We start from the raw sequence: 144,179 nt of genomic DNA, 5'->3' as shown, positions 1-144,179 counted from the left end.
TTGCTGAATGTCGCGCAACAACGTTGCTACAGCCCTGTCGCGTCTTACAATTCTACGTTGTTACAATGTTGCAAGCACGTAGACAGCGACGTTGCCATAGCAGAAATGCAACGTGCCAGAGACGTTGCCACAACGTAAATGTGTTTGCTGGGAAGCAAGAGAAAAATCCAAGTGTACGGGATCATATTTCCGGCTAGCGCACCAACAGATAACGTTACATCACAACAGATTAATTCCAATTTAATTTTTATTCATGATGACGTTATCGAATGTTGCCAGATTAGAAAATCTATCGAAATTATGCGCAAATATATAACGTTATAGATTTTTTTTTTTTTGGTAATAAAATGCACACAAGCTACGAGTTTACTAAAGTGGGCCGCTCGGTACTTCTCTCTCTCTCGGTGCACTCTTAAAGTTGAACAAATAGGTAACTTTACAAGAGTAAACTGTAGAAATAAATCAGCAAAGTTACCTTTCTGAAGTTAAAATTCCGATGAAAATGTGTAATCTCGTAGCTTTTCAGCTTTCCATGGCTGAAAAAAAAAATCCTCTAGAAATTGCTGTATTGTGATTCACAGAAAAAATATTTTTACTGTAGAATTTACCCGCCATTGAAAATTGACCATGATGCTTTGCAGATCTACAGTAACATGCTGTATACAGGTTCTACAGTAAGCTTTTGCTCATTTTACAGTAATAATGCTGTGAAAACTACAGAAATTTGTTACATATCAGAGTGACTCAGAGCAAAAGTTTGTGTTTTCAGGCCCCAAAACACTGTTGTGTAAATGAACTACCTGCCCGCGCCCTCAGATCACTGGACGCGGCAGGTAGCGTCCACTGGCGCGTGTGTTCAAGAGGTAACAACGATATAAATACTGTTCGTTTTCTCACACAAACCGCTCGTTTCGTGTCTTAGGCCATCAATGTGTACTTACGATGGGGAATTGTTTAATTTGGACTTGTGCATGCTCTTTGAGGTGGTGACCATAGACCTGCATTATAGGACTGACAGACAAGAACCTAAAACCTAAAATTATCAAAATTGAAACTACTGCGGAAAAAAGACACCTACATCTTGGATGCCCTTGAGGTAAGCTAAAACATACCAAAATTTTATTTCAAAGTGAACTATCCCTTTAAAAGAATTCACAAAAATCAAACCTTTCATTGAAGTAAAATAATTGAAAGTGGGGGTAAATCACATTATAAAATAAATGTTTATCTCCAAAACACGCTGGCCATAATTGTTGGTTCCCTGTTAAATACTTTTTGCAACCTCCTTTTGCCAAGATACCAGATCTGAGTCTTCTCCTATAATGCCTGATGAGTTTGGAGAACACCTGACAAGAGATCAGAGACCATTCCTCCATACAGAATCTCTCCAGATCCTTCAGATTCCCAGATCCATGTTGGTGCTTCTTCTGTTCAGTTCACTCCACTCATCAGGTCAGGGAACTGGGAAAAAACACATGAATTTCACATGTTATCACATGTTTTCCACATGTGATTACATGTGACCTCATGTGATCACATGTGTTCTCATGTGAACAACATGTCACCACATGTGAACAACGTGTCACCACATGTGAACATAATGGAGCATGTGGCACATGTGGAAAACACGTTAATTTTTAACATGTGAATCATCCCAGCTAACAATGACCTGGCGGTCCACCAGCGTTTTTTGGGCGGCACAAAGTCAGCAGTTTGACATGGTCGGACCTCTGGCGGCACTCCATCGGCAACCCGAGCAATCTGAAAATCCCGTCGGTCTGCCAGCGTTTTTTGGGTGGCACGCCACCAGCGGTTTTCCGCGGCTGGGCCACCGTCGGCAGGGTTGCCAGGTGCCAGCAAGGTTTTCCAGCCCAAAACCTCGTCAAAAACCGCCCAAAAAACCGCCCAATTTTTTGTGTGGCTTGTTTCTCGTTTAAACACATTAAAATCATTAACAAGCTTTAAAATGACCCATTTTTCGACTTAGCCTATCCAATTTTAGAAACAATATTCAATCAGATGAACGCAAAAGTAGGCTACTGACCTCAATCAGACTATTCTACTAAACTATAAGCTTACGTTACGGAAAATAATGCGATCAACTTATCGATGAGTCTCTTTATTGTCAATAAAAGTCACTTGGAAAAAAAGCATTCAGTAACAGTGGATATATGGACATAAAAAATAATCCACTTTAACATTTCAGTTATTTCAAATGGCAATAAAACATGCATATTAGGGCTTGGAGAAAAAAAAAATATTTTTTTAGTGACTTTAAAATCGATTTTTTTTTATTACAGATATTAATTCAAATTAAATTGCTTTTTTTTTTTTTTTGCCCTTGCTTATAGATGAGGTTGACCGAAGTTATAGCCACTTTCGTTTCAACAGAGGATGAAATGTGTCGTTACAGAGCTGCACCATTCTTTAAAAGTCTGTGATCTCGATTCAAACACTCGCGCGCGTTCTTCTTCATTTCTAGGTCTATTAAACCTTTGACAAAATCATATCGCAACATTCAAATCTGTGTTGGCGTGCGTGCGTCACTTTAAGGTAGTGGGAGGGAGTGTTGTGAGGTTCAGCCAGAGTTGTAGTGTGTGTGTGTGTGTGTGTGTGTGTGTGTGTGTGTGTCTGTGTGTGCGTGTGTGAGTGAGTGAGACTGCTGCCTGCTGAACATTGGGTCGCAGGAATAAGGATCTGAAGTGCCGGTGTTTCGGGAACAAAAACCCGCCGAACTGATCCGAAACCAGCCCAACTTTTATCCACCCGCCCAAACCCATTTTTGCCCGCAAAATAGATTGCAAAACCGCCCAATCTGGCAACCCTGACCGTCGGCACACCAGTGGCAAGCCGATAGTCGGTCCACGTGTTTCTGAGCGCTTTCAGGACATCTTTAATTTATAAATGTATATTTGTTTTAATTTATTTTTTACAGTTAAAAAGAATCTGAAAGCAAAAAAAAAATGGTGAAACTGACCTAATAGCTGTAGCAATATCAAAAGCTGGTGGTATAAAAAAATACTGCCTATGAGCATTTTTAGCACGCGTTCAAATGAAATATGGGGTTCGTAAAAACAACAATAAAAAAAATTGAAATTATAAAAAAGCCACAATTGTCCCACTAATACTATCACGTGCAGTAGTGGTAATTTGCACCTATGAATGGGTCATAGAACTTCAAAATGAGTTTTAAATTCATGATTTAATAATGAGATTTTTATTCAGTAAGGTTCTTATTCTAGATGTTTATGTTTGTAAATGCTGTGTGACTTTGACGCGTTACCCTCTGGTGTTCTTCATTTCAGAGTCACACTCAGGACCTTCGGGACCAAATGGTCCGGGAGGGTGGGAATAATATTTATAAAAAAAAATCATCATATTTTTTTTTATAATATTTTTTCTTTTCTTTTTTGGTGTTTTGAGAAAATTTTATGATTTATAATTAATATTTATGCAATAATTATGACCCATTTTTTCCCATTGAATATAATAGAATTTTTTTATATATATATAATTTTTATTTTATTTTTATTAAAGCTGTATTTCATTTTAGAGTCAAGCCTAGGCCTCATGAAAGCAATTTTTGAAATGAGATGGGCGCCAACTGGTGGACACACTGAGCATTTTTATCACGCAATAGCACGTTTTTACCACTAGTGGATTTACAGCTCTCTGTAGAAAGGCTTGCGAATTCTAGTGATTTTGCCTGAACAGATTTAGTCTGTTTTGCACTCTTGATGTTTTAGAGATTCACCCCTTCACTGTTGAGTCCTTTTTTCTGCATCCTGGCTGATTTGTAGATTGTATGCACGAAAAAACTCTGTGTTTTCATTTTTTTGACAATTTCCCATTAATTTCCTATGGGGGTCATTTTTGACCAAAGAGCAGAAGTGTGACGACCACTTAGCATGCTTGGATCATGACCTCAATATTTTTTGTGTGTTCACATACCTAATACCATAAAAGTCACCTAGTTTCGTAACATTCCGATGAAGCTGTGATTTTTAAAAATTCAAAACAGATTTTTGTAATCTGAATTTATTAGTGTGTATGTGTATAAAAGTGTGTTTGTGTGTGTGTGTGTGTGTGTGTGTGTGTGGATGTGTCTGTTTTGCACTCTTGATGTTTTATAGATTCACCCCTTCACTGTTGTGTGCTTTTTTCTGGATCTTGGCTGATTTGTAGATTTTTTTGTGCGTACAAACTCTGTATTTTCACATTTTTGCCAATTTCCCATTCATTTCCTATGGCGGACCATTTGGTCCCGAAGACCTTGAGTGTGACTATTTTTTTTTACAACCACTTAGACTATTCAAATCCTGTAACCAATTTTTTTGGGTGTTCATATACCAAGTACCAACAAAGTCACCAAATTTCGGACCATTCCGATGAAGCTATGATTTTATACATTTTTTTATTTAAACATTTTGGGACCATTTGGTCCGAAGGACACCAGAGGGTTAATGTGCGTGCGCGTGAACACTCGAGCCGCCTTCAAGTTCAAACACTGGAGCGGAGATGAGTTGCCATGGAAACGGCAACCGTTTACTGCAACTGTCAGCAAAACTCAGTCTCTCGCTGTTGTTTTCACTGCTTTCAGGTGAGTTTAGCCTCTAAAATCACACAAATAATACACACAACTGTTCTTGACACTTATCTTACTTGTAATTGACACGCTTCTGTTGAATATTTACTTTATAGAAATGGTTTAGTGTCTTCGAAAAAGTCCGTTATTATCTCAACCGTTTTCAGAAGAGGTAGGCTAACTTTATAGCTTGAGCTTTTGTTTATGAAAGTTTGGGCCTTTAATCACATCTTATGTGTAGATGAGAGGTTTTGATAGTTTTGTAAAGATTTTGCTTGGACGTGAGCTAATTTATTTAACGTAAACGTACTGTTAATCGGTGACGTCACTTACATGGAGTGCTTAAAAATTGCTGAAACAAATATTGATAAAAATTGTTCTGTGATTTCAGCAGCAACACAAATAATCCCTCTACAACAGAGGAAAGCTCCAAAATGTCAACATTTCTGAAGAAAGCTGCTGCCAGAGAAGTGGGAAACACAGGTGAGGTGAGGAAGCTCATTAAATAACAGAAGGAAAATTGGTTGCAACTCCGGTTTCATCACAAATTTAAGGAAACAGGCCTAACTAATATAGTTATGTTAAATTATTTTATAAGTGTCAAATTATTATTATTATTATTTTGTGATCAATTGTACTTTTATTTTTTGTGATCAATTGTACTTTTATTTCTCCATCAGGGTGTGGCCAAAGTGATGCTCTGTCGTCATTGCAAGTTTTCTGACAAAAAGCCAGTCAATTCTCCTACAGCAAGATCTACTGAAACACTGGCACGTGACCAGAACACTTCACTGCATTTACATACATTCAAAACCAAAGGTGCGTTAAAGACTCATCTGGCAAGATTTCACTCTGGAAAAAAAAGCAAGAGAGTTTTCTACATTCAGTTGTTCAGTTTGTGAGTTCAGTGACATCTGTGAGGAAAAGACATAGTTTAGCCATCTAAAGCAACATGAGACTGTAACATGCCCTTTTGCCCATAATTGGGCAATTCCACGCAAAACTGTCACATCCATAACGCCAACTAAATACAATGGCATTGTGCTGGCGTTATGGATGTGACAGTTTTGCGTGGAATTGCCCAATTACAAGATTCTAGAAAGTTCTTCAGCACTTCAAGTGGCTTTCTCTATTTTCTTTCTCTTGTATACCTCTCCTCTTTCTACACTGATAGAGAGACTACAAAAATGATGTAAAGGAGCTTGAGGAGAGGCTGAAAAACCAAGGAAAAGGAGATAAGGCGTTTGCGAAAATTAAACTGTCAAATGCAAGAGGGTAAGCATTTCAATTTTACAGTTCCACCTGTACTGCATTTTGCAAAAAAAAAGTGATGTGAAAATTTAGATGTTTGGGTGAACAATTTTAATTTGATCATTCATACATGTATCGCCTTTTGCTTTGTTTCACACTGACTACTCACTGACATAAACATCTTTATCCTCATGGAAATAATATACAACTTTAATAGCTTGTTTGCATATGACGTCACGTCACTGCGTTGCCATGGCGCGAAATGCAGATGGAGGGCAGGAAGTGTTGTGCTACATTTAGGAAGCACTATAACAAACTCAAAATGCCTATGTTTTGCGTCGTTTATGGTTGCTCAAATCGATCAAACTTTTCAATTTTGCTTATAGTTTCTATAATTAGCAAAGAGCATTTGTGTTAAATAGGAATACATTGTAATAATGTTAATCAAGCTGACTAAATCACACGACTGTGCAGCAGTTCACATGCACTCACAATAAAAATACAATATAATTTAAAACAAAGACAAGCTCATTATACAAAGGAAATAATATTACATATCTAGACAAATTGGGTTGCTTATAGTTAAAAGAATGTCATGAACGATTTAGGCTAGATGTATTGATTGCATTAGTGCGTGATATTGAAGAGTGCGCGCCTCGAGCGCACGGCTGACACGACAGGAAAGTTCGTGTTTCTGAGTTTTATATTCGGACATATACCGTGACAACATCTCATCTGACAGAGGACTGTGCGGCGCTGCTGACTGCGTTATTTATAAAATTAAAAAAAATTGCTGTGAGATTGTTTGCTGTTGCGCGCAAATCCTGGAGAAATAGGCTGAAATCATTCACGTGGTGCGTCTCTGAGTGAGACAGATTTCAACAATCACCAGTCAAAGACAGCAGCAAAACCATAGCACAATGAAATAAGGCAACTTATGATTTCGGAGGTTTACAATAGGCTGTTGTCCGGTTTCATATTTGTCAGTTAAAATTTCAAAATACATTCCGGACTGAAGCCCCGGCAAAATCGGCTGGCTGCCTACTCTGCTTGCAAACCTACGTCTGCGGTCGGGAGGAGCCGAATCGGAAAATGCCCGTTTGTGCAGTGATCACTTCGTCAAAGGTGAGTCTTATGTGGCTAGTATGTTTGTGTAACGTACCAGTTTCCGAACTTTGTAAAGTCAAAGTAATTGTTTCTTCTTTTCTTTGGGTTTGTAAGTTACCCCTGTAACTGAAGACAAACGTAACGTTACAGGCAAATCTTTCAATTCAGTTGAAAAATCGCTCCTCTTCCTAGCGTAAAGATCACGTCCAACATATGTTTCGATTTTTTTGTTATATCTTTCTTTTGTAATAGCGTCTAAAGTAGTACAGTATGGACTTTCCTCCATCTCGTCCATTCCGCTCTTCACTTCCTGCCCTCCATCTGAATTTCGCGCGTCATCACAATCACGTGACTGCAAACCACCTATTAAAGGTACACTATGGCTGCGTTTACACTCGCGTCTCGCCCTTCCTCAGTGCTACCGCGACAAAGCACGTACGCGACAAATGACGTCAGAAAAGTGTCAGTACATTATAATCGGTTATGGTCTATTACTATACCGATACCGAATCGTCCTCGTTTGCATCGCGATGCATCGTTGAAACGATTAATTTCGACACCCCTAATGTCACGTTGTCACTTCACTGTACATTCGCTCCTTAGTACTCAGCTGCTGCAGTGTGCCAAAATCGAAATCGTTGGCACTTTAAATCGTTGACGCTTTAAATGCCGTTTCAGTATTTTATATTTTGTTCCTGGAGTTCATAAAGTTTGTGAAGTGTTTTGCGCTAAAAATGTCCAATGTTTGTAAATGTGATCATTTTCTAATCTCACCTCTTAAATGTGTAAATATCAAGAATATTTTGATTATCCATTTCATGACTCCTTTAGCACACAAAAATGTTCTTTTTCACGTCTCCAATTTAAAGCTATGGTAGGTAATCCTGTTCAGAAACACTTTTTTTTATACTGGGTGAAATGGTCCTTCCATCCTGAGAGTAGTCAATACATTTATGTGCTCAGAAAAAGGAATGAAAACAATCAGACCTCTGTAGCAGCTGCAGGACAGTAAAAACTCTGACCAATCACTGCCACTCGGTCCGAATGTAAAGAACCAATCAGATGCCTTCATGTCTCGTGCCCGAGCCCCACTGCGTGCACAGCCCTGCGTGCACTCATCACGTGTCACCGTTCCCGGAAATATTCAGCTCACTACACCGAGTAAGCAGGAGTTTGCGGCACAATGGCAGATAAAATGCAGCAAAAACTACCAATGCCAGCTTTGCTTGTAACTACTCGCCCTGATAAAAAGGCTAAAAAAAGAAAATCGGAGGCAGAAAAGGCTGCAACGAAACAGGCACTGGATAAAGCCAGAGGAAATTAACACAGACGCGTTTCGGCGCATGCCTTCCTCAGTGTGCAACAAAGCTGTTGCACACTGAGGAAGGCACGCGCCGAAACGCGTCTGTGCAAATAAAAATAAAAATATATTTAAGCATAGTGCGGCCTCTCTCCCATTTTATGTATTACATGTGATTCTGACATGATGTCACTGCATGCACTGCGCTCCTTCCTCTCCTCCCGCGTTCATGTGTTTTGGGGGCGTGGCTTTGGAAGGAGCCCAGAAGGGAGGGGGTGGAGTGAATGGAAATAATGAGCTGTGTTTACAACAGTCGTGAGAGGTCTACATACACTCGATTTTTATACTCTCTTTTTCAGAGTACTTACATTTTAATTATGTATTGGTATATAAAGACAGTTTAAACAAATTTGGAATGTTTTTTTTTTGAAAAATCCTACCTACCCTGCCTTTAAAGAGAGGTCATACTCTAATGAAAATAATACTTTTGCACTTTTTGATGAATCATTGACATCTTTTTTACACAGTATGGATTATTGGATTATTTAGGCCCTCTTTGGCATTCCAAACTTGTTTTCAAATTTTAATGTTATCAATCTCATTTCTTACAGACCATGTCAAAAAGACACATCGGAGGCACTGAGATCAAGGTCTGCATGGCACAAAAGTTAAAAGATCTGAGGAGACGAGCAGAAAGGTAATCTTCAGATGATCCAACATCAGTCTATTCCTCAGTCTATTTTGTGATCTATTCACAAATTGTCAATAGTGCTTTTTATAAAAAAGATGCATCACTTTTATACAGTTGTTTAAGCCAAGATGAAAACGACATTGCTGTTCGCCAGCATTTTTTGTTTCCATAGCATATTCACAAAACATTTAATGACTGACTAATAACAATACAATTACAAATTATTAATAATAATAATATCACTAAAAATATATAGGCTAATAGCTAACGGTCTTTAGATCCGAACACAGCAACACAGTCATCTGTGAAAATCAAAAGCAGCTTCAAACACCGCCTTAAAAGAAAACGTATATCATGAAATAAAAATTGACCCTATTTACTTTGTTAGTGCACATTACTTTGTCTTTAGGTGAACAATTAATCTGTTTAAGTTAATACACAGAAAACTAATTGTTTGTCGTGGTAATCATTAATCAAAATCTGAAAATTTGCTTTCGCCCTGGAATGGCGTCCCTTCTCTGATGACGTCTGTTTGACGAGTTGGGTTTGAACATCCTTAACCCTCCCGTCCAACCGTTAGTCTGCTATGAGCAGAGATGGAGAGGAGGAGCGCTAAAGTAAAACCCTGCCCTCTGTTCAATATTCCCTTTCACTTGGAAATGCGTCACAACACTGAAATAAAGTCGGTTGCAACTTCCGATTCACGCAGACTTTAATGAAGAGACAGATGCCAAAAGTTAGGACCATTTTGCTTTCACTTTTAGGGAATAAGAGCACGTTTACATCCATGTTCTTAATGCTATTATGCTTAATAAGCCGACCATGCATGTATGGTCACGTAAACGTGTTAATCCATTTTAAACTCCAGACAGAGCGAGCTTTTCGCGGGCGCAAACTTTGAATCTTTCTTAAATGTGTTTTCATCTTGTGCAGAAGTACTGTCAAAATCCTATGTAACGGCATGAGAAGATATGTGTCCGTAAGTTTCCCGATTTCATGTTGGAATACTTTATTTACATCACAACAGACATAATAAATGGAATACTCTGAGTCAAACAATAATATCGTGTATCGCCGCTCGAACAGGCTGACGATAGGATGATATGAAAATTGAGCATATCGCCCAACACTAATTTATTCTGCATATCAGGGGTGCCCAATCACGCTTCTGAAGATCTACCTTCCTGCAAAGCTCAGCTCCAGCCCTAATCAAACACAGCTGAACCAACTCATTAAGATCTTCAGAAATGCTTGATAATTGGGCACAGGATTGGGTATTGCTAAGATACCAATGACACTAAATCCATTTTAAGGTTTTTATCCAAAGGAAACTTTAAAGACCATATATACGTTTTTTTTTTTTTTTTTATTGCTCTTTTATAGCATTTCAACTTCTTACATGCCAAGGAACCTTGGCTGGCATGCCATTAAAACACCAACCAACCTACAAAGATACTAATAAATGTGTAATCCTTAGAACCTTCTAGAGGGCATGCTGTAGGATCTGCTTGTTTATATATTTGGCTACAGCCAATATACATAGACCAGTCATCACTTGACATTAACAGATACAATCCTGAAATCCAGAAAGAAAAGAAAGAAAATTTTATTTATCAGGATAGACTGATATTGTTTGCACTGCCCTAATCTTTGATTGTTTTTCTATCCCAAAACAGGATGCCTGCTGAAGGAGACAGAGGACTGAGACAACACACGTTCACAAACACACAATACACACACACACGCCCTTATACATCATCGTTTTAGAGGCTTTTTTTAATGTATAATTTTAATTTGGTTTTGCTTTGTTTTAAACATTCAATTTGTCCTGCATATTTTGAAATGAAATAAAAGCTTAATTTGAATTATTTGTTTTAATGTTGGGAAACATTAGGCCCTACAAAAGAACATGGTAGGCCTACTGTTTTCTGTGGTATAGTGCTTAATGATTTTTACATGGGTTTCACATGAAGTTGCAGGTTACATGGGGTGTAGGTTTAACATAGATTGTTGATGGGTTTCAAATGTTATTCCATGGGTCTCGCATGGGAATTTTACGTTTCGCATGTGATTATAGGTTTCACATATGATCTCATGGGTTTCACATGGGAATTTCAGGTTTCACATGTGATCTCATGGGTTTCACATGTGATTATAGGTTTCACATGTGATCTCATGGGTTTGACATGTGATCTCATAGGTTTCACATATGATCTCATGGGTTTCACATGGGAATTTCAGGTTTCACATGTGATCTCATGGGTTTCACATGTGATTATAGGTTTCACATGTGATCTCATAGGTTTCACATGTGATCTCATGGGTTTCACATGTGATTATAGGTTTCACATGTGATCTCATGGGTTTGACATGTGATCTCAGGTTTCACATGTGATCTCATAGGTTTCACATATGATCTCATGGGTTTCACATGGGAATTTCAGGTTTCACATGTGATCTCATGGGTTTCACATGTGATTATAGGTTTCACATGTGATCTCATGGGTTTGACATGTGATCTCATAGGTTTCACATGTGATCTCATGGGTTTCACATGTGATTATAGGTTTCACATGTGATCTCATGGGTTTCACATGTGATTATAGGTTTCACATGTGATTATAGGTTTCACATGGGAATTTTACGTTTCGCATGTGATTATAGGTTTCACATATGATCTCATGGGTTTCACATGTGACCTCATGGGTTTCACATGGGAATTTCAGGTTTCACATGTGACCTCATGGGTCTCGCATGGGAATTTTACGTTTCGCATGTGATTATAGGTTTCACATATGATCTCATGGGTTTCACGTGTGATCTCATGGGTTTCACATGTGATTATAGGTTTCACATGTGATCTCATGGGTTTCACATGTGATTATAGGTTTCACATGGGAATTTTACATGTTTCACATGTGATCACATGGGTTTCACATGTGTTTCACATGTAATCACATGTGTAAATGTTCCAAAAGCACACATTTCCCATGTGCAAAACACATGTTAAATTTCACATGTGCAAAATCACATGACCACATGAGTTTTTGCACATGTGAAGTTCATGTGTTTTTTCTGTAAGGGTATATTCTGTTTTGGTCATATTTTTCAACCTGTTCCGATTTTTCTGTTATCTATGACGTTTTGTGAACTATTACGTCACAGTATTTGCAGCGGAACTGCCAAATAAGGACATTGACTTCCGGCCCAACACTTCGAGCAATCCGCCATTTTTATTTCTCGCTGCAATTTTGTAGTCCAAGCTAAAGGATGCAGAAGTTACGAGAGGGTAAGTTAAAATGTTCGGTTGTTGGATGTAGTAACCCACACGCTTCATTACACCGTCTAATGTAGATGAACTGCCGCGCGTGACAGGGCACATGTTTAACTGAAAGAACGAGCAGAGAGAGAGACCCGGTCGCGCGCGCACACTCTCTCTCTCTTCAGAGCCAGGCGAAAGTGTAAACAAGACATCACCATCTCCAAACTAGACGCTGTCTTGCTCTCTCTCCCTCGCCCATATTAATCAAAATAAATCGACACGGTGGTAAAAGGTCGGAAGACCAAAGTTTCATGTGTAAATACAGTAACACACCATTGCGATACATCCATATGAAGACGTTCTACAGGTTCGTCGTCTTCATTTTCATCTCGCTCCTGCTCCAACTCTGGCTCGAACATGTAAGGCTGGCTGGACAAGTCTTCCGTTGTTGACATTTTGTTAATAACGTGTGAATAAAAAGTTTCTGTGCCGCTAGATAATCGTATCTCTGCTATCAGACTACAAAAATGGCCGAACGGGGTGGAGTTGAACCGAGTGTGGGCGGGGTATGAAGTGTCTCAATTGTATTTAAAGAGACCGCACCAAAACGAGTTGCTTTCAAACGCACATCAGAAAAGGGGTAGAAAAGGGGCCTGTGGAGCTATAATAATGAAGAATTCAGACCCAAGCATTGCAGTTCCGCTTTATATAGACTACAAATGTATGATTTATATGTAAAAAGGAACAATTTAAAAGCATGATATGTCTCCTTTAAATCTTCACGTTATGGCGTTGGGCTGTGTGTGTAAATTTCATCATTGACTTGACCTTCCCTCTCTTCTCTATTTTTCCTCATTCACCTCCGCTCACTTGAACACTTTATATATTGTATGAATCCAAATCAATTAACAAGTGAGAACAATTTTGCTTTCAAATTGTAATTGACCATTATTTAGAAACTGCTTTTATGATTAAGTGCTTATATGGGTTTTTCATATAATTCATTTTATCTATTTGATAATTATTTGATTGCATTATTGTAGTCTGTTCCCATTCATTCACATATAATTGTAAAACATATGAAAACCAGGGAAGCTGATTACAGAAAAAAAAAAAAAAAAAATTAAATAATAATATATATATATATATATATATATATATATATATACACTCACCTAAAGGATTATTAGGAACACCATACTAATACTGTGTTTGACCCCCTTTCGCCTTCAGAACTGCCTTAATTCTACGTGGCATTGATTCAACAAGGTGCTGAAAGCATTCTTTAGAAATGTTGGCCCATATTGATAGGATAGCATCTTGCAGTTGATGGAGATTTGTGGGATGCACATCCAGGGTACGAAGCTCCCGTTCCACCACATCCCAAAGATGCTCTATTGGGTTGAGATCTGGTGACTGTGGGGGCCATTTTAGTACAGTGAACTCATTGTCATGTTCAAGAAACCAATTTGAAATGATTCGAGCTTTGTGACATGGTGCATTATCCTGCTGGAAGTAGCCATCAGAGGATGGGTACATGGTGGTCATAAAGGGATGGACATGGTCAGAAACAATGCTCAGGTAGGCCGTGGCATTTAAACGATGCCCAATTGGCACTAAGGGGCCTAAAGTGTGCCAAGAAAACATCCCCCACACCATTACACCACCACCACCACCAGCCTGCACAGTGGTAACAAGGCATGATGGATCCATGTTCTCATTCTGTTTACGCCAAATTCTGACTCTACCATCTGAATGTCTCAACAGGAATCGAGACTCATCAGACCAGGCAACATTTTTCCAGTCTTCAACTGTCCAATTTTGGTGAGCTCGTGCAAATTATAGCCTCTTTTTCCTATTTGTAGTGGAGATGAGTGGTACCCGGTGGGGTCTTCTGCTGTTGTAGCCCATCCGCCTCAAGGTTGTGCGTGTTGTGGCTTCACAAATGCTTTGCTGCATACCTCGGTTGTAACGAGTGGTTATTTCAGTCAAAGTTGCTCTTCTATCAGCTTGAATCAGTCGGCCCATTCTCCTCTGACCTCTAGCATCAACAAGGCATTTTCGCCCACAGGACTGCCGCATACTGGATGTTTTTCCCTTTTCACACCATTCTTTGTAAACCCTAGAAATGGTTGTGCGTGAAAATCCCAGTAACTGAGCAGATTGTGAAATACTCAGACCGGCCCGTCTGACACCAACAACCATGCCACGCTCAAAATTGCTTAAATCACCTTTCTTTCCCATTCTGACATTCAGTTTGGAGTTCAGGAGATTGTCTTGACCAGGACCACACCCCTAAATGCATTGAAGCAACTGCCATGTGATTGGTTGATTAGATAATTGCATTAATGAGAAATTGAACAGGTGTTCCTAATAATCCTTTAGGTGAGTGTATATATATATATAAATTAATAAAAGTGTTTTTAAAGGAATAAAGGTGTGTGTATCAGTGTTTATATTCTTCAGTTCCAGTTTTTTATCATTCATAAAATTGGTTATGATTGTGTTTAATATACATGCCAATGATGAGAAATATTGGGATTGTTTCAGAAGTTTCTCTGTAAGTTTAATCACAGCTAAATAAATAACATTTGATCATTTTGATGATTGAATGCGGATTACACAACATTTTCAATTTATAAAATGAATAAAAATAATGACACAAACAAACCATAATATGTGTCTTTATGAACTTTAAGACGGAGTTGAATGAAGCAGGTAATCACTGACAGTTTAATCTAGTTAATGCAACTCTGCAAAGTTTGTGTTCCCAGATTTACCTTCAGCCTCATATATCTGCTCTCATCTGTTTTTAGGAAACAAATTAATGTTTTATTTTGAATTGCATATGAAATGTAAACCTTTGTATTTTATTAATACAATATTATATATTGTGTGCTCCATTTCCAACAAACACTGATCTTTCAGAAATTCTGCCAAGATCCTGATTTGCTGCTGAATAAACTTTATTAAATCACAGCTGAGAAAGGCTTTTTACAAACTCTCATGGAGACAACAACAAAAAAACAGGCAAGGCATCAACAAAATGCAGATTTGACAATGAAAAAAAAAATATAGATATATATAAATAAAAAAATAAATAAAAATAAATAAATAAATAAATAATTTAAATAAAATAAGGCATTGTTCTCAAATAAATAATGTGTTACAGGACCAAAAACATTTCAGCAGCATAACAAATAGCTTCTACATTTTGATTAGAATTTTTTACAAGGTTCAAAGAGGATAATAACATACGAAATTCATTTTTAAAACAGTTTACATTTGGCAATTGTTTTTTCCATTTATTTTTGTGAATGTGGTATTTACCCATAATGATGATCAGGTTAATCAAAAGGGAAAAATCCCTCGTCAGTTTAGAATTATAAATAAGAATATCTTCTATTGTAAATTGTTCAAGTTCACTAATTTATTATTTAACCAGCTATGAACATCTTGCCAGAACTTCCTACTAACTGAGCAAAGGAAGAATAAATGTTCTGTTTGTTCTGGGTTTTCATGACAAAAGTCGCAAGGATCAACTTCAAAACCAAATCTACCCCTCAGTGTCTCCGCAGATGGAGAGTGGTTGTTAAGAATTTTAAATTGCATTTCTTTTACTTTGGGTGCAATTGGCCATTTTATAAATTTCCAATGTTTTACTGCAATTGTTGGATTATCTAATATTTTAAGTTTTATCTTCCTATCATAATCATGATATATATATATATATCCTTTGAAAGCTTTATTTAAATATTTGTTGTCACATTTTTTGTCCGTAATGTTTAATTCTCCTATCGTTAAGTTTGGAAGTTTGATTTGGACATTAGAAAAACTAATTGTGCTTTTTATCAGCTGTATAAAATTCACTGGGATAGATTTACAGATTTTCTTATATTCTTTAAGAGAACATTGAATATTATTACATTTGTTTTTTAAATCTAAGATTTCACAATTTATATCTAAAATGTCATGTACAAAGATAATGCCTTGGTCAAACCAAAGCTGGTTGAACAAAGACTTTTTGTTTGATACAATTACTCTATTATTCCACAAGGTGGCACAATGAGGTGTAAAGTTATGGGTAAATACCATCTTCCAATGATGCAAAACTTGTTTATGAAACTCAGATAATTTAAAAGGTATTTTAGAAATTTCAAAGTCACATTTCAAAAGAAAGTTTAACCCACCGAACCTCTTGAAAATACTTTTTGGAATGTGAAACCATATTGAATCCAGCTTCAATAGAAACTCTTTCAACCACTTTATTTTTCACTTATGTTAATAATCAATGAACTCTGCGTCATATCATTACGCCTGCTGCACCCATGGTATGGCCGCACAGTTCCTTGATTATTACGACTGCTCGCATTAGACTATCTGCAAATCCGTCGATCTGGGCTTTGTTTATAAAACAATCATCCTCGACGAAATGGAGGGAACAGTCTCGCACAACTCCGTTTTTGGCCCGGAGAAACAATCTGCATCCACTTTTACCTTAACGCTGGGTTCTTTAGGAATCTGTGCAGGGTTGTCTTGCCCTGGTGACCAAAAACACCCTTCTTTGGTGAGCTGACCAGAGCGTTTGTACTGCTTTCACTCTCTCTCTCTCTCTCTCTCTCTCTCTCTCTCTCTCTCTCTCTCTCTCTCTCTCTCTCTCTCTCTCTCTCTCTCTCTCTCTCTCTCTGTCTCTCTGTCTCTGTCTGTCTGTCTGGTCTACGAGTGTGCGCGCGCCCGCGGAGAAGTGCCCTTAGGACCCATATAAGGAAATTCCGCCCAATCTTACGTGACACAGAGAGCCATACTCGAAAAACGTTCGAAAAACTCGAACATACGTCCTTCAAGATGGCTGAGCTTGATCGGTTTCCGGGTCATAGGATGGAGGACGGAGGAGAGAGGAGACGAGGAGGGTCTGATCTGAAAAATGAAGCCTACCCGGAAGTGCGAAAAACTGCAATACATCTAATATCCGCTAGGGGAAGGTCCCAAAAGGGAGCAAATGTCCATAGCCCCCATGTTAAAATAGCTTTTGTTTTTACAGGTTGGTCCCATGGACATTTATTGTATTTTTCAATAGGTTCCGAGTGCCTGACAACTGTGAGGGGAGTGAATTTTTTCTAACTCGTTAGTTTAGATCGTATTTAGATATAAAATGTATGACAATAAGGGCGTGGTTAACTTTGATTGACAGCTTGATTGACAGCTGACAAGGCAGCGCCACAGAGAATGACAACACAAGAAGCGTCATTTTTTAACACAGTTGAAATATAATACTACTGTTTCTGTATCATGAAATGTAGTTTTAAGAGTTTTTCAGGCGAGAATGTAGTTGTTTAAAGCTCAAATCTGTGGTTTATTTATAAAGATTTATGAAAATTGTATCCAGTTGTGAGATCCAGCGATGACCGGGCGCTCAGCGCTCATGTACCCCGCCTGGAGCAGCCTTTCCTCGGCTAGACGTTCTGAGGTTTGCCGCTGACTCTGGCGTCTCTGTAGTGGTTAAACATGAGATATAATTGTCTATATCTAACGGGCGATTTTTGGTTTTGTGAATCTATAATTTGTTCCCTGGGCAATCGTTTTGGCTGAGGGGAAGTTTCATAACTTTATAAGCTATTTAACTTAACCGTTGTGGTTAGACTAGAGCGCTGACTTTGTATGTTTGACTGAATTGTTTGCTTTATTTGTATAGCTTCTTGTAACTTTACCTTTTACTTTTATAATGGCTAATATTGATAAAAGTGAAATTTAATAAAAAGAGACTGGGTTGAGTTTTGTCATTTTAAATTTTAATACAAAGAAGATGATCTGTAATGTTGTTTACTGCAACATCTGTTGTTTAGTACAAATGCACATATTGCCTGGACCATATTAAAAAGTTTAATATTTTTTATATTATATTTAAAATGAAAAGAGGCAGGTTTGTGTTTTATATATATATATTTTTTTTATATAAAAAGGCAAACGTTATGTGCAGTGAATATAATCAATACGCGTTGCCTGAACCACATTTGTGTGGCTATAATGTTTAAGATTTCTTTAAATGAAAACGAAAAGAGTTAGTATGGTGTTTTATAACATATTTCGTTGCCTAAAATATACACAGAGATAACCGGAGTAGCAGAGCGAGCTGAGTGACGCGTGCTGCGTCAGAAGGTGGGCGGGGTTAGGATTTCCCAAGATGGCGCCGCCCATACCCCCCATAAACGGCTTTAAACCCGTTCTTCAGAAAGTCTATGGGTGACGTCACAGACGCTTTGTCCATATTTTTTACAGTCTATGGGTGTTTCTCAATATGCCTTCTTCAGTGATCTTGCCTCCTTGTGTTCTCGTTTTACGTCATCATTAACCGTCGAAGTTCAGACCCGAAGTTCAAGAACGCAAGTACAGAGGACGCATGAAAGAACCCGGATGTGTTCTTGATACTGAGGATGCATCGAATGCAGACTTGAGCTAGTACTCGCCTGGTGTCCCAGAAGTGATTGCGGCCGGTTCCGAGTTTGTTCTTCCAAGGGCTTGACAAGACCGGTCTCCACGAGAACACAAGTCCGTTCTCTGCATTCTTGGAATTGAGAAACAGCTTATGGTTTGAAGCTGTTTATGGGGGGTATGGGCGGCGCCATCTTGGAAAATCTTGGGAAATCCTAACCCCGCCCACCTTCTGACACAGCGCGCCTATTGAGATCAGAGGAGTGAGGTTTACTCGCACAGCAACTACTAGCTGGCCTCCATTACACGCGCGTCACTCAGCTCACTCTGCTACTCCGGTTATCTATAGGCTTGTTTGAGATGAGCAAAATCTGCGCAGAATCGATCACCGGTGATCAGCGCGAGTTGCATGCCGGTTAGAAATGTGTCCGAGTGCGGTCCGCCTTGCTCTGATGTCATGCTGACGTATGTCAAAAATCTCTCGCGAGCGCAAGGCTCACCTGTCGGATTCTGCAGTCGAGCGCAGTTGCTCTCCACTGACTGCGCTGATCAAAAGCATGATGGGAAACGACTTGCTGACGACACAGCTTGATGTTCATTGGTTTAAACAACCGTGATGTATTGTTCTCTTTTAAAATGTTTGATTTTAAAACTCTGATATCATGTTTTATGTGTATAAGTTATGTGGTAATATTCCCAAACTATCTCAGTGCGATCTCTATGGGTTATGCAATGTAATTTTTATATAAAAAAAAATAAAAATAACACATGTCTGTATTAAAGAAAAAAGACTGATAAACATGTATTTGGAATGGAATTAAATAAGTAGGGTACTTTGGGTGTCTTGTTTATTATATTTATTTTCATACAAAAGCAACAGAACTTAAATTCCATCCAGTTTATTAGCAACACTGTGCACGGGCGTGAATCCGGTGAATCCCGCGATATCCATCTTTGATCTCACAGGTGTCAGATCCACTGCGAGAAGAGAGAACTGTCCGGCTTGCTGCGCTTTTTTCACTCCTCCTCTCACTGCAGCCGTATACTCTCGCCTACATTTCAGGCGAGGCAAGGCGCATCTCAAACAAGCCTTATGTATATATTTTAGGCAACGAAATATGTTATAAAACACCATACTAACTCTTTTCGTTTTCATTTAAAGAAATCTTAAACATTATAGCCTCACAAATGTGGTTCAGGCAACGCGTATTGATTATATTCACTGCACATAACGTTTGCCTATTTATAAAAAAATATATATATAAAACACAAACCTGCCTCTTTTCGTTTTAAATATAATATAAAAATATTAAACATTTTAATATGGTCCAGGCAATATGTGCATTTGTACTAAACAACAGATGTTGCAGTAAACAACTTTACAGATCATCTTCGTTTTAAGATTTAAAATGACAAAACTCAACCTAGTCTCTTTTTGTTAAATTTCACTTTTATCAATATTAGCCATTATACAAGTATAAGTAAAAGGTACAAGAAGCTATACAAATAAAGCAAACAATTCAGTCAAACATACAAAGTCAGCGCTCTAGTCTAACTAGACAATGGTAAAGTTAAATAGCTTATAAAGTTATGAAACTTCCCCTCAGCCAAAACGATTGCCCAGGGAACAAATTATAGATTCACAAGACCAAAAATCGCCCGTTAGATATAGACAATTATATCTCATGTTTAACCACTACAGACGCCAGAACGTCTAGCCGAGGAAAGGCTGCTCCAGGCGGGGTACATGAACGCCGAGCGTCCGGTCATCGCTGGATCTCACAACTGGATAAAAGTTTCATAAATCTTTAAATAAACCGCAGATTTGAGCTTTAAACAACTACATTCTCGCCTGAAAAACTCTTAAAACTACATTTCGTGATACAGAAACAGTAGTATTATATTTCAGCTGTGTTAAAAAATGGCGCTTCTTATGTTGTCATTCTCCGTGGCGCTGCCTTGTCAGCTGGGAAAAATGGGCTTCACTTGTCTCAATTAGCGGAATGGCGGAGCAGCGCTCATGCAGTCACAACCACAGAGCGGCTTGCTTAATTACAGTCTTCTGGCCTCCCAACTTTGCTTTAAACAACGGTGGAACTACATTATTATTGTCTGTAACTTTTTTTACACCATATTATGTCCGAACAAAAAAAGAATAGGAAACAGAAACGTAAAGGCAGAGCTCAAGCGCTGACGCTAACGGACCACAACTACGGTGCTAACCAAAAAGAAAACAACGGAGGGAAAATGGATGACGACTTCTCAACGGACTCGAAGGTTGTAACACCGGTTGGTAGCCCCTCTTCCAGCCCTGCCTCAAAAGTAAAAAGGAAAGAAAAGAGCGACTTGTCTCTAGAGGATCTTCAGGCTAACATTCTGGCTGCAGTTAACCAGAGAGCTGATAACCTGGAACTGATGGTAAGAGACAACAAGTCAGGCATTGAAGAGCTGAAAACCTCCCTTAATTTTGCCTTCATCGAAATTGAAGCTTTGAAAAATGAAAACAAAAAGTTATCTGAGCTTTGCTACAGTATTGAAAAAAATATAAAAAGCATGGAAATTCGGCTCACTGAGACTGAAAGAGGCGGAGATGGGCTCTAAGGCTGTATGGGCTACCAGAGGAAAGGGATGAAAACGTAAAAAGAAAGGTGATTGACATTTGTCAGCAAATAGCCCCTAACCAAAATATGAGTCAAGTCATCGATGTCGTGCACCGAATTGGAAGGAGGGATGGCGGCAACACACACCCTCGCTCCGTTATTATCCTCTTTGCCTTCCGCACAGCGAGGGATGACGTTTGGAAAAATGCGCGAAACCACACTTTCCTGAGGGAGAAGAGGCTCCGCTTCGGCGAGGATCTCACTCAGGCTGACAAGAAGACCCGAGAAAGGCTGTGGTCCCGCATCGAAGAAGCGAGGAAACAAGGAAAGCGAGCTTTTTTCCGAGGAACCCGAGCCTTCAAAGAGGATGTGGAGATCCTTTCAGATGTTTCCTACGGAGTCACTCTAGAACTTTGTTGTAAACTCTTGAGTTCGTGCCTTCTCTTTCTGTTGCTGCTTTAGAGGACAAGAAAAACTGTTCTAATACCTATGTTGGCTATATCTGCTGATAAGGTTGAATTCCATCCTCTCTCAGGGTTTTATTATATTAACAATAATTCATATTTGTTTACATTATATTAACCCAGTCAGTCATTCTTGAATAACACTAGCACTTTGTAATTACTTTAAAATGTTCCAAACTCACTTTAAAGAGGCAGAAGCTGTTATTGCTTAGGTTGTTTTTTCTCTCGTAAAGAGAATTGTTCTTTAGCGGTTGATGAAATTACTTTCTATAAATGCCAGAGGACTACGAAACATTGTTAAAAGAAAAGCCATCTTTATTTTTGGTAAGGACTATAATGCTGATGTTATTTTCGTCCAAGAAACTCACTCATGTAAAGAAGACGAAAAGTTATGGAAGAGTGAATGGGGAGAGGACATTTGGATGACTCACGGATCCAACCACTCCGCAGGGGTTGCTATTCTTACTCATAAATTTAAAGGAAAGGTTCTTAATACTGTAAGGGATACTGATGGACGGTCACTGGATGGTTACTATTACCTGTTTGGAAGATGCATTTTTTATTTTAGTCAACATCTATGGGTACTGCTCACTCTCACAAAATTCAAAATTATTGGAAGAACTGGACTCTGTATTAAATGAGTTGATGTCTAAATATCCTTTAGCTAAAGTAATTTTGGGCGGTGACTTTAATATGGTAATGGATAACCAATTAGACAGGTGCCCACCAAAACTAACTCCAAATTCAAAAAAACTAATTGACTTCACGAAAAGGATGGACCTAATTGATATATGGAGAAAAAAAAATACATTGTTGAAAACATATACTTGGAGCAATAAAAGCCACACGCTACAGTCCAGGATAGATTTCTGGTTGATTTCGGCTGATTTAGAGCCCTCCATTGAGTCATGCACTGTTTCCCCTGCTGTTCTGACAGACCATAAGGCCATCTCTTTAGCTATTCAGGTCAGCAGGGAACAAAGAGAACAAAGCGAAAGGAGCTTTTATAAGGTCACGTAGGAATTGGATGGGGTGAGAAAAACAGTAGATATTTCTTTAACATGGAAAAAAGAAGAAATGAAATCAATACTATAAGAAAACTTGACATTGGGGAAAAGATTAGTGAGGACAGTAAAGAGATATCAAACTATATAAGTGCTTTTTATGAAAAACTTTACTAAAAAGATATTAATCTCAAAGATTCAGAGGAAATCTTTAGCTTGATTAACTCACCTAAATGTGTAGATGCAGAATATAATAAAATCTGCTGCCAGGACATAACTCTTGAGGAGATTATTTGGGGAATAACTTAACCCTTGTGTTATGTTGGGGGTCAATTTGACCCGTTTAGATTTTCTAGTTATACTGAAAATACTGGTTAACCTATGTTTTTTTTCTTGATATTTTGTGACTTTTTCTCATTTATCATCATGATTATGCATGCAAAGTTTCAACATGCTGGTGTTTTTTGACATATACAAACAAAATAAATGTTCCTTTCGTGATGTTCGCGGGTCAATTTGACCCGCATATTTTAACGCTCTAAGGCAACTGTACGAAGCCAAAATAATAACATTTCTTGGTTATATTTTGTTATTTTATTTTTTTACTACATTATGAAGCTAATAAAATAGGTTTTCCACACTTATTTCAATACAGAAAAATATTTTGTCAGCCACAGATGGTAAAAATTACCTATCATTTATTTTTTCAAGCTACCTGAAATAACATTAAACCTTTTTTTTTTTTTTTATATATTTTGTGACTTTTTCTCATTTATCATCATGATTATGCATGCAAAGTTTCAACATGCTGGTGTTTTTTGACATATACAAACAAAATAAATGTTCCTTTCGTGATGTTCGCGGGTCAATTTGACCCGCATATTTTAACGCTCTAAGACAACTGTACGAAGCCAAAATAATAACATTTCTTGGTTATATTTTGTTATTTTATTTTTTTACTACATTATGAAGCTAAAAAAAATAGGTTTTCCACACTTATTTCAATACAGAAAAATATTTTGTCAGCCACAGATGGTAAAAATTACCTATCATTTATTTTTTCAAGCTACCTGAAATAATATTAAACTTTTTTTTCTTGATATGTTGTGACTTTTTTTCCATTTATCATCATGAACATGCATGCAAAGTTTCAACATGCTGGTGGGTTTTTTTTTTGACAAATACAAACAAAATTACTATTACGTTTGTGATGTCCATCATAGGCAGCTATTCAAAAGCAACTGTACAGACACAACATAAAAACATTTATTTTATGTATGTCAGGGCATCAACTCCAGTTCTAAAGTGTAAGTGTATCTAAAAGTGCTCTAACCCAAACCAAACACACTTGAAAAAGCTAAATCATGGTGTTCAGAATTAATTGCAAATTACAAATGAAAATTTTTGATAGAAGACACAGATAGTAAAATAAGCTCTCATTTATATATTCAAGATATCTGAAATATCTTGAGACTTCGACATAGACAGCAGGAAAAATGAGCTCAGATTAATTGATTAATTGTTCAGTTATGATGTTCTAAGCAAAAAAAAAAAAAAAAAGTTAAAAAAATGTATATGCAAATATATATAAATATAACGTATATTCAAATTTTAAATAGTTTTAAAAAATGGTTAAAAACATTTTCATTAAATCATATCTTCAGATATAGATTTTTTGGAATATTTGACAAATGCTGATATTAAAAGTTTACAGTTTGAACCTGAATCTTTGTTGTTTTTCATAGTGTGATTTTTGAGGAATTGTATTAAATCCAATGAGGGTCAATTTGACTCGGACCATAAGGGGAGTGCACAGAATTCCAACATAACACGAGGGTTAAAGAACAATAAATCACCAGGCTGTGATGGCCTGACCTCTGAGATGTATAAATGTTTCTCTGAGTCACTAGGTAAATTTCTTCTGGCTGTCTTCAAAGAATCTCTTGACAGAGGGGAGCTTCCTCCTTCTCTGAGGCAAGGTGTCATAACACTTATTCCAAAACCTCACAAAGACTCTCTATTAATTGAAAATTGGCATCCCATTACATTGCTAAATAATGACTATAAGATTCTAGCTTCTATCTTAGCAAAACGTCTAAAATCTAAACTACACACTTTAATTGATGAATGCCAATCTGGTTTCATGAAAGATCATCACATAGCCAACAACATTGTTGATTAGTTGATTAGTTGATTAGATTAGTTTTGGATCTAATTGAATACAAAGACTTTCTAGAGGATGAACACCTTATTTTATTCTTAGACTTTCAAAAAGCCTTTGACACGATTAGCCACAAATTTATTTTTGACACTTTAAACTTTTTTAATTTTGGTAAGAATTTTATTAATGCTGTAAAAACTCTGTACATGGGAGGAAACAGTTGTGTTAAATTGGCTAATGGAACTTCACCCAGATTTTACATTAACAAAGGTATCCGCCAAGGCTGCCCCACCTCGCCTCTTCTATTTCTGATTGTGGCTCAAATTCTCTGTGATTTAATTCACAGGAGTTCATTCAAAGGAATTACATTAAATGAAAAAGAAATAAAAATCTCACAGCTGGCGGATGACACAACCCTGTTTCTAAAAAATGAATCCCAAATAGGAGTTGCACTAAATATTGTAAACCAATTTGCTGAAAGCTCAGGCTTGAATCTAAATCTTTCAAAATGTGAGCTGTTTTCTCTTAAAAATAAGCATTTGGGTCAAATATGTGGCATAAATATAAATAATGTAGTAACTTATCTTGGAATTAAAATCAGTCATAATCACAAGTTGATGACAGAGAGTAATATCTCATTACTACATGACTCTATTAATAAAAAGTTTGACTCTTGGCTCGCAAGAGATATATCTACGTATGGTAGGGTTCTTCTTTCTAAAGCAGAAGGTCTCTCACGAGCAGCATATTTATTTACATCAATAGAAATACCTAAATTACAATGTGCCAATCTAGACAAACTATTACATAACTTTATATGGAGGAAGAAACCCCATAAAATCAGGAAAAACATCTTGACTAATAAAATTGAGGACGGGGGGTTATCTGTAATTGACTTTTCACTTTTTAATGAGATATTAAAAATCAACTGGATAAAAAGATTTCTAAAAAATCCAAACAGTTTGTGGAACATTGTGCCAAACTTTATCTTTGAAAAACTTGGTAAAATCACATTCTTGCTTCAATGCCCATACTCCATCAACAGACTGCAGTCAAACTGTCAAACTTCCATAAACAGGCTCTAACTTGTTGGACACTTTTGTACAAATACAATTTCTCCCCTCACAAATGTTTTATCTGGAACAACATGAACATAATATATAGAAACAAGACTCTCTTTATAGAAAACTGGTTTAAACATGATATTATACTGGTATCCCAATTATTAAATAACTCAAATCAAATTTTAACTTATGACGATTTCACACATAAATTTAATTTCCATCCTCCAAGAAAAGAATTTGATATTGTAACCAGAGCTATATCCCATAGGATCATCACCCTACTTAGAGATGTGTCAGATCAAATTAATATATCGTTCTCCAGCAGTGTTTCAATAAATGGTCTACCTTTTCTAGACAGAAAAGTCAACAACAAAGTAATAAAAAACCTTTTATGTGCAAAATCTATTCCTGCTTCCAGATACAAATGGCCCCCCTTGTATGAAAAAATTAATTGGAATAGAGCATGGAGTAACCCACATACATTTTTAATTACAAACAATGTAAAAGAAATATCATTTAAAATTCTTCACCATTATTACCCCTGTAACAAGATTATTTCTAAATTTATCCCTACTGTAGACAAAAAATGTAGCTTCTGCTCTCTGGAAACAGAAACATTAGACCATTTATTCTATAGCTGTTCACATAGCTCTTCTCTGTGGAATGATGTACGATGTTTCATTAATGGACACTTTGGCTCAAACATTCACTTATCTAATTTTGACGTCTTCTTTTACTTTTCTGACTCAAACTCCTCTGTACAATATATAGTCAACTTATTAATTTTGCTTGGACAATTCTTTATTCATAAATCGAAATTTATGAAGAACATAGGCTACCTCTTTTCAATGTTTTTAAACTTGGCTTAAAAAATTATATAGAATGTATCTCTGGATTAGATGGTAAATCAGCATCAAAATGTATGCAATACTTATCTAAGTTAACTTTATAATTAATTGAACTGATATTTACTGTCTGATACTCTGGCTGTATACTTTTATGTTATTTATAATTTTTAAACAGATTATTTGTTACTTGTATGATATTTGTCTCAATTCTCTATTGGCTGATGTGTATTTGTTACTTTATTTATTTTTATTTATTGAATTTTTTATTCCTTTTGAAAACGTAAACTGTATCTAAATGAATTTTGTATTACAAGATTAATTTATTTTTTTGAAAATTGTATCAAATATGTTATGCAATAAAAAAAAAAAAACCTTGTCAGCTGTCAATCAAGCTGTCAATCAAAGTTAACCACGGCCTTATTGTCATACATTTTATATCTAAATACGATCTAAACTAACGAGTTAGAAAAAAATTCACAGCCCTCATGGTTGTCAGGCACTCGGAACCTATCGAAAAATACAATAAAAGTCCATGGGACCAACCTGTAAAAACATGAATTTATGCTGTGAAAACGGACATTTTAACATGGGGGCTATGGACATTTGCTCCCTTTTGGGACCTTCCTCTAGCGGATTTTCTATGTATTGCAGTTTTTCGCACTTCCGGGTAGGCTTCATTTTTCAGATCAGAATGTTGCCTCTTGCTTCAAACCCGTTCTTCAGAAAGTCTATGGGTGACGTCACAGACGCTTTGTCCATATTTTTTACAGTCTATGAGTGTGACCCATTTACGAAGAAGCCCAGAGGGTTAAATTAAAACGATACTGATATATCTTTTTCATTTAATTTCTCTCATACTATGGTGAAGTAGCTAATCACATTTCATGAATCATTAAATTCATACTTCAGACATGACCATCCTGATGTGGATAATCTACACATACAATTTGTTTTTGGTGTGGTGTTGTTCGTGCGTTGGTCTAAAGACCAGCTTCATTTCTCATTTTCAGGGACGGTGCTCTATCATGTATGCCTATGAAAGACACGTGTAGCCCCGCCCAGATCTATTTTTTTATGTAAACTAGGACCCGAGCCCCGCGCCTTAATCACGTGTTTTACAGTATCCGAGAGAGAGAGAGAGAGACCATCTAGATGCAACAAGTAGGCTAATCGTGCACATGAAAAGTTATGTTTTTTAGTTTGATAAACTTATCATGTCCAGTCACGAGAAGCGATATGATGGATCGGAGAATGACATTATATTAGTGAGAAAGTCTTGCGATATTGGTAAGTTTGTTATCATGTCTGTTTTCTACACCTTGCAAACATAATGTCATGTCTTGATGTATCGCTAATTTGAGCCTGAATTGTTTCATTGCAGAATGGCATTTTCATCTACACCTAGTTACAGGCAGACGATTAGGCTATTATTAATTTTTTACCTTTCTCTGAGTTGTGAGCTTTTTTATGAACTGCTGGATTTTTTTCTCCATACAACTTAAGTCAAATATTCAGAAAAAACAAAAACAAAACAAAAAACACCTTCGTCCATTCTTTGCTATTTTTAGAATTTATGCAAGCCTATTCCCAAGCCACAGGTTTGTGTTTTGTGTTTACGTCACTAAATAGAGAACAAACCTGACATAAGACTAAATGTTGGCAGTGTTTAAGACATATAATTTCCCCTTCAGATCCATATGATGATGATCCATGGGTTTTAAGAGCTCGTTTATCCTGTGGTCACATCACTGGTCCACAGACACTGACTGACTACTGCAGAGTACAGCTGGATCAGGTAAGTTATGGACACTAATGCGATTTGTTATTCAGCTCAGGTGTATGTATTTAATTATCCTCATGTTTCTTTGTATTTAAATTCCCTTGTGTTCAGTTCTGTTTGTTCAGGTCTCATCAGTGTTATGGTTTTGTTTGTTTGCCTACCCATCGTTGGAAATACCTGTGGAAACCAAGGCTATTATAGTTTTGCATTTTTAAATTATTTTTTATTCAACAACTTTTTCAATTTTGCTTTAAATTTCTGTTTAGTTTTAGTTAGTTTCATTAATGGTTATGTTAGTTTTAATTTTGTGAACACATTTCTATTTAGTTTATATATAGTTTAGCAGAGCAAACAGAACACTTCCAGTGTAGACCAAAGCAAGACGTTTTATTTAAGCAAAGTTTAATGTTTGCACAGATTACAGTTAACTCTTGTGCAGACATCATAATAATAAAAATAAAGTAATGTTTGAGATTGAACAAAGAACCAAATAAATGCAACTTAAAGGCCGTGTTGCAGGGTTAATTTTTCAACGAACTTGTGCAATTTACTTGTTGGTAATAAACATTTAAACTGTTATCCATTGTATTTTATGTTGTTGGGTATCACAAAACGGAATTTAATACGAAAAAGTAGGTACTATCTTACAGCGGTTTGCAATTCTCCTTTCCACCACATTACGTCACGTTGGGGAGAGAATTTAATAAAGCCCGCCTTGAGATCATTGAGAGTGACTAGAGAGACGAGTAGTAGACGAGACGAGAGTATTCAGTAGCGCAGATTATAGATAAATACATAGACATAGATAGACAGACAGACAGACAGATATAGATAGATAGATATCTAGTATAGAGAGAGGTAGGCAGACAGCCAGATAGCATAACATTAGCATAGATAGCTAGCAGCTAGATAGATAAATATATAGAAATATACATTAGGTAGATTGACAATGGTGAACGTACTCGGTTACTAACATAACCTCGGTTCTCTCTAGAAGAGGGAACGAGTACTGCGTTTTGTAGAAACGCAATGGGGAAAACCTCTTTTCCACGAAATACTGAAGCCAAAAAATTATCCTTATAATTTTGTGTTATTGTAAAGCGCGTTGCAGCAGCACGCGGCCAGAGGCGAGACGGCTCGCTCGCTCATTGGCTGCTCTGCGGCAACTGCATTAGCCTATCGAGCGGGGCCTGAGGCTTCACGCCCTCCGTGCCACTTCCCGCCGAAACGGGCGTGGCTTAGCCCTATAAAGGGAGCTCGAGAAGGCTGATTCTCTGATTTTCATTTTTCATTTTCTACAAAACGCAGTATGAGAGACCTCTCGTAAGAGAACTACTGTGTTTGTGCTGGGTGTAAAAACTCTGGATGCTGAGTGAGGCACGTCACATCTGGTCTTGGGGTGAGCTCCTCGACCAGCGACCAAAACGCACTCACTTCCCTACAGCACAAGCTTTCCAACGCAGTTTCCATGGGACGGCACCGCTCACACAAGCACCTGCTAACACAGCGACAGACACGCGGCGGCTACGTTTGCAACAACATTTTCACCGGAGGAAGAGATAAACGCTTAGAAACGCCCATATAGCTAGCATGATGCCTTCTATTTCTAGATGACAAAGACCAAGTTTACCAGTAACGTTTCTACGACACTATGACAAAGGTTAGCGGTACTTATCTGAACTAAGTCCAAACAAACAAAACAGGCAGGGGTCAGAGGCTAAAGAGTTATCCACGGAAATCCAAGAAACAAGAAACCAGGGGCCTGTACCATGAAGCCGGTTTAGGTGGCTAGCCAGCTATGTTCCAGTTTAGTTTCCGCCAACCCTGGGTTTTAGGTACTATAAAAGTAGCTCGGCTTTAATCGGTGTTCGCTCTGCAGGAGTACATGAAAAGTTTCATTAATAGTGTTCCCCGGACATTTATCGACCATGTCCATAAAAGAGGGCTTTTATAAAATTGCCAGTAAGATATATTGATAGGGTGACATCACATGAACACAATTTTTTTTCTTTTTTTTCCACAAATTTCAAATTTCACAAATGTACTATACAATATAATACATGTTAAGAATTATTTTGAATCTTTTTTTATTATTCTTCTGTTAATCTTATGATAGGATTCCCAAGTCATTACAACATGTATGCAGTCTATTGCTCCAATCTCCACTGCTCTAGGGGAACATGAGGCAGATTATGTTAATAGGAAATCCCATCACAGCCATAATGGTCAGGTAGAGATGATGTGAATATGTGAGATGATTATTTTCTGTGAGATGAATCTTTAAATTAATAGTAACATTAACAGATATAACAATGATCTACTAAACATTTCATCTGCATACGACTTGTGGCCATGAACATATGATCAAGTTTGGATGTCAAATGGTCTGGCTCCAGTGCTTGTCTCACAAATTTTCCGTGAGTCTGTGTTGTGTCAGGGCTTTGAGGAAAGCAAGTTATATTTGGTACAGTACAAAACACTGTTAATTTAAACTGAGATAGAAAAACCTACCCAATAACCCCCTATCATGACCCTCAGACAGGGCCACAGCACCGCTTCAGTGTGGCCCTCAGTAAAACCAGAGTGAAGATAGAGATGACCTTTGGCCTCCTAAAGGCACGTTTCAACTGTGTTCACCGCTTCAGAGTCACCAGAGCGGGCATCACAGATAGTGGCTGCATGTGCCATTCTGCACAATATAGCCACCAGTAGACAGGAGCGAGAAACACCACAAAACCAGCTTCTCCCCGATGAAACTGACCCGATCACACTTGACCACCCAGCTGGTGCAGATGTAGAAGCGATCACCATACAATATTACACTTAATAAAAGCACATTGAAACTGCAGATAGGCCTCAAACTGTTTATTGGTTTTGTGGGATGGGAGGGAGAAAGAGAGTAAGAGAAAGTTGCATTAATAAATATTCATACTAAAGTGTTACTTGGTTAAATAAGTTATACTATATAGTAGGGGTGGCACGGTTCACAAAACCCACGGTTCGGTTCGTATCACGGTTTTAGGGTCACGGTTTTCGGTTCTGTACGGTTCATGTTGTTGTTGTTGTTGTCAATTTATCCTCGTGTCTCGTCATCATAGGCGGGACATGTCCCCACCATTTTTTGCCAGGGTTGATATTATCTTGCAGCACGGGTGTACCAATACAAATAAATAAAACATTTCCAGTTAACTAGCAAAGTATTTGTTTCATTCGTTTGTTAAATAAGAAGCAATTTAGCGCTGAAATGTGTTTTTTTAATCAAGTGATCAAAGTGCTCGTTGCAGTTGCGATCAGTGGTGCTGATACAGTGTTCTCGTGGCTCGCGCACACACCGCAGCGGCCGCACATTCATCACTCGGACGCGCGCTTCAATCCATTGAGGAGACTCAAGGCTACTCGTTCCGATTAAATAATAAAACAAAATTCATACAAATCGGTCCCTGCTTGATATACAACCGCTGATAAACATAATCGGTTTTGATAAAGAAAAAAATATATACGAGCGCAGATTAGAACTCAGAACCTTTGATACGCTTGGCAAGTTCTGCCACTGGACCATTAGGCTACGTGGAACAGTCGATCTATGTAGCCTATTTATTCACATGAAAAAAACAACATATAGTGGAGTAGATCTCATTAAATGTCTAGGTAAACTCAGTGTACTATATAAATCGATTGCTGGACATTGTAATGTAATTCTACATATGTCTGATTTATGATTTAGCATTGTATTAGCACGGGCACGAGGCTACATTGCGCATGCGTCGAACCGTGCAAACCGCGCGACGCACACGCGCACCGAACCGAGACAAGCGAACCGAACGGTTCGGATGTTTTTTCATGTACCGTGCCACCCCTACTATATAGCTATATACATACTGAGATCAGTTTTATCCAGCTGTTTGATTTTGTTTGGAGCCTCCTCAGCTCACAGTCAGCTCCTTTAGTGAACAGTCTAGTTCAAGTCTCCTTTAGTGTGCAGTCTAGTTCAAGACTCCTTTAGTGTGCAGTCTAGTTCGAGACTCCTTTAGTGTGCAGTCTAGTTCAAGACTCCTTTAGTGTGCAGTCTAGTTCAAGACTCCTTTAGTGAACAGTCTAGTTCAAGACTCCTTTAGTGAACAGTCTAGTTCAAGTCTCCTTTAGTGAACAGTCTAGTTCGAGTCTCCTTTAGTGAGCAGTCTAGTTCGAGACTCCTTTAGTGTGCAGTCTAGTTCAAGACTCCTTTAGTGAACAGTCTAGTTCAAGTCTCCTTTAGTGTGCAGTCTAGTTCAAGTCTCCTTTAGTGTGCAGTCTAGTTCAAGTCTCCTTTAGTGTGCAGTCTAGTTCGAGACTCCTTTAGTGAACAGTCTAGTTCAAGTCTCCTTTAGTGTGCAGTCTAGTTCAAGTCTCCTTTAGTGTGCAGTCTAGTTCAAGACTCCTTTAGTGTGCAGTCTAGTTCGAGACTCCTTTAGTGCGCAGTCTAGTTCAAGTCTCCTTTAGTGTGCAGTCTAGTTCGAGACTCCTTTAGTGTGCAGTCTAGTTCGAGACTCCTTTAGTGCGCAGTCTAGTTCAAGACTCCTTTAGTGTGCAGTGTAGTTCAAGACTCCTTTAGTGTGCAGTCTAGTTCGAGACTCCTTTAGTGAGCAGTCTAGTTCAAGACTCCTTTAGTAAACAGTCTAGTTCGAGACTCCTTTAGTGTGCAGTCTAGTTCAAGACTCCTTTAGTGTGCAGTCTAGTTCGAGACTCCTTTAGTGCGCAGTCTAGTTCAAGTCTCCTTTAGTGTGCAGTCTAGTTCGAGACTCCTTTAGTGAACAGTCTAGTTCAAGACTCCTTTAGTGCGCAGTCTAGTTCAAGACTCCTTTAGTGCGCAGTCTAGTTCGAGTCTCCTTTAGTGTGCAGTCTAGTTCAAGACTCCTTTAGTGTGCAGTCTAGTTCGAGACTCCTTTAGTGTGCAGTCTAGTTCAAGACTCCTTTAGTGTGCAGTCTAGTTCAAGACTCCTTTAGTGCGCAGTCTAGTTCAAGTCTCCTTTAGTGTGCAGTCTAGTTCAAGACTCCTTTAGTGTGCAGTCTAGTTCAAGACTCCTTTAGTGTGCAGTCTAGTTCGAGACTCCTTTAGTGAACAGTCTAGTTCAAGACTCCTTTAGTGCGCAGTCTAGTTCAAGACTCCTTTAGTGCGCAGTCTAGTTCGAGTCTCCTTTAGTGTGCAGTCTAGTTCAAGACTCCTTTAGTGCGCAGTCTAGTTCAAGACTCCTTTAGTGCGCAGTCTAGTTCAAGACTCCTTTAGTGCGCAGTCTAGTTCGAGTCTCCTTTAGTGTGCAGTCTAGTTCAAGACTCCTTTAGTGCGCAGTCTAGTTCGAGTCTCCTTTAGTGTGCAGTCTAGTTCAAGACTCCTTTAGTGTGCAGTCTAGTTCGAGACTCCTTTAGTGTGCAGTCTAGTTCAAGACTCCTTTAGTGTGCAGTCTAGTTCAAGACTCCTTTAGTGCGCAGTCTAGTTCGAGTCTCCTTTAGTGTGCAGTCTAGTTCGAGACTCCTTTAGTGCGCAGTCTAGTTCAAGACTCCTTTAGTGCGCAGTCTAGTTCGAGTCTCCTTTAGTGTGCAGTCTAGTTCAAGACTCCTTTAGTGCGCAGTCTAGTTCGAGTCTCCTTTAGTGTGCAGTCTAGTTCAAGACTCCTTTAGTGTGCAGTCTAGTTCGAGACTCCTTTAGTGTGCAGTCTAGTTCAAGACTCCTTTAGTGTGCAGTCTAGTTCGAGACTCCTTTAGTGTGCAGTCTAGTTCAAGACTCCTTTAGTGTGCAGTCTAGTTCAAGACTCCTTTAGTGCGCAGTCTAGTTCGAGTCTCCTTTAGTGAACAGTCTAGTTCAAGACTCCTTTAGTGCGCAGTCTAGTTCAAGACTCCTTTAGTGCGCAGTCTAGTTCGAGTCTCCTTTAGTGTGCAGTCTAGTTCAAGACTCCTTTAGTGCGCAGTCTAGTTCGAGTCTCCTTTAGTGTGCAGTCTAGTTCAAGACTCCTTTAGTGCGCAGTCTAGTTCGAGTCTCCTTTAGTGTGCAGTCTAGTTCAAGACTCCTTTAGTGTGCAGTCTAGTTCGAGTCTCCTTTAGTGTGCAGTCTAGTTCAAGACTCCTTTAGTGTGCAGTCTAGTTCGAGACTCCTTTAGTGTGCAGTCTAGTTCAAGACTCCTTTAGTGTGCAGTCTAGTTCAAGACTCCTTTAGTGCGCAGTCTAGTTCGAGTCTCCTTTAGTGAACAGTCTAGTTCAAGACTCCTTTAGTGCGCAGTCTAGTTCAAGACTCCTTTAGTGCGCAGTCTAGTTCGAGTCTCCTTTAGTGTGCAGTCTAGTTCAAGACTCCTTTAGTGCGCAGTCTAGTTCGAGTCTCCTTTAGTGTGCAGTCTAGTTCAAGACTCCTTTAGTGTGCAGTCTAGTTCGAGACTCCTTTAGTGTGCAGTCTAGTTCAAGACTCCTTTAGTGTGCAGTCTAGTTCAAGACTCCTTTAGTGTGCAGTCTAGTTCAAGACTCCTTTAGTACAGGACCCTGACTGAGTCTGTTTCCTCCTGAAACATAATTCCACCACAAATGATCATTACAAGTTTTCTGGAGGCTCATCAAAATCACAAAAAGTTCCTTGACTTCCTACAAACACAGGACTGACTGTAATTTATGTCAAGGGTTTTAAATCCTTACACATTTCTTCTGAAGCCCATTGAGGTAGAGGCCTCAGTTTCTGGGGCAGGTTGTGAAAAATCCTACAAAAGAGATGTGTAAGGGCCAGTCCCTTTTTTATGCCACACATTCAAATGTTTGCCATAATAAAAAGCCCAGTGCATTCACATCAGCAACTGTCTGAGAACACACAGACAGAGTGTCTTCATCATTTCCTCCACCCTAATAAATAAAAATAGGCCAATGTAAAGCATAACTGTTGTAAAGCAGGTTATGTTTCTGGTGTTCTGTCTGCTGCATACTGACCTCTGTGTGGGAGACTGTGTATGTGTGCTGGCTTCAACAGGGACACTGTATTTCCCTCTACTGCAGAACATAGTCAGCTATATTTAAAACTTAAAAAAGTAGTAATGTATTGCACACGTGCCCAGTGTTACTTGCTTAGAGGAGCCAGCACCAGGGTCAGACTGTACAGCACCTGTAATCCCATCCATAATCGGCCGTCCCTTATTGCCTCAGAGCAACTCCTCCGCCAGTGTATTCTGGTTTTCTGAATTTAACTCTTTATTTCTGCTTGCTGCAAAGAAGTGTTTGTGATAAAATGTTCACAAAAGTGAATTAATGTATTTTACATTACGAGTGTACATGTATCTATATTATTTATATTATATGACATGTTACTGTTACTCTCTGTCAGACCCAAGATGAACCTAATAAAAGGAAAAAAAGAAAAGAAAAAAAAAATGTTCACAAAAGTAATAAAAGGTTGTGGTAAATACTCACCACTTTGAATTATATTTTTATATTTTATCTGCTGCCAAGAACATTTGGAGTTGGGGTTTCATCTAAAAATCAATGAATATTAATCTTTCTTAGTACATGCACATATTTAAAAATATAAAAATAGGCTATATTACACGTATAGGCAACACATACATACATAATTTGACATAAATATATAATGTATTTGTTTAACTTACACATTAACAATCAGTAATCTTTCTCCAACAGTCTTCTTTTGCTTTGGCAGCAGAGACAGTATTGTTTCGAGCTTGAAATACATTTTAATTGTAATACAAATACAATTAAATTCATCGTGATTATTAATGATTATCTCTTGCTCTTCCGTGGAAAAAAACGCGACCTGCGATTGGTTGTTCAGTGTCGACGTCACTCTTTTATGTGCACGCGCGCGTGGAGTAATCATAGCTTGAGGATCAAAGCCTGAGTTGACAGAGAAAGTTGATGAGCTGCATCATGGTACCAATAAAGCCTGATCGCAACGGTTTGGTTTTGTCAACTCAAAACTAATCCTGTAACCCCGAGTTTGTTCAGCTACCTTCATGGTACAGGCCCCAGGTAAAACACTCGGGAATGCAGTGCAACAACATACAAAACTTCACAATGAGTGAACATGGTATAAATAAGTTGAGACTAACAGGGTAATGAGACACAGGTGGATGCAATCGGTGATGATGAGTCCGGGCAGTGAGTTATGGGAAATGTAGTTGTGAGTGAATAATGAAGTCTGATGTGGAGTGCCCTCTGGTGGCTCTCAAGGGCACTCCAGCTGATGACCGTTACAGGTTAAAGGGATTAAAGGGATAGTTCACCCAAAAATGAAAATTCTGTCATCATTTACTCTCCCTCAAAATGTTTCAAACCAGTATGAATTTCTTTTTTCTGCTGAACACAAAAGAAGATATTTTGAAAAATGTCTGTAACCAAACAGTTGATGGACCCCATTGACTTACATAGTAGGAAAAACAATGCTATGTAAGTCAAAAGGGTCATTAAACTGTTTGGTTACAGACATTTTCAAAATATCTTCTTTTGTGTTCAGCAGAAAAAAGAAATTCATACTGGTTTGAAACATTTTGAGGGAGAGTAAATGATGACAGAATTTTCATTTTTGGGTGAACTATCCCTTTAATTGCCTCAGCTAACTTAATGTCATGTGCATGAAGATCCATATACAGGCATTTCCATAAAGAATCGCTTTTAGATTTTTCGCCATAGTAAAGAGTTTATAAATTACGAAAACGATTTTTTATTTTTGCTAATTATTATTTTATTTCAGTTAGTTTTTCAGTAACTGTTGTTAGTTTAGTTTAGTTTTAGTTTTTCATTTTTTTATGAATTTTTCATTTTACGAAAATGTTTTTGACCAATAGTTTTAGTCTTATGCCGAGTTCAGACTGCATGATTTTTAGCCCCGATTTTGGCTCGCCGACAGGTTTTGAGAAATCGCCGACAAATGCCCGAAATCACAGGCAAATCGGTGCTCGTTCACGCGAGTGACAGTCACGCAGTGTGAATGAGCAAAGACGCAATCTGAGAGAATCCCAATTTCCCAATACCAAATTTCATTTTACTAAATAAAATAAAATTCTAAATTTATGAGGAAACACCAGTACTTTAGGTGTTTCTCAATGTCAAGGATACTTCCTTGGCAGGACTGGTCCTTCCAAGTCACTTCCTTCAGAGGCTAGACGAGGCTCCTCTTCAGCATTCTACTGTCTATGGTTTTTCAACGGCTCTGGAACAGGCTAGCAAGTGCACGTCAGTGAAAATGAAAAACAGAGCGTTGCTATGGACGCAGTTCTGTTCACTCAGGCAATATAATCGTTTTTAAATCAATAAACTCCTTTTTAATCATATTGATTATTTGACTGTCAAGTGTGTTTAAACAGTGCAGGTCAATTTGATCCATAACATAATGGATGTAATTATTTTTTTTAAACAAATGTTTGGTAACGTAAATATATTTACATTTGAAAGCATATTAACGCTCCGACTCCGTTAGTCCGTTAACGTCTAACATTTTGAATTTTTTTAACAAGATAGCAAAGCTGCGCGCATAGGATTGTGGGTGATTTGAGAGCGTGAAGAGCGCGAAGTCTACTCATATGCATCCTTTCCTGTGTATGGGATATTTTTCGAACGAAGGACGCAGTCCTTGGTTGAAATTCCGAGGAGCCTCGACATTGGAACAGTCCTTCGACGGATGTCGATGACGTAGCATCCTCGGAATTCTGGCTTCCGAGGATCCTTCCTTGACATTGAGAAACGCCTTTTGTTTAGGCTTGGCTTGTAGGGAATTCCAAACCTGCGCACATATATTTGAACGCACATAACTATAGAACCCGTTCTAAATGCGCATGTGAACGCCATCAGCGTTTCTCACAGGTTCGCGTTTAAAGTCTGTGTAGAGGGAATGGTGTCGTCTTAGCGGCCCCTAATTTAATAACAAATGATCATTGCGACGGAAGCGAATCAATCAAAACTAACTTTAGCTGGAAAATAACTTTATTAAAGAACTGCTATAAAGCCAAAACAATCTCTGTTACCTTAAATGATATGTTTATCTCTGTAAAGCTGCTTTGAAACAATCTACATTGTTAAAAGCGCTATATAAATGAGGATGACTTGACCCGTGAGATATTTGGCATGCTAAATATCTGGACCTGTCAGCGATTCAAAATCCTGCTGTGTGAAAAGTGTTCTGACTGAAATCTACATCGGCGATGACCGACAGCCAATGAGAGAGCAAGACACAGTGCAGAGGGGAGTTCGGGGAGGAGTTATAGGCCACAATATCTGTATTTTAATGGATACATTTACAATTATATCAAACAGAAACAAAGCCCAAACATTTGCTTGACCAGCAGCAACAGCAGCACATTGCAACATTATTTATTTACCCCCAACTCTCTTTGCAGAACACACAGTCCTTGCTCCCCTCGTCTTCCCAGCCATTTCCTCATGCATAATGTTTTTCTTTTTCTCCTTTTCGCTGCAAATCAGTGCACAGACAATTTGGATCCCAAGCTTCTTGCAGGCTATAATTTTTAATAACAATTTCAGTCTCACTTCTCGCGTGTGTTTGGTTGTGAAACATAGTTTGCGGACCAGACAGAAGTTGTCGGCGATTCTTCCTCCTGAAAGTCATGCAGTGTGAAACCTCCTGTCGCCGATGCATCGTGCAGTGTGAACCAGCAACTGAATGTTACCCTGGATAGTCGTGCAGTGTGAAAACAACAGTGACTCGACTACTTTGAAAATCGTGCAATGTGAACTCGGCATTAGTTTCAGTTTTCGTAAAAAAAAATAACCTTGGAGAAAACTATTAGAAGTCTTGGATCTTCATCTTCTTCATCCTGTGTGTTACTACAGCCAGTGCGTGACAGTGAGCCACATCTGGCTATTTGACACAAATCATCTGGCTCTTCAGGTCTCTCATCCTTTACCAACAAATGATCGATAAAAAATAAAACACTAAAAATTAGCTTTGTGCTGAAGCCGGTTACAATGCCTTTTGTTGTACCTACTGAAGTTAAAGCACAATATGTAAGATTTTTACATGAAAATATAAATAAACCACTAGAACAATGTTAGGCCTATATTTTGTTCACTTTTATACTTGCATTATCCCAAATGTTTCCAACAATGTTTAAATAAGGAGAAATCCACAGTTTTAACCAGTGTAACGGCCCATGTCACTGCGTCGCCTGTCAATCACATTATATCCGTGTTACCCTCAATTTCAGATTTTACTTCAGTATAAACCATGGAAACACCAAAAAACACTTTAATATAGTATGTGTTTTATTAGACAGGTGAGCAACTGTTTGGACACATTTATCAACAGAAATTGAATAATTGGTATAGCTCGATACGATTAGTTTTATTGTTTGAATCTCTTTTTTTCTTCATTTACTGTCTATATGGTCATGAAAAACCTGGAAAAGTCATCAAAATTTAGAAAAGCAATTTCCAGGCTTGGAAAAGGTTTGGAAAATAAATAAACCCAGAAAGTTTTGGAAAAGTCATGGAATTTTTTTCAAAATATTTATATAATAGAATATATGTTTAATTGATAATATAATATTGGTTAAAACAAATTGCAATACTTAACGTTCTTTCCATCAGATTTTGTTTTGCAGCATTGAGCATTATAACCAATCGCATACGTTTCTGTTGAGCTTATGGATGTGATGGCCAATCAGATTAGACATCACTATAAGGAAGAGTTTTGTTCAGTGAGCGAAAAAAAATGAAACGTGCAAATAATCCCATCATAAACAAAGTGCAGATTGGATGTAAGAGATTAATGTCGCGGTGTAGTCAGCTTCCGGGATTTTAACGGGAGTGGTGAGTGTGCTTAAACCTGCGCGAGACCCAAGTTATGGACAGCCTCACGATCGCTCACATTCTCTGCTCTCTTTCTACTGTATATACAGTTTATTCCAGTTAATATAATGTGTTCATCATGCTGATAAGATCATGTAAAGTCTTCATTTGCTAATGCGTAAAAACATTAAAATAATTCACAAATGCTTATTAGATTGTTTTATTGGTGTAATCAGAATATGACATGCAGTTTCTCAAAAACATTATGTATTCTATTAATCAATGTTAATAATCATTATTACAATATCAAAAGCATTGATTGACAACAATGACCCTGTAATGAGTTATGTTAATTGTATAATTTATGAGTAACGTTAAACAGTCTGTAAATAAACATCTGTGCTATTTCAGATGCAGCTTCTGTTCCACCTTTGCAGTGTAAAGATGGCTTTTGTGAATGATAACATTTTATTGGTACAAATAGTATTCTGATTTAGTTCAGTAATTGGTTAAATTTGACATAATAGACAAGGTACTGCATTCATCCATTGAACACTTCTTTCTGCACAGCACAAACATACAGTTTATTGATAAGGACGCAAAGCCTTATCACACTTTCAATTTTAGTTTGTTTGACAGCAATGGCGCAAAACAAAACATTAAGAACTTTTATGTTATTATGAGAATAGTTTCTATTTGTGCCAGTCAATGCTGATATTGTGGCGGGCACTGCAGACATTTCATGGAATGTTAGGTCATGAGTATTTGCCTCAAAATTCATGAAAAAATAATGGAAATTTATTGGTAAATTTGTGTACGAACCCTGCCTCAAAAATGTATTCTGTCGACACACTCAAATTTCCATATTCATTCACTGCTGACTCCCAAGGAGATGGCAGGTGAGTTGGAACAACATGCCTTGACACTTCTTCTAAGGCAACTCCTTCCTGTAGAAATGTAAGGTCTGTCCGAGGGCTGAAAATGCCATGCTATATCTGTCAGAGATCAATCAAGCTCGTTTCAATCCACCATTCAAAGATCACTCTCTCCAGAATATTAATCGCACACACCTGTTCATAATCAATTACCTCATCAGTCAACGCATAAAACCTTCACTGTGATTTCAGTCTTTGTCAAGCTGTAACCTGAAGTACTAAAACCTTGAGTTACACACTCCGGTACAGTAGGTGGCGGTATGCACCTGAAAAAGTTGGTTGCGACCCGCCATTAATATTAGAGAAGAAGAAGAAGAAGTCTTTGTCAAGTCTCCAACAGGAACAGATCATATGCTGTTGTCTCTGTTTCCGCTGATGCATCAAGTCTGCAAGAAGTAATTTATACATACCTGAAACACCAACCTCTACATCTTGTTGTGCCGTCTTCAGAATTCCTGTCCGATTTCATGCTGTCTGAGATCCTATGTTGCTTCGTGAGTCCATTGTTTCATCCGAACCTGCTTTCTGCCAACCGCATCTGAAAGAGAAGAGACTAAGGTTACTGAACTGTGATTACTTGACATCAACTTATCTGAAGTGAAAGTGCTTACCTGCTTTCTGCCCCACTTCGACTCATCTTCACGGAATCTGCACTTAAATTGAATAAATACTCACCTTGCACTCTGGTCATCTATAAATAAAGCTTTGTTTGTATCACTTACCTCCGATCTCCTGGTTTATATCTTGACAGAAGACTTGACCTACAAATAGAAGAAACAGCGCGATGGAAGCTGCCATTGGTTTTGATAATCCTGCACAACCCATAGCCGCCGCTGTGAATCCCAGTCAGCCAGCACCCGGTACTTCCGCAAACTCCGCTTCCTCTCTGGTTTGCTTCATCCAAGCCTATGCCTTGCGCATTCTTCTCACGCAAGTTATCTCCTGCAGAGGTAAACTACGACATTGGCAATCGAGAACTCCTGGCGGTTAAGCTTCGTCTAGAAGAGTGGAGACACTGGTTAGAAGGAGCCAAACATCCATTTATGGTTCTCACAGACCACAAAAACCTTCAGTACCTGAAAAAAGCAAAAAGACTTAATCCACGCCAAGCCAGATGGGCACTCTTCTTTACCCGCTTCCACTTCCAGATTTCCTATCGCCCTGATTCGAAGAACGTCCGAGCAGATGCCTTATCTCGTCTCCATGCCCCTGAAATTTCCCACGAGGAACCTGAGAATATCCTACCTGAAAAGATGTTTGTCAATCCCATTCAGTGGGATTTAAATGAACACCTATATTTGAATTGTCCCAACACCAACCCAGTCCTCCAGAGTGTCCAGTCGGTAAGATTGACGTACCTGAAGAGTTTCGGACCTCCCTAATCTCCTCAGCACATTCATCAGTTGGCACTGGTCATCCTGGAATAAACAAGACCTGTTTCACTCTCCAGACTCGCTACTGGTGGCCCAGCATGTTGCAAGATATCAAGACCTTTATCCAGGGATGCATTCTTTGTGCCATGAACAAAAATCTCATGAAATAAGTTTCACTAAACCGTTTTTAGTACCATCTTATCAGTTACCTATACACATCTTCTCTCTGAGCTTGTTAGGTACTCTTTCATCCTCACAGACAACTTGACCTAATTTAACCTGATGTATCCTTATTTAACCTGGGTTCTGACTGAGACACAGAAATACAGACTTTTACATGAGGCAAAGGAAAATCTCCAACACATCCCCCCCTTTGGGACTTATTCTAGTCCCACCTTCATGTTTGTCCCAGAATGTATCTTCATGCGCAAGCCTCCTTCCGTTATCTATCAATCATGGCCAAAAATAGACCATCCGTCTTTCTTATCAATAGGCTGTTGTCACAAAGGTACACTCTGGAGGAATAGTGAGACCAAACATCTCCGCCCCCCTTTGACTAGAGCGGAGTAAAAGATCTCACCTTCCTTTTCTGTTATCATTCACAAGGGAGAGATGAACATCTGTTATCCAGTTTTAATCAACATTTCTTAGTGTACAGACTTGAGGGTAGAGTTATCCCACGGTGCCAGAGGAACTGCACAGGCGCTTCCGGTGGCCTGGAGTGCTATCTGGGTTGCTCCATCGTTGCCAGAGGTGCCCTGGTCCTGCCTAGGGCGCTATCTGGTGTTGGAGCAGACAGCGGGTTTTTAAACCACCAGTTGAGTCTGCCCTTGCTGATCCGGCAATCGGTGACCGCGCTTGTAATTAATTCCTCTTTTTGTCCCGTGAAAACATTTTCCAGTTGCCTAAGGCATTTACTTCACATTTATTTCATAAAGAAAACTTTAAAATATTAAAAATAACTTTTTTTATAGTGTGATTAAAAAGTGATAAAAGTGATTGAAAATAATAAAAACATTCTTATCTTTTCCCTTTATATCTGGTTGCATTACCCCATACCACGGGCAATGACCTACTTTAAACCTTGTATCGTCCCCTCTCATTCACATATTCATATTTTGTGAACAATTAGTGTGATTATATAAAATATACTCAGTAGGATTATATGTAAGAATATATGTAGGAATATATGTAAGAATATACTCTGGAAGGAGCCCTTGTTTCAAAATAAAAACAAAACAAAAACCAAAAAATAACCCTTCTAACTAACTCCCTACTCTACCCATTTTCTAATGATCTACCTAATTTTACCCCAAAAATAAAATACACAGTGGGGCTACCTCCCTCTCTATCAAAAACAGTGTCAAATTGTGAAAATCAATAATCAGAAAATAAAAGTAACAAGGCACTCTCTTCTTTACTCGTTAATCAGTCCTGTTCACAGGAAGTCATCCAACTCGTCCAGACCTGGCCCAACAGGGTACACTCCTGAGTTTGTGCACCCGATGTCAATTCCCGAACGTTTGACTGACACATTAACCCTCTGGAGTCTGGGGTGTTTTTGGGGTCCTTGAGATGTTCTGACATGCCCTGACATTTGTGCTTTTTTCAGTTGCTTATAAACATATCAATGGCAAAAAAAAATTACACTCTATTTAGCACAAACAGGACTACCATAATATGTGAGCCACATGTATGTACATGTTTTCATTTATGAGAGAATAATGTTTATGCATGGTTATTGAAAAAAATTAAAATGAAAGTTTCTGAAATAAGGCCACAAAACACATACTAAATATGTGCCAATAAGACTTTTGACTAATGGATGTCCTCGCCTAGAGTTTTTTCTTCAAAATGATGTGAAAATCATCCTGCCTAATCATTCACATAAAACGATACATTGATTTAAGTTTTGCAAAACACTTTTAGTTTGGAAAGCCAATATGCGGATGGGGCGTAAACGATCATGCATATTTAGTAGTTCACACCTGATGAGACAATGCCCCTGCATACTTAATGAGCCATTCATTCAGGTGTGTCACCTATAGCTAACTTAAATATACAAGCTTCATAAAAAATGATCATTCTAGAAGAAAATTTCAGATGGCATTTAGAGGCTTTTGCATCTGAACTCTTCATATATATACACACACATATATATATATATATATATATATATATACTACCAAATTGGTTCACAGTTGGAGGCATCGGAATTTTATTTTTTTATTTTTTTCACAAATTGTGCTTGCAAATTGTATAATATCCAAGGTAAACATGTCTAGTAATTGTGCAGTTAATTCTCATACTGTATTTTCAGTTTTGGAATATTTATCCTCTCCACAAATTTGTCACTAATAAAACACAATACAAATTATTTAAAGAAAAAAATTATATTTACTTGTTTACATCTACCTTATAAATATATATTTTTTATTAAAAAGGTTACAATTACAACAATTCAAGTGTAGTCTTTCTTTTTAAAAACTAAAGTATACAAAACGTATTATTTGATGACTTTATTTTTGATAATTTTTGATATTTTTCCTCATCTCAGTATAGCAATAGAGTTTGCTAAAAGCTGTTCATTCAATACAGCAGTATTTGAAAATCAATAATATTTTGTAAAATTACATTTATATTTGCATTTATGTCAAAACCTAGACACTTTATTTCAACATATTTCAGTCGATTTGTACTCATCTCAGTATAGCAATACAGTTTGCTAAAACATCATCATTCATTCACACTCTTTTTGTGAGCTGTGGTAAACAGCGCGCATCTCTGCGGTTCATTCATTCATAAACCCGATTCACGTGAGAAGGAAAAAAACTTACTACACCATTCCTCAGCTCGCTCCTCGATATACCCGCACTTCTGAGGGACATTTTCCATTATTATTATTCCTCACAGCGCTGTGAGACGGTGTAAACAAGTAGGCTACAATGATCTGATTCAACTTGTTTTCTCGAGCTGATATGAGGGCGTTCACAGTTTGCACGGATTGCTCAGTCATTTGCGTTTGAATAGCGCGTGCTCTCCGAGGGCGGAGTCACATTACAAGTAATTAGATGAGATGAGAACGACTGACATCTCGCTCTTTTCTTACAGATTACATGAACTGAGAATATTTGTTTTTTATATAAATTACTTCATTTAAAAGAAGAGAATTCAAGCTTCATGCCTGTGTGTCTGTATGTCTGTTTGACTGAGTATTCGCTGAGTTACAGTTCATTTTCGGACGCGTTTCAGAATGGACTACACTGACAGAGAGAAGGCAGAACTCGCTTCGTGTTTATTTTTCTTTATTTGGCAAAAAGCACAACACTTTGTTTTTATTGTGAGTATACACAAAAATAATACACATTTAACAGAATCGATTGATGCATGAAACTCCTATGGAAAATCAAAGTCAACAGAGTATTTATGAGTTTCTTTTACACTGATAAAAAAAAGCGAGCTGGTATCGCCGGCGATACCGTCGACCTCAGGGGGTTAATCATCTGTTTGGCAGCTGCGTTGGCTATCATAGATCTGAGGAAATGCACAACACAACAGAACAGCAAAAGGAAAACAACAACAACCACAACTATCATCATTCCCACCTTAATGAACCATTCCTTCCAGGAACCAAACAAAGAGTCTAACCAGTATCCAATGTTTCTGTCTCTTCCCGCATTTTCAGTAACCTCTTGTCTTAGTTTCTTCAGTTTCTTCATGGCTCTAGTAAAAGCTCCATCAGGGGCTGTATTATTTGGAATAAAGGTACAACAATCAGTTCCAAACATCACACATACTCCTCCTTTTTCTGCCAGTAGCCAATACAGAGCTTGCCTGTTTTGCCCTGTCATTTTGCTAGTATATCTTAGTTGATGGCCTAAGGCATCAAGTGTGTCGTCTGTGTAATTAATGATTCTCTGTTGGTTATAATAAATATAATTAATCCATTCTTGATTCTTATTTGGTAATATCCACACAAATATGGATTCCCAGCCTGCTGCTACCTCATCTCTGGCTTTAAACTCATGGGGTATCCCTCTTGGTTGTCCTATGGAATCTATTGTTACTTTAGGGTCTGGGGCATACGCTCTTTTAACTCTGCGTTTTTGTTTGTTGATGCTCTCCAGGTCTTTTGTTTGAGATCCCAGTCTATAATTCCAACTTCCTGAGCCAGTCTTACTCTGACACAGAGTCCTTTCCAATCAACTAAGGTGGCTCTCAGTCTTCCGCCTCCACACAACCAAAAGTAATCAGCAATTGCTTCATTTTGATTTTCAAAGGGTTCTATTAAAGGAAAAGTCAATGAAGCGTTCTTACAATTGTCTTTAACAGTCGTTATCGTTATGTTGTTGTTTACTGTTGCTGTGGCATATATTATGCTGAAAGATTTATACACATCTGGGTCATAATACATTTCTCGATCTAGATGCCATATTATTGAACACTTGCCTTGGAATTTCCCCATATCTTGCTCCCCTCTTATTAAAACATTCATATTCAAATGATGTATCTAGTACATAGTTCTTTGGAGTTTCTCGTTTGGCTGGGTCTATTCTTACATCAAGTTTTTTGCATTCACTTCCCCACCCTTTCTGATTATAAAATGTATGGTAATATTGGTTCCCCAACATGGCTAGACATTCTGCTGGGTAATATGGAGTTATTTGACCAGTTTGGTTGTCACAATACTGCGAATAGAATCTGGCACAGTGTACGTTGTCATATTGGTTTGGCACGATTGTTAACTTTTTCAAAGGCGAGGGGGAGCACAACACACAAGTACTCTTTGTCGTCTGTTTTACCGTGTATTCTGCCCACCTGTACCATTCATTGTGATAAGCTGTTTCCAATAGTTTCTCCTTTCTTAGTTCTGATTCAAAGTCATATTCAATTTTGGTATAGTTCTCATCAGTGGCCCAAATCTATTTCAAATCTCTTTTTACATTGTGTCTGCTTCTCTTATTACCTTGAGTTGGTTCAGTCATGTTATGGTAACTCATCCCATTCAACATTGGAGAAGTTGATGTCGGGGAGATTGATGTCGGGGCAATCAATGTTGGGGAGATCAATGTCCTGAAGGTTGAGTGTAGCAAGCTCTTGCTGCTGGTGTGATTCTCTGGTGGAGGGCCCGGATTGAGGTGACTGTTCCTCTGAAGGCCTTGAGCTTGAGGCAGCTGCTGCAGCAGATGTGTCAATACTAGGATCAGTGTTAAGAGCTCTCTCACCTTCATGCTCTGGATCCTCTGGAAGGAGTGCATCATTCTGTATTGGCATTTCATCTCTTGGTCCATTGTGCTCAGTTTCCCTAGAATGAGGTTCAGCAGCATTATTACCTTTTCCTTCAGCTCTTTGATCTTCTTGGGCATTCTGCTCTGTTTCCTCACTGCTTCCCTCTGAGCTATCTATTTCCTCCCCCTGCCTTCTAGGCCTCAGTCTTGGGACCCTGGTGCAGTGGTTCAAGTGGTACCATGTTGTGCTACCCTCTACCTGCACTGCTGTTGGTGTTGCTCTTACTACAGTAAAAGGTCCTTCTCTCCTGGGCTCATTCCACTTCCTCCTAAAGACTCTTAAATATACTTGGTCCCCAGGGACTACTGGACATGGAACTTCCTCTTCTTCCCTGGGCCCCCTGTTTTGTTCCTGTGAATGAATAGCTTCATGTATAGCAGTCAATTGTCTCATATATGTCCTTAATTCCATCTGCAATTGTTCTAAAGGCGGCCCTTCATACGGACCTCTCAGGTGGGGCACAGGCATGGGTCTGCCTGTTAACATTTCATGTGGGGTCAAGTTGGTGATTCTATTGGTTTGCATACAGTAGCTCATCAGAACAAGAGGTAATGCATCTACCCATTTGAGTTTAGTGTCTGCACAGATTTAGTTGATTTTAGCCTTAAGCGTCCCATTAACCCTCTCAACCATCCCTTGTGCCTGCGGCCTGTAAATGCAGCCGAGTCTTTGTTTTATTCTTAACTGTTGTATTACTGCTTTCACTGTCTTTTAGATAAATGCGGATCCATTGTCAGAACTAATCTGGGATGGGATACCAAATCTTGGGATGACTTCTCTGGTTAAGAACTTGATCACTGTTTGCGCTCCTTGTTCTGTTGAGGGTTCTGCTTCGACCCATCCAGGGTTTTTCCTGGGTCAAAATTGGTCTTCGGTGGTGGTCATGGTCATCCACACACAGCAAAGAGTACCCTAGTACCCACATGATCCGCAAGCCCAATATTGACAATACATGTTAAATTTAAAATAAATACAAAGAAACAGTTTGTGATTTTTTTTCTTAACCTATTTATTCAGGAAAAAACGATCACTGTCAGGCTAGATAGTAAAATAAAGTGATTACAACTTATTTTATATCTATACCTTGATGTTTGTTTCTTTTGTTCCTCGTTGTTAATATTTGGTTGTTCATTCTTTTATTTTATTTTTTTGGGGGGGCATTTTCTTCCAGACTGTGGCTGATAATAATTCAATTTTAAACCTCTTCCAAATTATATATAGACTATGCAATTATCAGACACAGATATTACCTGTCACTATCACTGTCATCCTTTCTTGCCCTCTTTGCAAAAAAAGCTGTGAGTTTTCCACGACTGGCTTTCATTGTTTTGAAAGATGGTGGGCGATATGGCAAAAATATCATATCACGATTTTTTTCAGGAAAATCACGATTCATGATTTTATCACGATTCTTTTTATGTTGGTTTTACTATTTTATGACTTAGCATTACAGCCAAACTAATGTCCATATTTTAAAAACAAAGCCTTAGGTAACAAAATAAAATAAAATAAAAAAAGGCAGACAGGGGCAAAGATAAAAATATGTGTCATTATTTTCTGTTATTAAATATTAAGATCAAAGATACACATTACACATACACAACTTAATATACAAATTAAATAAACAGTGCTTTATGTTTTTAGCTACAGTACGTGTATTTAACAGTAGCATTGAAGAAAGTAATTAAATGAACAAATATGAAAATAAAACAAAACAGACTTCACTGTATAAATTATACACTGATACTTATTAAAGCTACTATTAAAGTTATCAGTCAAGAGCAGTGAGTAATTTTCTCTTTGCATTTTGTTGTATTATTAACATTAAAGGGATAGTTCTCCTAAAAATTCAATTCAATATCATAATTTACTCTCTCAAGTTGTTTTAAACTCGAATAAGTTTCTTTCTTCTATTGAAAATAAAAGTTATTTGGAAGATTGTGGCTATCCAAACAGTTGATGTACCCCAGTGTGACTACCATAGTATATGTTTCTCCTATGGAAGTCAATGGGGACCAGCTACTGTTTGGATAGCCACATTTTTCAAAATATTAATATTAGAGAAATTTTTGAAAATATTTGAAGGAAATTAATAGAGGATTGGAACAACATTAGAGTGCGTAAATTATGAGATCATTTTTATTTTTGGGTGAACTATCCCTTTAAGGACAAGCGGCAGCGTGTTTACTATTGCTACTACTGTCTCTTTAAGAGTTGCGCTCGACGCGTCTACTATACACGCATTTGACAAGCAGATTTTCTCTCAATTTTCTCAAGTTTGCTTTCACTTTAGACATAACCGACTTTGTTTATGTAAACCTTGTGTGTATTTAACAGTATAAGCACAATAAGACTCGAAAGATAACTTAGTCAAGTATCCAGGCACTGGTAGACAGGCTTTTAGTGCATGTGAGCTTCACATGTACGCGCTGAGGAACTCACATGTTAGAACAGCGCATCAGCAGGCGAATTAGCCTAAATGTTTAACCGACAAGGCATTAAAGCACATGCAAATTATGAACTGCAGTGTCCCGTTCCGTTCCGCTGCGTTAACATTTTATGTGAATATACGTCGCGTTGTTCAGTATGTTGGGACAGAGGCACCAGAACAGATATAATGCACGATTCTACGATATTTCTTTAAAAGCAGATCGTGGAGACATTTTAATCGTCCACGATCAAAAATCGTCAAATCGAGAACACTAAACCCCTTCAAACTGGAAAGTTTTTTTTTTTTGCGTTTATTTAAAGTTATGTCAGCTGAATAAAAATATTCTCCGAGTGCACCACGTGAAACATGGATTCGGTCTTCCGACCTTTAGGATCAGTTGATTTTGATGCGAGGGAGAGAGCAAAGAAGACAGAGCTGAAGACGGAGATTGCCTGCGCGGCAGTAACGTGCGGTGAAATCTTGTCATGGGTAGGCTGTGACCTATCAATGTGGCATATATTCATTCAGTTAATGTAGCAACCCAAGTTCATATCAGGCATCATCACATCCCTGCCTGCATACAGCAAAGTCAGTCATATGTGAGGCTAATGCACAATCAAATTAATGGACACATCTATCTTATAACTTATACAACAAAACAAATGTTTTGTGCGGGACACAGTAAGAGGGAGGCGGCGCGGTGTCAGCGAACCGACAAGCAGCCTAGTCACTATTGTGTAGGCTAGTTTGTATTAATGCCATGGTTCAACAAATAATGTAAAGGTTAAATAATAATTCACTTAGACTTTATAAGAAGCAATTGCAACTTTATTTCACACAATTCTGACTTTATATCTTGCAATTCTGACTTTATAACATGCAATTGCGACTTTTTTTTCACGCAATTCTGACTTTATATCTCGCAATTCTGACTTTATATCTCGCAATTCTGACTTTATAACACGCAATTGCGACTTTATTTCACGCAATTCTGACTTTATATCTCGCAATTCTGACTTTATAACACGCAATTGCGACTTTATTTCACACAATTCTGAGAAATAATGACAGAATTACGAGATAAAAAGTCGCAATTGTGAGATAAAAAGTCGCAATTATCTTTTAAAATGTTTTATTCTGTCTCGGAAACAAGCTTCCATACCTCCTGGCCTCTTCCTCCCATCCATCCTCCCTGACGCATAGCTACCGGGCCGGCCCAGCTATCGGTAGGCGCCGGCGGTGCCGCGGTAGTTACCTGAGAAAACGTTTTGGAAAAGACGGGCTATGGACCCAACCAACTCTATAGGAGGGGAGGGGAGAACTCCCTCACATGGTACAACCTGAGAGGCTGCGCGCTGCGGTGTCAGAATGCGGAACGTGTGTAGCCTAATGTAACTAACGTGACAAATGTGGGAAAAAAAATCCTCGACCGGCCCAAAAGTGAAGCGGCCCACCGGGAATTCTCCCGATTACCCACCCCGGGCCTGTTGACAGCCAACGCTAGGCGCCGCTAGATCGGGAAGCGCGGATTGAGTGAGAGCGAGTGGATCACGTGACATGAAGCAAGCTCGGTCTCTGCCTCAATGTTGATAATTCAAGACAGCATGAGAACTGACTGCGCATGCGCAAACCTACGTAAACTACGTTCTATGGACCAAAGAGGCACTGCTAACCTCTGCCTCAATGGCCATGGCCTTGAATTTCCTGCATGAAACAATGGTTTTAGGAGCAAACAATGGCAAAATGAGTATATTATATGTGTATTCCTGAGAATTTTTGTTACAAAAATTAATATTTGGAATAAAATAAATCATAATGTGGTGAATTAATAAAGTTCTTGGAATTAATAAATGTAATGTCAACATTTCCTTTGGTGAGGCACTGCCTACCCTGCCTACCCTGACCGCACGTCCCTGCTGCGCGGGGGTGTGGCGCTGTGATCGTTCTCTCCGTCACTCCATCATTAGCCTGCTTCACTCACAAAACCCAATTACAGTTGAAATAAGGCTTTGGCGGGACAAAAAATCGTTTTGGCGGCCGCCAAAAATATTTACAATGTAGGAAAAACCCTGCCCATCAACTAAATCTGTCTATGATAACCAACATATATCTCTTTCCCTTTACTGATTTTATCATGTCCACATAAGATGTCCATCACTAAGTGTTTGAACGGTCCTTCAGGGACTGGGATAGAGCCTATTGGGGTCGGCGTTCCTTTTCTGACATTGTTTTGTGCACAGATTTCACATTCGCTTAGAAATTCATCTACTCTTGCTTGCAGATATGGTGACCAGAATCCTTGTCTTTTAATCTTTTTCAAAATCTCCCCCCTTGCGCAATGGTCAAACCATGCGCATCTGGAATTAGAATATTAAGCAAAGGGGTTTGGGCTATCATATGGCCTTCGTGGGATCTCCAGATATTGTTAGCATCTCTCGTTGCCCCTCGTTGCTGCCATAGGTGTAATTCAGCTGGAGAGGCTCTGGATTGCATTTGGGCAATGCTGTCTACGGTGGGGAGGGGCTGGATGAGGACAGACGGGGCCATGACTGCCAATTGACACCCTGAAGCCTTTTTAGCCAGGATGTCAGCTGCATTATTTCCTTTAATCACAAAGTCATTACCTTTTTTATGAGCCTGACATTTGATAATGGCTAACTTAGTAGGAAACATCATAGCCGTGATCAATTTAGCAGTTTGTTCCCCATTTTGGATTGGGGTTCCATCACTCTTTTTAAATCCTCTTTGTTTCCATACTGCACCAAAGAGGTGACATACACCATGGGCATAAGCAGAGTCTGTATAAATGTTGGCGACTCTGTTTTTGTCCACTATACAAGCTTCAGTAAGTGCCTTCAGTTCGGCCAGTTGTGCCGAGCAAGGTTGTTCACAATGCTGCATCACAACAGGATTGAAATTTTCCCCATCCTTTTGTACAACAGCAAAGCCAGCATGATTGCCTAAGTGGTCTCTAAAGCAAGAGCCATATACTTTTTCAACATGGCGGAACTACATGGAAGCCTCCGTGGACCTACCCGTCCCATGTATATAAAGATAATAAATTCTTCGTTTACGAGGATTAGTCTGATCATTGGCAGAGGTATTTGTACACCATTGAGGGCATATTTATGAATAAAAATATTGATTTTAGATAATAAAATACCTAAAAAGCTACACATTGTCCCTTTAATATTCATTTTGGTGATCTCCGACTGGTGGAATCTAACATCAATAGTGCCGACGTGAATAATGATCTTAGAGAATTTACGATTAGCATTAGCCAGCACTTTTAAATTTGCTTTGATGTCAGGCGCTCTGGCTCCCGGCAAACATGTGACTATGTTCGCTGGTGTCTCTATTTTCACGTTCCGTGTGATCGAATCACCAGTTACTAGGGCACAATCAACAGGATTCTCAGTGGGTGTTTCACTGAGCGGGGCATATCGATTTGTTATGGTAATCGGAACGGAAGAGTGGTTTTTTGATCCGCGACTAGAGCGATCCCTCACTGTCACCCATTTGCCCGGCTGCTCAGGCTCTACTTCAGCTGGAACCGCACCATGTAAAGAGTTCACGCTAGGCGCATCCAAAGCAGTATTTAAATCTCTAGCACTCTTACTATCCTCAAAGAAATACTTTATTAGCCGGTTGTCCTGCATCCTCAATAAACAAGCTACAGTTAGTCCAAAATGCAGCCGCTAGAGTTCTTACTAGATCAAGAAAATATGATCATATAACACCGATTTTATCATCACTACATTGGTTACCTATAAAGTTCCGTATTAACTACAAGGTATTGCTACTGACTTATAAAGCCCTAAACGGCTTAGCTCCAGTCTATTTAACGGATCTTCTATCGCCCTATAATCCATCGCGCTCTTTAAGATCAATAAATTCGAGGCTTTTGGTCATACCTAGGATATCCAGATCCACCAAAGGAGGGAGAGCATTTTCACTTTTGGCTCCAAAACTCTGGAATAGTCTTCCTGATACTGTTTGTTGCTCGGACTCGCTCTCCCAGTTTAAAACTAGATTAAAGACGCATCTTTTCAGCCAGGCATTCATATAATATTGTTAATCTCACAGTTTCAAACTACAATCCGGCCTCTAGTTCATAAATGCCAGAGGAGAACTGGCCCCCGACTGAGCCTGGGTTCTCCCAAGGTTTTTTTTTTCTCCATTAGGTCACCTGATGGAGTTTTAGGACACCATTAGGCCGCTTGATGGAGTTTTTTTCGGTTCCTTGCCACTGTTGCCTTTGGCTTGCTCAGTTGGGGATATTTTGGGGATATTTAATTTTATTCTATCAATCAATAAATTCCACTAGAAACAAACTTTGTTGTATTATTTTATTTTAATACTGTGAAGCTGCTTTGATACAATCTGTATTGTGAAAAGCGCTATACAAAAAAAAAAAAAAAAAAAAAAAATACGAGGCTATACGGAGCTTACAGCACCGAAGCAAACAAACTTCAGTGCTCTCACTCGCATCCAAGGTAAATCATCAACACTGCCATCCCTTACATGTGGTTTATTTAACTAAATACATCATAATCAACTAAAACGCATGCGCACGTTACTTTACTTCCTGAAGAAGTGTGCACCCAAGTCCGTGTTGCTTTCACATTCACGTGAACCGTGGAACGGTTCGAGTGCAACCAAACTCAGACCACCTCCTCCAGGTAGTCTCGGGTTCGGTACCCAAGTGCACACCCAGGTCCACATGACGGCATTCACATTAGCGATTTTTCATGCGAACCATGCCCCGTTCTGAACTAAACTGGCAGTGTGAAAACACCCTTAGTCTCTTTCGCACTGATACAAAAAAAAGGTGATCCCACCGGAACATTTGCCGACCCCTCTGGGGTAAGGGAACTGGTCTTTTGCTGAAGCGCCCCGGGGAGCTCTCTTGGGAAGAGACTGCTGTAATGCACATTCAACCACTCGGCTCCGAAGAACAAATCTGAATACAAGTGGATACAAGCCATCTTATTTTATACCCTTATGTATAAGGGAGTGGCATGCAAATTCTATAAACCAACTCTCATTGGTCTAATGAAGTATCAGAGGTGTTTGGGGCTCCCAAGTGTGACCCCTAGTATCATCACATCGAAACAACGTCAAAGTGACTGGCAGATAGGAAACGAGATAAAAACACCAAAGACATTATAAAGATGAGCTCTCTGCCCCTAGTGGTCATTATTCAGAGTCTCAAGACAAGGATAATATGCATTTTGAGTAGACACTAAAATGCTTTTGTATGTGAAAATTATGAGAAATTGTGTAAAATCATCTTTAAATCAACATTTTTTTTGATTCAGTACACTGCTCTTATGATCATTTGCAGGGTAAAGCCGAGCTGAGATGCCCTGTGTGTGAAGAACAGTGGTCTTACACTGAAGTCCGTAAGTTAGCTAAACTTACACCTGAAGAACAGCAATACTTTGAGGAAACTCTTGCCAACAACGCTAGAAAGACAGTAGACATCAAAAATGTAAGTATTCTTCCTTTACATTTACTAAGTAGTCATAAAATATATATGGGGTAGGCAATTTGTTTCATAAACACTTTTTGCATAAATATTCTTTGTCCAATGCGATGTCTACCTGCCTGTTAGTTTCAGGGTTGCCAACTCTCACGCATCTGGCGTGACTCTCACGCTTTCAGCATCAATCTCACGCTCTCACGCAAGAAATGTCACGCCAAAATCCACGTTTCTCCCCTCTCAATCTGTTAATTTTCTATTGATGACTATACTAACTAGACCACAGCGTATTAATGACAGGAGAGGAGTTTAGTTTAAGGCACACAGCTGTAACATCTGCCTACAACGTTCTCACTGCAGTATTCTCTGATCGTTGATTCGCTGAAACCTGATACGTCAGTTGCGTGTGAAAAGTTCAGAGAGAGAGAGTTCGGAGTCGGAGCCCACTGATGCGCTTTTGAAAGTTTGGATGACAATCAAGGTAAGCAGATAATAAAATGGTGTGCCTTGAGTACAGACTTCAACTATAGTTGCAAACGTTGTCTGACGTGCGTTATGTGGGCTAGCTAATTGCTCAATAAAAATAGGCTCATGGAACAAATTGCGTTTTGTCAAATCGGGCAAGTGGCATTTTAAAATTCCCCAAATTATGAAAGGTTGCCCAGATTGTGTTGAGTCGGCCACAGTCAAATGCGGAGCGAACCTTTTCAGTTATTGGCCTAAACAAGACTGACACCAGGAACAGACCGTCACTGATGGCACCCTGTGAGTGATGGGAAGTTCGGATCATTTTACTGACTCGCTTGTTCTACCTCGTTCGTTAAAATGAACGAATTTTTTTTCTAGTCATTTTGTTCATTTAAGGGGCTTTAAATGTTATACTTTTTAACAGCCAAATTCCCCGGACACATCCACCTAAGCAGTCTTTATCATATTCTGAATTAAGAAATCAATATAATGCAGTCAAAAATAATTTACAGGGAACATACTTAGGCTACTTTACATTCCGAGTCTTTCGTTCATTTGTCACGTGACAGACGCATTACGGTTCATGAACGGAGGGAACAGATACGAGCTCCTGCAGAGGTGGTGAAGCAGGCCAACACTGCCACTGTGGCATAGGCTACAACGGGCCTAATGTGTGAAACTTGTGTTGGGGTTTTTTGGGGAGGTGGAGTAACTATTATGTGTCCCTTTTGTTTTGAGATTTCTTATTGTTTTGATGTTGTTGTTTTACATGTTTGTTATTTAATCACCTCTATCTTTATTTTTTTATATCAATCGATCAATCAATAAATGAATTGTACATTTTGAAAACACGTTTCCATTCTATTAGTTTTTTCTTTTTTTCCCCATAAATCAGGGTTTATACTAAGTAAACAAGGACTGACATTTTTAAAATTAGGGTTAGGTTTGACAAAAAATATCTCCGCGCGCACTGACGTTTTACAGAGTCTCACTCCAGCCAAAGTCCCAAAGTTGGCAACCCTGTAGTTTATGTATTTCCATAACTCTGCGCACCCTGCTCGCGCAGACATCACACGTCATCAGCACGTTCCATGAGGCCATGCAGAGTTGTAGACCGTCAACGAGCATCACGCCGTCTCTCATAAGACGCTTTGCTGAATCTGCTTTGGTTGTGTCTGTTCATGTGGTTTGGAGGAGCAGTGGCTTTTGGAGACCACTCTATTCTACCTTTAAACCCTCAATGGGACTAATTATGTAATCACAGCTAGACATATTAAATGACTTTATTGTTTACATATATTTAAGGCTAAAATAATTTTCCAAAATTTGTTTTCTACATCCGACCTTTGAACTTTTTTAGGGTGCTGTCATATTTATAACTGACTTTGTCCTATTAGGGTAAATTACTTTTTGGCAAATCGTCTGAAACTTCACACGCATTCAAATGCATTTTCACTATCTGAAAAAAATAAAGTCTGACGTTTAATGCAGAATGTCAGAACGAGTCTTCATGCGAAATGGAAACTCTCGCTTGAATTTGTAACACTTACACATAAGGATATAACCATAAAATGAGAGTTTTGACTTTCAGTCAAAGTCATGTTAAACATTACGCTAATACATTATCTTGAAGCTTAAAATAAAGAGTTCTCATGTGTTGAGCAGCTTGGATCACGCTCCTGTCCAGCAGCTGCTCACTCTTTCCTCCACTATTTTAGATGTTTTTAGTTTGCACAGTGGGCAGACACAACTAATCAATAATGACATTCGTTGTCTATGGTTTTCATTATCGATTATTATTTATTTGATCGATTAGTTGATGCAGCCCTATTAAAAAGCTTTATTAACATTCCATTTCATCTTGTGCTACTATATTTCATTTGGAACTCACATGTGAATGTCTAAAACTTGACACAAATTCAGATGCAACTTCACTTCCTGGAAAGAAGTGAAACCATGTCTTAGTGTTTCAAAAAACATTTAGAAAAACTTGAACGTTTGTTTCTTTCTTGGAATTCCAGATCCATCATTTTAACACACATGAAAATCAACAAGACACTTCTTTCTCAGTGTAGCCATAGACTGTAAAAAATATAGATTCACGAGACCAAAAATCGCCCATTAGATATACACAAGATGAATTATATCTCATGTTTAACCACTACAGAGACGCCAGAGTCCGCGGCATTGGCGGCAAACCTCAGAACGTCAAGCCGATGAAAGACTGCTCCAGGCGGGGTACATCGCGCCGAGCACCCGGTCATCGCTGGATCAACTGGATAAAATTTTCATAAATCTTTAAATAAACCACAGATTTGAGCTTTAAACAACTACATTCTCGCCTGAAAAACTCTTAAAACTACATTTCGTGATACAGAAACAGTAGTATTATATGTCAACTGTATTAAAAAATGGCGCTTCTTATGTTGTCATTCTCCGTGGCGCTGCCTTGTCAGCTGTCAATCAAGCTGTCAATCAAAGTTAACCACGCCCTTATTTTCATACATTTTATATCTAAATACGATCTAAACTAACGAGTTAGAAAAAAATTCACTACCCTCACCGTTGTCAGGCACTCTGAACCTATCGAAAAATACAATAAAAGTCCATGGGACCAACCTGTAAAAACATGAATTTATGCTGTGAAAACGGACATTTTAACATGGGGGCTATGGACATTTGCTCCCTTTTGGGACCTTCCCCTAGCGGATTTTCGATGTATTGCAGTTTTTCGCACTTCCGGGTAGGCTTCATTTTTCAGATCAGAATGTTGCCGCTTGAGTGTAGCCCACACTTTCCACACGTGACTCGATTTCGACCTGTTTAGACTTACACAACAATCAATGCTTCTATCCTCCTAATTTTCTGATGCACTGCTGTAACTATCATCAATACTTTCTGATAAAGAGACCACTTTTCCTTTCGGTCTTCTATAAAATTCACTACCATAAACCTAAAACACAAGCAAAAAGGCCATTATACTGTCTGCCAGTAATGAACAATAGTCCAGATACACAGGAAATATGTATGGGATTGTTCATTATTTTATATGCATAAGCTCTTTCTCTCTCTTCAGTGTCCTGGTTGTGACCGGATCATCGAGAGATCAGACTCGTCTAATCTCAGTGTGCAATGCACCGTTTGCTCTGCAAATAAGGGCAAAACCTTTAAGTTCTGCTGGCAGTGTCTGAGAGAGTGGAAAGGTCATCAGCCTCGATCTGATAGATGTGACAATGAAGACTGCACCAATAAAGAGCTGGATCTGCTGAGAGATTGTGCAACTATAACTTTACCATCTGTAAAAAACATTGTATGTCCAGCTGTTCGTGCTTGTCCAACATGTGGAATGCTTATTAACCACAACACAGATCAATGCAAAAACATTGTGTGCTCTAGATGTCATATAGAGTTTTGTTTTGTCTGTCTCAAGCTCACACCTACCTGTCTGGCGACAAGTAGACACTTTATTTCCTGTTCAGATGGTGTGGCTCCACGACAGACATCTATTCCACTCTGGAGAGATAAAGAATACATTACAGGCACGCCGAATCACAATATTACAGGCACGCCGAATCACAATATTACAGGCTCGCCGAATCACAAGATTACAGGCACGCCGAATCACAATATTACAGGCTCGCCGAATCACAATATTACAGGCTCGCCGAATCACAATATTACAGGCACGCCGAATCACAATATTACAGGCTCGCCGAATCACAATATTACAGGCACGCCGAATCACAATATTACAGGCTCGCCGAATCACAATATTACAGGCTCGCCGAATCACAATATTACAGGCTCGCCGAATCACAATATTACAGGTTTTTCAAGATGCGTTATGCAGTGAAAGAAACCATAAGGCTGAATATTAAAATGATACAAATACAATTTTTCGGGGGGTATTTACAGCCAGTTTCCCTGCAGACATAAAAGTATTGACAGTGACATAAATCTTCTTTTACAAAGTTTGCTACTTTAGCATTTGTATGTTATTTTTTCACATTTCTGTGGTATGCTGAAAAAAATGTTAAACAACTTAAACGTTAATATGTTTTAAAGGCTTTTATTTGCAAAAACATTCAATATATGCAAAGAGTCAATACAGTTGATGTTCCAAATAGTCGGAAAGGAGCTTCAGAAAATAACATCGCACCATCTTCTGCTGCCCAATCCTTGTACTTCCTGCAGAATTTCAGGCTGTCCTTAATATTTTCCTTGGGGAGAAGTTGCTTCTTTGCTGCCCTTCTTGACACCAGGCTGTTGTCCACTGTGTGTGCATGCTTCACACCACCTGCTGCCAATATTGAGCAGTTCTGCACCGGTGGAGACATGATTACGTACAGTAGCTGATTCCTCAGGAGTAAAGGTCCTGGGTATTGCTGGACACTCTGGGATGTCCTGAAGTGACGCGCGCTGCGTCAGAAGGTGGGCGGGGTTAGGATTTCCCAAGATGGCGCCACCCATACACCCCATAAACGGCTTCAAACCCGTTCTTAAGAAAGTCTATGGGTGACGTCACAGACGCTTTGTCCATATTTTTTACAGTCTATGGTTCTGATATGATTAGTGAAATTATGTTTCAATTATTTAAAAGGCATCTGCATAATGCACAACAATCTAGAAACAATGTGAATCAGCACCACAACAACTGAAGCTGCGAATTTGCAAAACAAAGAAATGTGTCACTGCCAACACTTTACTCCCATTAGCAGTGCAGAAAAGTTCCTTTTCCCAACATAAATTATTATTCATCCGGTTTATTGTATGAAATCTTTATGAAGTGTGTCAGTATCTTGTATTGTATGATCTTTTCTCTTGCTTCTTTAAAGGGGTCATGAACTGTATTGTTTTATTGCTTTATATTGTTTCCTGCGGTGCACTTATAATGTTAGTATTATGTTTTCATCAAAAATAGTCATAATTTAGAAATAAAAGGCATTTTTCCTAGCCTGATTTGAACGCTCTGTTTGAAGGGGCGTGTCTGCTTTGAGACTTCAGTGTAAACACCCACTGCTGTGATTGGCTGACATCTTTGCATATGAAATAGCTCATTTTTATATGTGAAATTCTCTTTGAAAACTTTTAGCACATTTTTACTATTACAGCTCTCAATGTTAACTAATCGTGTATAGTGTTGATTAAAGTATTATATTTAGATCTATAGCATAATACTTAGATTGTGTGATGAAAGGTTGCAGTGATGACTATTGTAGCCGATCACAGAAATGAATGCAGTGATCTCATATTGTAACTCAAATTCTGCACTCTCATGAATGCTTTACTCATAACTAACAGTGCAATCATGATCTAAATAAGAGATTTGTTGATTATAACGAGAGTTTTGGCGAGAGTCACTGATAAACTTGTGCTGTTTGATTGAGAGCTCCAGCAATTGAAAAGGAGCATTCTTTGATCGTTTTCTATTTATAATGTTATCACAGTTTAAATAACATTATTTTCATCCTACTAAAAGAAACAATGTGAAGTTTACTGTTCAGGTTTGATTTGCAGAAACAGAGACAAAGAACATCTGACTGTACATGAGTCATTATATATCAGAAATCATTGGTCACAGATCAGCCATTAGAATTAACACAGTTACTTACATGTTGTGGCATTACTATGGAGTCCATGTCGTAAAAGTCTGTTTGCAAAGCCTGCGCCGAAACTCTGACTGATTTGCTAAAGAATCCACAGTGAAATGTACAGAATGTACATAAATTCACAATACATTCACATTGTTGAAAATATATAACCACATTCCTAGCATTAGATTCCTTTAAAAGGTAATGTTATTTTTAGTCCAGTGATCCACTGATTGCTTTTCTCATCATCACACTGACACACCAGTGGGCGGGGCTACAGTGATAATGATGATGAAGTAGGCGTTGATCTTCTCCAGCAGAGGCGGTCCTTCACTGGGCTTGGTTTTAATGAAAGCTGTTTTTGAACTAAACAATGATATTTTCAGTTCTGAAACTTACAGTATATTCTTATAGTATGATGACCTCTTATATGTCAAAAGATCAAGGAAAATTAGATTTCTCAATTCATCACCCTTTAACATAATTTGCCACACCTGGTCAGAATGCCAGAATATTTTACAGAATTTATTTCTTCTCCTCTACCAAAACATTTTTGGTAGAGAGTCAATTATCCTTAGAGAAATATAATTTTCCTAGAATGTTTTTTTTTTTTTTTACTTACAGACTTCATGGGGTGGCAATATTCATCAGCCACATTACATCATATGTTTACTTTTTCATCCAAAATGTTGCTTAGTAATTAGATAATCTGTGTTGTAGTTTCAATCTTTATCGGAAATCACTTCTCAGAGATCTTTTGATGCCAGAAATATTAGACTTTATTTCACAAAAGCTGAACGCGTCATCTAGAAAGACGCGCTCCAGAACAATGGCCCATATTACATATATACCCACATGCGTGTCCAAACATGGTCACACCCTGTAGATATTTTGGGCAGGGGTCTTACACCACGTGTCACACTCAAATATAATTCTCTGCTGCATCAGCATTCTGACCTTTCTTTCCAAAGTCAAACCCAACACACAGCAAGGAAATAATGGTGTATAAATCTCTAGTAAATTACTTATTTTTTTAATAATACAATCTTCAACATCTGTCACCTGATGATGGCATTTGGGTTCTTGTCAATGTAGCCTCCAAATGAACTCTGTTTTCAAGATTGAATCATTTTCCTTGAGGAATAGACTTACCGTGTTTTCAATGCCATCCACAGTGAAAAGCTGTTTAAAGCTCCTAGATCAGTGTTCCTCAACTGGTGGCTTGCAGTGTTAAATCAAAGAAACAACAACAACAACAAAAAATCGAAATGCTTTTCTGATGCGAGACTTTTAATGTGAAAGACGTGCATGAAAGTGTTGCATCTTCTGTCAGACGCAGTTTGAGTAAAGAATGCACAAGATGTTGGCATGGTCTATGTCAGTTTCATTATTCTAATGTTATTTTCGTAACTTGTTACGAAATAAAAAGTCTTTCACCTCAGAAATATGAACTTTCCTGTTCTGTCAGAAGTTATTCTGTGCTCATAGCAAGCATAAATTGCATGCAACATCAATCAGTAGTTACATTGTCAATTAGTAAGACATGAAATTACCAAAAAGTACCCGTAAAGTGTTAGCTGTGAAGGATTTGCATGTATGATGTTCTTTCTATTCATCAAGAGCCTTGCATGGCTGACACCGCCGTCGGTGTGTGAGTGGGTGAATGTGAGGCTATGTAAAGCGCTTTGGTGGCCATAGGTCTATGAAAGCGCTATATAAATGCAGTCCATTTAACAGTTCATTTTACTATTGTGTATTTATCATGGTAAATGTTGTTTCTGTTACCCCAACATTTTTCTCATATTGAAAATATTTGATTTACAGAATGTAAACAGCAATAGAAACATGTGTCAACATTTATTATTTACACTATGATACTTCTGTCATCAATAGACAGTTCTGAATATCACTTTACAGTTGTACACACACTTCTAAAGGGTAGTTTGACTCAACTACTCAAATTGTAGTTTAGTCAATTAATCAAGTAATCAATTTAAACATTTTCAAATACTATTTTATTTTAAAATATGCACACATTCACTCTTATGTCTAATATGTTGAAAACACAAAACGTTTCTTGTCACGTAACATTCAGTTATGAATTACATGAATCATGTACATAATAACATGTTTTCAATTCAAAATAAAATTTGATTAAAAAAGTTGAGTATTTTGCATCATTACTGTGAGTCGTTGAACATTTCTGTTGTAAAACAGCTGTCAAATATTAAATGTTTAGCTCCTTACATCTAACCAAGCACTTGTTCAAGGTAAAACTAAAATACCACGTTGGAGTTCACACTCGTCTTCTGTGAACATTAAGGCCCGCTGTCTTTGATTTGATTGGCCATCTCACTAATTTTGACAGTGACGAGCGCTCTTCGACCACCGAGGCAGACCGGCCTAAATATGTCACTTCATCAAAGATCAACATGATCCTGTCAGATTCAGTAGGTTTCATTTTTTCTGTTTTCAAAGATTTGCTGCAGAAGCTCCACTTCTTCACCGTCTCTGTTTGAACATCTATGAATGGGACAAAAACACAGTTCAACAACTTTTACGACACGCTTCACTGTTAACTTGCATCAATAATATTAATTTTACACATATTTTGAGTCTGTATTAAAGGGGTCATGACATGTTTTTTTCTTTTCTTTTATTGTGTTCCCTTAGGTGCAATTATAGTATTACTATAGTTTTTTGGACAAAAAACGTTTAAAATTGAGTGATTTATGACCTTTTCCCACCCTGTTTCTCATGCTCTGATTCAAACAGTCTGTTTTGGGGGTGTTTCCCCTTTAAGAGTTAAGTGTTAACGCCCACTGTTATGATTGGATAACGTCAGTGCCTATGCATCAATTGTTAACGGCCCCTTGTCAAAACGTGCGGATTTTGCGGAGCTGTGTTTAAGAGCGTAACATTTAGCACTAGTACTTCAAACGAATTAAACCTATGACCTGTTTTCTGAGTAACATTAAGAATATCTCTGTAGATTGTTGCAACACCGCCGCCACGACCAATCAATGCTTATAACAGTATCCTGGTGGAGTAGACTCATTTAGACCGAAATCATTTGGTGTAAGCTAGGTTTCAGTAAGGCAAAGTACATCGAAACTATTATCTGTGACCATTTAATTTACAATAACCGCCTTAGGTGTGAGCAATCTAATGTTTAGAAGACCTAGCTTTAGAAATTGTTTTTGTTCACTAATATTGAGGTTTTCTGGTTTAATCACAATTAGATTTTTCTTAGATCCTGCAGTAGATTTAATGTTTGACCTCACTAAACGAGGAATAGACACAGTTTCAATATAATGTTCTACAATGGTACTTATATCAATTAAGTTGGGACAGCAAAGAGTGTGATTTGGACTTTGACTTACTAGTCATATGGTGTGTAACGTCTTGGAGATGTTGTCCGACAGAAGATCCGATCCGATTCTGCTGGGGTGAAGGCCATCAGCACGGAAGACCCTAGGTCACTCCCAGAACAGATTCCAATTTAAATGGTAAATGGACTGCATTTATATAGCGCTTTCATAGACCTATGGCCACCAAAGCACTTTACATATTGCCTCACATTCGCCCATTCATACACTCATTCATACACAGACGGCGATGTCAGCCATGCAAGGCGCCATCCAGCTCATCGGGAGCAGCTGGGGTTAGGTGTCTTGCTCATGGACACCTCAACACTTGGTCAGGTGGAACCGGGGATTGAACCTTCCGGTTTGTAGACAACCTACATGAACCACTGAGCCACTGCCGCCCAATTATTTACAAAGAGCAGTTTCTGTTCATTAAACCATGACATTAACCATTCACATAGAGCAAATAATCTACTGAAACTTTCATGTCCTTGTTGGTACGTGGGAAGCAGTCCAGGCATGATGATCGTTGTTTCAGGCGATGTACTGCGTACCGTCTCGATCAGGCTCCTGTAGTCCTTCTTCAGAACCTCTGTCTGGCGCAGCCTGATGTCATTTGTTCCCGCGTGCAGCACAACAGCTCCGACGGGCTCGTCACCATTCAGGATCTCGGGAATCTGCGCAGCGACATTAAGAACACGAGCACCAGGAAAGCAGTGAGTGCGCACCTTAACTTTACCTGAGGAAGCGTGGACATGCCGGACAATGGAATCGCCGATGATCACAGCGTCGCTTTCCGTCTCACGAAGAGGGGAGAAGCGTTTCCGGGTGGAGATCTCGAAGATCGGGAGGGCGGTTGCTCTGATCCTGGCTCGCGTCTTCCGCTGTGGAAACACCCAGGGTCCATGGTGTTGTGTCGGTGCCGGAGTGAATGAAACCAGGGATGATCACGTCCTGGGTGCTCGGGTCCTGTGCAGAGAAACACACGGAGTAGACGAGGTCGGAGTCAAAAAGTTACTAACCACTGACTTGTGAGCATCGGCGTATGATGTTTCAAGCGCTGATCGCCGATCTTGCAGCTCGGCTTGCCTCTCTAGTAGTTCTCGGATCTGCTTTTCCACGGACTCCTACTCTAACTGCACCGAATGCAGCTCGAAGGTGTCCGCACCTGCACTCAAAGGTAACGTTAGACACACATCCGATATATTCGCCATTATAGCAGATGAACAATAAATTAGCAGTGATACTACCAATATTACTACTAATTTAGGACTGAAATCCTGGATAGAACCCATATCCTTTCAGTGATACGGGTGTAAATAAGACGATCGATAGGCGAGACCACGTGTGCAATGCTAGCGGGCTAAGGCTAGTAGCGGAAGTTCGGAAAGTTGGATATAAGTAGCGATATCAAAGCAATCTAATTGTTTTTTTTTATTTTTTATAAAGAATAGTATCAAAGATATGTTCAGACGCTGTAAAATAGAAAATTTTTGTTTGTAAATAAATGTGAAAGAAGAAAATCAAGGATTATGAATCAATTTCGACGGAGCTCCAAACACAAACAATACGCTTAGTCGTGACGCATGCGCACAGAAAAAAGCTCAATTTCCTCTAGGTCAATTAGTTGAGCATTGGTTTTTATACGCTAAAGTCATGGGTTCCTTCTATTCTGTCCCTCTGTGTTCTATAGTATTAGTTCGCTAGTGCATTTATTTATTTACCCACTAGGGGTCAGTATCTCCTTTAGTGTTTTTTGGGTTCTTCTTGGATTATATTGCGTGCGCTACACGGTGCTCTGTGGTGATGTGCTGAGGTAGCAGGCAAAAAAGTTTGTTACACGCAGTGTAAGAAAATGTCCGGAGTTTTTGACATGCTACACTCCTCTCAGACCCCTTATATCTTTGGGAAGCTTTGACATGCCATAATCTGTAAGTAATTAGTGGCCAATTTTGTTTTCTATAGTTTTTGTTACTTTTCTGTTGCTTAAGAGTTTATTTTAACTCTTACAAGAAAAAAAAAAACGTTTTTTTTTTGTGGTCTAAGCCAAGCTAATGCTGCTAGCTTCTGTTTGGTATGTGGTTGCACAATATCTTTTAGGTCAATGTTAACACTGTTTTTCACACAACCTAGATCGTCAGGTTGTACATACAGATTGTCAAAAGTAAAACAAGTATCTTTTGTTTTCCTGTGTAGCTTTGACGAAGGCTTGCTGAGTTCATGTTTTACTAAATCTAACTAAAGAGCAAAAACCTGTTATACTTTTGCAGAATAGGGAAAAATGAAACAAATTTACAACTTTCTTCTACAGTAGTAGTAAATAAATGTTGGGATTACAGATATGTTGTATAGTATTTTGAACTGTCTGTGTATATGTGTATTGAAACTGCAAATAACTGCATTATATTCTGCAAACTCATGGTGGCAAACTGACACAAACTGAGTTATTTAAAAATATAATCTTGTGATTCTTATATCTTGAATTCTGATCACTTCCAGCATTTAAATTCACAGTAATGTGTCTTGGTTTGTTAAATAATGTGTTTTTAATAAAATTTGCTTGTATGTTCACAGTTTTACAAATCAAAAAAAGAGAGGTCTTCAGTAAAGGCACTAAGAAGAAAACTGTGTCCTGTCATTCCTGGAACCACCTTCTCTTACTGTATGTTTAGCTCGCTGCATAGGCTGAGTAGCCACACACTCAACCGAGGGCAGAAGACCTTCTACAGGGAAACTAGTAATAAGACATAAGTGTGTATAGTTTAATAAAAGTTGTTTGGATGGAAGCGTCAGCAATGGACAAATGTTTAAGTATATGCAGCAGCAGATTATTAAATGCACATGCGTAGTACACATCTACACATAATACCTTTCAGGTTCTGTTCTAATCATGATGAAGTGGCCTCTTACTAATTAGCTATCGGCCATGAGGCATCCCATGTTCATGCTTATCATGTTAACTCTTTTTCTTTTATGTTTTAGGAACTTCAGGATACACGACTGGTGGGTATACTTTTTACCGCTTCTGGGGGTGGGCTCCGTCTTGGTGGAATTATTCTTTTAGCCCCTGCCTTTGTCTTCAGGCAGGATATGCAGAGTCTGGACCCTCAGATTGCGAGCTACGGACGGGACCTACGCCAAAGAACTTTATTGCTTGCTGGGCTGTTAATAAATGTATAATTGTCACAGTATTTATTCTCCCGAGTCTTTCTGATAGAAATTAAAGCTTTAGCATAAGTTCTGCTGGGAAGACTCAATCGTTACGTCACTTTACCTTCTCATCTATCTAATCACATTCTAATACTCGTGGTATAAGGGTCAATGACATGACATCTATTTTTTGTGTCCAAATTCATTATTTTCCTAAAAAGAATTTGAATAAATACGTCATATATCAAATGGATCTATAATATGTCCTTTATAAGAAACCCTTTTCATTTTATTGAAATTCATTAGATTTTTTGAGTTTTGGTGTTTTGAAAGGCCAAAAATGTCAGGTGGTGTGACCGTCCGAATATACAAGCAGAGAACAAAACTGAGATATAAATGTTAATTTTCTCAATAAAATTCTTAATCAAATATTTTGACATGATTTTATGTTAAATTCCTTATAAATGAGGGGATAAGTGTATCGGCCCTATTTCAAAACTAAAAAAGGGGTCTGAAACCATGTATATTTTATAGAGATAGATATGTTGTACATTAGTAAGCTTATTTACATCTTAATCACCCACAACTCTGTCATTCTTTTTTTTTTAGTTATGAAAAAATGAAAAATGATGGAAAAATAGTGAAAAAAAACAATAAGTCAGCTTTCCAAAGCACAACAAGAAAAAACGAGGCAGCAATGGAGGGAATACCAAAAAAAAGCACAGGGATGGGACAAGGACACTGGACAAAATAATGAACTTTACACCTGAATCTATGAATTCATCAGCAGCAGATGATCCAGTCGATCTTCCAGTAGAGGCTCAGCCTAACCCTCCTGATCAGGAGTATGCAAACATGTTTGTGCAGGATGGGAAGCAACCACTGTCACGTGTCTGTTCTGTCTTGTGCTGCACATGGGTGTTTGTTGTTTTGTGCCATGTGCTCTCCTGTCTATTGTCTAGCCCCTCCCATCTTGTTATCTGATTATTGGTTAATTTGTCCCACCTGTCTGTCTCGTTACCCTCCTTTGTTGTTCCCCTATTTAGCCTCCTTGTGTTTGTAGTCTTGTGCTGGTTCGTTGTCTGAGTTACCTGTCTTTGATGTTCCTGTCTGTTGATTATCTGAGTTCTGAGTTTTCTGTATTTTTTGTCTGTGTTTGTTAATTAAATCTCCTCTGCACTTGAATCCTCGTCTCTCGCTCACTCGCCCCGTGACAGAACGAACCAGCCAAAATGTGGATTCAGCGGAGCGAGATTTTTTCTTCAGAGGAGGAGAAGGGAAATTCCATTTCCCTATTTGAATATTTCTCCAGATGTGTTCAGAGGACTTTGGAGGAGGAGAGCACCATGTCAGACGGTGATCAGATCGGAGGAGGTGGTCCGGTGGTCCGGAGACGGAGGAGGAGAAGGAAGACCTCCTCTGTGACTATTCCGGTGGTCCCAGTTCCGGTGGTCCCAGTTCCGGTGGTCCCGAGTCCGGTGGTCCCAATTCCGGTGGTCTCAAGACACAGGAGGAGGAGAAGGGTTCCCTCCATAATTGTTCCGGTGGTCCCAGTTCCGGTGGTGCCTGCCGAGCCTGTGTCTTCGGACAAGATGGCCGCCGCCGAGTCTGTTCACGTCACGTCTGCCGGGCCTGTGTCTTCGGACAAGATGGCCGCTACAGAGACTGTTCACGTCACGCCTGCCGAGCCTGTGTCTTCGGACAAGATGGCCGCCGCCGAGCCTGTTCACGTCACGCCTGCCGAGCCTGTGTCTTCGGACAAGATGGCCGCCGCCGCGAGTGTTCACGTCACGTCTGCCGAGCCTGTGTCCCCTGACAAGATGGCCGCCGCCGAGAGTGTCCACGTCACACCTGTCGAGCCTGTGTCCTCTGACAAGATGGCCGCCGTCGAGCCTGTGTCTGTTCCTGAGCCTGAGCCGGTGGTGTCTGTTCCTGAGCCTGAGCCGGTGGTGTCTGTTCCTGAGCCTGAGCCGGTGGTGTCTGTTCCTGTTCCTGAGCCGGTGGTGTCTGTTCCTGTTCCTGAGCCGGTGGTGTCTGTTCCTGTTCCTGAGCCGGTGGTGTCTGTTCCTGAGCCTGAGCCGGTGGTGTCTGTTCCTGTTCCTGAGCCGGTGGTGTCTGTTCCTGTTCCTGAGCCGGTGGTGTCTGTTCCTGTTCCTGAGCCGGTGGTGTCTGTTCCTGTTCCTGAGCCGGTGGTGTCTGTTCCTGTTCCTGAGCCGGTGGTGTCTGTTCCTGTTCCTGAGCCGGTGGTGTCTGTTCCTGTTCCTGAGCCTGAGCCAGTGTCTGTTCCTGAGCCGGAGCCAGTGTCTGTTCCTGTGTCTGTGTCTGTGTCTTTGTCTGTGTCTGTGTCTGTGTCTGTGTCTTTGTCTGTGTCTGTGTCTGTGTCTTTGTCTTTGTCTTTGTCTTTGTCTGTGTCTTTGTCTGTGTCTTTGTCTGTTCCTGAACCGGAGCCTGTGGTGCCAGTTCCAGTGCCTGAGCCTGTGGTGCCAGTTCCAGTGCCTGAGCCTGTGGTGCCAGTTCCAGTGCCTGAGCCTGTGGTGCCAGTTCCAGTGCCTGAGCCGTTGGCGTCTGTTCCAGTTCCTGCGCCCTGGCCGCCCGAGGGGTCGTCTCCGCCCTGGCCGCCCGAGGGAAAGTCTCCGCCCTGGCCGCCCGAGGGACTGTTCGCTTCGCCCCGGCCACCCGATGTACTGCTTGTTTCGCCCCGGCCACCAGATGGACTGTTTGCTTCGCCCTGTTCCCCCGATGTACTGTCTGTGTCACCCTGGCCCCTTTGAGTCTGTTACCCCCTGTTTCTGTTTCCCTTCTTGGACCTGGCCCCCCGTCCCTCCCGTCCCTCCCATCCCTCCCGTCCCGCCCTGGTCTGTCCCTCCCGTCCCTAGTGGAGCGTCTGGTAGCCGCTCCTTAAGGAGGGGGTAATGTCACGTGTCTGTTCTGTCTTGTGCTGCACATGGGTGTTTGTTGTTTTGTGCCATGTGCTCTCCTGTCTATTGTCTAGCCCCTCCCATCTTGTTATCTGATTATTGGTTAATTTGTCCCACCTGTCTGTCTCGTTACCCTCCTTTGTTGTTCCCCTATTTAGCCTTCTTGTGTTTGTAGTCTTGTGCTGGTTCGTTGTCCGAGTTACCTGTCTTTGATGTTCCTGTCTGTTGATTATCTGAGTTCTGAGTTTTCTGTATTTTTGTCTGTGTTTGTTAATTAAATCTCCTCTGCACTTGAATCCTCGTCTCTCGCTCACTCGCCCCGTGACAACCACAAGCATCCTCAACACCAGAGAAAGAAATAAGGGTGAAAAAACGCTGCAGAATTTTGCAAAAAGAGAAGGCAGACTTACGGAAGGAAATGCTAAAACTAAAAAGGCAATTGGCAGCTACAAAACAAACTTCTGAGAAATTGCGGAAGAGCTTGGAAAGGTTAAAGAAAGGCCAAAAAACAGTCAGCGAAAGAAACAAGCCAAGGGGAACAAAGAAACTTGCCCTGGAGAGAAAAGAAGAAGTGGTTAAATGTCACTGTCAGGATGAGAACAGTCGCCTGCTACCCGGGAAAAAGGATACAATAACTAAAAACAAAAACAAACAACAGAGGCGAGTCTTAACTAAATCCCTGACTGAACGTCATGTTCAATATAATTCTGAAATATAAAAGCCTTTCTCTCTATCATACAGACAGTTTGTTCGCCACTGTCCCTTTTATGTAACACCACCCAAAGCATCAGATCGTAACACATGCGCATGCTTGGACCACGAAAATGTCAAGCTTTTAGTAGACAAGCTGCACCAGAAAGGTCTTCTGCAAACAGCCAGAATTTCAGAGCTGCTGACTTCAATTGTGTGTGATCCACAAAGCAAAGACTGCATGTATCGGATTTGTGCGAAGTGCTGTTACAATGAGATAGAGGTGGCAGTACCTCAGGAGGAAGTACCTGTTACATGGCAGCAGTGGTCACGAGAGACAAAATCGGATGGAAAGAAGACATTTACAAATTTTTCTAAGGCAACTCAAAGTGGAACATGGTCTAACCTATTCGAGCTGTTCAGCCAGAAACTTGATTCTCTGGCAAAACATCACTTCAATTGGTTGCACCAAGCCATAGAGTTCAGAGCATTAAAAGAAACCCTGACAGAGGATGAAGTTTGCCTTCATGTAGACTTCTCAGAAAATGTTTCATGCAAGCTGAACAGCGAAGTCCAAGCTTTTCATTTCGGAGGAAGCAGGAAACAGGCCACAGTTCACACATGTGTGGCCTATACAGCACGTGGATGTCAGTCATATGCCACCATCTCTTCATCCCTTCGGCATGATGAACGTGCTATATGGGCCCACTTAGAACCGGTGCTGAAGGATGTGAGGGAGAGGTGCAATCCTCCACCAACAACTTTACATGTCATGAGTGATGGGCCTGTCACTCAGTACAGGAATAAAAAAAAACTTTTATAGATTTATAGATTTTCTATTTATTATTGAAACATGGTTGAATGCCGGGGATATTTCTGTTTTTGGAGAAGTGGTACCTAGCAATTTTGCAGTTCTTAATACTCCCCGAGAAACGGGAAGGGGAGGAGGTGTGGCCTCTATTTTTAAGGATATTTTTATTTGTAATAGGCTCAATACTGAGCGCTTCTCAAGTTTTGAACTCCAAGTATTTGAAATGCAACTGTTATCTCCTGTGCTTTGTGCTATAGTTTACCGACCACCTGGACTTAATAAGAACTTAATTTCAGAGCTGTCTGTGTTTTTAGCGGATATTATTGTGAAATACGACAAAATATTAATACTGGGTGACTTCAATATTCATATATGCTGTCCAACAAATTCTCTTTCAAAAGACTTTTTAAATCTCATTGACTCTGTTGGCCTTCAGCAAATGGTTAACGGTCCTACACATATCCATGGACACACGCTGGATTTGATTATGTCACTTGGTTTTTCAGTCAGTGACATTATCATAGATGATCTCCTGGTTGCTGATCACAATCCTGTTTTATTTACTGTTCTTCCTCCATGTCAACCGAAAAAAGTCTGTACTACAAAGAGACTGGTTCGTTCGATAAAATCAACTATACATGGGGATTTCAATAAAAATTTTATGGACTCTATGCAGGATATAAAAACGGACTTCCTATCACCCCGTTTTAGCGTGGAGTCGTCGGTTAACATTTTCAATTCTGTTTGTTTGGACACACTTGATCAGGTAGCACCTCTAAGGCAGGTGCATAGAAAGCACAAACCAACTCCATGGTTAAATGAACAAATTAGGTCCCTAAGAAGGGAATGTAGAAGATGTGAACGGAAATGGAAGAAAGATAAGTTGCAAATCTCTTATGAAATGTTGAAAGATTCGTTGTCTAAATTTCAACGGGCTGTAAAATCTGCTAGGACGAGCTTTTTCGCAAATGCTATTGAGAAAAATCACCAAAATCCGAGAGATCTTTTCTCAACAATTGATTCTGTTTTGAATCCTAAATTAGAGGCACCTCCTATTTTGTCTATTGATTTATGTGAAAGTTTTTTACACTTCTTTGTCGATCGCATATCAGAGGTTCGGAACAATATACAGCAGTGTACATTTGTGCCTTTGAATGCTCTAGAAATCAGTGTTAATTTATCGCAATTTGAGCCTATTTCTATCTCTATTTTTAACAATATTGTTTTTAAGCTGAAGTCTACATCTGCTCCTCAAGACATTGTTCCGACACCTCTGTTAAAGCAAACCATTGAATCGGTTGGCCCATATATGGTTTCTATAATAAATAAAAGCTTACTTTCAGGGATTGTTCCCGAGTATTGTAAACATGCTGTAGTCCAGCCTTTGCTGAAAAAAGAAAATCTGGATAAGAGCGTTCTTTGCAATTATAGACCTATCTCAAAACTTCCATTTCTGGCAAAGATCTTAGAGAAATGTGTTCTGATTCAACTGGAGTCATTTACTGATGAAAATCATATCGGTGAAGTACTTCAGTCGGGTTTTAAGGAGCACCATAGCACAGAAACAGTGTTATTGAAGGTTTTTAATGATATCTTTTTGCCAACCGATCAAGGGAATGTGACTGTTCTTCTGCTGTTGGATCTCACAGCAGCGTTCGACACGGTTGACCACAATATTCTTATTTCCCGGCTTGAAACATGTGTAGGCATTTCTGGAAATGCCTTAATTTGGTTTAAGTCCTATCTCTTAAATAGACGATTCTCTGTTTGTATGGGTGAGTGCACATCAGCTTCATCACCTTTATCATGTGGCCTTCCACAAGGGTCCGTTTTAGCACCACTTCTCTTTTCTTTTTATATGCTTCCTTTGGGTTCAATCCTGCGTAAATACAGTGTGTCATTCCACTGCTACGCAGACGATACACAGCTGTATATGCCACTTAAGTCAAATGACTCCACTGCCATAGAAAGATTGTTGGCATGTTTAAATGAAGTTAAGGCATGGATGTCTACAAATTTCTTGAGCCTTAATGAATCGAAAACAGAACTGATTCTTTTTGGTCCTTCCGACCTTGATAACGTAGTTGAAACTGAGCTGGGTCCTCTGAGCCTGTTTAGAAAACATCATGCATGTAAAAAATCTGGGGATGATTTGTGATAGTGCACTTAAATTTGACAAACAGATAAATGAAATCGTTAGAACGAGCTTCTTTAAATTGAGGATGATTTCCAAAATTAAGCCTTTTTTATCCCAGAAAGATCTGGAAAAAATAATTCATGCATTTATCACTACGAGATTAGACAATTGCAATTCGTTATATTATGGTGCTCAAAATAAAGTTTTAGATAGACTGCAGATGGTCCAGAAGGCGGCTGCAAGATTGCTTACAAGCACTCGCAAATTCGATCATATTACTAAGGTGTTAAAATCATTACATTGTTTGCCTGTCACTTTTAGGATTCATTTTAAAATGTTGTTATTTGTATTTAAATCTCTACATGGTTTAGCCCCATCTTATATTGCTGATCTAATCCAGGAACAAAAGTCAATGAGATCACTACGATCACAATCTCAGAAACGTCTTGTTGTTCCTCGGTCTAAGATGAAGTCTAGAGGGGATCGCGCTTTCGCAGTCGCCGCCTCTAAATTATGGAACAGTTTACCTTTATATATCAGGGACCTTCCTACCAGGGTGGGAATTATGTAATTTTAGGGGCAAGGCCATTTGGCCTCCACCTTTTCTTTTTTTTTAGGGGCACCAAGGCCATATGACAGGGCACAAAGGCCATTAGTACAATTCGATGGTTTTCCCATTCAGATTGATACCATAACATCCTAATTTGGAATAAGACATGGATTATGACTTTTTTAATAAAAAAAAAACATTTTTTAATGAGAGAGAGAGAGAGAAAGAGCGCCATTACATCCAGAAGGTATACACCCTCACACAACAATAGAAACAACATAAATGCCAATAAAAGCATTCAAAATATTCATTCAGTCCTCTATATCATGTGAGAATGTGAGTGTGAGAGAGAGAACCATTACATCCAGAAGGTAAACACCCTCACACAACAATAGAAACAACATAAATGCCAATAAAAGCATTCAGAAACAACACAAATGCCAATAAAAGCATTCAAAATATTCATTCAGTCCTCTATATCATGTGAGAATGTGAGTGTGAGAAAGAGAACCATTTCATCCAGAAGGTATAAAATAATCGGATAAAAGAAAATGAGTGTGTTTTTAAACAACCAAAACAAATAATGCATAACGAAAATGATGTGGCTGTAAAATGATCAAGCATTTGGCTTTTATTTCTCAAAAAAAAAACAAAAAAAACAGAGGTATTTATTCCAACTCCAACATTTGGTTCCAAAACTAAGCCTATTTATTGTAATTTTTACCCATTTAGTGTTTATAAGTGCCAGTGCCAACAATTAACAATACAGTTAAGTCAACTTTATACTGTAAAACATGTATAACATGTAAAACTATGAATACAAACTTAAATAGTAAAGGCCATTTGGCCTTAGTTTTGTCTTAATACAACATTACAAAAAAAAGGATTGCACCTTCTGCAAATTACCCACGGGAGAACAAAAATAAATGAAATGAATATAAAATATCAAGCCAAACAGGTACACAATGTATACAATTTATATATAAAAAAATAAGTGTAGTTTTGAAAAGGGGAATGTTTTATTGCAAATATGCATTTTGTTAAATAGAAAAAAAACAGCATTTTCACTTAGGCTAGTTGAAGTATATTAGCACGTTTTGTAGTATTATATTTTTTTGTTAATTGAAAATGTTCAATTACTTTGCTATAGCCGATTTTGTCTTCCCCAAAAGTACGAGTGGATTTGGAGAAGCAGGCTGGGGAGTTTCATTTTTTGTTGTTTTTTGTGACATAGCCTACAAACAAGGTCTCGCAAAGGCTGCAATACAATATTTGTTCCTCCATCACGTCCCGTGGTATACAGTGAATGCATGCTGAAATTATTGTTGCGTGGCTACATAAAAGTTTAAGCATATGTGATATTGCCGCAATTGGTCTGACTGGCGCGTGAGAGAGACGAGGGTGCGTGTGTGTGTGTGTGTGTGTGTGTGTGTGTGTGTGTGTGAAGGGGTTCTTTTTTTAAGCTATACTCTGTTGCAATTGAACGTGAATACGTTCGTTTACTACTTAAAAACATCAAAGCTAAACATCATATCTAGTCAAACCGCATCACGACATCACTACAAATACAGGATTAAAATCAGCGAACATCAATGTATAGGCTTCGGCACGGGCGGAAATATTGGCGCTGGGTTAAAAAAAAAAAACGAGAGACAGAATCGTTACCTTGTTTCAGCGACGCTGAAAGGAAGCGATCCCAAACTTTAGACATTCTCTGCCGTTTATGGACATCTTTGCTCTCCGCCATCGCGCCAACTAAATTCAAAATGTATCACGCACTATGGTGTGCTTCCTGAACATTGAACAACGGTCCGTGTGAAACAATCAGATCCCTGCTCGCGGTAATTCAAAGCAAGCGCACTATGCCGCACTGGCGCTTTTTACATGAAGGGCCAGGGCACACAGGCCACTGTGGCCGTACGATGATTTTTTTTTCAAGGGGCATGAAGGCCAAAGTGTAGGGCAACGGCGGCCATGGCCGCGTGGCCGCGGTATAATTCCCACCCTGCTTCCTACACTCGGTCAGTTTAAAAGCCATCTGAAAACATATTTTTTTATGATAGTGTTCGATCAAGATAAGTGTGAAGGGTGCTAGTGTCATTTATTTCCTTTTTATAATATATGTTTTTTTTTTACTGTTTTATGATGTTTATACTACCTATTTAGATATATGGATATGCATTTTCTTTTATTTATTTATTTTTTTCTCTGCTCATTGTTTTATTGCTTGTACAGCACTATGGTCAACTTTGTTGTTTTATTTAGTGCTTTATAAATAAATTTGAATTTGAATGCGATAAAAGGGTTATTGGAAGATCTTTGAACATTTAAGTGGTTCCTGGAAGATCTCTTATGTTGAAGCCAGCATCTGGAGGAACCCAATGGTTCAGTGAGGCCAGAATAAGATTATTATTATCCTATTATTATTATTACAGGCTAGTTTGATTCAATATACATATCCAGGTGAAAAAGACGTACTATTAAATGCATTAAAAATGTACTTGAGTGTGTTTTTAGTAGAGCTACAATACAAATATACTTTAATGCATTTTAATATATTTAACAGTAGCCTACGTCTTTTTCACTTGGGTATCTTACATTTATTTAGTATAGGCCTATTTTATTAAGTAATTTAAACCTTAAACAACAACTCTAAATAATAATAATATTAATAATATGAAGAAGAAGAACCAGGAGGAGAGAAGTTTTATTATGTCACGAAACTGCTGCTATTCCTCTGCTGTCGTCGCTTCAGCGATCCTCGCGCGCAACAAACCTCAGCTGATCGACGTCATCGAGTTTGAAAGTAACGGCTCCGTCCTTTCAACAAAGCTTCCGCCGTTTGTTCGGCTCTCTGTTACAAGGTTTGTAAACTCACCAAATAAATATAAATACAGAGTCAACTTACTATATATTCAAACACATATATAAACTAAATGTATTATACATTACTACAGTTTTACAGTGTCTCTGAATTATAACTTCAAGTTTAGTCTTTTTCGACAAAAAAGGAAAAAGCTAGGATATTATATGGCTTCAGAAGACTTACAACACAACCCATAACACACAAGTTGTGAACTCGTTGATTATTTTTAGGATCTTTTCTGGGACATTTTTGGAGCTTTTTTTACATAAATTGTTGCATTGAATTGAACTAGACAAGTGTACATAAGAATGGTTTCATGAATGATTTACACATTTTTTTTTTCTGCTTGTGTTTCATGCAGTGAAAGCGGACGGTGACTGGGGCTGCATTATGCCTGAGATCTGCTTTTGGGGTCCACAGACAGAAAGTCAAACAGGTTTGGAACGTCACAAGGCTGTGGAAATTATTTACATTTCACAACTATCACTTTAATAACCTTACTAACAGTAAATGTTGTACTTTGCAGGGATCTCGGTAAGCTGAAATACAAGATTGAACAAGAATAAAAATCCTCCTGTAGACCAGAAAATCACTGAAGTGCCTGGACCATCCACCAGAAAAGAGGAAAAACAAACGGGAAACGAATCTGCTGCATCTTTTCACTTTTCTAACTCTTTAAGTACCTCACACCAACTTGGTCCCATAGTGACATTTTTGACCACAAACGAAATTGCTGATCGTGTGGATTCTTATTGAAATGACTGGAATTCACCAGTGAACATTCACAGAACAACAGATCATTTTACTGCACCTTAACTCTGTTTCCGGGACGAAGCCTCTGCTTCTACTTCCTCTATCTTGTTTCATGAGAATACTCAACAACCATTTATGAACACTGTTGATTCAAGTCACACATTTAAGCTTTTCAAAAGCCATAGTGTACATTACAGTCTTCAGTCTAACGGCATCCCAGACTTCAACATTTTATCATTCAAAATAGCTGAATAACTAACCATCAGAGATTTCGGTATAGAGATTAAGGTTAGGATCATAATTTTCAGGAATATTACAGCACAATGAGTGCATATTGGCACTGTTTGTTTGTTTTTGGCATCTGATAGAGCTTTTGGACTTGGAAACAGTGATGTCAGATTTACCATCGGCCTGAAACACAAATGTTTTAAAGTTAAGTAAAGATGGACATTTTTAATTAGTCAAAATGTAATTTTTTTTTACGTTTATTTATTTCATGGAACATGTGTTTACATGCATTTTGTTGAGATGTATTTTCTTGTTTATCTATTGTATATACATGGTTGATTATTCATGTTGCTCATGTATTATATGATTTGTTTGTGTAAATCATTGATATTAATCTATAGTTAGCTTTTTTTCCCATGTGCATGGTAGTGTATGTACAAAAATGAATATCAAATATATAAGAAACAATTCTTATTTTGTATTTGGTTCAATTTGTTTATTATAATAGAAGTCAAAGGTAACCATAGTAACAACATGAAATTAAATATTTAAAAAAAAAAAAAAAATTGTTCCTGGAGGCACCCACAGTGGTTCTACACAGTGCCTAATATAAGAGTTCCTCAGGAAACCTGTGTGGTTCTTAAGAGAACTGCCCCTTTTTAAAGGGTGCCTAGAGGATCTACAGACGGTTCCGCCGGTGTGGCAAAGTGAAGAACCCCAAAAGGTTCCTCCAGACACCTTTTATTATTACAGTGTAGACTGCACACTAAAGGAGACTTGAACTAGACTGCTCACTAAAGGAGCTTGATTGAGGCTCCAAAAAAAATAAAAATAAAATAAAATTGGAGATCAAACAGCTGGATCAAAACTGATCTCAGTATGTGAACTTATTTAACCAAGTAACACTTTAGTATGAATATTTATTAATGCAACTTTCTCTTGCTCTCTTTCTCCCCATCCCACAAAACCAATAAAACAGTTTGAGGCCTATCTGCAGTTTCAATGTGCTTTTATTAAGTGTAATATTGTATGGTGACTGCATCTACATCTGCACCAGCTGGGTGGTCAAGTGTGTTCGGGTCAGTTTCATCGGGGAGAAGCTGGTTTTGTGGTGTTTCTCGCTCCTTTCTACTGGTGGCTATATTGTGCAGAATGGCACATGCAGCCACTATCTGTGATGCCCGCTCTGGTGACTCTTAATCGCAGAACACAGTTGAAATGTGCCTTTAGGAGGCCAAAGGTCATCTCTATCTTCACTCTGGCTTTACTGAGGGCCACACTGAAGCGGTGCTGTGGCTCTGTCTGAGGGTCATGATAGGGGGTTATTGTGTAGGTTTTTCTATCTCAGTTCAAATTAACAGTGTTTTGTACTGTACCAAATTTAACTTGCTTTCCTCAAAGCCCTGACGCAACACAGACTCACGGAAATTTCTCTGTACTGTAGGCTAATAGGCGTTGTAGCCCAGTCATTAAAAACGATTTAGTTTCATATTCATGTTTAAATAAAGTAATATATATTTTTTAATTTCATGTTGATTATAGGCCTATGAAAAGTGAAAAGCATGAATAAGATGATCCCGAAAATATCGGGAGACAAATGCAGTGGGCAGACATTTTGACCTCATTAAGTTTGTTTTTGTAGAATGCCATTCTTTAAAGTGAATTTCGGTTTGTATTAATTGTATCTTAATTTTAATCAGTGTTTCATCAACCATTTTCCTGGATTTAATAAATAAGAGGTAGGCTAAATATAGCATGCAGGCAATAGGATATAAGGACATGGAGGCGCGGGCGCGCTCGTCTCTTAAATGAACCGAAACTCAGTGTATAAGCTACTTACCCCACAGACCTGAGAAATATATATATATATATTAGTGGTGGGCCGTTAACGTGCTGCATTAACGCGAGACTCTTATCGCGCGATAAAAAAAATATCGCCGTTAATCTATTCTCCAAGTTGGGTTGGGAGATGGCTCTATACTACACAAGCTATGATGACGCAATCTACCCGCGGCCGCGAGGTAAACCCGGCTGCAACGCATATTCGTCGTCATCGTCGTCATTCGTCGTCAAACATGGCTGAAAGTGAAAGCTGGATCGGCCTTATAAAAGATCGGTGCAACATCCATTATTTGGACTTGGTTCGGATTTAAGCTGTCCGACGAGCAGCAGGAAACTATAGACAGAGTGTGTGGGGTGACAGTTCGGTAAGTTAACACACGACTAATCCGTTCTACCACCTCAAATTCAAAACGAAACATGATATCACTGAATACCAGCGTGCGCGTATTATTCCCATTCCAATATATCTTAGTGGTGTAGCACATAATCTCTGTCTGCGCCCGATTTTAAGAATCGTTGTTGTGTTTCTTTTTAACTGAAAAGACATCAGTTAGACAATATTCTAATTTTAAATTTGGAGTTTCATAAGCTCCAAGCCATAATAAACATTAGACCTACCGGTACTCTAAGTCTCTGCAGCTAGTGTACTTCAATTTTATTTATCTGCAAAATTATGTTGTAAACTTACAGTTTTGCACAATATATGTTCTCAAAACTACATACACCCTTTAAAAAAAAAAAAAAAATTAGCAGTTGTTTAGCAGGGTCTGTGTAACCTGTTCTGAAATGGTTTTATTATAATATATATAGTTTTCGCAAGAGGCTGCAATGTATATCACAATATAGATTTTAGGCCATATCGCCCATCCCTAATTGATAGCCTATAGTAGTTGATAATAACATAGGCCTACCTAATGTTGCCTACGGACGGTAACAGTACAGTAGTAACCTTTTACAGTCTATGAGTAGAACAGCTTTCTCAAGCAGTTTGTGATGCATTTTGGAAACAGGAGATGAGCCCCTGGTCTAATGTGCCACCTGGCTTGAGAAACCCGTTCTCAAAGACTTACTTTTATAGTCATTATTTGGGTAGCAGTCACGGATCGCACACAAACTGGTAAGATCCAATTGCAATTTATTAGGGTAATCCGAAATCATAATCCAAGTCAGGCAAAAGGTCAAAATCCAACAAAGGCAGTCCAGAAAACACAAAACAATACAGGCATGGAAACATGGAAGTGCGCGGACATCAAACAAGGACTCCGTAACAAACACTAAAACAGACAGGGTATATATACACACAGAACTAACAATCATGATGGGGAACAGCTGGGTACAATGAACAGTGATGAGTGCAGACAAGGATTGTGGGAAATGCAGTTCCTAACGAGAATGACACCGTGGGGGAAGGGGACCTCTAGTGGACACCCAGGGAACACAAACCAGACACTGTGACATAACCCCCCCTCTACAAAGCGGCTACCAGACGCTCCAAGACATAACATCCCTCGGGCGGCCAGGGCGGAGACTCTCCCTCGGCGCTCAATAGGCCTAGTTAATATTATTATTTGGTGTTCAGTTTATTCAGGTTTTCTAATTATTTAATATATGTATACATTAATATATGTATTATATTATACATTATATTATACATTTAATAATGTAGGCTATTTTTTTTTATTTTTTTATTTTTTATCAAAATCTCTCTCTTTTTTTTCTCTCGACACCTCTTTAACTCTTCTGGAGAACTGTCAGTGAAGTCTCGATATGAAAATTTGTTTAAATTCATACCTACGTTACCCGTGACCAAAAATTTACTTTTTTTTAACATTGAATCTTGAAAAAAAATATATAGACCGACCTACCGATCCTTTTTTTTGGGCTGTTACGGCAAACCAAAATATTTTTAAGGATGGCCTTAAGGCCAATTTATACTTCTGCGTCGAGTGTACGCCATAGTGTACGTCGTAGGCTACGCACGTAGGTGACGCCGTCGTGAGCATTTATACTTCTGCGTTAAGTCTGTGTTGCTCTGCATTTACACCACCGAGACGCTAGTTGGCGGGCGCGGGTTTTAATGTTCCACTGTGTTTAGATTCCTCGCAGCTGTTTTGTGTTTAGGCTACTAAGCGTCTGAAAGAGAGTGGATCATGTTGGAGTTGGAGCTTATCGAAGTGGAAAAACAGTTAATTTTAGTTAAATTACTATAACTAAAAGGCAGAAATGAGAGAAGGCGTCGGAGGAGATGGTACGTGTGACCTGTGAACCTGTTGACGGTTGAACGGAATTTAAAAATGACGGGCAGTGCAGAAGAACACACCGGAAATGTGTGGGAGGAAATGCGATGCTATACCAAGTCGACCAATCACAGATCTTGTGGTCCGCGTCGTCGCGACGTGTAGTTAAATTTTTGAGGAGGTGCGCGTCAGGGTACGGCGTAGGGTACGACATATGATACGCGCCTATGCGTATGCTACGCCGTACCTACTACGCGCACCCGACGCAAAAGTATAAATCGGCCTTTAGCCACGACCAGTTGTAGCAATAAAATATATGTTCTTACAGCCGCCTATACGGGACCAACACGCTACTTCCTTAGCAGCAAGGCACGCAGTGATGGCGGCGCTGCTTTACTTCCATGTTTCGCCGGATTTGTGTATATCTTACCGGCAATTTTATAAAAGCCTTCTTTTATGGACATGGTCGATAAATGTCCGGGAACAATATGAATGAATTCATGAAGTCCTGCAGAGCGAGGACCACCTTGCGAATGGTTGGACAAACCGTGTTTTCCCCTAGCTTCTCTGCGTCACCCACTGTGCAAGTATGTACCAATTGCAAAAAAACGCAACGCAATATTTGCAGTACAGTAAGTGCATGAATTCGACGTGTTAAATTCTTTATGTGCGGCTCAAGAAGCTTGCAAAGATAATACATTCCTTCCGTGGAAAATCTGTATCTTTCATACAAGTAACTATCAGGAAAGGAAAGGGGATTTTGTCTGGCTAAAAACTCTTTCTCTATGAAGTGCTGTCAAACAATTTGCGCTGAGATGTCCACAGGATTTGGAAGAAAAGGTGATTTGAAGTCATTGCAACAGACACTGGGAATAAGTCAGGTCACCTATATGTTTCTTTGCTCTCAGCTGACTGGTCAAACTTCAGTCTGAGATCTCGAATCCAGAACATAGCCTGCCCGGAGCAGGTTAGCCGTGCAGCGTAAGATACCATGGCGACGAACACCGATTAAAGCCGAGCTACTTTCATAGTACCTAAAACCCAGGGTTGGCGGAAACTAAGCTGAAACATAGCTGGCTAGCCGGCTAATCCGGCTTCATGGTACAGGCCCCAGGATGAGCATCGAAGAACCAAACAATCCAAGATCATGCCAAATCGTCAACAATCAAATCCTGTTAACTGAGTTAGCGACGTACGAAGAACGGGCCCCTGGACTATCAGTTGTTTAATCCTGCAGGGAAAGTTTTATCATCATATTGCTGACAGTAAAACAATGATTTTCCTTTCCATTTCTTTTAAAGTGTCTGAAATGAGAGATCATCTGTGTTTACAGTAACAGCTCCATCTGGTCATTCATGACTCCGTCATAACAGTGAACTCATGTCACACACACACACACACACACACACACACACACACACACACACACACACACACACACACACACACACACACACACACAACATGACATGGAACACTCAGCAATTTCTCAACACTTAGGTCACTTTATTAAAGAAAAACTCTTAACACAATGAGACTATGGATAATTTATCACTGCTTTGGCATAAAATACAATGACTACATCTTTCAAATGACAGATTATTTTCTCACTCAGACAGATTTGAACTTTTGCACCCGTGAAATGAAAATGAAAGTCTAGATGTTCCCTATGAAAGTCTAGATGTTCCCTATGAAAGTCAAGATGTTCCCTTTCGTCTTTGGGACTGAGAACTCGATGTCTGTTTCTCACAGTCTGAAACATGGACTCATCTGACCACAGCACACACACTTCCCCTGTTTCAGAGCCTCTGAGAAGAGCTCGAGCCCAGAGAACACCAGCATCTCTGCTTTGAACAGATGTAGAGCTTTCTCAAGTCAAGTCATCTTCATTTATATAGCGCTATTAACAATGTAGATTGTTTCAAAGCAGCTTTACAGAGATAAGCGTATAATTTAGGGTAACAGAGATTGTTTTGGCTTTATAAAGCCAAAATGCAAATTTTGGTCAATGGTATCTTGCAGAAATGCAAATATTGATGACTCTTGAACTTCAGTATCAGACAGTGTACATTCCTACAGTAGTCATAAACATTCACCTCTGCAACCTGCAACTTCCAGAATAATTATTATTTTTCATAGATACACGAGATTGTATTGAACACCTTTTTAAAATAAACACAAATTGAATTTACAGCAGAAATACCTTGATATAATATAATTTGAGATTGAAACCTCTTATTTGAATGTCTAGCTTTATTTTATTTTGTCTATTTTTATTTTTTTGTCCCAAAGCTGCCCTCAAATGGCGAACGTAAAATATTCACCTTAAAATGAAAAATCGAAAGTGTGTTACCTTTATATTCAATAGTTGTTTATCAAAAACATTTATTTCAGTGTAGATTATTTTTAATTGTCAGACTGAATAATTAAATTTTTAATATCTAATCAATTCAAAATAGCATGTTCTTCATAAATAAAAATCCTTTAAACTATTGTATCTGACTATTGAATTGTTATCAGATATATTAAACGTAGCCTAAAGGTTTTAAAATAAACATTAATGTGACATTAGATTTAGATGATCTGCCATGCTCACGTGACACTGAGCAAACTGGAAAGTGATAGATTAAAATTTCGGGGTGGGACAAATTTAAAAGCTTTAAAAGTCGGGTAAAGGCTGAATGAAATTTAAACTTTGCATTTCATGAACATTGAAGATGTCCCAGAGCAAAGGTAGGCTTAAAAGGGGATGGTATATAAGTTTAAATTATTAAATATATAATTTAGTATAGAGCTGTATTTATTAGCAGTAAGCTATGTTTGTTCATTAATTGTTAGCAAGTATTTAACATTAATTGTTAAATTTTAGATGTGATGTATTTCAAACAGAGATGCAGTAATGCCAATGTTTTTATTTGCATATATAACTTTTTTTTTTTTTTTTTACATTTAGTCATTTATGTACATACCCATTAATTAAAGAGTTAAAACCTGATGATCTACGTTATCCCAGCATGCATGCAAAATAGAGCTTCTGATTCATTTTCTCGTAAAATGTATTTTACTACTATTATTATTTTTAGGTTTTAAATTACATTTAAATCTCATGTTTTTAATGTTACCCTTTTGAATTTGTCATTTGAAGGTATAGTTTTAAAAAAGTGTGTTTGTGTGTGTGCGTGTGTGTGTGTGTGTGTGTGTGTTCTATAACCTAATTAACAGGACAACTAACGGAATTCAAGAGATAAAGAAAAAGTAAAACATATATATAAAATAAAAAGTAGAATAATTAGAATTTACTGTAAAGTAATCAGTTTGAGCAAATGTTTATTTTAAAATATGCATAAAAAATATGCATAAATGTATATATAGACACACACACACACACACACACACACACACACATATAAGTCAGGCAAATTATGATGAATGATTTCTTTTCTTTTTAAGAATAACAGTATGCCGTCGGCGCCGATGGCCTCGTGGTCAGTGCACCGACATGTAGGGAGGCCCGAGTTCGTGTCTCGGCTCGTGGACCTTTCCCGATCCCATCCCCCGTCTCTCTCCCACCTCACTTCCTGTCACCTCTCTACTGTCCTGTCCCAATAAAAGACAAAAAAAAAAAAAAAAGAATGACAGTACGCTGAGTACAATGTACTTGGTGTGTGATAATCTAAACCCTTCAGACTCAGCAGTTTCAGATGTATGCCCTCTTATAAACATCCCTTTTAACAATGTAATTGTTGTACTTATTTGTAATTAGAAGTTTATATTAGAATCAGAGAGTAATCGAAAAGGCAATAAGGTTGTCAAGCTTGAACAATTATAAACACCAATCAACCTTTCAATTTTAAAACTTTTCAAAGATCACTTGCATCATATGTTCTTCTTTCTTCTCATAATGACGAAAAATATAATTTCTCAATACCGGTCCTGGGAAACATTGATGTACTAAACAGTCTCTTAAGAATTTGTTAGAACATTTTCTGTCAACAAAGCTTACATTTTCTATAATAAGTTCTTGTAGTTTAGGTATTATCCTTGAATATTTCAAATGTTCACTTACTAATTTAAACATTGGTAATGGAATATTCTTGATAATTTTTTCATACATTTTAGAGGAGCAGCTTAGATTGTATTTACCACAAAAAGCAACATGGCTCAGTATATTTCCAACATTGTCCACTACATGTGTTGGTGACCATATGCCTTTCTGCTACCACCCATCAATAAACAAAGATTTTCTGTTCACAGTTATACATCTGTTGTTCCAGATTGACATATTATGAGGGCTAAAATTATGCTTGAAAATCAATTTCCAGTATAATAATACTTGTTGATGGAAAGCTGTAAGTTTTACAGGGAGTTTAGAGATTTTAAAGTCACATTGCAGCAGAAAACTTATGCCACCACATTTATTGAATACAATAGTAATCTCAAACCAGAAAGAGGATTTATCATTAATGAAAGACTGCAACCATCTAAGTTTAATGACCCCATTCATAATATCAATGTCAATCGTTTTAAGACCACCTTCTTCATAATCTTTAATCATATCACTTTTACGTATATAATGACTCTTCATTTTCCATATAAAATTAATGTTTAATTTATTAACTGCCTTTATCTTTTTTGCAGAAACTGCTAAGGAGAAACATGGATAGATGAATCTAGAAAGATTCTCTACTTTTGTCAATAAAATTCTTCCAAAAATTGTTATGTCTCTCTGCAGCCAAGTATTCATTATTAATTTACAATTATCCAAAGTTTTATCAAAATTTAAATGTTTTAAATTATTCATCTTCTTAGATAACCAGGGGCCTCATTTATAAAACTTTGCGTAGGATATGCGTCAGAAGTGGCGTACGGATGAAACATAGGACGTGCGTACGCACAGAAATATTCGGATTTATAAAACCGCGCACGCACATCCTACGCAGTATTCCCTTAATAAATCACAATCAATTCTAAATGTAGCGCAGCTTTTGCGGCTTCATGTCATGCCCATAGTTGCCCATAAATAGACTGTGAAACACCCACAAGTTAATATTCATCGATTGCGAAATCATGGCAAACACAGGAAAACCAAGAAACGTAACTTCACTCGCGCGCAAGCGTGAAGCGCAAGATCAGCCATTGTGCGTCATTACGCATCTTCGTTTGATTTTGTTTGTTTTACACTGCAGATCGATCAAACGGGTGTTCGTGTAGGCTGTTAATTGTAAGACTTGCTTTGTGAAGTCTTCATGTTATTTATGAGAGGCAGTATTGCTATTTCTTGTACACAACGGTCTACAGTTTCACACACTTTCACGTGTTTCTTCCATCTGCCGATGGTGTCGCCATTTCTCATTTAACCCGTTTTTGTGCGTACGCCTGGGTCAGAGTTTGCGTGAAGGACCGCACATTTTCCCGTCAAGTTTGCTTTTTATCAGTGGTGTGCCGTCAGAGCCAGCAGGGCCTTCTCTGCTGGCCCTGTCAAAATAGAAAAATATATATTTTTTCTATAATTAAATTAATGTGTTTCTGAACATGTCTAAATTTCTATTACTGTCTATCAGTACATTACGATTATATTTCCAGAAAGAATATGGTTAATTTTTGTGAGTCTGAGCTGGATTTTACATCTGTCATCTAAACGCAGCTCCGTGGACCAGCACTAGTAGTATAGCTAGACTTCCGTTGAAGCTGCCGTTTTCCAATTGATCATAACTTTGACTGACATGTTTTATCAGCCAATCAAATTGTGATGCGTCTGACAGAACGCCCCAGAGGCCCAGCGATGTGTCGACGGCTAGCCCGCGCTGATGTCATCGACATGGGTGGGCAGATACAATACATGTTTGTGTACAATAACAATTTTCAGGAAAAATAACATTACGATGTCCAGAAATAAATTTCATTAGTACATTGGGTCATTTTGGGTACATTTGTCATTCTAGATCTACTAATATTGTTAGTACCGAGAATTTCCACGTGACTATGCATTGATACATATGTAACTTTCATGTACTGCGATGGTCTAGTGGTAGAACCTATGGGTAGAATTTCTGCCAAGCGTGTCAGAGGTTCTGGGTTCGAATCCACACTCGTATAGTTTTTTATTTTTATTTTACCGAATAAGCTCAGTGGTTGTATATCAAGCAGGGTGTTTGTGTGCATTTTGTTTTGTAAGATTTCAACGAATAGAAAGTCTCCGCAACGGCGATAGATTGAAGCGCGCATCTAAGTGAAAACTGTGCGCGAGCCACAAGAGAACACTCTATCCGCGCCACTGATAATAGCGGCAACGAGCACTCAGCTTGAACAACACATTTCAGCGCTAGAATGCATCTAATTCAACAAACGAAAATGAATGTCCTGCTAGTTAACCGGAGATGTTTTATTTATTTGTATTAGGTAACTTACATCCGTGCGCGAGATGTTTCAGCTCAGCGGGGGGGGGGTAGATCGTTACTGAAGGCCCTGACTGAAACCCCACGGTACGCTACTGCTTTTTATAAATACCAATTATTGCGTAGAGAGCGGCGTACACCTTCTTTTGTGCATACGCAACGTTTATAAATGAGGCCCCTGATACCTAAATATTTTACTTCACTTTTAACTGGGATATTGTCTAATATTACATTAGGATGATCATATGAATGGCCAATAACTCACATTTTGACATATTTAGCTTTAAACCTGAAGCTTCTGAAAAAAACTTGATTAACTGAATCAAATACTGCTAGGGGTATTTGCTGTTCATTTCTTAAAAAAAGAGTAGTGTCGTCAGCAAATTGGCTGACAATAAAATTATTACCTACAAAATCAATGCCAGATATGGTTCCCATTTTGAGTAAAATAGACAACATTTCTGCTACCATTATAAATAATAAAGGAGAACATCCACATCCTTGCCTGATGCCTCTTCTAACCACGAATCGTGGACATGTACCTTGAGTAAGAGCTACAGAACTGTTTATGTCTTTATAAAGCATTCCAATAATATTAATAAATTTAGGACCCAAACCCAAGTGTTTAAGAGTTTGAAAAATAAAAGAATGCTCCACCATGTCAAAGGCCTTATAGAAATCCAGAAATAAAATGAAACTATCTTCTTCAATTAAATTACCATATTCAATCAAATCAAAAACTAACCTGATATTATTATGAATTGACCTATCCTGACTGAGTAACACTAATAATTTGTGGTATTCCTGTTTTTAATCTGGAAGCCAGTGCTTTAGTAAACAGTTTGTGATCAGTATTTAGTAGTGTTATCGGGCGTAAATTATCTAATATCGTCTTATCTTTTCCTGGCTTTGGTAACAAAATTATAAGCCCTTGTTTCATAGTTGGCAATAATTCAATATTATTTATACACTCTTGTATGGCTTCAAATAAAATATATTTTAGGTCATCCCAAAAAAAATAAATAAATCTGTGGTTAACCCATCAGGACCCGGTGATTTACCAGGTTTACTCTGTTTAATCGCCACATCAAGCTCTTGTATGGTTATGTCTGATTCGCATAGTTCTTCACATACACTATCAATAGACGGTAGATTATTTTTTATCATCTGAAAAAAAGAATTAGAATTAACAGAGGAAAAAGAAGAGGAATACAATTTAGAGTAAAATTTAAACACCTCTTTTACTATTAAGTTATTATTTAATTGTTCTACTTGGTCCACAATTAAACTATTGATCGAATTTTTCTCTTGTCGTCTTTTCTCCAAATTAATGAAGTATGAGCTATTTTTTTCCCTCTTCCAGCCACTTAGCTCTGGATCTCACGTATGCCCCTTTTGCCTTTTAAATATAGAATTCATCTAGAATGGAATGAAGCTTAATAAGATTTTCTTTATCTTCATCTGACATGTTAGGTTGACAACAGCATTTATTAATCTCTTGAATTAACTGGATTTCTTTTTCACGTTTCTTTTTCATCAGATTTTTGCTAAAGGTCATTGAATATTCTCTTAATTTATGTTTTAAATATTCCCATTTAATACCACTTGCCATCTTTTTTACTTTAAATTCAGCAATTATTTTTTTTAATAAAAATCAATATGATTCAACAAGTCTGAATTGAATTTCCAATAGCCTCTAGTATTACAAGATTTATTTCTTTGTTCTAAGATTAAATTGATCACACAATGATCTGTTAAGGTGGCTCCTGAAATATTACATTTAGTCGCATTACTTGAAAGAGAATCAGATCCGAGCCAATAATCAATTCTCGACTTTGATGTGGCATTCAGTTTGAACCACGAAAAATGTCTGGCAGTGGGGTTTAAGTTTCTCTATATCAATTAATACATTGGATAAGCAGAAATTTTGAATAATACTGTTAACATGAGAAATATAAAATTTAGAATGTAAATTCTAAACTTTATATTTATGTACTGTGTAAGTAAAAATATACTAAATTTAAAATTAAATGTTGCATAAATAAAAAGGTTAGGAATCATATTTGTTTCAAGTGTTTTTTTATTGGGGGTGGGGGGCCTCAACATGAATTTTGCCTAGGGCCTCCTAATGTCTAGAATACTAATCAGAGCTGCCTCGCAGCTTTAGAACCTTGGAAGGCAAACGACTGGTACCAATCGGGTGTAAGCCTGGGGACTTCCTCGAGGGTGAAGGTGGTGTCGACAGACGCCTCCACCTCGGGATGGGGAGCGCTGCTCGAGGGCAGACCGTTCTTCGGCCAGTGGTCGGAACGGGAGAAGCTCCAACACATCAACTGCTTAGAAATGATGGCAGTGGACAATGCGCTGATGCGTTTTCTTTCCCAATTGGAGGGACACCACGTCTTAGTCCAATCGGACAGCATGTCGGTGGTGTCCTACATAAATCGCCAAGGTGGCCTAAAATCCCGAAATTTATTCAGATTGGCAAAGCGCCTTCTGGAAAGGGCTCAGCACAACCTGCGCTCCCTGAGAGCGGTGCACGTGCCTGGGCTACAGAATTTGGGGCCAGACAGACTGTCCAGGAACAATGTTCCGACGGGCGAATGGTCTCTACACCCCCAAACAGTTCAACTGTTTGGGGAAAAACGCTTTTCCCATTCGGCAGAGCGGAGGTGGACCTGTTCGCGTCCCGCGAAAACGCCCACTGCCCCATGTTCTTTTCAAAGAGCGAGAGCGCGTTGTCCCAAGCGTGGCCGCGCTGCCCATGCTTTTCCTCCCGTATCTCTCCTGCCTCAGGTGATAGACCGGATCAGGGAAACGAAATGCTCAGTGCTGCTTGTAGCACCACTCTGGAGGAACCAACCATGGTTCCCGGATCTGATGCAGCTAGCAGACTCTGCTCCTTGGCCAGTACCATTGAGGAGGGACCTCCTCTCTCAGGCCGGGGTTCGATTTTGCATCCTCACCCAGAGCTGTGGTCCATCCACGTGTGGGCGCTCAACGGGTACCCGCTGATCTCTCAGTGGAAGTGCTAAACACTATCACTCAGGCTAGAGCCCCGTCTACCAGACGGCTCTATGCCTCAAAGTTTCTTACCCTTCGACTGTGGGGTGACGGAGGTTCTCTCCTTCTTGCAGGAGCTACTGGATAGGGGCAGAGCCCCATCCACGCTCAAAGTCTATGTGGCGGCTATCGCAGCGTTTTCTAAGTCAACGATCGGTCAGTCAATAGGAAGGAACGATTTAGTCATCCGCTTCCTCAGGGGGGCGAGGAGGCTGAATCCCCCCAGACCTCCTCCAGTCCCTATGTGGGACCTCTCTACGGTTTTGGAGGCCATGAAAGGTGATCCTTTCGAGCCTATCCAAACGATTAGCTTTAAACATCTGTCTTTCAAGACAGTATTTTTGCTGGCTCTCGCTTCAGTGAAGCGCGTAGGTGACCTGCACGTGCTCTCGGTGAGCGCGACGTGCTTAGAGTTTGGGCCAAACGACTCAAGAGTCATACTCAAACCTAGGCATGGATACGTTCCAAAATCCCTCAACACACCGTTTCGGGCTCAGATCATTTCCCTGTCTGCCCTGCCGGTGTCGGGCGAGGAAGGAGATGCAAGTTTTCTTTGTCCCGTAAGGGCTCTAAGAGCTTATGTGTCTCGCTCATCTGCTTTTCGGCAGACTGAGCAGCTATTTGTCTCGTTCAGCGGGCGTTCCAAGGGAATGGCTGTTTCGAAACAGAGCCTATCCAGATGGATAGTTGATGCAATAGCTCTAGCTTACACTGCCAAGGGCCTGCAGTGCCCATTGGGTGTCAGAGCGCACTCCACGAGAGGCGTCGCCTCCTCGTGGGCCTGGTCTAGTGGAATTTCTTTGCAAGATATATGTATGGCGGCAGGCTGGCCTCGCCGTCTACATTTATCAGGTTTTATTACCTAGAGGTTCCCGCCCTGCAGGCTAGGCTGCTGTCGGTGTAGAGTTAGTGCTGTCCGAAGTGGACGCCAAGATTACAGGCGCTGTGCGCCGCCAACTACTTATGGCATGGGCAGCATTGCGTAAGACTCGCAATCTTCCGCATTTTACAGGCTTACCTCGCCTTACCTATGCGATGTTATTCTCATATTGCGTCTAAGGACGCTGATGTATACGGAAGGGGGTGTCCCCTCCTGTTTCCATGACTCTCTGTGAGTCCCCTTTGGTGATTATGCACTGTAACTCCTGGGCTTTGCCTCCAGGATTATTGGTGTTCGATCCCAGCACGCACGGCGTTTTACAGTGGGTTCCCGTAGCGTTTGTAAAACAAACGCAGTACGAGAGAACCTCTCGTAAGAGAACGTACTCAGCTACTAACGTAACCTCGGTTCTCTCTAGAAGAGGGAACGAGTACTGCGTTCCCTGCCGTGCATGCGACTCACTCTGGTTCGCTTCGGCGGTGAAAAACCAGAGAATCAGCCTTCTCACGCTTCCATTATAGGGCTAGGCCACGCCCGTTTCGGCGGGACGCGGCGTAGAGGGCGCGAAGCATTCTCATTGGCCTGACGTCACCTCAGGCCTCGCTCGATAGGCTGATGCAGTTGCCGCAGAGCAGCCAATGGCGAGCGAGCTGTCTCGCCTATGGCTGTGTGCTGCTGCAACGCGCTTTACAATAATTCAAAATTATAAGGATAATTTTTATGCTTCAGTGTTTCGTGAAAAGAGGCCTTTTCCCATAGCATTTGTAAAACAAACGCAGTACTCGTTCTCTCTTCTAGAGAGAACCGAGGTTACGTTAGTAACCGAGTACGTTTATTTTAACATATTGTTATTCACACTGTTTTTTGCATTTAATGTTTGTCCATCTGGAACTTTTATTTGTCATGAGCTCTATATTTTAAGATGTAGCCTACTAAAAAAAAAAAAGATTCAACAACACAAACACTGTTTCCTTTCAAGTAGTCTATAGTTACAAGTTATCCTGCTTTTTGCCATGGCTTTGCCATACTGCCCAGAACAAACAATATTTTCTCCACATGAGATGTTTAAAAACCCTGCATGTAGCCTATTTTTTGTGAAGACGAGCGCATATCTTACAAAGGTGCATCCATCCATCCATCCATCCATCCATCTATCTCTCTCTCTCTCTCTCTCTCTATGTCTGACTTACTGACTGAGCTTCCTTTGTGAAAAATAGCAGACCACCTTTTTTAAACTGTTATTTAAAATGGTGGTCTGCTATATTTCACAAAGGAAGCCCATTTGTGCGGTCGTTGGCGTTAAACGAGAAGGACATTCTGAATATGAGCCTACTGTAAAATTAGCTGGCTTAAAATTGCGGATTGATCAGTGCAGTTATTCCAGACGCCTCCCGGTGCTATTCGTATTGGAATTGTGTAATGACAGAATATGAACAGATGTTTTCAGAGGTGGACAAAGACAAAGTACACAACTTCCTTACTTGAGTGAAAGTACAGATATACTGGTCAAATATTACTCGGTTACAAGTAAAAGTTGTAAAGACTGATTTTTACTAAAGTAAAAGTAGCCTACAGAAGTAATCGTTTTAAAAGTAGGCTACTTAAGTATCAAAAGTAAATGTCAATGCTTTTTTTATTATTATTATTGTTGCATTGTTATGTGTAATACTTACAGTAGGCTAACTTATGCCTCTGAATCTATGCCTGCCTTTCTACCCTCATATCAATATCAAATTTATTTCTAGAACACAGTTCCAGTAGTGGGATTTAATGTTTTTTGGCTTTTAGTATGAATATGTTTGCCTTACTGTTATCTATAAGCTAGTGTGCACCAAAACAAGGGCAAAATTCTTCTTTAGAAGACCAAACCCAACGTTGAAAATAAAAATCAGTTTCAAGTACAGTAAAATCAAGTAAAGTACAGATACTCAGAAAGTGTACTTAAGTACAGTACTCAAGTAAATGTACTTTGTTACTGTCCACCTCTGGATGTTTTACACAATAAGGATATATTCCCATTGGGTTGTTGGGTTTTCATGTTTAATGGGAACTTTAGACATAATGATTTCTATACTGTACAAACTGTGTTATCCCCTAACTCTAATGTAACTTTCTTAAACCTCTTTGGAAAATGTATCTATGATGCATTTCAAATAATATGATGTTGAAATCCTTGTGGGAATTTCAGTTGTACACAGCGTATCACGTAATGGAGGTCCGTGTACTTTCATTTCATATTTGGAATGGTATAACGAGAAATGAAAACCAGCTCGTTTATTCGTTTTTTAGTTTATTTTAAAACACGAAAAATTAGATTTTGGCTCGATAATTTTTGGTTTGTGGTTTACAAGTCGGTTTATGGGTTAGATATTTCATTTGCACACGTGGGCGGCGCTGAAACGCCCCTTTCATCTGATTGGTCGAAACGCTCCGCCTTCAGTAAGCTACAAGCTTTTCTTTCTGTCAGGCAGAAAAAAAGAGTCAGCACGAGTGCGGCACCGACAAATGCACTTTAATAAAATAATGTCTGAAACCAACACTCACTGTTAACTACACAATATTTGAAGCAGAAATATGTTGCTGGTCACGTAATTCGTGCTGCTGCGACTTGCAAGTGGACCCAATAATGTGAGCCACACTAACACAGCCATTTTAAATAAATTGTTAACTTTACAGGAAGCCAATGTACAGTCACTAAAATGGGAGAAATGTGACGAGTGTGGATTACGGTCTCCAAATCTTTCAGAGGTAGAAACTGTTGTAATTTTGCAACCGATCTCAGATGAAAGAAACTGCCCTTTACCACTGTGCTGATCTGTTTCTCAAAGTTTAGTGACAAATCAAATGTAACCCCAAGATTCCTTACATGAGGTCGAACACTGGCGGCAATAGAATCTACATTTAAAAGAGATGAATACCTGGAGGGTCAAAAATTTCACTTTTGCATTTATTTAATTGCAAAAAAGTTGCTTTCTGTTAAGCCTTGGCTGTGAAACCAGGGGAAAGCATTTTATCAACCTTGTTTTATTCATGGAAAACTTTTATTTGCTCATCCTGCAATGTTTTTCAGTATCTTTTCATAGTCTGTCAGTGTTACCACTTACAAATACAGTAGTAAAATGAATTCCTATTATATGGCATTGTTTTGATAGATATATCATATATTACATTTTACAATACATGGGATACAAATACTTTTACAATTAAGATTGTTTAAATGGCATTTATTGTCAGCCAAGTTTCATGAAAACAACAAAATTCATTCATAAATAAAATAACCAATGAACAGAATAAGAACAATAAATGAGGTAAATAATCATAGCGCAGCATGTGTTAGAATATTGGACATGAATGCCCTCTCAAGTCGTATTTACCACTAGGAGCCTCGGAGATCATTTTGATGTGGAGTGTCCATATTGGGCGGACCACAATCTTTAACATGGCTGAGGGGAGAACAATTGATGTGGCTGCTATTCTTTATTAGTTTTTCCACAACAGCTAAATCGCCTTGTCTTGTCAAACATAGTGCATAGGCTATTTACATACTTTAATAATTTTAAGCATATTGCATAATTTATACACAGTGAAAATAGCCTGTATCTGATAAAAATTCCAGAATTGTCAGCTTTGAATTGCCAGAATTGACTATCTAGATAGCTCAGTGAATATATATATATATATATATATATATATATATATATATATATATATATATAGTATAATGATTGGGATGCTTAACTCTTTCGCCGCCAGTTTTTCTTTTTTTATAGTTGCCAAAATTTGATCATTTTCAAGTTTTCAAATTTGATCAAGTTTCATAGCTCCCAGAACATTGTATTGTATTAATAGCTGAACATGCAATATATCAAAAGAAAGAACAGTTTTATTCTAGCTTAATGCATTCTTTTTGATCAAAAAAAAATTCTCACCAATGATTTATAGGTTGTTTTGTTTGAAACCACTAAGAGATCTGGGGCCGTTTTACATAACTTCATATCTTCAAATCAAATCAAATCAAATCAAGTATATTTGTATAGCGCTTTTTACAATACAGATTGTATCAAAGCAGCTTCACAGTATTAAAATAAAATAATACAACAAAGTTTGTTTCTAGTGGAATTTATTGATTGATAGAATAAAATTAAATATCCCCAAAATATCCCCAACTGAGCAAGCCAAAGGCAACAGTGGCAAGGAACCGAAAAACTCCATCAAGTGACCTAATGGTGTCCTAAAACTCCATCAGGTGACCTAAAATAAGTCTTAAAAAAACCTCTTCAGTCTTAAAATAAGCTATGATTGAAATAGAATTTAAACTAGTAAGGATGTTTTCGTAATCCAGTCCCAGAAAGAGAAGATATACAATATAGATCACATTCTGTTCAATTCACACCACGGTTAAGCCATTTTATTTTCTTTGAAAATTCCTTGTACTTCTCTGAACATCCTCCATCAATAAAGCAAGAGAAGCTGCATTGACAGAAAACACTGTCTCCGTCCCTGAAACCCTGTGGAGATGTAAATCTCCTGCTACACAATAGTATTGATGCCTCACGTTACTGTCTGTGTTTGTCACAATGATCCAGTTTGTTTTCTGGGAGAAACAGTTTCATCTTCAGTGACTTTGTTCACCGTAGTTCACTTATTCATTCAGAATTGGATTGTTTTCTTAAAGGTATAGCGGAAGATTTTCACGAATTTTAGAAAAGAACCGCCCTCTCCACTTTTTGAAAAAATACACATGCGCAACACTCTACCTGCTCCTGAGAGGGAACGCCTATTAAACGTTTGCACGACACGAGAGAGCATGCACAATCCTAGTTCTCCTCGTGCACGCTCTGCTTACAAGTTGCAAGATCGTAGTTGTAATCATAGCTTACATTAAATTTTATTAGCAGTGATTTTAAATGGATTTCTCCAAATAGCATGCCAAACTTTACCTGTCGAGTAGAAACTTTGCGACTGAGGCATCAGTGGGAAGCCCAACTTTCTATTCTATTCTATTCTATTCTCTTCTTGTCATCATAGACACTTTTTCTCTTACGACCCTCAGACATTTTGAAAAAACCCGGTGAGAACGGCGAGCTTCAATGAATGGCTGAAACCATAGCTCACCCATAGACAGCTCACCACACATAATACACCTGAAAGTGCGCATGTGCAGAAAGGACGAGCATGTACGATGGCCTTACGTAAACAAACATATCACCAGAATGCTGTTAAAGCTGATGAATATTGGTTGGCTTATGTGGAATCAAAATGCTTTTAGTTTTAGATTTTCTTTAAAGCGTAGAGTCAGTTTCTGATCTCGATGGACACTCGATGGCTCTGCATGTTGTAAGATCTGCCGGATGTGTTTCTGGAGTTTCTCTGGTCAGCTGGATGGACGTCAGTCCAGTGTTAATGTGTTTCTCATATCAGGATACTGTGGGCTGAAGAATGAAGGGAACACCTGCTACTTGAATGCAGTTCTTCAGACGCTCTTCATGACGAAGGGATTCAGGCAACATGTCCAGAGGTAAAGAAACATCTTTCACTTCCAGCAGTGGAAACAACATGACAAACAGCCGATCGATAAACACTCAATGTCTTCTGTAGATTGGGAGGAAGAGTCGGTTCATCTGATGGACACTTGGCTGAAGAGTTGAAGAAGTTGTTCAGTGAATTAGAAACACAACAGAAAACTGCAGTTTCAGCAGCTGGAGTCTTGAACAGCCTCGGCATTACAGGTGGTTGGTCTCTTTATTGCTGTTTCCAGCATTCAGTCAATGTTTCTGCTGATGAAAGTTACTCAATATAAGTGTTTGATTGTTATTTGCTTTCTCTCCATCAAACCCAAAGTTCATGAACAACGAGACGCAGCAGAACATCTACAGTTGATCCTTGAAAAGATCTATCCATCTTTCATCAAAAAGACTACTAGATCCTCTGAGGTAACTAGTTTCTTCTGAATCTGTTCAATGACTTTCATAAGGACCATCTGTCATCATCTCACAGCAGTTCAGCTCTGTAAGTGTTTCTACAAAGAATGTTCAGGTGATTTCCAGAGATATTATTGCCTCATATTTGGTCTTGATCTCCTGCTTCTTCATCGTCTTTACAAACTTGCTTCACATGGATCCTTGACTATCATTTGTTGGCATGAGACATAATTAAAGGTTTATCAGCAGTTTATTGTGCTGGAGGCTGTGGATCATCACTAAAGTCTAATTTCTTCACACCTTTGTAGCTTTTTAAGGGCACTATACAGACCACAATAATATGCAGGTCATGCAAACACAAACCAAAAGAAACCTTGGAGGATTTCCTCTCATTGCCAGTGTCTCTTCAGAACTCTCCGGATGTGGTAAGCAGATCTTTGCTCATCTGAATATGTCTGATCAAATATATCTGATTAACTAATGCTTACTGTCAGTGGTTTATACTTTTGACTGAGAGATTCGTCATTCTCACGATGAGGTTAATAGTGAAAGTTAGATTCATATTCTAAATATTGTCTAATTTGTTCTTAATTGCATGTCTTAGCAGAAAACAACAAAGTTTGGTAAAGTGAACCTTTAATTCAACAACATATAAAAATAACATTTAATTTAGTTATTTTGAACACTTCGTAATGTCCAGTAAACGACCAAAGCTTTTCTTATCCAAACAGCGCTCTTTAACCCTCTGAGGTGTGTTCTGGGCCCTGGAGGTGCTCTGACATTTGTGCTTATTTCTGTTACTTGTAACACTTTCATGTCTAAAGTCTGATTACGCTGTATTCAGCACAAACTCTGCTACAATAACATGTGAGCAGCATGTCTGTAAAAGTATGTAGTTTTGACAAAATTATGATTATGCGTGGTTGGTGGAAAAAAAAAGTCACTGAAATGAGACCATGAAACATCTCGGGTTACGACTGCAACACTTTGGGGAACGCCCTTAGCGTAATGCATCTGAAGTATGAATGAAACTAATCCAATCCTTATTGGTGCTGCGTCATGACATAACGTGACGGCATACAAGGAAGCTACAAAAGGACGCCGGCACACAACAGAGTTAGCTTCTGCGATGAAGCAAGTGTACTCCGAGGCAGGGGAAGCCGTGGCGGACGCAGTTCTCGTTCCCTTCTCAGGGAACAAGGGTTACAGTCGTAATCCGAGACGTTCCCTTTCGAGGAAACTTGAACTGCATTTGGGGAACGAGTACCCACTATGCCACAGCGAGCCCTGCCTGTCCCAGTGTGAAGCTGCGCACCGGCACACTTAGGACGAGAGCACTAGAGTGCCTGGCGTAGAAGGAATGTCCAGGCTATAGAATCTGATGAAAGTATGAGGGGTGGCCCATCCTGGCATCACACACTTCTTGGATCGGGGCCCCTGAAAGGAGGGCACTAGAGGATGCCATGCCTCTGGTTGAATGAGCCCTCACGGTGGCTGAAGCTGTGCACCTGATAGGCCATAGAGATAGCCTGAACGACCCAGTTACTGATGGTCTGTTTGGCCCCTTCTTGGGCGACCCGAAGCACACCAGCGACTGGTCTGACTTCCGCCATGAAGAAGACCTCTGGACATAAATTAGGCACATAGCCCGGCCTGGGATGCAAGATAGCCTTAATGTCACCTGGAGCAAACTGCAGGCACCCATGAGATATAGAGATCGCATGAAGGTCTCCTACTCTCCTCAGAGAAGTAATGGCTAATAAAACAGCTACCTTGAGGGAAAGGATCTTGGCCTCAGCCGACTCCAGAAGTTTGAAGAGGGCCTCGACCAGTCCTACTAGAACCACTGCCAGGGCCCATGTGGGAACTCTGGTATGAGCCGCAGGTTTCATCTTCCGAGCCCCACGGAGGATACATACGACCAATATGAATATTGAGCCCCCGGCCTGTGGAAGCAGGTTCCTCCTCAGAGGGATCGGCCAAGGCTGGCCTGCCAGGAGTGCTATGATGTCAGAAAACCATACCCGGACCAGCCAGTACGGGGCAACTAGAAGTAGACTGATCCCGTCTCGACAGACCCTCTCCAGAACTCCCGGGAGCAGAGCGATCAGGGGAAAAACGTACAGGCGTAGCCTCAGCCACGTCTGTACCATGGCATCCAAACCCAATGGGGCTGGATGGGTGAGAGAAACCCACAGTGGACAGTGGGACGTCCCTCGAGACGCGAACAAATCCACGTCCACTGGGCCAAACCTCTCACATATCGTCTTCACCACCTCGGTGTGAAGTCTCGATTCCCCGGGCCTCAGCCCTTGCCTCAACAGGACGTCTGCTCTCTGATTCTGTTCCCCTGGGACGTGCATTGCTCAGAGACACAGGAGATCTGATGCGCCAATCTGGATAGAGGGCGCAATCTCAGACAGAGCAGCGTGTGTTCGCTGGAAACCGATGTGTCCCGAAGCGCACTTAACGGCGGGATACAAACATCGATTTTCCTGAGGGCTCCGTGGAGGAGTGATTCTGCTCATCCCTCCATGGGGTTAGCTTCTGCTACGACAGTCTTGTAATCTACACAATGCCTCGGCAAAGTGAGATTCGAGCCATAGATTTAGACCATACAAACATCCTCGTATCATTTGACATTTAGATTTATTTAAACATTTAAATAACCCTAACCCCCATTCGATTTTTACACATTTTAGTATGGCAATAGTTCACCTAGTAAAATGTAATATGTAACCAGTGGCAGAGCCAGGATTTTTTCATAGGGGTGGCCAGGCAAGGGCCAGCAACCAGTCTGGGGTGGCACAGAAATCTTAATTATTTTATCATAAAAAATAATTTGACTATAATGTATTGGACTGTTTTAGTGCCTACACAAGTGAATAAAGTTCATTTGTACTTAATTTTAATTGAGATAGTAGTGAATTAGGAATCATGGAATACTGAGTGAATTTTTATTTTATTTTTACCCACCACCTCATATTAAAATTAATTAAATAGTAATAAAAGGGCTCACACTATAGCTAAAGTTCAACTTGCTCAGTTAGCTTGGTTCTGGTTCTCAAAATCTCCAATAGCTTGTTCAGTGTTGCATCTTCATGGATGAGATACCATGCAGACAATACTGTATTCCAAAGATTATTCAACCTTCAATACGTTTTATATAATCAATGAACTCTTCAACCAATTCTGAGTTTGTCAAAAAAATTTTTTAACTTTCTATATTAGTTGTCAAAATAAATAATTGCAACAGTTCTATCAGACCGAAATTAAAAAGGAAAAGAAAAGTTCTCTTTTGAATCCCCATGTGCAAGAATGTGAACAAGGCGGAAGTCAACAGCACATAATGTAAAATGTTATGTTTTTCATAATGTAATGTTGACAGAATGTAAAATTAGTTATTTTATGGATTTAAAAATTATCCATTTTTGTTTGTCCTTTACAAATTAATGCAAAATGAATGCCTGGCTTCTAGTACAAATGCACAGTGCTCACATTTATTTGGACATTAAAACATTACATATCCATTTGTGCCTTATATTGTAATCTCACATAGCAGAATATTTTAATCCAGACACATGTGACGCATATATAACAAATACATGCATGCAGTTTTGACAGCTTTAAATGCCTTTTTGATTCTTACATGAGTTAATTGACGACAGAACTACGGCTACAGCGCGCCGCAAACAGTACAACAGCTGTCAGCCGTATGAAAGTTAGTTAGTTTTACTGACATTTGACCTGACAACATCTCATTTTACCGAAGATAGCCAACTGAATAAGTAGAACGCGCTTTTCTCAGCATCTGACAGAAGTGGCACAAGCTTTCACACACATTTTCTAAAATAAAAGTAGCATCAGAAAAAAAGAGAATTACGTTTGTTGTTGACTGCACACTATTCGACTTACTCAAAACGGTCTTGCAACCCACCAGTTGAGAAAGATTAACTCTATATTTACTATGTGCATATCACTGTCTGATGTTCTGCTGAAGCTCATTCGGTACTTGCACATTTCCGCACTCATTTGACTTGCGCCTGGCGCTGAGGTGAAGTTGGGTTGTGCGTCTGAAAAGTCTCACGTTTTTTGTGGTCTTAAAGAGACGGTTCAGCATTTTAAAAACGCAATTTTTGTCAAAAAAAGAGACAGAAACAGCAGTTGTGAGAGGGGTGGCCAAAGGGGTGGCCAAGGGCCCCCTAGCTCCGCCACTGTATGTAACAATACCACATTAACTAATGTAAGTAAGATTAAATGACTTTTGGGACTTTAGCTTATTCACCATATCCCCCAGAGTGAGCTAAGTTCACACATACCCTTCTCATCTCCGTGCGTGCCGTAACTCTGACGCACCCACCGCTAGCCTAGCTTAGCACATAGACTGGAGGTCTTCGCCTTTGTTACCGTTTTAAAAATGCGACCGCTGGCGGCAAAAAATACATATTGTACCTTTAACTTGCTGTACGACAGTCAGGCACCATTTGCAAACACCATAGAACCTGTTGGTTGATTTCATGGAAACAGACACCAGTGATTTTGCCAAGAGATCTCTTATTTATTTATTTTAAATAAGACACAGGAGGAAGAGACAATGGACCAAACAGATGTCTTCATTCAGCAGCCTTGCCATCTCTTCCTGATTTTCAGACAAAAGAGCTCAGTCTTTATACTACTAGACCAAGAAAAACTACATCACCAGAGGAACATATGGTTTCCATTAATGTTGGAATGTATATCCTTATTGTATGCTTGTGGAAAACACTGCATATACATTTCAGTCTCTCCAGCACACAAAGTCTCAGAGTCTCCCAAAGTCTCTCTCTCCCACATCTTCACAAAATACAATGATTACAAATGATTATGAATGTATATAAAACATAAAACAGATAATACTACTGATTATGAATATTGATTAATAATAATACTAAAAACAATATTAAATTAAAGCTGCAAGCAGCGATGAAAGGGCCCTCGCACCCGTGCCATCAACACTCGGTGGCTTTAGGAAGGCAGAGCATGGTTGGGAAATGTACATTTAAGGAGGTATATATAGTAAGAGTATGTCAAAGTCAGTTACAAAATGTTTTGTATAATGGTGATAATAGCATGCTTCATGACTCAGCTAAGTGTTGCTAGCATGTTCAGTCTGTTTCTAGCATGCTTAGTACACAATAATTATGTGGTTAGTACTGCATTACTGTGTTAACCATGTCAGTTTCTGTTGCCAGTAGGTGGCGTTATGACTATAACTGAATATGAGCATGGATGTGTGTTCAGGACAGAACTCTTATCAAACATGTGAAGTTTGGTGCAAATTGGACATTGCCTTCTTGAGTAACAACAAAGTCATGTTTCATTGAATTAGCATTCTTTAGAACTTAGCTAAGCATTGTTAGCATGTTTTAACATGTTGCTAGAACGGCATCAACGTGTTAAACATGTCACTTCCTGTTGCCAGTTGGTGGCGCTATTACTATAGCTGAACATTCTCATGTAGATGTGTTCAGGCCATGACTCTTATCAAAAGTGTGAAGTTTGGGGCAGATTGGACATTCCATGCCTGAGTTACAGCAAATTCCTATTTAATTGCAATAATAGCATGCTTTAGCACTTGGCTAAGAGTTTGCTAGCATGTTTTAGCATGTTTCTAGTATGTTGTTAGCATGTTTAACACTTGCTGGCACTTTTTTATATGTTATTAGGAGTCCACAACAGTGTTAAACATGTCACTTCCTGTTGCCAGCAGGTGGCGCTATGACTGTAACTGAATATAAGCATGGTCATGTGTTCAGGACAGAACGCTTATCAAAAGTGTGAAGTTTGGGGCAGATTGGACATTCCATGCCTGAGTTACAGCAAATTCATATTTAATTGCAGTAATATCATTCTTTAGCACTTAGCTAAGTGTTTGCTATTATGTTTTAGCATGTCTCTAGTATGTTGGTAGGATGTTTAGCACCTACTGGCATTTTTTTATATGTTATTAGGAGTCAAGAACAGTGTTAAACGTCACTTCCTGTTGCCAGCAGGTGGCGCTATGACTATAACTAAATATGAGCATGGACATGTGTTCAAGAGATAACTCTTATCAAACGTGTGACGTTTGGGGTAGATTGTACATTGCCTTCTTGAGTAACAACAAAGTCCTGTTTCATTGAATTAGCATGCTTTAGCACTTAGCTAAGTATTGCTAGCATGTTTTAATATGTTTCTAGCATGTTTAGAACTCAATGGCATTTTTAACATGTTGCTAGAACGGCATCAACGTGTTAAACATGTCACTTCCTGTTGCCAGTAGGTGGCGCTATTACTATAGCTGAATTTGAGCATAGGCATGCGTTCAGGCCATGATTCTTATCAAACATGTGAAGTTTGGGGCAGATTGGACGTTCCATGCCTGAGTTACAGCAAATTCCTATTTAATTGCAGTAATAGCATGCTTTATCACTTAGCTAAGTGTTTGCTAGCATGTTTCTAGTATGTTGCTAACCTGTTTAGCACTTGCTGGCTCTTTTATATATGTTATTAGGAGACCACAACAGTGTTAAACATGTCACTTCCTGTTGACAGCAGGTGGCGCTATTACTATAACTGAATATTCTCATGTAGATGTGTTCAGGCCATGACTCTTATCAAACGTGTGAAGTTTGGGGCAGATTGGACATTCCATGCCTGTGTTACAGCAAATTCCTATTTAATTGCAGCAATAGCATGCTTTAGCACTTAGCTAAGTGTTTGCTAGCATGTTTTAGCATGTTTCTAGTATGTTGTTAGCATGTTTAGCACTTGCTGGCACTTTTTTATATGTTTTTATATGTCCACAACAGTGTTTAACATGTCACTTCCTGTTGCCAGCAGGTGGCACTATGACTGTAACTGAATATGAGCATGGTCATGTGTTCAGGACAGAACGTTTATTAAAAGTGTGAAGTTTGGCGCATATTGGACATTGCCTTCTTGAGTAACAACAACATCCTGTTTCATTGAATTAGCATGCTTTACCACTTAGCTAAGTATTGCTAGCATGTTTTAACATTAGCTAGCATGTTTTAACATGTTTCTAGCATGTTTAGACCTCAATGGCATTTTTAACATGTTGCTAGAATGGCATCAACGTGTTAAACATGACACTTCCTGTTGCCAGTAGGTGGCGCTATTACTATAACTGAATATTCTCATGTAGATGTGTTCAGGACAGAACGCTTATCAAATGTGTGAAGTTTGGGGCAGATTGGACATTCCATGCCTGAGTTACAGCAAATTCCTATTTAATTGCAATAATAGCATGCTTTAGCACTTAGCTAAGAGTTTGCTAGCATGTTTTAGCATGCTTCTAGTATGTTGTTAGCATGTTTAGCACTTGCTGGCACTTTTTTATATGTTATTAGGAGTCCATAACAGTGTTAAACATGTTACTTCCTGTTGCCAGCAGGTGGCGCTATGACTATAACTGAATATGAGCATGGCCATGTGTTCAGGACAGAACTCTTATCAAACGTGTGAAGTTTGGGGCAGATTGGACATTCCATGCCTGAGTTACAGCAACTTCCTGTTTCATGGCGAAACATCAAAATTTGTCAGGCCGCCGAGGACCCGCCCTTTGACGAAAACTCAAGATCTTCGCAATTTAACGTCGCAAAGGCCTTAAGATTACACTCACCAAATTTGAAGATGATCAGATTAAAACTGTAGGAGGAGTTCGTTAAAGTACGAGGCCTGAAAATGTCAAAAACTGCACAAAAATCTGGGAGGAAGTTCAAAATGGCTGACTTCCTGTTGTGTTTAGGGCTATGCTCCAAGAGACTTTTTTGTAGGTATTAGGTCATTACATGTATGTACCGAATTTCGTGCACGTACGTGGAACGTTGCGGGAGGCGCACTCCGTTGAACTTTTATAGGTGGCGCTATCGAGCCATTTTGCCCCGTCCAATTCTGAAACCTATATCAGATGTAAATTTTCGCCAGTTCTGACGCGTGTGCAAAGTTTCGTGAGTTTTCGAGCATGTTTAGGCCCTCAAAAATGCAATTAAATGCGGAGAAGAATAATAATAATTAAAGCTGCAAGCAGCGATGAAAGGGCCCTCGCACCCGTGCCATCAACACTCGGTGGCTTTAGGAAGACAGAGCATGGTTGGGAAATGTACATTTAAGGAGGTATATATAGTAAGAGTATGTCAAAGTCAGTTACAAAATGTTTTGTATAATGGTGATAATAGCATGCTTCATGACTCAGCTAAGTGTTGCTAGCATGTTTAGTCTGTTTCTAGCATGCTTAGTACACAATAATTATGTGGTTAGTACTGCATTACGGTGTTAACCATGTCAGTTTCTGTTGCCAGTAGGTGGCGTTATGGCTATAACTGAATATGAGCATGGATGTGTGTTCAGGACAGAACTCTTATCAAACGTGTGAAGTTTGGTGCAAATTGGACATTGCCTTCTTGAGTAACAACAAAGTCATGTTTCATTGAATTAACATTCTTTAGCACTTAGCTAAGCATTGTTAGCATGTTTTAACATGTTTCTAGCATGTTTAGAACTCAATGGCATTTTTAACATGTTGCTAGAACGGCATAAAAGTGTTAAACATGTCACTTCCTGTTGCCAGTAGGTGGCGCTATTACTATAACTGAATTTGAGCATAGACATGTGTTCAGGCCATGATTCTTATCAAATGTGTGAAGTTTGGGGCAGATTGGACATTCCATGCCTGAATTACAGCAAATTCCTATTTAATTGCAATAATAGCATGCTTTAGCACTTAGCTAAGAGTTTGCTAGCATGTTTTAGCATGTTTCTAGTATGTTGTTAGCATGTTTAGCACTTGCTGGCACTTTTTTATATGTTATTAGGAGTCCATAACAGTGTTAAACATGTCACTTCCTGCTGCCAGCAGGTGGCGCTATGACTGTAAGCATGATCATGTGTTCAGGACAGAACGCTTATCAAAAGTGTGAAGTTTGGGGCAGATTGGACATTCCTTGCCTGAGTTACAGCAAATTCATATTTAATTGCAGTAATATCATTCTTTAGCACTTAGCTAAGTGTTTGCTAGTATGTTTTAGCAAGTCTCTAGTATGTTGGTAGGATGTTTAGCACCTACTTGCATTTTTTTATATGTTATTAGGAGTCAAGAACAGTGTTAAACGTCACTTCCTGTTGCCAGCAGGTGGCGCTATGACTATAACTAAATATGAGCATGGACATGTGTTCAAGAGATAACTCTTATCAAACGTGTGAAGTTTGGGGTAGATTGTACATTGCCTTCTTGAGTAACAACAAAGTCCTGTTTCATTGAATTAGCATGGTTTAGCACTTAGCTAAGTACTGCTAGCATGTTTTAACATGTTTCTAGCATGTATAGAACTCAATGGCATTTTTAACATGTTGCTAGAACGGCATCAAAGTGTTAAACATGTCACTTCCTGTTGCCAGTAGGTGGTGCTATTACTATAACTGAATTTGAGCATAGACATGTGTTCAGGCCATGATTCTTATCAAATGTGTGAAGTTTGGGGCAGATTGGACATTACATGCCTGAGTTACAGCAAATTCCTATTTAATTGCAGTAATAGCATGCTTTAGCACTTAGCTAAGTGTTTGCTAGCATGTTTCTAGTATGTTGCTAACCTGTTTAGCACTTGTTGGCTCTTTTTTATATGTTATTAGGAGACCACAAGAGTGTTAAACATGTCACTTCCTGTTACCAGTAGGTGGCGCTATTACTATAACTGAATTTTCTCATGTAGATGTGTTCAGGACAGAACGCTTATCAAAAGTGTGAAGTTTGGGGCAGATTGGACATTCCATGCCTGAGTTACAGCAAATTCCTATTTAATTGCAATAATAGCATGCTTTAGCACTTAGCTAAGAGTTTGCTAGCATGTTTTAGCATGCTTCTATTATGTTGTTAGCATGTTTAGCACTTGCTGGCACTTTTTTATATGTTATTAGGAGTCCATATCAGTGTTAAACGTCACTTCCTGTTGCCAGCAGGTGGCGCTATGACTGTAACTGAATATGAGCATGGTCATGTGTTCAGGACAGAACGCTTATCAAAAGTGTGAAGTTTGGGGCAGATTGGACATTCCATGCCTGAGTTACAGCAACTTCCTGTTTCATGGCGAAACATCGAAATTTGTCAGGCCGCCGAGGACCCGCCCTTTGACGAAAACTCAAGATCTTCGCAATTTAACGTCGCAAAGGCCTTAAGATTACACTCACCAAATTTGAAGATGATCAGATTAAAACTGTAGGAGGAGTTCGTTAAAGTACGAGGCCTGAAAATGGCAAAAACTGCACAAAAATCTGAGAGGAAGTTCAAAATGGCTGACTTCCTGTTGTGTTTAGGGCTATGCTCCAAGAGACTTTTTTGTAGGTATTAGGTCATTACATGTATGTACCGAATTTCGTGCACGTACGTGGAACGTTGCGGGAGGCGCACTCCGTTGAACTTTTATAGGTGGCGCTATCGAGCCATTTTGCCCCGTCCAATTCTGAAACCTATATCAGATGTAAATTTTCGCCAGTTCTGACGCGTGTGCAAAGTTTCGTGAGTTTTCGAGCATGTTTAGGCCCTCAAAAATGCAATTAAATGCGGAGAAGAAGAAGAATAATAATAATTAAAGCTGCAAGCAGCATTTATCGGGGTTCAAGCAGTTAAAGCCTTTTAAGCATTTAAGCACAAAAGCATCAAAAGTTAAGATTTATTTAGCAAGCATGTAACCACGGACATAATAGATGGAAAAGACCATTTACAGCCAATACAGGCAGTTTACCATGGGATATATATGGTTTTAAAGCTTTTTAACAGTTATAGCGCCACCTATGGTCCGATCTCCATAGAATTGTTTACTGTGACCTCAAATTGAACCCATACACATGTGTACTGAGTTTGGTGAAGATATCTCATTTACTTCTTGAGTTATAGCCATTTTAGTAAAATAGGCTCCTCCCACAACAATTTAGCACATTCTAGTATTATTTACTATGATTCTAGCATGATTTGCCATATTCTAGCATAATTTACCATGATATACTACATTCTAGTATGATTTACCATTGTTTACTGTGATTCTAGCATGGATTACCATAGTTTATCATGATTTATCATAGTTTACCATGATTTACCCTGTTCTAGCATAGTTTACCATGATTTACCATGTTCTAGCATGATTTACCATGATATACCACATTCTAACATGATTTACCATAGTTTATTATGATTTATCATGGCTTACCATGATTTACCCTGTTCTAGCATAGTTTACCATGATTTACCATGTTCTAGCATGATGTACCATGATATACTATGTTCTAGAATGATGTACCAGGATTGTAGTATGATTTACCTTGATACACCACATTCTAGTATCATTTATTGATTTACCATGTTTTTAGTGTGATTTAACCATGATTTACCACATTGCTAGCAATTATGTGAAGTATCAGTAAAAATGAAGTGATAAACTCTGACAAAATATGATTGTGCTACAATAGTAATTGTTATATAAGTGATTTTTTAGTGTTTTATTGTTATATAAGTGATTTTTAGTGTCTAATGAATGCAAAAGCATATGTGGGTAGACATTAATAAGTAGAATGGCCAGCAGAGGGCAGTAGAAGACCACATATTGGCTCACTTTCACTTTAAACTTCTTGATTTTCACCATTTTTCTGCACTAAAGCAAACCAGTTTTTCCATTTTAAATCCATAATGCATGTTAACACACACACACACACACACACACACACACACACACACACACACACACACACACACACACACACACACACACACACACACACACACACACACACACACAAGACAAATGTTGTTTTTTCAATGCTATTGGGATATGTCATTATGAAAATATATTTGAATGGTCTATAAACATTTCACAAAGTCTTTGTAAGCTATTAATCAGATCATTCAGAATTTATTCAGAAACCTAAGACTACACACACACATTATATTGTAGATACAGACATTTGAAATATATGATGTGATCAAACTGTCAATACTAATAATTTAACAGATGGATTTTTGACTAAATGTAATTGTAAATGTTAAAATAGTGATTTTATAAAGTCTAAATATAAATTATAGAACAATATGACAACATGACTATTTTAAACAGCAGGGGGCAGTAAAATACCACTTCTTGGCTTAATATGTCATTATATTCATATCATTTTCACCTTTTTAACTGTTATAGAGGCAAATTTTGTCAGATCTGTCTGAAAATTTTCATGCATGTTCAGAGTGATATTTCACATGTTCTGACTTGTTTTTAAGAAGGTTTGAACATTCATTAAAGAGATATAGGCTTTCGGGGACACTTGGTAAAGGCCACATTTTGAAGTGAACCTATTATAGCTATCCAAATGAAGTAGTTCAACTTTTTCTGACAATTATTGTTCTAGTGAGTCCAGAGAATTGTATTGCACTAGTTTTTAACATTATGATATGAAAATTATATATTCAGAGATGGAAAAGACCATTTACAGTCAATACAGGCAGTTTACCATAGGACATATATGGTTTTAAAGATTTTTAACAGTTATAGCGCCACCTATCGTCCGATCTCCATGAAATTTTGCATGCTTGTTAATGATGTTATGTCACATAAGTTCACCAATTTTTGTGAAGTTCTGGGTTTTTATTTAGGATTTATAGGCTTTTTAATGTATTTTTCCATGCCCATTTTATAAATGATCCTATTACAGCCATACAAATGCAAAAGTTCAACTTTTTTTTGATAATTATTGATCTAGAGAGTCCAGAGAATTGTCCTAGACTGGTCTGGTTCCGATCGGGCAAAAAACCTAGGACTAGTTCGCAAAAGTAGGTTTTAGACATATTCATGAATATTTAATGAACGGTTTGATTGACAGAAATGGTTCTTGAGGCAAAGTTGTTCAGCATGAGCAGATATATCAAATGATATGCTTTTTGTGACGATAAGTGTAACACCACGTGATTACAGAGCCAAAAAACTCGTTAGCGCCAACTAGTGGCCGATTTCTTTCAAAATTCTTACAGACCTCTAGGGCCATGAGTCGAACATGCCCATCGAGTTTCGTTCCGATCGGCCTCCGTTAACCTTGTCTAATAGGTGCTTAACTTCATTGGCCAATGGCGGCCATGTTTTTTGAGATACGCCAATGTCCTCATAGACATACATGGCACCTTGGACCAAGACACTGCATACCAATTTTCAAGTCAATCGGACTAACGGTCAGGTGGTTATAGCCCTTTTCATGTTTTTTTCATGTTATAGCGCCACCTAGTGTTCAATCGTCGCGATTTTTTTACTGTGACCCCAGAATGAACCCATACACATGTGTACCGAGTTTGGTGAAGCTATCTTATTTACTTTTTAAGTTATAGCCATTTTAGTAAAATAGGCTCCTCCCACAACGATTATTTTGCGCCCCCTAGCGTCCATGAATCGAAATTTCAACATTTTTTCGATAATTATTGATCGTCAGACTCCAGAGAACATTTCTGCACTGGTTTGGCTCCGATCGGGCAAAAAACCAGGGACTAGTTCGCAAAAGTAGATTTTCGACAAAATTCAAAATGGCGGAAAATCTATCATGACGGAAATGAAATCGGAGATATACGTTTTGTTCGTCAGGCGTCCAGCTTTCCAATGATATAAGACACTTGAGTCTGCGACATACGGTCTAGGAGTTATGAGCAGTTTCGCGCTTTTGGTTGCTATAGCGCCACCTATGGGCCAATCGGGGTCATAATCTCTGAACCTCTCCTCGATTTTTGTACTACCATCTGGCAAAGTTTCAATGCTCTAGCCCTTACGGTTTGGGCTGCACGATGCGTTTTACGGCAGAAGAATAATAATAATTAAAGCTGCAAGCAGCATTTATCGGGGTTCAAGCATTTAAGGCCTTTAGGCACATAAGCATTTAAGACATTAAGATTTATTTAGAAAGCTTTTAACCACTGAAATAATAGATGGAAAAGTCCATTTACAGCCAATACAGGCAATTTACCATAGGAAATATGTGTTTTTTAAAGCTTTTTAACAGTTATAGCACCATCTATAGTCCGATCTCCATGAAATTTTGCATGCTTGTTAATGATGTTATGGCACATAAGCTCACCAATTTTCGTGAAGTACTGAGTTTTTGTTTAGGATTTATAGGCTTTTGAGTGCATTTTGCCACGCCCATTTTCTTTATGACCCAATATACCCATGCGAAAAATGCAAAAGTTCAACTTTTTTTTGATAATTATTGATCTTGAGAGTCCATAGAATTGTCCTAGACTCGTTTGGTTCTGATCGGGCGAAAAACCTAGGACTAGTTCGCAAAAGTAGGTTTTTAACATAATTACGAATATTTAATGAACGGTTTGATTGACAGCAATGGTTCTTGAGGCAAAGTTGTTCAACAAGAGGAGATCTATCAAATGGTATGCATTTTGTGACAATAAGTGTAACACCACGTGATTACAGAGCCATAAAACTCGTTAGCGCCAACTAGTGGCCGATTTCTTTTAAAATTCTTACAGACCTCTAGGGCCATGAGTCGAACATGCCCACCGAGTTTCGTTCCGATAGGCCTCCGTTAACCTTGTCTAATAGGTGCTCAAACTTCATTGGCCGATGGCGGCCATGTTTTTTGAGATACACCAATGTCCTCATAGACATACATGGCACCTTGGACCAAGACACTGCATACCAATTTTCAAGTCAATCGGACTAACGGTCAGGTGGTTATAGCCTGTTTTATGTTTTTTTCATGTTATAGCGCCACCATGTGACCAATCGCCGCGATTTTTTTACCGTGACCTCATATTGACGTCTTACACATGTGTACCAGGTTTGGTTAAAATACCTCTTTTACTTCTGGAGTTATAGCCATTTTAGTAAAATAGGCTCCTCCCACAACGTTAATTTTGCACCCCCTAGCGACCGTGAATCGAAATTTCAACTTTTTTTTGATAATTATTGATATTCAGACTCCAGAGAACAATTCTGCACTGGTTTGGTTCCGATCGGGCAAAAAACCAGGGACTAGTTCGCAAAAGTAGATTTTCGACAAAATTCAAAATGGCGGAAAATCTATCATGGCGGAAATAAAATCGGAGATATACGTTTTGTTCGTCAGGCGTCCAGCTTTCCAATGATATAAGACACTTGAGTCTATGACTTACGGTCTAGGAGTTATGAGCAGTTTCGCGCTTTTGGTTGCTATAGCGCCACCTATGGGCCAATCGGGGTCATAATTTGATAACCTCTCCTCGATTTTTGTACTACCATATGGCAAAGTTTCAAAGCTCTAGCCCTTACGGTTTGGGCTGCACGATGCGTTTTACGGCAGAATAATAATAATAATTAAAGCTGCAAGCAGCATTTATCGGGGTTCAAGCATTTAAGGCCTTTAGGCACATAAGCATTTAAGACATTAAGATTTATTTAGAAAGCTTTTAACCACTGAAATAATAGATGGAAAAGTCCATTTACAGCCAATACAGGCAATTTACCATAGGAAATATGTGTTTTTTAAAGCTTTTTAAAAGTTATAGCACCATCTATAGTCCGATCTCCATGAAATTTTGCATGCTTGTTAATGATGTTATGGCACATAAGCTCACCAATTTTCGTGAAGTTCTGAGTTTTTGTTTAGGATTTATAGGCTTTTGAGTGCATTTTGCCACGCCCATTTTCTTTATGACCCAATATACCCATGCGAAAAATGCAAAAGTTCAACTTTTTTTTGATAATTATTGATCTTGAGAGTCCATAGAATTGTCCTAGACTCGTTTGGTTCTGATCGGGCGAAAAACCTAGGACTAGTTCGCAAAAGTAGGTTTTTAACATAATTACGAATATTTAATGAACGGTTTGATTGACAGCAATGGTTCTTGAGGCAAAGTTGTTCAACAAGAGGAGATCTATCAAATGGTATGCATTTTGTGACAATAAGTGTAACACCACGTGATTACAGAGCCATAAAACTCGTTAGCGCCAACTAGTGGCCGATTTCTTTTAAAATTCTTACAGACCTCTAGGGCCATGAGTCGAACATGCCCACCGAGTTTCGTTCCGATAGGCCTCCGTTAACCTTGTCTAATAGGTGCTCAAACTTCATTGGCCGATGGCGGCCATGTTTTTTGAGATACACCAATGTCCTCATAGACATACATGGCACCTTGGACCAAGACACTGCATACCAATTTTCAAGTCAATCGGACTAACGGTCAGGTGGTTATAGCCTGTTTTATGTTTTTTTCATGTTATAGCGCCACCATGTGACCAATCGCCGCGATTTTTTTACCGTGACCTCATATTGACGTCTTACACATGTGTACCAGGTTTGGTTAAAATACCTCTTTTACTTCTGGAGTTATAGCCATTTTAGTAAAATAGGCTCCTCCCACAACGTTAATTTTGCACCCCCTAGCGACCGTGAATCGAAATTTCAACTTTTTTTTGATAATTATTGATATTCAGACTCCAGAGAACAATTCTGCACTGGTTTGGTTCCGATCGGGCAAAAAACCAGGGACTAGTTCGCAAAAGTAGATTTTCGACAAAATTCAAAATGGCGGAAAATCTATCATGGCGGAAATAAAATCGGAGATATACGTTTTGTTCGTCAGGCGTCCAGCTTTCCAATGATATAAGACACTTGAGTCTATGACTTACGGTCTAGGAGTTATGAGCAGTTTCGCGCTTTTGGTTGCTATAGCGCCACCTATGGGCCAATCGGGGTCATAATTTGATAACCTCTCCTCGATTTTTGTACTACCATATGGCAAAGTTTCAAAGCTCTAGCCCTTACGGTTTGGGCTGCACGATGCGTTTTACGGCAGAATAATAATAATAATTAAAGCTGCAAGCAGCATTTATCGGGGTTCAAGCATTTAAGGCCTTTAGGCACATAAGCATTTAAGACATTAAGATTTATTTAGAAAGCTTTTAACCACTGAAATAATAGATGGAAAAGTCCATTTACAGCCAATACAGGCAATTTACCATAGGAAATATGTGTTTTTTAAAGCTTTTTAACAGTTATAGCACCATCTATAGTCCGATCTCCATGAAATTTTGCATGCTTGTTAATGATGTTATGGCACATAAGCTCACCAATTTTCGTGAAGTTCTGAGTTTTTGTTTAGGATTTATAGGCTTTTGAGTGCATTTTGCCACGCCCATTTTCTTTATGACCCAATATACCCATGCGAAAAATGCAAAAGTTCAACTTTTTTTTGATAATTATTGATCTTGAGAGTCCATAGAATTGTCCTAGACTCGTTTGGTTCTGATCGGGCGAAAAACCTAGGACTAGTTCGCAAAAGTAGGTTTTTAACATAATTACGAATATTTAATGAACGGTTTGATTGACAGCAATGGTTCTTGAGGCAAAGTTGTTCAACAAGAGGAGATCTATCAAATGGTATGCATTTTGTGACAATAAGTGTAACACCACGTGATTACAGAGCCATAAAACTCGTTAGCGCCAACTAGTGGCCGATTTCTTTTAAAATTCTTACAGACCTCTAGGGCCATGAGTCGAACATGCCCACCGAGTTTCGTTCCGATAGGCCTCCGTTAACCTTGTCTAATAGGTGCTCAAACTTCATTGGCCGATGGCGGCCATGTTTTTTGAGATACACCAATGTCCTCATAGACATACATGGCACCTTGGACCAAGACACTGCATACCAATTTTCAAGTCAATCGGACTAACGGTCAGGTGGTTATAGCCTGTTTTATGTTTTTTTCATGTTATAGCGCCACCATGTGACCAATCGCCGCGATTTTTTTACCGTGACCTCATATTGACGTCTTACACATGTGTACCAGGTTTGGTTAAAATACCTCTTTTACTTCTGGAGTTATAGCCATTTTAGTAAAATAGGCTCCTCCCACAACGTTAATTTTGCACCCCCTAGCGACCGTGAATCGAAATTTCAACTTTTTTTTGATAATTATTGATATTCAGACTCCAGAGAACAATTCTGCACTGGTTTGGTTCCGATCGGGCAAAAAACCAGGGACTAGTTCGCAAAAGTAGATTTTCGACAAAATTCAAAATGGCGGAAAATCTATCATGGCGGAAATAAAATCGGAGATATACGTTTTGTTCGTCAGGCGTCCAGCTTTCCAATGATATAAGACACTTGAGTCTATGACTTACGGTCTAGGAGTTATGAGCAGTTTCGCGCTTTTGGTTGCTATAGCGCCACCTATGGGCCAATCGGGGTCATAATTTGATAACCTCTCCTCGATTTTTGTACTACCATATGGCAAAGTTTCAAAGCTCTAGCCCTTACGGTTTGGGCTGCACGATGCGTTTTACGGCAGAATAATAATAATAATAATAATAATAAAAATCAGCACAATTACAATAGGGTTTCAGCACTTCGTGCTTGAACCCCTAATAATAATAATAAAAATCAGCACAATTACAATAGGGTTTCAGCACTTCGTGCTTGAACCCCTAATAATTAAAGCTGCAAGCAGCATTTAGCGGGGTTCAAGCATTTAGGGTCTTTAAGCACATAAGGCAGTTTAGTGAGTTGTCTGAGTTTTTGTTTAGGATTTACAGGCTTTTGAGTGTTTTTTGCCATACCCATTTTCTAAATGATCCTGTTATGGCTACCCAATGGGTAAAGTTAAAGTTTTTTATATAATTAATAATCTAGAGCTTCCAGAGAATTGTACTGCACTGGTATATTTCCGATCGGGCGAAAACCTAGGACTAGTTTGCAAAAGTAGGTTTTTAACATAATCGCAAGTATTTAATGAACAAATTGATTGACAGTAGTAGTTCTTGAGGCAAAGTTGTTCAGTATGAGGAGATCTATCAAATGATATGCATCACGTGATTACATAGCCGTAAAACCTGTTAGCGTCAACTAGTGGCTGATTTTTCAAAATTCTTACAGACCTCTAGGGCCACGAATCGAACATGCCCACCGAGTTTCGTTCTGATCGGCCTCCGTTAAGAGTAAACTAACAGCTTTGAATTAAAATGGTGAGGTATCCTGTTGTAAACATCAACCATGCCTGTTGACAGTTCTCTTTTGTGGGAAGGGAATGAAAAGTTCTCAAATCCGCAGCACAGCCTCAGACATAACATTTATATCCATGATCTGCCATTTTCACTATTGTCCTTGCTTGCTTCTTCACAATACCTGCAGATCTTCTGATGATTCGGCTGTGCAGGTCCACATTAACACTGCCTGGCCTAGAACATGGACTGGAAAATGCAAATTTGGGGGGTATAAATATTAATGATCCTGACTCCAACGTCACAGTCGGTGTTATGGTGGGATTCACTCATTTTTCAGCGGTCTTTTGCAAACAAGAGATTTACACATGAAGGAGGAAACAATGGTGTTTGAGGCTCACGGTATGTCAGTTCCATGTCCAGAACTCTTATCATTCAACTATGCCAAGATAAATACAGTTTTCAATTGTATGGCACCTTTAAAATAGATGATTAGTAATATAATGCTTACTTGGAGTCTGAAATGGCTTTAACAAAAGAAGAAAAATATTCTTAGATTTCTGTTCATTCTAATCATGTACAAATAAAGTAGCACAATAAGATTACATTTATTTGAATGCATTAGTGAGTGTGTGATTGTGCTGTGTGTGCAGCGTGTCAATACTAAAAGTGAAGGTTTAGTTGATATCTTTGGTGATAATATCTGTAGTAATCATAAAAAAACAATTAAGAAATAAAGAATTAAAATTACAAATAATATTCTATTAAGATATGAGTTACAATAACATGATTTGCAATAGTAATAATATCAATAATATATGCACAATACACACAGATTAGACTATCAGGTCTGTGTTTTACAAAAACATTAGTATTGCAGCCAATGTGAGTCTGTGGGATTTATAAACAGACAAAATATTATTTGAAATGTTATTTTAATGATTTTATTAAGTTTAAACAATATTTCAAATGGAAAATATTGAAAAATTTCAAAAAAAAATGAAAAATAATATTTTAGTGAGCAGAATGAACCAATGAGTGTTCTTCTTCTGGTGGTTAAAATGTAAATGAAAACAATAATACTTAAACAATAATACTTAATACACTAACCATGCTTGAACACACACATGCACACACATTTTGTTGTAGATGTAGATATTTAAAATAAAAGATAGGTAACAAAATGATAATTGCAAATCTCCTCTGTATAACACCATTTTCAGATTTCAAATTAATTACTGAGAGGCAGAATTGTTCAAACTGAGAACTCAGTAAAAATGAAGTGATAAACTTTGACAAAACATGACTGTGTTATAATAGGTGATTTTCATGCAAGTAATTTTATATAGTCCAAAAACTAATGCAAAAGCACAGATGAAAATATTTTATTAAGTAGAATGTCCTGCTTCCATAGTAGAAGACCACTAATTGACTCACTTTCATTTGAAAGACTTTTTTATCCACCAGTAAAACAAAGCAGTTTCTCCATGTTCTTTCCATTAAGCATGCTTACACACACAGACACACACACAGACACAAACACACACACACACACACACACACACACACACACACACACACACACACACACACACACACACACACACACACACACACACACACACACACACAAAGACAAATATGTTTTCAATGTTTTTAGGATGTGATATTGTGAAAATATCTTCATCTCCTCATCTTGAACAACTTTGCCTCAAGAATCACTAATGTCAATCAAACCGTTCGTAATCATAATAAAAAAATAAAATATATACAAATATCATAATAAAAAAAAAACATCATAATAAAAAAGATTGCTTCTTAAAGCATTTGTTTATTTCCCAATACTGAAGCGAATTAAAAGATCATGCGTAATCCTGCTGCTCCCTCTAGTGGACAACAGTGGTATTATAGCTTACATTTTACAGTTGAAGTGTTTGAATGAATGAATGGGAATTTGTTTTTTTACTTATATCTCAGGAACCAAAAGGCGAAAAATTCTGAAACTCAGAGCATAGATAGTGCTTGAGGAGCCCTGTTGAATGAGACCATCAAGGTGTTTTTGGGCGATTGGGGCTGGGAGTTATGACTGTTATAAGGCATATCTGTTCGGGCTATTATCTCTGGAATGCCCAGGGCAAATAACACCACATTTGAATCGAAGCTAGCCAAGGACGCGCCCTTTCCAACGAGCTCTCACACAATGTTCGGGGTGGTCTGGGTCGGGAGTAATGGCCGTTCAAAATCGGGGGTCCCGCGGATTCGCGATGCGCGGGGGGCGCGCTCCCGAGGCCCGCGACGACACGTTTCGATCAAGAGCCCGGAGAGGTCCTCACCATCAAAATTTGAGCGCGCAACGACTTTCCGTTTTCGAGTTATGAATGAATTTGTATTCGGGGGCGTGGCTTAAATGCCGTTATACTTTCGTTTCATTTCATTCATTTACTTTCGTCCATTTCCATATCTCAGTGTAACACAATTGTCAATAGTAATACTCAATAGATGAGTTTTGACAAAATGTGATTGTAAATGTTAAAATAATGATTTTATAAAGTCAAAATATGAATTTTATAACAATATTAGGGAGTAGTATGATGAAATGACAGCAGGGGGCAGTAAAATACCACTTATTGGCTTAATATGTCATTATATTCATATAAAATCACCTTTTGAAGAAGTTAAACTTTTTTTCTGATAATTATTGATCTAGAGAGTTCAGAGAATTGTGCTGCACTGGTTTTGAACATTATGATATGAACATTATATGATAAAAGATAGAAGACACCATTTACAGCAAATACAGGCAATTTACCATAGGAAATATATGGTTTTAAAGCGTTTTAACAGTAATAGCGCCAACTATGGTCCGCTCTCCATAAAATTTTCCATGCTTCTTAAGCAGGTTATGACACATATGCTCATCAATTTTCGTGAAGTTCTGAGTTTTTGTTTAGGATTTATAGGCTTTTGAGTGCATTTTACCACGCCCATTTTCTAAATGACCCTGTTAGCCATGCGAAAAATGCAAAAGTTCAACTTTTTTTTGATAATTATTGACCTAGAGAGTCCATAGAATTGTCCTAGACTGGTTTGGTTCCGATCGGGCGAAAAATCTAGGACTAGTTCGCAAAAGTAGGTTTTTAACATAATTACGAATATTTAATGAACGGTTTGATTGACAGCAATGGTTCTTGAGGCAAAGTTGTTCAACAAGAGGAGATCTATCAAATGGTATCCATTTTGTGACAATAAGTGTAACACCACGTGATTACAGAGCCATAAATCTCGTTAGCGCCAACTAGTGGCCGATTTCTTTCAAAACTCTTACAGACCTCTAGGGCCATGAGTTGAACATGCCCACCGAGTTTCGTTCCGATCGGCCTCCGTTAACCTTGTCTAATAGGTGCTCAAACTTCATTGGCCGATGGCGGCCATGTTTTTTTAGATACGCCAATGTCCTCATACACATACATGGCACCTTGGACCAAGACACGGCATACCAATTTTCAAGTCAATCGGACTAACGGTCAGGTGGTTAAAGCCTGTTTTATGTTTTTTTCATATTATAGCGCCACCATGTGGCAAATCGCCGCGATTTTTTTACTGTTACCTCATATTGAGCTCATACATATGTGTACCGAGTTTGGTGAAGATACCTCATTTACTTCTGGAGTTATAGCCATTTTAGTAAAATAGGCCCCTCCCACAACGTACGTTTTGGCGCCCCTTAGCGTCCGTGAATCGAAATTTCGACTTTTTTTCGATAATTATTGATCTTCAGTTTCTAGAGAACATTTCTGCACTGGTTTGGTTCCGATCGGGCGAAAAACCAGGGACTAGTTCGCAAAAGTAGGTTTTTGACAAAATTCAAAATGGCGGAAAATCTATCATGGCGGAAATGAAATCGGAGATATACGTTTTGTTCGTCAGGCGTCCAGCTTTCCAATGATATAAGACACTTGAGTCTACGACATACGGTCTAGGAGTTCTGAGCAGTTTCGCGCTTTTGGTTGCTATAGCGCCACCTATGGGCCAATCGGGGTCATAATTTGATAACCTCTCCTCGATTTTTGTACTACCATCTGAAAAAGTTTCAAGGTTCCAGCTCTTACGGTTTGGGCTGCACGATGCGTTTTACGGCAGAAGAAAAATAATAATAAAAATCAGGACAATTACAATAGGGTTTCAGCACTTCGTGCTTGAACCCCTAAATATAGCTGCAAGCAGCCATTACCGGGGCCAAGCTGAATAAGACGACAAGACATGCCGACATGTCTGAAAGTGTCAGACCAACTGCAACAATGAGCAATTAAAGACATTTAAAGAGGATTTTAGGCAAAATGCCTGAAAAATCATAGAAACAATAAATAAAAATATGATTTGATGGATTATCACTTTCGACCAATAGGTGGCGCAGTTACAAAACTGATGTGATGTGGTCAGAGTGAAGTTACAATGACACATACAAAGTTTGGTGTCAATATGTCAAGGCATTGCAGAGATAAAGCCTTAATTAATGCTATTAGCATCATGCCTCAACTTTGCTGCTGCGCTATACGAAAACGGTTTCGTCTATCGACACGAAATCCATAACTTTTAGTCGGCACGGTCTGGAGATGATACGATTCGATTTTGGTGAAAATCGGACAAACGGTCTAGGAGGAGTTCGAAAAAGTAGGTTTTGAATGAAAATCAAGATGGCGGACAGGAAGTTAGGCCAAATAAGGTAAACTTGGTATCTATGTTCTCAGCTTGACCCAAGGAATCGACTAAGATGAGTTGCATTACAATAGGCCAATTTATTCAAAAGTTATTAGCAATTTTGGAAATTTTGTTATAACTTTTGACCACTAGGTGGCGCTGTCTCTAATTATTTTGGGTACCTTCAGGGGATTGGTGCTGATGGCACATTCTGAGTTTCGTAATATTACACCAATGCATTTGTTAAGTATAGCATTTTATTTCACAAAACTGCATTGAAGTCAATGGGAATTTCATATTTTGTTCAATTATAGCGCCACCAAGAGGCTCAGTCCAACCATTTTTTTACGTGTCCTCAGAGTGAGCCCATACATATGTGTGTCAATTTTGGTGAAAATATCTCAATTCGCTTCGGAGTTATAGACATTTATATGAAAAAACACGAAAAAAATGACTGACACATGACTTTGATTGGAAATTAGTACCCCTAAACATCAATATTTTCGCATTTGGGCATTGGCGTATAGCTATCGACCTATGTTTCCAAACTTCTGACGGTGGTTTCGTCTCGATCGGACTAGCGGTTTCAAAGATATAGCCAAATGTTTTTTAAGCGCTAAATCACAACGCTACACAAACCGTAAGGCGAAACCTAGCATGTTTGGTATCGTAGGACTCGGCAACGATTCAGGAGTCTAAAAAGATGAGTTTCGTGAAAATAAGTCGACCACACCCATAGTTATAAGCATTTGGAAAAAAAAATTCACCACTAGGTGGCGCTGTTTCGAAACTTCTCATGCTCATTCAGGGCATCGTGCTGATGACCCATGCCAAGTTTCGTAACAATCCGTTCATGCATTCCTAAAATACAGCATTTTAGCACATAATTCAAAATGGCCGACAGTCAAAATGGCCGATATTGCAAAATTGGATATCAGTCGACTCGGCATGTCGCCCTGAATCTATCAAGACCAATTTTATGATTTTTGGACAAACTGTTCAGAAGTTATAAGCAAAAATAGCCATTTTTCATATCTCCGGACCAGTAGGTGGCGCTGCGCCGAAACGCAGCATGTAGCCTCAGGTCATGCTTGTGAGTACATGTACCAAGTTTGGTCTCAATACGATAAACCGTTGCGGAGATACAGCCTTACGACTGTTTTTGCTAGCGCTACGTAAAATGTATTCGTGCGTTTATCGAAAACGGTTTGACGAATCAATTTGAATTCCATAACTTTTGGTCAGCACTGCCTGAAGATGATCTGGTTCAATTTTCGTGCAAATCGGACAAACCGTCTAGGACGAGTTCGAAAAAGTAGCTTTTTCAGAAAATTCAAAATGGCGGCCATATTTATATGACGGAAAATGACGTCATAGGGTGCAATCGAATCGGCATGAGCTCAGGAATCAGAGGGAAAAAGAATTTTGTTGATTGGCCTTACGGTTCAAAAGTTATTAGCAAAATAAAAGTGAAATTTTGGACAGGTGGTGGCGCTAGAGGGAATGACTTAGAAACACAAAAATTGGTGTATTTAATGTTGGGACTGTCCTCTATCAGAATGTCAAACCAAAACAACTTTCCCGCAATCGGTTCTATGGGCTGCCATAGACTCCCATGGCGGAAGAAGAAGAAGAAGAAGAAGAAGAAGAAGAAGAAATATAGCTGCAAGCAGCCATTACCGGGGCCAAGCTGAATAAGACGACAAGACATGCCGACATGTCTGAAAGTGTCAGACCAACTGCAACAATGAGCAATTAAAGACATTTAAAGAGGATTTTAGGCAAAATGCCTGAAAAATCATAGAAACAATAAATAAAAATATGATTTGATGGATTATCACTTTCGACCAATAGGTGGCGCAGTTACAAAACTGATGTGATGTGGTCAGAGTGAAGTTACAATGACACATACAAAGTTTGGTGTCAATATGTCAAGGCATTGCAGAGATAAAGCCTTAATTAATGCTATTAGCATCATGCCTCAACTTTGCTGCTGCGCTATACGAAAACGGTTTCGTCTATCGACACGAAATCCATAACTTTTAGTCGGCACGGTCTGGAGATGATACGATTCGATTTTGGTGAAAATCGGACAAACGGTCTAGGAGGAGTTCGAAAAAGTAGGTTTTGAATGAAAATCAAGATGGCGGACAAGAAGTTTGACCAAATAAGGAAAATTTGGTATCTATGTTCTCAGCTTGACCCAAGGAATCTATTAAGACCAGTGGCATTTACATAGGCCGATGTATTCAAAAGTTATTAGCAGTTTTGGAAATGTTGTTATAACTTTTGACCACTAGGTGGCGCTGTCTCTAAATATTTTGGGTACCTTCAGGGGATGGTGCTGATGGCACATTCTGAGTTTCGTAATATTACACCAATGCATTTGTTTAGTATAGCATTTTATTTCACAAAACTGCATTGAAGTCAATGGGAATTTCATGTTTTGTTCTATTATAGCGCCACCAAGAGGCTCAGTCCCACCATTTTTTTTATGTGTCCTCAGAGTGAGCCCATACATATATGTGTCGATTTTGGTGCAAAAATCTCAATTTGCTTCGGAGTTATAGACATTTATATGAAAAAACACGAAAAAAATGACTGACACATGACTTTGATTGGAAATTAGTACCCCTAAACATCAATATTTTCGCATTTGGGCATTGGCGTATAGCTATCGACCTATGTTTCCAAACTTCTGACGGTGGTTTCGTCTCGATCGGACTAGCGGTTTCAAAGATATAGCCAAATGTTTTTTAAGCGCTAAATCACAACGCTACACAAACCGTAAGGCAAAACCTAGCATGTTTGGTATCGTAGGACTCGGCAATGATTCAGGAGTCTAAAAAGATGAGTTTCGTGAAAATAAGTCAACCACACCCAAAGTTATAAGCATTTGAAAAAAAAAATTCACCACTAGGTGGCGCTGTTTCGAAACTTCTCAGGCTCATTCAGGGCATTGTGCTGATGACCCATACCACGTTTCGTAACAATCCGTTCATGCGTTCATAAAATACAGAATTTTAGCACAAAATTCAAAATGGCCGACAGCCAAAATGACCGATATGGTCAAATTGGATATCAGTCGACTCGGCATGTTGCCCTGAATCTAACGAGACCAATTGTATGATTTTTGGACAAACTGTTCAGAAGTTATAAGCAAAAATAGCCATTTTTCATATCTCCGGACCAGTAGGTGGCGCTGCGCCGAAACACAGCATGTAGCCTCAGGTCATGCTTGTGAGTACAAGTACCAAGTTTGGTCTGAATACGATAAACCGTTGCGGAGATACGGCCTTACGACTGTTTTTGCTAGCGCTACGTAAAATGTATTCGTGCGTTTATCGAAAACGGTTTGACGAATCCATTTGAATTCCATAACTTTTTGTCAGCACTACCTGAAGATGATCTGGTTCAATTTTCGTGCAAATCGGACAAACCGTCTAGGACGAGTTCGAAAAAGTAGCTTTTTTTGAAAATTCAAGATGGTGGCCATATTTTTATGACGGCAAATGACGTCATAGGGTGCAATCGAATCGCCATGAGCTCAGGAATCAGTGGAAAAAAGAATTTCGCTGATTGGCCTTACGGTTCAAAAGTTATTAGCAAAATAAAAGTGAAATTTTGGACAGGTGGTGGCGCTAGAGGGAATGACTTAGAAACACCAAAATTGGTGTATTTAATGTTGAGACGGTCCTCTATCAGAATGTCAAACCAAAACAACTTTCCCGCAATCGGTTCTATGGGCTGCCATAGACTCCCAGTCGGAAGAAGGAAGAATAATAATAATAAATATAGCTGCAAGCAGCAATTACCGGGGCCAAGCAGAATAAGACGACAAGACATGCCAACATGTCTGAAAGTGTCAGACCAACTGCAACAATGAGCAATTAAAGACATTTAAAGAGGATTTTAGGCGAAATGGCTGAAAAATCATGTAAAAAGTGATTCAAAATATGATTTAATGGATTGTCACTTTTGACCAAAAGGTGGCGCTGTTACGAAATTGATGTGGTGTGGTCAGAGTAAGGAGACAGTGACACATACAAAGTTTTGTGTCAATATGTCGAGGCATTGCAGATATAAAGCCTGAATAGTCATTTTGGCATCATGCCTCAACTTTGCTGCTGTGCTATACGAAAACGGTTTCATCAATCGACACGAAATCCATAACTTTTTGTCGGCACAGTCTGGAGATGATACGATTCGATTTTGGTGAAAATCGGACAAACGGTCTAGGAGGAGTTTGAAAAAGTAGGTTTTGAATGAAAATCAAGATGGCGGACAGGAAGTTTGGCCAAATAAGGAAAACTTGGTATCTATGTTCTCGGCTTGACCCAAGGAATCTATTAAGAACCGTGGAATTTCAATAGCCAGATTTATTCAAAAGTTATTAGCCTTTTTGGAAATTTTGTTATAACTTTTGACCACTAGGTGGCGCTGTCTTGAAATATTTTGGTTGCCTTCAGGGGATGGTGCTGATGACACAATCTGAGTTTCGTAATATTACACCAATGCATTTGTTTAGTATAGCATTTTATTTCACAAAACTGTATTGAAGTCAATGGGAATTTCATATTTTGTTCAATTATAGCGCCACCAAGAGGCTCAGTCCCACAATTTTTTTTACGTGTCCTCAGAGTGAGCCCATACATATGTGTGTCAATTTTGGTGAAAATATCTCAATTCGCTTCGGAGTTATAGACATTTATATGAAAAAACACGAAAAAAATGACTGACACATGACTTTGATTGGAAATTAGTACCCCTAAACATCAATATTTTCGCATTTGGGCATTGGCGTATAGCTATCGACCTATGTTTCCAAACTTCTGACGGTGGTTTCGTCTCGATCGGACTAGCGGTTTCAAAGATATAGCCAAATGTTTTTTAAGCGCTAAATCACAACGCTACACAAACCGTAAGGCGAAACCTAGCATGTTTGGTATCGTAGGACTCGGCAACGATTCAGGAGTCTAAAAAGATGAGTTTCGTGAAAATAAGTCGACCACACCCAAAGTTATAAGCATTTGAAAAAAAAAATTCACCACTAGGTGGCGCTGTTTCGAAACTTCTCAGGCTCATTCAGGGCATTGTGCTGATGACCCATACCACGTTTCGTAACAATCCGTTCATGCGTTCATAAAATACAGAATTTTAGCACAAAATTCAAAATGGCCGACAGCCAAAATGACCGATATGGTCAAATTGGATATCAGTCGACTCGGCATGTTGCCCTGAATCTAACGAGACCAATTGTATGATTTTTGGACAAACTGTTCAGAAGTTATAAGCAAAAATAGCCATTTTTCATATCTCCGGACCAGTAGGTGGCGCTGCGCCGAAACACAGCATGTAGCCTCAGGTCATGCTTGTGAGTACAAGTACCAAGTTTGGTCTGAATACGATAAACCGTTGCGGAGATACGGCCTTACGACTGTTTTTGCTAGCGCTACGTAAAATGTATTTGTGCGTTTATTGAAAACGGTTTGACGAATCCATTTGAATTCCATAACTTTTTGTCAGCACTACCTGAAGATGATCTGGTTCAATTTTCGTGCAAATCGGACAAACCGTCTAGGACGAGTTCGAAAAAGTAGCTTTTTTTGAAAATTCAAGATGGCGGCCATATTTTTATGACGGCAAATGACGTCATAGGGTGCAATCGAATCGCCATGAGCTCAGGAATCAGAGGAAAAAAGAATTTCGCTGATTGGCCTTTTGGTTCAAAAGTTATTAGCAAAATAAAAGTGAAACTTTGGACAGGTGGTGGCGCTAGAGGGAATGACTTAGAAACACCAAAATTGGTGTATTTAATGTTGAGACGGTCCTCTATCAGAATGTCAAACCAAAACAACTTTCCCGCAATCGGTTCTATGGGCTGCCATAGACTCCCATGGCGGAAGAATAATAATAATAATAATAATAAATATAGCTGCAAGCAGCAATTACCGGGGCCAAGCAGAATAAGACGACAAGACATGCCAACATGTCTGAAAGTGTCAGACCAACTGCAACAATGAGCAATTAAAGACATTTAAAGAGGATTTTAGGCGAAATGGCTGAAAAATCATGTAAAAAGTGATTCAAAATATGATTTAATGGATTGTCACTTTTGACCAAAAGGTGGCGCTGTTACGAAATTGATGTGGTGTGGTCAGAGTAAGTAGACAGTGACACATACAAAGTTTTGTGTCAATATGTCGAGGCATTGCAGATATAAAGCCTGAATAGTCATTTTGGCATCATGCCTCAACTTTGCTGCTGTGCTATACGAAAACGGTTTCATCAATCGACACGAAATCCATAACTTTTTGTCGGCACAGTCTGGAGATGATACGATTCGATTTTAGTGAAAATCGGACAAACGGTCTAGGAGGAGTTCGAAAAAGTAGGTTTTGAATGAAAATCAAGATGGCGGACAGGAAGTTTGGCCAAATAAGGAAAACTTGGTATCTATGTTCTCGGCTTGACCCAAGGAATCTATTAAGACCCGTGGCATTTCAATAGCCAGATTTATTCAAAAGTTATTAGCCTTTTTGGAAATTTTGTTATAACTTTTGACCACTAGGTGGCGCTGTCTTGAAATATTTTGGTTGCCTTCAGGGGATGGTGCTGATGACACAATCTGAGTTTCGTAATATTACACCAATGCATTTGTTTAGTATAGCATTTTATTTCACAAAACTGTATTGAAGTCAATGGGAATTTCATATTTTGTTCAATTATAGCGCCACCAAGAGGCTCAGTCCCACAATTTTTTTTACGTGTCCTCAGAGTGAGCCCATACATATGTGTGTCAATTTTGGTGAAAATATCTCAATTCGCTTCGGAGTTATAGACATTTATATGAAAAAACACGAAAAAAATGACTGACACATGACTTTGATTGGAAATTAGTACCCCTAAACATCAATATTTTCGCATTTGGGCATTGGCGTATAGCTATCGACCTATGTTTCCAAACTTCTGACGGTGGTTTCGTCTCGATCGGACTAGCGGTTTCAAAGATATAGCCAAATGTTTTTTAAGCGCTAAATCACAACGCTACACAAACCGTAAGGCGAAACCTAGCATGTTTGGTATCGTAGGACTCGGCAACGATTCAGGAGTCTAAAAAGATGAGTTTCGTGAAAATAAGTCGACCACACCCAAAGTTATAAGCATTTGAAAAAAAAAATTCACCACTAGGTGGCGCTGTTTCGAAACTTCTCAGGCTCATTCAGGGCATTGTGCTGATGACCCATACCACGTTTCGTAACAATCCGTTCATGCGTTCATAAAATACAGAATTTTAGCACAAAATTCAAAATGGCCGACAGCCAAAATGACCGATATGGTCAAATTGGATATCAGTCGACTCGGCATGTTGCCCTGAATCTAACAAGACCAATTGTATGATTTTTGGACAAACTGTTCAGAAGTTATAAGCAAAAATAGCCATTTTTCATATCTCCGGACCAGTAGGTGGCGCTGCGCCGAAACACAGCATGTAGCCTCAGGTCATGCTTGTGAGTACAAGTACCAAGTTTGGTCTGAATACGATAAACCGTTGCGGAGATACGGCCTTACGACTGTTTTTGCTAGCGCTACGTAAAATGTATTTGTGCGTTTATTGAAAACGGTTTGACGAATCCATTTGAATTCCATAACTTTTTGTCAGCACTACCTGAAGATGATCTGGTTCAATTTTCGTGCAAATCGGACAAACCGTCTAGGACGAGTTCGAAAAAGTAGCTTTTTTTGAAAATTCAAGATGGCGGCCATATTTTTATGACGGCAAATGACGTCATAGGGTGCAATCGAATCGCCATGAGCTCAGGAATCAGAGGAAAAAAGAATTTCGCTGATTGGCCTTACGGTTCAAAAGTTATTAGCAAAATAAAAGTGAAACTTTGGACAGGTGGTGGCGCTAGAGGGAATGACTTAGAAACACCAAAATTGGTGTATTTAATGTTGAGACGGTCCTCTATCAGAATGTCAAACCAAAACAACTTTCCCGCAATCGGTTCTATGGGCTGCCATAGACTCCCATGGCGGAAGAATAATAATAATAATAAATATAGCTGCAAGCAGCAATTACCGGGGCCAAGCAGAATAAGACGACAAGACATGCCAACATGTCTGAAAGTGTCAGACCAACTGCAACAATGAGCAATTAAAGACATTTAAAGAGGATTTTAGGCGAAATGGCTGAAAAATCATGTAAAAAGTGATTCAAAATATGATTTAATGGATTGTCACTTTTGACCAAAAGGTGGCGCTGTTACGAAATTGATGTGGTGTGGTCAGAGTAAGGAGACAGTGACACATACAAAGTTTTGTGTCAATATGTCGAGGCATTGCAGATATAAAGCCTGAATAGTCATTTTGGCATCATGCCTCAACTTTGCTGCTGTGCTATACGAAAACGGTTTCATCAATCAACACGAAATCCATAACTTTTTGTCGGCACAATCTGGAGATGATACGATTCGATTTTGGTGAAAATCGGACAAACGGTCTAGGAGGAGTTCGAAAAAGTAGGTTTTGAATGAAAATCAAGATGGCGGACAGGAAGTTTGGCCAAATAAGGAAAACTTGGTATCTATGTTCTCGGCTTGACCCAAGGAATCTATTAAGACCCGTGGCATTTCAATAGCCAGATTTATTCAAAAGTTATTAGCCTTTTTGGAAATTTTGTTATAACTTTTGACCACTAGGTGGCGCTGTCTTGAAATATTTTGGTTGCCTTCAGGGGATGGTGCTGATGACACAATCTGAGTTTCGTAATATTACACCAATGCATTTGTTTAGTATAGCATTTTATTTCACAAAACTGTATTGAAGTCAATGGGAATTTCATATTTTGTTCAATTATAGCGCCACCAAGAGGCTCAGTCCCACCATTTTTTTTACGTGTCCTCAGAGTGAGCCCATACATATGTGTGTCAATTTTGGTGAAAATATCTCAATTCGCTTCGGAGTTATAGACATTTATATGAAAAAACACGAAAAAAATGACTGACACATGACTTTGATTGGAAATTAGTACCCCTAAACATCAATATTTTCGCATTTGGGCATTGGCGTATAGCTATCGACCTATGTTTCCAAACTTCTGACGGTGGTTTCGTCTCGATCGGACTAGCGGTTTCGAAGATATAGCCAAATGTTTTTTAAGCGCTAAATCACAACGCTACACAAACCGTAAGGCAAAACCTAGCATGTTTGGTATCGTAGGACTCGGCAACGATTCAGGAGTCTAAAAAGATGAGTTTCGTGAAAATAAGTCGACCACACCCAAAGTTATAAGCATTTGAAAAAAAAAATTCACCACTAGGTGGCGCTGTTTCGAAACTTCTCAGGCTCATTCAGGGCATTGTGCTGATGACCCATACCACGTTTCGTAACAATCCGTTCATGCGTTCATAAAATACAGAATTTTAGCACAAAATTCAAAATGGCCGACAGCCAAAATGACCGATATGGTCAAATTGGATATCAGTCGACTCGGCATGTTGCCCTGAATCTAACGAGACCAATTGTATGATTTTTGGACAAACTGTTCAGAAGTAATAAGCAAAAATAGCCATTTTTCATATCTCCGGACCAGTAGGTGGCGCTGCGCCGAAACACAGCATGTAGCCTCAGGTCATGCTTGTGAGTACATGTACCAAGTTTGGTCTGAATACGATAAACCGTTGCGGAGATACGGCCTTACGACTGTTTTTGCTAGCGCTACGTAAAATATATTTGTGCGTTTATTGAAAACGGTTTGACGAATCCATTTGAATTCCATAACTTTTTGTCAGCACTACCTGAAGATGATCTGGTTCAATTTTCGTGCAAATCGGACAAACCGTCTAGGACGAGTTCGAAAAAGTAGCTTTTTTTGAAAATTCAAGATGGCGGCCATATTTATATGACGGCAAATGACGTCATAGGGTGCTATCGAATCGCCATGAGCTCAGGAATCAGAGGAGAAAAGAATTTCGCTGATTGGCCTTACGGTTCAAAAGTTATTAGCAAAATAAAAGTGAAACTTTGGACAGGTGGTGGCGCTAGAGGGAATGACTTAGAAACACCAAAATTGGTGTATTTAATGTTGAGACGGTCCTCTATCAGAATGTCAAACCAAAACAACTTTCCCGCAATCGGTTCTATGGGCTGCCATAGACTCCCATGGCGGAAGAATAATAATAATAAATATAGCTGCAAGCAGCCATTACCGGGGCCAAGCTGAATAAGACGACAAGACATGCCGACATGTCTGAAAGTGTCAGACCAACTGCAACAATGAGCAATTAAAGACATTTAAAGAGGATTTTAGGCAAAATGCCTGAAAAATCATAGAAACAATAAATAAAAATATGATTTGATGGATTATCACTTTCGACCAATAGGTGGCGCAGTTACAAAACTGATGTGATGTGGTCAGAGTGAAGTTACAATGACACATACAAAGTTTGGTGTCAATATGTCAAGGCATTGCAGAGATAAAGCCTTAATTAATGCTATTAGCATCATGCCTCAACTTTGCTGCTGCGCTATACGAAAACGGTTTCGTCTATCGACACGAAATCCATAACTTTTAGTCGGCACGGTCTGGAGATGATACGATTCGATTTTGGTGAAAATCGGACAAACGGTCTAGGAGGAGTTCGAAAAAGTAGGTTTTGAATGAAAATCAAGATGGCAGACAAGAAGTTTGACCAAATAAGGAAAATTTGGTATCTATGTTCTCGGCTTGACCCAAGGAATCTATTAAGACCAGTGGCATTTACATAGGCCGATGTATTCAAAAGTTATTAGCAGTTTTGGAAATGTTGTTATAACTTTTGACCACTAGGTGGCGCTGTCTCTAAATATTTTGGGTACCTTCAGGGGATGGTGCTGATGGCACATTCTGAGTTTCGTAATATTACACCAATGCATTTGTTTAGTATAGCATTTTATTTCACAAAACTGCATTGAAGTCAATGGGAATTTCATGTTTTGTTCTATTATAGCGCCACCAAGAGGCTCAGTCCCACCATTTTTTTTATGTGTCCTCAGAGTGAGCCCATACATATATGTGTCGATTTTGGTGCAAAAATCTCAATTTGCTTCGGAGTTATAGACATTTATATGAAAAAACACGAAAAAAATGACTGACACATGACTTTGATTGGAAATTAGTACCCCTAAACATCAATATTTTCGCATTTGGGCATTGGCGTATAGCTATCGACCTATGTTTCCAAACTTCTGACGGTGGTTTCGTCTCGATCGGACTAGCGGTTTCAAAGATATAGCCAAATGTTTTTTAAGCGCTAAATCACAACGCTACACAAACCGTAAGGCAAAACCTAGCATGTTTGGTATCGTAGGACTCGGCAATGATTCAGGAGTCTAAAAAGATGAGTTTCGTGAAAATAAGTCGACCACACCCAAAGTTATAAGCATTTGAAAAAAAAAATTCACCACTAGGTGGCGCTGTTTCGAAACTTCTCAGGCTCATTCAGGGCATTGTGCTGATGACCCATACCACGTTTCGTAACAATCCGTTCATGCGTTCATAAAATACAGAATTTTAGCACAAAATTCAAAATGGCCGACAGCCAAAATGACCGATATGGTCAAATTGGATATCAGTCGACTCGGCATGTTGCCCTGAATCTAACGAGACCAATTGTATGATTTTTGGACAAACTGTTCAGAAGTTATAAGCAAAAATAGCCATTTTTCATATCTCCGGACCAGTAGGTGGCGCTGCGCCGAAACACAGCATGTAGCCTCAGGTCATGCTTGTGAGTACAAGTACCAAGTTTGGTCTGAATACGATAAACCGTTGCGGAGATACGGCCTTACGACTGTTTTTGCTAGCGCTACGTAAAATGTATTCGTGCGTTTATCGAAAACGGTTTGACGAATCCATTTGAATTCCATAACTTTTTGTCAGCACTACCTGAAGATGATCTGGTTCAATTTTCGTGCAAATCGGACAAACCGTCTAGGACGAGTTCGAAAAAGTAGCTTTTTTTGAAAATTCAAGATGGCGGCCATATTTTTATGACGGCAAATGACGTCATAGGGTGCAATCGAATCGCCATGAGCTCAGGAATCAGTGGAAAAAAGAATTTCGCTGATTGGCCTTACGGTTCAAAAGTTATTAGCAAAATAAAAGTGAAATTTTGGACAGGTGGTGGCGCTAGAGGGAATGACTTAGAAACACCAAAATTGGTGTATTTAATGTTGAGACGGTCCTCTATCAGAATGTCAAACCAAAACAACTTTCCCGCAATCGGTTCTATGGGCTGCCATAGACTCCCAGTCGGAAGAAGGAAGAATAATAATAATAAATATAGCTGCAAGCAGCAATTACCGGGGCCAAGCAGAATAAGACGACAAGACATGCCAAAATGTCTGAAAGTGTCAGACCAACTGCAACAATGAGCAATTAAAGACATTTAAAGAGGATTTTAGGCGAAATGGCTGAAAAATCATGTAAAAAGTGATTCAAAATATGATTTAATGGATTGTCACTTTTGACCAAAAGGTGGCGCTGTTACGAAATTGATGTGGTGTGGTCAGAGTAAGTAGACAGTGACACATACAAAGTTTTGTGTCAATATGTCGAGGCATTGCAGATATAAAGCCTGAATAGTCATTTTGGCATCATGCCTCAACTTTGCTGCTGTGCTATACGAAAACGGTTTCATCAATCGACACGAAATCCATAACTTTTTGTCGGCACAGTCTGGAGATGATACGATTCGATTTTGGTGAAAATCGGACAAACGGTCTAGGAGGAGTTCGAAAAAGTAGGTTTTGAATGAAAATCAAGATGGCGGACAGGAAGTTTGGCCAAATAAGGAAAACTTGGTATCTATGTTCTCGGCTTGACCCAAGGAATCTATTAAGAACCGTGGAATTTCAATAGCCAGATTTATTCAAAAGTTATTAGCCTTTTTGGAAATTTTGTTATAACTTTTGACCACTAGGTGGCGCTGTCTTGAAATATTTTGGTTGCCTTCAGGGGATGGTGCTGATGACACAATCTGAGTTTCGTAATATTACACCAATGCATTTGTTTAGTATAGCATTGTATTTCACAAAACTGTATTGAAGTCAATGGGAATTTCATATTTTGTTCAATTATAGCGCCACCAAGAGGCTCAGTCCCACAATTTTTTTTACGTGTCCTCAGAGTGAGCCCATACATATGTGTGTCAATTTTGGTGAAAATATCTCAATTCGCTTCGGAGTTATAGACATTTATATGAAAAAACACGAAAAAAATGACTGACACATGACTTTGATTGGAAATTAGTACCCCTAAACATCAATATTTTCGCATTTGGGCATTGGCGTATAGCTATCGACCTATGTTTCCAAACTTCTGACGGTGGTTTCGTCTCGATCGGACTAGCGGTTTCAAAGATATAGCCAAATGTTTTTTAAGCGCTAAATCACAACGCTACACAAACCGTAAGGCGAAACCTAGCATGTTTGGTATCGTAGGACTCGGCAACGATTCAGGAGTCTAAAAAGATGAGTTTCGTGAAAATAAGTCGACCACACCCAAAGTTATAAGCATTTGAAAAAAAAAATTCACCACTAGGTGGCGCTGTTTCGAAACTTCTCAGGCTCATTCAGGGCATTGTGCTGATGACCCATACCACGTTTCGTAACAATCCGTTCATGCGTTCATAAAATACAGAATTTTAGCACAAAATTCAAAATGGCCGACAGCCAAAATGACCGATATGGTCAAATTGGATATCAGTCGACTCGGCATGTTGCCCTGAATCTAACGAGACCAATTGTATGATTTTTGGACAAACTGTTCAGAAGTTATAAGCAAAAATAGCCATTTTTCATATCTCCGGACCAGTAGGTGGCGCTGCGCCGAAACGCAGCATGTAGCCTCAGGTCATGCTTGTGAGTACATGTAGCAAGATTGGTCTGAATACGATAAACCTTTGCGGAGATACAGCCTTACGACTGTTTTTGCTAGCGCTACGTAAAATGTATTCGTGCGTTTATCGAAAACGGTTTGACGAATCAATTTGAATTCCATAACTTTTGGTCAACACTGCCTGAAGATGATCTGGTTCAATTTTCGTGCAAATCGGACAAACCGTCTAGGACGAGTTCGAAAAAGTAGCTTTTTCAGAAAATTTAAAATGGCGGCCATATTTATATGACGGAAAATGACGTCATAGGGTGCAATCGAATCGGCATGAGCTCAGAAATAAGAGGAAAAAAGAATTTTGTTGATTGGCCTTACGGTTCAAAAGTTATTAGCAAAATAAAAGTGAAACTTTGGACAGGTGGTGGCGCTAGAGGGAATGACTTAGAAACACCAAAATTGGTGTATTTAATGTTGAGACGGTCCTCTATCAGAATGTCAAACCAAAACAACTTTCCCGCAATCGGTTCTATGGGCTGCCATAGACTCCCAGTCGGAAGAAGGAAGAATAATAATAATAATAATAATAATAAGAACGGGAACGAAAACAATAGGTGCCTCCGCACCTTCGGTGCTTGGCCCCTAATAATAATAATAATAATAATAAGAAACGGAACAGATACAATAGGTGCCTCCGCACCTTCGGTGCTTGGCCCCTAATAATAATAATAAGAAACGGAACAGATACAATAGGTGCCTCCGCACCTTCGGTGCTTGGCCCCTAAATATAGCTGCAAGCAGCAATTACCGGGGCCAAGCAGAATAAGACGACAAGACATGCCAACATGTCTGAAAGTGTCAGACCAACTGCAACAATGAGCAATTAAAGACATTTAAAGAGGATTTTTGGCAAAATGCCTGAAAAATCATAGAAACAATAATTAAAAATATGATTTGATGGATTATCACTTTCGACCAATAGGTGGCGCAGTTACAAAACTGATGTGATGTGGTCAGAGTGAAGTTACAATGACACATACAAAGTTTGGTGTCAATATGTCAAGGCATTGCAGAGATAAAGCCTTAATTAGTGCTATTAGCATCATGCCTCAACTTTGTTGCTGCGCTATACGAAAACGGTTTCGTCTATCGACACGAAATCCATAAATTTTAGTCGGCACGGTCTGGAGATGATACGATTCAATTTTGGTGAAAATCGGACAAACGGTCTAGGAGGAGTTCGAAAAAGTAGGTTTTGAATGAAAATCAAGATGGCGGACAAGAAGTTTGACCAAATAAGGAAAATTTGGTATCTATGTTCTCGGCTTGACCCAAGGAATCTATTAAGACCAGTGGCATTTACATAGGCCGATGTATTCAAAAGTTATTAGCAGTTTTGGAAATGTTGTTATAACTTTTGACCACTAGGTGGCGCTGTCTCTAAATATTTTGGGTACCTTCAGGGGATGGTGCTGATGGCACATTCTGAGTTTCGTAATATTACACCAATGCATTTGTTAAGTATAGCATTTTATTTCACAAAACTGCATTGAAGTCAATGGGAATTTCATATTTTGTTCAATTATAGCGCCACCAAGAGGCTCAGTCCCACAATTTTTTTTACATGTCCTCAGAGTGAGCCCATACATATGTGTGTCAATTTTGGTGAAAATATCTCAATTCGCTTCGGAGTTATAGACATTTATATGAAAAAACACGAAAAAAATGACTGACACATGACTTTGATTGGAAATTAGTACCCCTAATCATCAATATTTTCGCATTTGGGCATTGGCGTATAGCTATCGACCTATGTTTCCAAACTTCTGACGGTGGTTTCGTCTCGATCGGACTAGCGGTTTCAAAGATATAGCCAAATGTTTTTTAAGCGCTAAATCACAACGCTACACAAACCGTAAGGCGAAACCTAGCATGTTTGGTATCGTAGGACTCGGCAACGATTCAGGAGTCTAAAAAGATGAGTTTCGTGAAAATAAGTCGACCACACCCATAGTTATAAGCATTTGGAAGAAAAAATTCACCACTAGGTGGCGCTGTTTCGAAACTTCTCAGGCTCATTCAGGGCATCGTGCTGATGACCCATGCCAAGTTTCGTAACAATCCGTTCATGCATTCCTAAAATACAGCATTTTAGCACATAATTCAAAATGGCCGACAGTCAAAATGGCCGATATGGCAAAATTGGATATCAGTCGACTCGGCATGTCGCCCTGAATCTATCAAGACCAATTTTATGATTTTTGGACAAACTGTTCAGAAGTTATAAGCAAAAATAGCCATTTTTCATATCTCCGGACCAGTAGGTGGCGCTGCGCCGAAACACAGCATGTAGCCTCAGGTCATGCTTGTGATGACATGTACCAACTTTGGTCTGAATCTGATAAAGCGTTGCGGAGATACGGCTTTACATCTGTTGTCGCAAGCGCTACGTAAAATTTATTCGTGGGTTTATCGAAAACTGTTAAGCGAATCAACTTGAATTCCATAACTTTTTGTCAGCATGGTCTGTAGATGATCTGGTTTAATTTTCGTGCAAATTGAACAAACCGTCTAGGACGAGTTCGAAAAAGTAGCTTTTTAGATAAATTCAAAATGGCGGCCATATTGTTATGACGGAAATGACGTCATAGGGTGCAATCGAATTGGCATGAGCTCAGGAATCAGAGAGAAAAGGAATTTTGTTGATTGGCCTTACGGTTCAAAAGTTATTAGCAAAATAAAAGTGAAACTTTGGACAGGTGGTGGCGCTAGAGGTAATGACTTAGACACACCAAAATTGGTGTATTTAATGTTGGGACTGTCCTCTATCAGAATGTCAAACCAAAACAACTTTCCCGCATTCGGTTCTATGGGCTGCCATAGACTCCCAGTTGGAAGAAGGAAGAATAATAATAATAAGAACGGGAACAGATACAATAGGTGCCTCCGCACCTTCGGTGCTTGGCCCCTAAATATAGCTGCAAGCAGCAATTACCGGGGCCAAGCAGAATAAGACGACAAGACATGCCAACATGTCTGAAAGTGTCAGACCAACTGCAACAATGAGCAATTAAAGACATTTAAAGAGGATTTTAGGCGAAATGGCTGAAAAATCATGTAAAAAGTGATTCAAAATATGATTTAATGGATTGTCACTTTTGACCAAAAGGTGGCGCTGTTACGAAATTGATGTGGTGTGGTCAGAGTAAGGAGACAGTGACACATACAAAGTTTTGTGTCAATATGTCGAGGCATTGCAGATATAAAGCCTGAATAGTCATTTTGGCATCATGCCTCAACTTTGCTGCTGTGCTATACGAAAACGGTTTCATCAATCGACACGAAATCCATAACTTTTTGTCGGCACAGTCTGGAGATGATACGATTCGATTTTGGTGAAAATCGGACAAACGGTCTAGGAGGAGTTTGAAAAAGTAGGTTTTGAATGAAAATCAAGATGGCGGACAGGAAGTTTGGCCAAATAAGGAAAACTTGGTATCTATGTTCTCGGCTTGACCCAAGGAATCTATTAAGAACCGTGGAATTTCAATAGCCAGATTTATTCAAAAGTTATTAGCCTTTTTGGAAATTTTGTTATAACTTTTGACCACTAGGTGGCGCTATCTTGAAATATTTTGGTTGCCTTCAGGGGATGGTGCTGATGACAAAATTTGAGTTTCGTAATATTACACCAATGCATTTGTTTAGTATAGCATTTTATTTCACAAAACTGTATTGAAGTCAATGGGAATTTCATATTTTGTTCAATTATAGCGCCACCAAGAGGCTCAGTCCCACAATTTTTTTTACGTGTCCTCAGAGTGAGCCCATACATATGTGTGTCAATTTTGGTGAAAATATCTCAATTCGCTTCGGAGTTATAGACATTTATATGAAAAAACACGAAAAAAATGACTGACACATGACTTTGATTGGAAATTAGTACCCCTAAACATCAATATTTTCGCATTTGGGCATTGGCATATAGCTATCGACCTATGTTTCCAAACTTCTGACGGTGGTTTCGTCTCGATCGGACTAGCGGTTTCAAAGATATAGCCAAATGTTTTTTAAGCGCTAAATCACAACGCTACACAAACCGTAAGGCGAAACCTAGCATGTTTGGTATCGTAGGACTCGGCAACGATTCAGGAGTCTAAAAAGATGAGTTTCGTGAAAATAAGTCGACCACACCCAAAGTTATAAGCATTTGAAAAAAAAAATTCACCACTAGGTGGCGCTGTTTCGAAACTTCTCAGGCTCATTCAGGGCATTGTGCTGATGACCCATACCACGTTTCGTAACAATCCGTTCATGCGTTCATAAAATACAGAATTTTAGCACAAAATTCAAAATGGCCGACAGCCAAAATGACCGATATGGTCAAATTGGATATCAGTCGACTCGGCATGTTGCCCTGAATCTAACGAGACCAATTGTATGATTTTTGGACAAACTGTTCAGAAGTTATAAGCAAAAATAGCCATTTTTCATATCTCCGGACCAGTAGGTGGCGCTGCGCCGAAACACAGCATGTAGCCTCAGGTCATGCTTGTGAGTACAAGTACCAAGTTTGGTCTGAATACGATAAACCGTTGCGGAGATACGGCCTTACGACTGTTTTTGCTAGCGCTACGTAAAATGTATTTGTGCGTTTATTGAAAACGGTTTGACGAATCCATTTGAATTCCATAACTTTTTGTCAGCACTACCTGAAGATGATCTGGTTCAATTTTCGTGCAAATCGGACAAACCGTCTAGGACGAGTTCGAAAAAGTAGCTTTTTTTGAAAATTCAAGATGGCGGTCATATTTTTATGACGGCAAATGACGTCATAGGGTGCAATCGAATCGCCATGAGCTCAGGAATCAGAGGAAAAAAGAATTTCGCTGATTGGCCTTTTGGTTCAAAAGTTATTAGCAAAATAAAAGTGAAACTTTGGACAGGTGGTGGCGCTAGAGGGAATGACTTAGAAACACCAAAATTGGTGTATTTAATGTTGAGACGGTCCTCTATCAGAATGTCAAACCAAAACAACTTTCCCGCAATCGGTTCTATGGGCTGCCATAGACTCCCATGGCGGAAGAATAATAATAATAATAATAAATATAGCTGCAAGCAGCAATTACCGGGGCCAAGCAGAATAAGACGACAAGACATGCCAACATGTCTGAAAGTGTCAGACCAACTGCAACAATGAGCAATTAAAGACATTTAAAGAGGATTTTAGGCGAAATGGCTGAAAAATCATGTAAAAAGTGATTCAAAATATGATTTAATGGATTGTCACTTTTGACCAAAAGGTGGCGCTGTTACGAAATTGATGTGGTGTGGTCAGAGTAAGGAGACAGTGACACATACAAAGTTTTGTGTCAATATGTCAAGGCATTGCAGATATAAAGCCTGAATAGTCATTTTGGCATCATGCCTCAACTTTGCTGCTGTGCTATACGAAAACGGTTTCATCAATCGACACGAAATCCATAACTTTTTGTCGGCACAGTCTGGAGATGATACGATTCGATTTTGGTGAAAATCGGACAAACGGTCTAGGAGGAGTTCGAAAAAGTAGGTTTTGAATGAAAATCAAGATGGCGGACAGGAAGTTTGGCCAAATAAGGAAAACTTGGTATCTATGTTCTCGGCTTGACCCAAGGAATCTATTAAGACCAGTGGCATTTCAATAGCCAGATGTATTCAAAAGTTATTAGCCTTTTTGGAAATTTTGTTATAACTTTTGACCACTAGGTGGCGCTGTCTTGAAATATTTTGGTTGCCTTCAGGGGATGGTGCTGATGACACAATCTGAGTTTCGTAATATTACACCAATGCATTTGTTTAGTATAGCATTTTATTTCACAAAACTGTATTGAAGTCAATGGGAATTTCATATTTTGTTCAATTATAGCGCCACCAAGAGGCTCAGTCCCACAATTTTTTTTACGTGTCCTCAGAGTGAGCCCATACATATGTGTGTCAATTTTGGTGAAAATATCTCAATTCGCTTCGGAGTTATAGACATTTATATGAAAAAACACGAAAAAAATGACTGACACATGACTTTGATTGGAAATTAGTACCCCTAAACATCAATATTTTCGCATTTGGGCATTGGCGTATAGCTATCGACCTATGTTTCCAAACTTCTGACGGTGGTTTCGTCTCGATCGGACTAGCGGTTTCAAAGATATAGCCAAATGTTTTTTAAGCGCTAAATCACAACGCTACACAAACCGTAAGGCAAAACCTAGCATGTTTGGTATCGTAGGACTCGGCAACGATTCAGGAGTCTAAAAAGATGAGTTTCGTGAAAATAAGTCGACCACACCCAAAGTTATAAGCATTTGAAAAAAAAAATTCACCACTAGGTGGCGCTGTTTCGAAACTTCTCAGGCTCATTCAGGGCATTGTGCTGATGACCCATACCACGTTTCGTAACAATCCGTTCATGCGTTCATAAAATACAGAATTTTAGCACAAAATTCAAAATGGCCGACAGCCAAAATGACCGATATGGTCAAATTGGATATCAGTCGACTCGGCATGTTGCCCTGAATCTAACGAGACCAATTGTATGATTTTTGGACAAACTGTTCAGAAGTAATAAGCAAAAATAGCCATTTTTCATATCTCCGGACCAGTAGGTGGCGCTGCGCCGAAACACAGCATGTAGCCTCAGGTCATGCTTGTGAGTACATGTACCAAGTTTGGTCTGAATACGATAAACCGTTGCGGAGATACGGCCTTACGACTGTTTTTGCTAGCGCTACGTAAAATATATTTGTGCGTTTATTGAAAACGGTTTGACGAATCCATTTGAATTCCATAACTTTTTGTCAGCACTACCTGAAGATGATCTGGTTCAATTTTCGTGCAAATCGGACAAACCGTCTAGGACGAGTTCGAAAAAGTAGCTTTT

At 39.0% G+C, this 144,179-nt stretch overlaps 1 protein-coding gene across 3 annotated transcripts; it reads left to right on the top strand.

The window, feature by feature from the left end:
• Positions 1-27,870: 27,870 nt before the first annotated feature.
• On the top strand, positions 27,871-68,648 carry LOC308685033 (E3 ubiquitin-protein ligase RNF19A-like). Of its 3 annotated transcripts, XR_014029412.1 has the most exons (6): positions 27,871-28,053; positions 28,458-28,561; positions 55,688-55,834; positions 59,370-59,603; positions 67,827-68,255; positions 68,336-68,648. XR_014029412.1 is itself a non-coding variant. In XM_081356465.1 (5 exons), the coding sequence occupies exons 1-5, from the start codon at positions 27,981-27,983 to the stop codon at positions 68,001-68,003; spliced, it is 735 nt and encodes a 244-aa protein (XP_081212591.1). In that variant the 5' UTR covers positions 27,871-27,980; the 3' UTR covers positions 68,004-68,442. The 3 variants fall into 3 exon arrangements, 2 of the variants coding, with proteins under 2 accessions (XP_081212591.1, XP_081212590.1); XM_081356465.1 differs by having other exon boundaries at positions 67,827-68,442; XM_081356464.1 differs by lacking the exons at positions 67,827-68,255; positions 68,336-68,648 and having other exon boundaries at positions 59,370-64,033.
• Positions 68,649-144,179: the final 75,531 nt, after the last annotated feature.

This window comes from Scardinius erythrophthalmus (genome assembly GCF_964197995.2).
Source record: "Scardinius erythrophthalmus genome assembly, chromosome: 24".
Classification (NCBI taxonomy): domain Eukaryota; kingdom Metazoa; phylum Chordata; class Actinopteri; order Cypriniformes; family Leuciscidae; genus Scardinius; species Scardinius erythrophthalmus.
This window is presented reverse-complemented; position numbering and strand designations above follow the sequence as displayed.

Coding starts and splice junctions, on each gene's coding strand:
- LOC308685033 (XM_081356464.1), top strand. CDS start 27,981: ATGTCCAGTCACGAGAAGCGATATGATGGATCGGAGAATGACATTATA. Junction 28,054..28,457: donor GAGAAAGTCTTGCGATATTG/GTAAGTTTGTTA, acceptor TTTCCCCTTCAG/ATCCATATGATGATGATCCA. Junction 28,562..55,687: donor GCAGAGTACAGCTGGATCAG/GTAAGTTATGGA, acceptor GATCATTTGCAG/GGTAAAGCCGAGCTGAGATG.